General features: G+C 48.0%; 2 protein-coding genes across 10 annotated transcripts; one reads left to right on the plus strand and one right to left on the minus strand.

Annotated features, from left to right (window-relative positions):
• Positions 1 to 8883: 8883 nt before the first annotated feature.
• On the minus strand, positions 8884 to 115235 carry magi1b (membrane associated guanylate kinase, WW and PDZ domain containing 1b). 9 transcript variants are annotated; one of them, XM_047024868.1, is made up of 25 exons: positions 114388 to 115235; positions 70489 to 70605; positions 49181 to 49300; positions 48127 to 48333; positions 45380 to 45587; positions 45158 to 45240; positions 43842 to 43877; positions 42054 to 42111; positions 41111 to 41211; positions 39970 to 40089; positions 38137 to 38322; positions 37416 to 38048; positions 29945 to 29976; positions 29299 to 29442; positions 26867 to 27113; positions 24284 to 24375; positions 23201 to 23393; positions 21715 to 22008; positions 18919 to 19086; positions 15942 to 16035; positions 15740 to 15827; positions 15051 to 15194; positions 13911 to 14049; positions 12221 to 12309; positions 10707 to 10849 (listed from the first exon to the last, which is right to left on the minus strand). In XM_047024868.1, exons 1-25 carry the CDS (start codon positions 114683 to 114685, stop codon positions 10790 to 10792), a joined length of 3951 nt encoding a protein of 1316 aa, XP_046880824.1. In that variant the 5' UTR covers positions 114686 to 115235; the 3' UTR covers positions 10707 to 10789. The 9 variants fall into 9 exon arrangements, with proteins under 9 accessions (XP_046880819.1, XP_046880817.1, XP_046880818.1 ...); XM_047024863.1 differs by lacking the exon at positions 12221 to 12309 and having other exon boundaries at positions 8884 to 10849; positions 41129 to 41211; positions 114388 to 115234; XM_047024861.1 differs by lacking the exon at positions 12221 to 12309 and having other exon boundaries at positions 8884 to 10849; positions 26867 to 27110; positions 114388 to 115234.
• On the plus strand, positions 64317 to 69870 carry LOC124470774. Its single transcript, XM_047024870.1, has 2 exons — positions 64317 to 66154; positions 66252 to 69870. The coding sequence occupies exons 1-2, from the start codon at positions 65171 to 65173 to the stop codon at positions 67995 to 67997; spliced, it is 2730 nt and encodes a 909-aa protein (XP_046880826.1). The 5' UTR covers positions 64317 to 65170; the 3' UTR covers positions 67998 to 69870.
• Positions 115236 to 126319: the final 11084 nt, after the last annotated feature.

The following is a 126319-nucleotide window of genomic DNA, read 5'->3' on the forward strand; positions in this document are numbered from 1 at the left end:
TCCACTCACTCCAGCCCCTGGTACCTCCTGCACGGACACAAACACTCCCCCCCACCCCCACCCCCACCCCCCGTGGCTTGCACCCTCAGCACTGCTGGAAACAACTGATAGTGTAAGCATTCTGAGAATGTGCCTTCATCACAACACTCTCCTCTCTAATAAATGGCTTGACAGCCAGATAAAAACGATGGACGGGGATGATTCTGTCTCCCCACCTCCTGCTCTCCTCCTGGTTCAGGGGGAGGATGGAACCTGGATGGAGGATGGGCGCCGTTGGGCGTAAACAACGAGAAATGGAGAGGTACAAAATGAGCGCAAGGTACGTAGAAGAGCTGGAAGAAGCCTCCTGGTGTCTGGTTGTCACACTTCAAAGACTCTTCCTGGAAATTACAATGCTGGACCAGGACGCGCCTTGACTGAGGCAGACATCCCTGAGCCCTGTTCAGTTAAGCCCCTGCCTCCTCCCTCAGTGCTGTTGGTTTATCAGTTGACTCACTTAACACACGCCAACAGCTCGACATCTAAGGGTTCCCGGGCACATATCTTTGGCCTGTGTCTGGAAGTCATGAGGGACCACGGCAGGTCAGAGGTCGACGGGACTAGCTGTGAAGAGCACTGCTGTGTCAGTCTGCTGCTGTGCGCTGGTAGCGTGATGGAATCTACAGACTGGGAGTCTCTCAGCATGTATGCACTGATAACAAGGGTCAGATAACCCCTGTTGGCCTCCGTCAGTCAGGCAGGCCTCACCAGTCAGAGTCAATGATGAGGTTGAGGGGGGGGACTCAGCTGGAAGTTCCAGCCCTTCACGTCCAGGGCAGGGTCAGGGACTTGGAGAGATCTGTGGAGGGGATGGTTCAGAAGGCAGGTCAATGGTTATAGTAAGGTCATGACTTTTACAACTGTCCTATCAGCCACTCACAGCTCTGGTGTAGGCTGTATAAGAGGAAGTCAGAATCTTACACCTTTAGAACATAGCACAAATCTACTATTTCAACATTTGGGAAGAGGCTGTTGTTATTAATGTAGAATATGAATTTACACAGTTTACTGGTAATATCTTGTGTTTGGTATTCGAGCTGAACAGGACATAACATTTACATTTTACATTTATTCATTTAGCAGATGCTCTTATCCAGAGCGACTTACTGTGTGTACAGGGACATTCCCCCCGAGGCAAGTAGGGTGAAGTGCCTTGCCCAAGGACACAACGTCATTGGGCACGACCGGGAATCAAACCAACAACCTTCTGATTAATGGCCCGACTCCCTAACCGCTCAGCCATCACCCATCACACATAACATATCAGTAGCTCCAACAATAACAGCACAAGCAATACAGCAACAAAAACGGTGACATCATTGCGATGGTGTTATTGCGAGTAGAAGGGCAGAGAGGCTGTGTTTGTCTCTGGGAGTGTTCCCAGAGACAGTATAGACTACGTCAGGACACTTGTGCTCAGAGAGCTTTCCCAGCTCTGCTACGTCAGAGAGATCGGACATGAGCGGGAAAAGCAGGGCATGCACACACATCGTCCAGAGACCAGGACGACTAAGTCCCCATGAATCTGTCGAGTTCCAGCACAGCTTTAATGCTCTGTGTGCACATAAGCACGCGTGCACCCGAACACAAACACAAATAAAGGTCAGCTGAAATGTTCAGCCAGCCACTGTAAATATTATATTTTGTGATAAAGGGTAATGTCTTTGGCATGAGAAAACTAATGATGCCTGTAAGAGAGAAAGGGAGCGAAAGAGAGAGGGAACCAGAGAGAGAAAGAGAGAGAGAGAGAGAGAGAGGGAAATTGAAAGAATGAAAGATAGAGAGACAGATTGAGAAAAGGAAAGAGGGAGAAAGTAAGAGAGAGAGCGAGCGAGAGAGAGAGAGGTCGAGAAAGAGAGAGGGCTGAAAGAAAAAGTAAGAGAAAGAGAGAGAGAGCAAAAGAGAGAGAGAGAGAACAGAGAAAGAACAATTCTGTGTGTTTCTATTTTCTCTCCCTAGCAGGCAAGGACTAGTTCCCTGGAGGTCTCCTCACTGGCCTCTACACAGACTTCATGCTTACGGAGCTTTTCCCACAGAGCTGGTCTCTCTGTGTCCACGGCCCTGCTGTGTGACCTGGTCTCACTACACGCTGCGACAGACAGCCTAGAGACCATCACTTCCTGTGTTACTCCATCCTGGCCAACCCAGCGCTCCATGCCCCAACCACTGGTCTACACAGATTCCCCCTGTCCCAGTTTGGAACGATTCCATTTCAAAGCAGTGAGTGAGTGGAACGGCGTACTTCAATTCCCCTTTCAGTGAAAACACCTTACGTCCTCCCAGGAAGCTCGTCTTTTCCCGTCCTGACGAGGAGTCCGGAGGAAGTCCACGTATCGTTTTTTTGCACAACACTTCCTGTTGTAAGGTGTGAGGTGTGACGCCATGGCCCAGGCCTGTGGACCCAGCCTTAGCTCCATTGTGTGGCCTCCCAGACTGAGCCCAGAGGATGGGACCCTCCCCAATCAGCCTTCACTCCCCCTTCATTGTCTTCATCTGTGAGGTGTTCCAGGACCCGTGCGTGGGTTTACGTACGAGACTGGAGCAAGAAGATCGGAAGCTCGAAGAATTCCAGGAAGGGACACGCATCATCTGGGTGGTGGGAATACTAAGGTGTGACAAAGCACAACCCATTTCTCCTGGCCAGGACGCCCAGTGAGAGGAGGAAGAGCTCCACCACTGTGAGCCAAAGAGGAGAAGGTGAGCCGTGCTTTGAGGCATCATCAGATATAAACACAATGGAACAGGAAGTTCCATGTTCTTCCCTCCATTTTTCAATCCGGGAAAGATGAAGACCATCGTTCCTTGAAGCTCCTCTGCAGTTCCCCTCCTCTTCTCTTCACATCCTGACCCTCTGACCAACTCTCCTGTCACAGTGTTTCTTTATCGTGGTGGACGAGAGCATTTCTAATTCAGTCATGGTGTTCACGACTAACCCTTAACCTGTGCATTGTCCATATCTGAACCCTCCCATCATCAGGCCCTTCTCTCCCATGCCTCTGGAAATATGTTGGTTCACCCCACTTGCCCTTGTCTCTCACTTCCCCCACTCAGCGTTTCCTTGCGGTACGGTACGCTGTATAGCCATGCCAGCATCTGTTTGGATTCACAGGAGGAGATAAGAGCACCATCTGAGGCCATAAACAAGGTTCGTAATAGCGTCCAACCATGATGACACCACTGGCAGGCTCTCTGAGGGGGGCTTCATCTGTTACTCACCAGGCCAGTTAGGGGCTGACAGGGTTTGATTCACAACACTTTTCTTTTACTTCCATTTCCAAGGAACAATACAACAAAGGAGTTTTGATGTATGAATGTCGTTGTAACCCCTAATAAAATACATAATCGCTTGTCAGGTCAGACATCAAGCATTCTGGGTTGCTAAATAGTTCTATTGGACTTGTTCCCGATAGTGGAGATGTGGTTTGTGGACAGGAGGGACACGCAGACAGGATAGGGGACGTTGTGTACAATGTGACTCATTGTTTTCAACATACATCCTCCTGTTCTAGCCTCTGTTAGCAAACATCAGCCAGTTTTCCTGAGAAAGGCTCTGAGTCATAGCAGACTAGCCATGGGAGCAGTGGCAAAAATCTGCGATACATTTTTTTGGGGGGGGGCAATTATCAATTTTTCTCATGAGCAATTCCTGAGGGGGACAAATTACTGCTGTAACACATAACCTACATTGTAATATGTTAAATGTATATTATTAATATTATTGACATTTACTTATGTTAACGGTTTTACAGTGATTTATTGGGGGGGGGGGCAACTCATATTTTTCCCAAGATGGGGGGGTCGTGTGTCCCCCCCCACCCGGGATTTCCGGCTATGCACGGGAGTCGACATGGAGTTTCCACCACCAGAGCCGGTCCCACGGCCAGCCCAGTCCAAAGTGAAGCACCTCCTCTGGGGCAGTGTCTCCTCCACAGTCGCTTGGCAGATGGAGGTTTACGCCTGCTATGGTCAGCCCCTAAGCGTGCCTGTCTTTGTCCCCAAGGCCAAAGGGCCTTTGTTCAGCAACAACAAAAAGAAGCCCTAAGATATAAAGCAGGGGGAAAGTCTCAGGATTGTTTGGTGCTGGTGCAGGACCGAGCCTTCAGGGAACACAAAGCAGCAGAGTCCATCACCCCACATCGGAGCTGCTGACAATACCACACTGTACAAAAAGCCATTGTGCCGGAATGTTTATTACAAATGTATCCTTCGTTATTTCTATTTGGCTTTCTGCTACGGGCGGCCGGTCAGGTCAAACAGCAGATGGATATCGAAGTTGTGTGTTTTCCTTGGCAAGCAACTGGCTTATTAGCATGCAATGGATCTAATGTGTACCTCCCTTCTCAGCGCCATGTCTGTGTTTGGTCAGGTGGCTGAGAGGTTAGGGAATCGGGCTAGTAATCTGAAGATTGCCAGTTCGATCCCTGGCCATGCCAAATTACGTTGTGTCCTTGGGCAAGGCACTTCACCCTACTTGCCTCGGGGGAATGTCCCTGTTCTTACTGTAAGTCGCTCTGTATAAGCACGTCTGCTAGATGACTAAATGTAAATGTTGTGTGTGTGTAAATGTATAAGACTCCCTTTTATGTGCATGGCCTTTAGACTATTTAGAGAAGAACAACACAGTCAAAAGCTGCTTGCAGTAATATCGACTTGGCATCTCAGTCATTAACTTAGTCATTAACTGGGAAAGTATATTCACACAATGGAGTTTTAACTGCATTTTGACAATGCTACATATTAAATCAAAGGCCAGCAGCCCCTACATACTTGAGTTTGGTTAACTAGACAAAGACAGAGCTAATCCTGTGAGACATAAGGAGGCAAGAAGTGCACTGCTTACAGTATACACAGCCTGCTGGCTCAGCACATTACCAGAGCAGACTTTTCTTTGATTCATTGGGTCTACACCAGTTTATCTATATCCCTGGCTCTGTTGATGGATAGGTCCTCTCTGGAGCTGATATATGTTGGTAGTGTGAGTGCTGCTAAGTGCAGAGGTGCACGTCCTCCCCAGATGTAGGGTCCTGGATGGTGTGGGAGAATCTTCGTTGAACTGGACAGACACAGCGAAAACTATATTGTTTCTGTGGTGAACACTAACCTCTCCCACACTCTTTCCCCTTGTCTCTACTCATCTCCTCTTCTCACAACACATATGCATCAGTCAGCAAATCATTTATCAGTCCACTATGCCTCCCCAAACACTAACACAGTAAGAGATATTTCATCATGAGAAAATGGGTGTTTGAAGTTCACTTCTGAGAGTGTGGGTTGAGACCATTGTCACTAATATCACTCTGAGGTAAAGGGAGAAAAACACTACAGATCTTTTGTTATTTTAACAATGTCGAATGATAGACAGTAGTGCCAGTGAACCCACAGTCTGAGCAGTGAGCTGGAGGATGGGTGGCTGTAAAGGAGAGACACTTCAGTAGCATGTGACTCTGCTCATTCCAGCACAAGGACTGAACCCTGGGTAAGCCTTGGACCCAGAAAGACTGAACCCTGGGCATTTCTATTATGGGAAGGATGTTGCGCTCTTAATCCTTAGTCACTTGTAATTCATCTATGCCACACTGTTTGCTAGCAGTATGTGAGTCACACTGACAGACACATTTGACAGCTGAATGGTTGTAACCCGACCTGACATCAACAGTAGAGGGCGCTATCCCCCCATATTTGATCCACGTCCCAGCGCTTTCTCCAGTCTTGAAGGACTGGATTAATAACCAGACCGAGGAGCAGCTAAGCACTAGACCTTGGCTTCACAGGAACACAGCTCCTGTAGCTGATATTGATCCGTGTCTTCTACACAGACACTCAGTGACATAGACTGATGGGTCACTCCCTGGTACTGGCCTTGGGTCAAAACAGGCAACACCAAGGCAACCATCCACATTCTAACAGACAGGGGGAGAAGGAAGATGTGATGCTGTTCAAGCATCATTCAAACCCCTTCGCTTCTGCTGTGAGATATAGCTTAGATGGAAGCCATATATCTGCCATAAACTGAGCACAGTTTTGCAATCTTCAAGGCAAACAATTGATGCCGTCTCTACAGTGAATCTGTTGTGTCTTTCGCTGGCCACAAGGTGGCACTGTGGTATCCACGGTGCCCACATGAGGACTTTGTGCAGACAGTTTGGATAAAATGCAACACGTCAATCTTCCAGTAATTTTATATCATGTATTAATCCAATCAATTGAAGCACTTTAATTCATACTCTACTCAATTCTAACTCTTTAGCAGCAGACCACTGAGAATGGAATTTTCTCTGCCACGGTATAATATGATGAGTTCCTTCTCACTGTTGTGCTAAAGAAAATGAACTTGGCTCTCTGGTGTACCAGGACCGACAGTGTACCCAGCACTGTCATTAAACAAAATGCAGAGAGCTCCCTCTGTGATTCTTAATTGATGTTGGGAACCCAAGATGACTATGGCTGAGAAAACAGCAGCTATTTCTGAAGCAAAAAAGGTTACTGCATAAGAAGGCTTTTCCTTTCCTGTAAAATGTTCATCATCAAACCAAAAGAAAGCCATATCTGCTTTGTGCAGTGCCAAACTAACACTTAACATTCTGTCTTTGGAAGCAAGGCCGTGAATAAATATTTTACTTGACGTCAAACCCAAAAATATTTCTGGTTAAATGAAGGCAGAAGGGTGAGGACAGCTATCAAGGGCATATTCTTACTGAACAGTTGGTTTCAGCTCTTCAAGTATGGATTGAATTATAACATATCATCTAGATCCAGATTAGATGTTTCGACTAACAGATCGAGACAGGTGACACCAATGTACCCTGATGAGTATTTGGTCGTGCTGACTGGATTATTGATTACACCCTTATTTTCCGCTGACCAAGAATGTCTGCTAATTACCAAGTTCCCTTTTCAAAACTCCAGGGATCTGCACTCATAAGCAGAGCACACAGCATATCTTAACAGAGAGGTACTTCCAGAGGTTTTAAACTCACACACTGTTGCCTTCCCTACAGGGCATGCTGGCTGGCCTGTGCCCGCATGGCTGAGGGTTCTGCCCTGGCATCCCAATCTCCAGACAGCTCTTCAACGTCCATCATCACCTGAAATAACACTTTACATGGATATCAATTTCAATGGTTATATATTTTTGGTTTGTGTCTGAAAATAATCAGATTGTGTATGTTCCACTTGAAATGCAAGCTGACACACGTTGCCAAAAATAACTTAGAATTTTTTATTTACTTCCCTACCCTCCTGGCAAGCACGCAGTTTGCCTAGAAGAACACGGCTGTCATCTCAGTTCCCGTCAGGTTACAGTCGACAGGATGGAACCCGTTCCAGTGTTACCATGACAACAAGAGAAAGGGGGCTTCAAGGTCAGAAAGCCCCCAAGCCGAAGCAGGTCTGATTGGGGGGGTTGTCGCCAAGCAGCTGTGACGTCCTTATTAATGATTTTATTACCTTAACCAGTCTGGGCGATGAGGTGATATATTTTCACCAGTGATTGGTTGTTCATCATGACTGGGTCATGCAAGCAATAAAACTGTCTCGAATTCTACATTTGATAGAGAGATACTGTTCACAGGGAGATAGAGAGACCGGGAGAAAAAGAGAGGGAGATGGAGAGGAAGAGATAGTCAGTTATCTCCACACTGTTGCATCGCTGTTGTGCTTCTTATTAGAGCAGACCACTGCCTGCTGTGGACTATATGACCTACAATTTATTTTAAAAAATATGACTGCAAATTATTTGACCCATTGGTTCATCCCACAGGATTAGAAATAATAAAGGGTCAATCTAGGGCACAGATTATAGTTTTATTCCAATGGAGTTCATAAGCATTTGAGTGGTCTCCTGGTCTATAGTGTGATCACCCAATTGGACCTCAAGATTGTGTGTGACTGAATCCCTGTCTGTCACCTAGGAACTCCAGGTAGCCCTTTCCTCTGTCACCTAACCAGAGATGGGAAGTAATGAAGTACAAATACTTTGTTACTGTACTTAAATTAGTAGTACATTTTTCAGATTTAACTTTTAATTTAATTCCTTAAATTTTTTACACAAATATCTGTAGTTTCGACTTCTTAAATGTTCAAGTGAGGCTAGTTTCGAAAGGTTTAAAATATATTTTCGAAAAAAGGTTTTGATAAACAAGTTTTGAAAGGTTTAAAAACGAATTTAAATAAAGTAAACAAATAAGATTAACAACATAAAAATAAACGTTTTTGCGAGGTGTTGTTTGAATAAAACATCGAAACATTCCTGATTAAAGTGCAAATATCTGTACTTTCTACTTCTTAAATGTTCAAGCCAGGCTCGATACTTAAGTTTTGTTTGGTGGCATGATCTCTCTCTCTCCTTTCACAGTGGGTGAAAAAAATGTTTTGAAAAAAATGTTTTGAAAAAAATGTTTTGAAAAAAATGTTTTGAAAAAAAGGTTTTACATTGTATTTTCTTCGAAAGGTTGAACAAATATCTTCCAAAAGAAATAAACATTAAAAGTTAAAGATTTTTTTAAATGTTTTTGTGTCATGTTTTGTGTGAAAAACACTTTTGGCAATTTTTCGTTTAGATTTATTTTTGATTTTTTTATGTGGTTATGGGTGAGATAGGGAGTTGGCGATGTCAACATGACTGAGACTAGAGACATTCCTGATCACCCATAATGAATATTCAAAATTGTCTGTGTCAAAAAGAATTCCTGGCGAATGCGCTACATATCTATAGTGTATTTTTGTATAGTATAGGATAATTAGGAGTGCATTACTGTATGAGGGGGTCCAAAGAGCATTTTTATTTGACTAAAGCCAGAAGATAGTTATATGAATGGCTTAACATAAACAAGAAACTCACATTCATCTGTTTAATATATTATTTTTTATTGTAACATTGTCATCATCATAGTTCAACTTTTTAATTTCCCTTCATTTATTTAAAATGATCACCTCTGAATGTACACATACTGCAAACTGTCAAAAAATATACAAACAAATGCAGGCTTGTGCTATAGTCTGGTCAAATGTCTAAAAAACTGTGGCACTGGGGGAGAGAGGAAAAAAGAGAGAGAACCCAAAATAATAGAAGACATTGAAACTGTAAAGACATGCACAGCATCTGTGTTGGCACCAGTCACAGGACAAGGTGACTGAGGTGCTTCCATGGGCTCTGTGTGGAAAAGTACATACATGTCATCAGGTGTCAGAGAAACACCTCAATCAAACAAAAATGTAACTTAAAAACGCTCTTCAATAGAACTGTTAGGCACATCAGTTTTTTTATGGTTTTACATTTTCTGTAAAAGTCAGATACGTGTAGAATGCTTTACCCAGGAACAGAGGAAAAGAACCCGAAAATAATAAAAACCAACAGGAAAAAAATAGATCCTACTTCAGCTGTTAAAAGTAGTTTTATATTCGCTGTCTGATAAGGAACACAGGAATGTCATAATCAATAAGTTAGGTTAATCCAAGGTCCGTGTGTTTTTCCCGCTGAGGTGGTTCTGAGCTGAATGGAATGAGCCAAGATGCATTACGTATGGTCCAATCAGATGCTCAGATCTTTGGGGGAGGTCCAATCAGATGCTCAGATCTTTGGGGCTCTCCTTGTAGGTCTTCCTCTGGGGCTCAGGGAGGGTGGGCCTGGACGAACGCCCACCGCTGGATCTCAGCGTGTTGTAGTACTCCCTCAGCCTCGGCGCTCCCTCCTCCTCCCCGCCACGTCTCAAGCTTGCGACCGGTGAGATGTCCCTGCCCAGGCTCCGCCCTCGGTAGCGTGACTCGGGGGGAGACTCCCTGGAGGGCGAGCTTCCCCTCAGCAGCGAGCTGTACCGCTTGTAGGCAGAGTCCGAGTCGGGAGTGTGTACCCGGGGCAGGTATCTCTCTCCATAGGGCTCTCTCGGGGAGCGGGCCAGGTCTCTCAGCAGGGTGTCTTCTCTGTAGGAGCGCTCCAGGGACGAGGTCCTGAGAAGCCGGCTGTCCCCAGGCTCAGGCAGCCGTGGGACCTCCCTGTTGAGGCGGGCGAGGGCTGGGGACTCCCGCAGAATACTCTCCTCCTCTAACAGGAAGCTGGGCTTGGGGCCTGGCGGCCGGGCTCCTGCCACATCACTGCTGGGCTTCCACTGGCCCTGCTCCGGGGAGGGCTGGCGGTACGGGTCTGAGGAGCGGGCGCGACGCCTGGCAGGGGATTGGTGTCGGGTCTGGTGAGGAGACCTGTAGGGGGAGTGGTGACGCTGGGGAGAGCGGTGACGCTGGGGAGAGCGGTGACGCTGGGGAGAGCGGTGATGCTGGGGAGAGCGGTGACGCTGGGGAGAGCGATGGCGTTGAGGGGAGAGGTGGCGTTGAGGAGAGCGATGGCGTCTGCCGGGGGAACGATGGCGTCTGGCGGGGGAGCGCTCGTACCCGTGCCCCTGCCCGTGGCGGCTGTCCAGGGTGTTCTCGGCGCTGCGGGCCCGGCTGCGGCCCCGGCTGCGGCCCTTCTCCGGGGAACGGTGTTGGTGGTGCTGGCCTCCGCTCGACGTCTTCCCCTTCTCTGTCTTCCCCTTCTCTGTCTTCTTCTTCGGCTGCTTGCTCCCGCCCGTCTCCCCTTTGGACTTGTCCCCCTTGCGCTTGCCCTTGCTCTTTTCAGGGGAGCGCTGGCGGCTTTTGGGATGGAAGTGGCTCTTGTCCTCCTTCTTGGTGTCTTTGCTGCGGGATGGTTGTTTGGGGTCTGGTTTGTAGCTGGACTCTGTTGGTGCGTTGGCTCGGCTTTCAACAGAGGGCTGGGCACTTACTTCCGAAGCGTTTTGTACCCTGGCGGCTGGGTCGACGGTGCCGTCGACGCCGATGTCTGGGGGGACAACATGACATAGAGGGAAGGGGGTGGGGGTGAGACACACACAGGCAGAGACGCTACACCACACTAGACCATGCTCTGTTAGTATCACACACATGGAACCACTACAGATGTTAACGTCAGAAAGTCGTTACAACTACAGCTGATGGTGATGCATTAGTAGAGCTCTTTAACTTACGAGGCCGAGGCGGAAATGGATGAGCAGCCAAAGCTTAAGGATGTTACTTACAACAAGCCTCTCTCCAGTTCTCCAGCTTGGCCCGGTACGGTTCGGTACAGGGGGAGCTGGATGGCAAGTTTGAACCCGTGTTGCCTAACGGGCCAGCTGGTGTTGGTGAAGCTGATTCAGTTCTGCCATGACTAATTCATGCTCTCTCATGCTCGGTAAATGTTTAATGCAAATAAATAAAAAAAAAGCAAATGGGTTCTGAGAGCAGAGTAATGAGCTTTATAATGTATGAGCGTGATGGGATAATGTTTAGAGCTGTGGAGTTTAGGCAGTGCAAGGTTTAGTTTTAACATTCTGATCTCAGCTGATCTGCTCAGAATAAACAAATGAAGGACAACACATTTAACAACAAGCTCTAAAACGTAGCCTTCAGAACTTGTTGTTAAAAAATATATATTTCTACATAAGCAACTTTATAAAAGGCAACTCAAAATACAATAATCTAACTGAACCGCCATGACAAAGGGAATCTTACATTGGTTTTCACAAAAAAAAATGCTTTAACAAGAAGCTCTCAAACATGGCCATGATCTACCAGGAGGGCTGGCATGTCAAGGTGGGATGCATAAATCCATTCCGATTGGTCAGCATGATACTAAAGCAGCGATAGCGACGGCGGTACTGGCAATGCATTCTGGGTGAATGAATTTGTATGCATGGAGTAGAACACGGCACGGTGAGTTGAGGCCACAGCATATATATATATATATATCCAGAGATAGAGAGAGATAGAGATAGAGATAGAGATAGAGATAGAGAGAGAGAGAGAGAGAGAGAGAGAGAGAGAGAGAGAGAGAGAGAGAGAGAGAGAGAGAGAGAGAGAGAGAGAGAGAGAGAGAGAGAGAGAGAGAGAGAGAGAGAGAGATAGAGATAGAGATAGAGATAGAGATAGAGATAGAGATAGAGATAGAGATAGAGATAGAGAGAGAGAGAGATAGAGAGAGAGAGAGAGAGAGAGAGACACAGACAGACAGACAGACAGACAGACAGACAGACAGACAGACAGACAGACAGACAGACAGAGAGAGAGAGAGAGAGAGAGAGAGAGAGAGAGAGAGAGAGAGAGAGAGAGAGAGGAATATAGAAAGGAGTGAGAGAGACAGCAAGAAGAGAGAGAGAGAAGCCAGGACAGTTACCGTGGTCTGATTTTGGCCCGATTGGTAAAGAGAAGGTTCTCCCATCTTTTCATTTTTCACACATGCAGCCAGATGGGGAGCAACAACCCCTGAGGTAAGGAAGAGCCCAGTGCAAACAAGGGAGAGACAGATAAAGAAAACAAGAGAAAAGCATAGGGTTTAGATCCTCACACCAGTAGAAGGAAAGAAATGACAGTTTGTGTTTTGTTCTCACTGGAAAAAAGTGTTTATTTGATCATTTCATCATTCAGAGAAAGAAACAGTCCAGGAAATTGCCCAAACCCTTAAGCAAAACTGAAATCAACAGTTACAGAGGAAGTCCTGGAGCCCAGTTCACAACGGTCCACACACACACACGCACGCACCTACAGTACACACACATCCACACTCAAAACAGCAGAAAACCCTACACCCAAAAGAGAAACAGCATGAGGCACACACGCGCGCACGCACTCGCGCATACGCACACACACACATCAAACACCATATGAAGCAGTTTACATTGTCAACAGAAAAAAGAAACACTAGCGAACATGTCAAAGGGTGTAAACTAAAAAGTACAAAAATGGTAAAAAAATATACAACCTCACAGAGATGTCATATTGGTGCAGGAAAACATAGCACATTCTTGGCGCAACATGAATGAAACCTTTCAGATGGGCACATCCCCCAGACAAATAAACATTAAGATGACTTGTGACTATCAATCAAAAGATCAATACAATACAAAAAATGAAATATTCCATAAATATTATGGATGAAAAAAAAAAAAAACATATTTTTTTGATTTACACTGACAAGCTCATGCAGCAATATATTTTGTATTTAATATGTGGATTGGTTCATGGCTCTGTACAAAAACAAAAATACTTGTAAAAATGCTTCTTTCTTTTACTTACTGTACATAACTTATGTATTAGTGGCAGAATAGCGTTCTGACTAGGGTTGGGTGGAGTCCCTATCACAGTTTTCTAATGACATTAACAGTAGGCGCTAATAACTCCATTGGTTTGTGTCCTACACAGCGGAGTTAGATGGTATAAAAGCCTTAAAATGCTTCATTTGAATGAAGTTTTAACCTAAGACCTCACAACTCAGTAGCTTACATTCACCTTCAATAAATATCATAAATATCCTCATTACGCCACATCCCAAAGCTTGGAGATGCAATCAAAGCCAAGTGTAACCCAATTATCACAGGACGCAATAGATCGCGTTTCCTTTCCTTACCCTCAACCCTAAAAATAGCATTCAGTTAGGACTCAATAATACATAGATCCACAATATGAAACATTAATCTTTTATGTATTGATTTCCCTCCTTTGTCAACGTTTCTTTTTTTTTATGTGGCATTGTACAAACCCCCTTCACACTCCAAAGTCCCAGAATGCCTTAAAACCCCGCTCCCAAGCTAAATATGCCGCAGCCAGAAGGTGAAAGGTGACAGTAGGGGGACATCGGCTGAGAGCAGGTGACAGCAGAGAGGACAGGACCCGCGGGAGCACCGAAACACTCAGGTGACAGTGGCAGCCAGAGGTGACCCACCAGGAGGGGAGGGGAGGGGGGGGGGGGGAGGGAGTCCTCGTACCCCGGACCCACGACTCCCCCCACCCCCCCAAGCCAGTTTCCCCCCAGAGCCTTCAGGGGGTGAAGACGGGGGAGAAGGGAATGTTTTCGTAGATTGACCCACCATATTCCGGAACCGAACCGTCTCCCCTCTTGAGGACCAGGTGGGCACGCCGCCCCCCGTTCTTGATCAGTTCTATGGCACGGGCGTGCCTCATGCCCTTGGTGCTCTCGCCATTAATCTCCAGGATTTCATCTCCGACCTGGTGAGGCAGAGGCAGGGAGCAAGGAGAGGGTAACAGAGGCAGGGAGTGAGGGGGGGGGGGGCACAGACACAGAAAGACAGGGAAGGTGAGGCATTTGAGGAGGCAGGAAGACAGGTTGAAAGTGGGTCCGTAGTGATGAGGGGGTGACGGGACAGTCAAGGGAGGCAAGAGGAAGGACAAATCTTTAAAAAGGACAGCTCTAATAACAAGGGTAATATTTCTTTCAAACCCGCATTTCATGAGAAGGAAAATGGTGTCAAAGAACATTTTGTGTGCAGCCTGTGGAGAGAGAGAGAGAGAGAGAGAGAGAGAGAGAGAGAGAGGGGGGGGGGGGAGGGCACAAGGCTGCTTTATTCTCTACGCCTCAAGTTATCTGTCAGAGCTCTCTCCATCGGGGGAATTTCACTCCTACAGAACTGGGTCTCCTACTGCCACTCTGCACCTCACACAACCTGGGCCTCATATCTATTCTAACATGGCCTGGTGCAGCACGCACACGCACGAGACATACATCACAGCTTACTTGTCAGATATGTTGACGTGACATTTTCAGCAATAAAGGAAACCTTAACATCCAGTTGCAGCTCACACACTCACAGAACAATTAGCCTACATCCTGCAGCTCTCCTGTGGGGAGAGGGACGGTGTGTGGTGAAGCAGTGGGCCAGGCGAGCTCTCGTCGAGCACGCTGCCTCTACTCTGTGGACACGCCCACATGCAGATGATGTGGAACGTACGTGTTGAGATCATCACTTAAACCGATGAGAGGATGCCTCAACAGGGGTTGTCTAAGTGTGGGAATGACTGGTCACTGACAGAATCCACACCTGGCGTCTGGGGAGACGCTACCCTCACTTGCACTAATCAGACGACTGCCAGAAAGAGATGGCAGGCTTGGCATGTTGGGCTGGGTGGGGGTTTGGATGCTAGGCTGGTGAGGAAGCTGGTGTGGGTGGAGGGAGGGGGTGAGAGGAGGGAGGGGGTTAGAGGGGACGTACCCTCATGTTGCCGTTGCGGACGGCGGCTCCGTCCTCGGCCAGTCTCAGGACGTACAGGTCCATGTTGTACTCACGGCCCCCTCGCAGGCTGAAGCCAAACCCTTTGTTGTCTCGCTCCAGGTCGACGGAGTACAGCTCAGTGTCCTGAGGCAGAAACACACACACACACACACACACATACATACAGACACGCACATACACACAGGCACAGACATGCGCGCGCACACACACACACCAAGGTCACATTGGTGGTTCAGCGGTGGCTAAATGTGTCTGTGAGAGGGCTTGAATTTCAGTGAGGGACAAACACCACCTTTAGGTAAGTCACACCTATTTTGAACTTCTTTGTGCATGTGTGCGTTTTGAATAATTGATGTAGTGAACTCTGGGTGTGTCTACAGACAGACGGAGTGAGACACAGGCACCACAAGGACACAGTCCCAGCATCCTCCAGCAGATCTGGATCAATGCTGTCATGATGCCATCATACTGCCCTCCAACCGACATCTCGTACAGTACATCTTGTGCAGTCCAGTACATTACCTCCTAAGTAAATGTCATGTCCCGCAAACAGAACTCAGACATACAGAAGTTCTTAAGGTGACACCATCACTGCACTGATAGATAATGAATGGATGTACTGACTTTGTAGATGGGAGGGTGGATGGAGAGCAGGAAGTGTCCCGTACCTGGGCTGGAGGTTGTGTCGGGGCCGGGGGAGGAGGGGCTTGTGGGGCCTTGAACTCAAATGACTCCTGTTTTGGTTTGGTGTTGCTTCTGGAAGGAGACAGACAGATGGACCTCCTAGTTAGATACTGATCACATCTTCTTGGCTCGTCCGGTGGGACTACAACATCCAAGTATGACTCCATGTTCCAGCATGCCTCTCACCTAGCCTCAGGTGCTGCCTGTTGCTGGGGCGTGTGAGTGGTGGTGATGGTGGCGATTTTCTCAGCGTTGGTGAGCAGGGATGCGTTGGAGGACTCTGCGAGGAGGAGAGAGGAGAGGTCAGCCAGGCTACAGGAGGACAGCAGTACAGAGCCATGAGCACCAGGACAACAACAGGTTAGAACCAGGACAACAACAGGTCAGAACCAGGACAATAACAGATCAGAACCAGGACAATAACAGGTCAGAACCAGGACAACGACAGGTTAGAACCAGGACAACGACAGGTTAGAACCAGGACAAAAACAGGTCAGAACCAGGACAATAACAGGTCAGAATCAGGACAACAACAGGTTAGAACCAGGACAACAACAGGTTAGAACCAGGACAACAAGTCAGAACCAGGACAATAACAGGTCAGAACCAGGACAATAACAGGTCAGAACCAGGACAATAACAGATCAGAACCAGGACAACAACAGATGAGAACCAGGACAGTGACCCAGCAGTACCAGGCCAGTCCACCCACACCACAGTCCTGGTATGAAACTCCCGGCCCTGTGGGGGCAAGGTCCTATAACTGGAAGTCCTCTATGTAATCACAACACTCTGACTCAAGCTCCACTAAGCCACTAGTCCCTTAATCAGCAGCTATTATGCTTAGCAGCAGGCATGAAACAGCAGTTACACCAGCATTTCCTCACAGACTCCTGTAAGCCTACACCCACGACTGCTACATAACAACCATTCCTATCTTTCATCTCCACCTCCACCCCTGCCCTGCCCCCTCTAATCCCAGCCCCTGCTCAGTATTCTCCTCACAGTCACACGGTCCACGGTCAATCCCACCTTCATCTATCCATCACTCCCCCGCTGGTCCCCTTGGATCCCATTGGCTTAATTCTCCATTCAGTCCACGGCTCCGACACAACAGGCTGGCCAATCAGGGCTGGCCGTTGTGGGCCAGGTGAGTTTGATCCAGGCCCGCTGGGATGTGCTGGTGCAGACTTAGGGTTTGATGTTTGCCTGGCCGATGCATCCCAAAGCCTTAAAATAGACCCTGGTTCATTTCCTCCTTTGGTATCAGCTGTGAAGCAGGCTCTGCGTACAGCAGCCCTCCCCCCCATGTCCCCTCCCCCCATGTCCCCTCCCTTCATGCCCCCCCAGGGCTCCCTCCCTCTCTCTGCTTCCATACCTCCCTCTACCCCTTCTTCCATTCCCACCCCCTCCTACCATGGCCCTGTGTTCAAGTCTTTACCACCCATCCTCCCTTTCTCCCCAACCTCATCCCCCTCTCCTCAACCTCATCCCCCTCTCCTCAACCTCATCCCCCTCTCCTCAACCTCATCCCTCCCTCCCTCCGGGCTGTTCTCCCCCCCCGACCCTCCGCTGCCATCCTCTGCCTGTTGTTTTTTTTGTCCGTCTTGAAACATTCAGGGCACACAGAAAAGCACTGAGCTGTCTGCCTAATCGCTCTCTCGCCCCGGCCGTGCACCAGCGCATGATGTGGAGGGGCGGAGGCAGGGGGCGTGGCAATCTACATGAAGAATGAGGAGGGATGCACACAGGGGAGACTGTGTAAGGGAGTAACAGGAGTTCACCCTGCGCCGTTATATACCAACAACATTGACAACCTGGCCACCAAATGAGGTGTGGTTGGTTCCTGATGAAACTGTAAGCCGAGCGCGGGGCTTTAAGTGAAGCATTAGGTGTAATGTGCTGTATCCGGAAACAGAGCTGACTCCATTTCCAGTGGTGGAGGAGCCAGCCTTACTCTCACCCCCCTACTACACGCATCCCCCAGAGAGCTGCACTCAACAGCAGGAGGCAACCTGGCCCTGGATCTCCACACAGACTGGCATATTCGCTCGCACGCACGCACACACACACACACACACACACACACACACACACACACACGGATGAGACACCCACACAAGCCACAAAAACAGACACCAACCCTCCCAGTCCTCTAACACTCTGTACTTTTAAAACACACCTCCCTTCGTTCTTGTCTTCTTGACAAAACAATTTCAGCTCTGTGTTCTCATCAGCTGCTTCACAGAAAGGCTTTCATCCGTGGAAAACAAGCCGAGAAAAAGCAACTGTGGACAAATAGCTCCAATTTCCCTAACATGCAGGTTGACAAAAGAGGATTGCATCCACTGGCTCCATCACTGTGTCCTCCCCCCTCCCACCACCACTTAATTAAACATAATTTATGTACCATGATAGGGTGATCTGTCAAAGCAGCACAACACGCATACACACAAACACGGACACAAATAACTACTGTACCCAAACAGACATACACACACAAACCCTCTCCCCCTTTCTCATCTCTCTCTCCCTTCCACATCCCTCTCTCTCTCTCTATCCCTTCCACATCCCTCTCTCTCTCTCTCCCTTCCACATCTCCCCCTCTCCCTCTGCAGTCCTTTGACAGCTGAATTACTCTTGCATGTTTGGGAGGTATATGAGACACACGGATGCAGAGAAGTTTCCTCTCATCTTGAGGAGCAGCTCTGTTGACATGGCGGGGGTGTTCTATTCAAGTCACATCCCCAAGCACAGCATCCACCACAGCGTTTACATAACCCCAACCCGGGAAGGCGTAGAGCGCGCTCAATCCACCAACACCCTCTGTGCTATACCTACGCTTCATTTGTTACAATCGAGGTAAGACTGCTAGGAGAACCACCGACAGGAGCTGGACCAACAAATCCATCGTTTCTGTACATGCACTCGTTAGAAATGTCAAACAAACCCCAAATTTGACTATAGTGAGTGCATGCTGTGTGGATGAATGTCACGCTGGATGAGGTGAGGCCTGTGGATGAGGCCTGTGGATGAGGTGAGGCCTGTGGATGAGGCCTGTGGATGAGGTGAGGCCTGTGGATGAGGCCTGTGGATGAGGATGAGGCTGTGGATGAGGCCTGTGGATGAGGATGAGGCTGTGGAGCCGTGCTCCTCCACTCACCGTCTCCCGGGATGATCCTCAGAGTGACGGTGTTCCCGGCCTCCTTGATGAGGTTGACGATGTCTGAGTGGGACTTGTTGGTGATGGAGCAACTGTTAACAGCCAGGATGCGGTCTCCCACCTTCAGCTTCCCACAGCGGTCCGCTGGGCTCCCCTCGATGATGCGCCCTATTTTGTGGGGCATGGCCACACATGCATTTCCAGCTTTTTTTTTTTTTCAGCAACAAGTCGCATTTTGTGCGATTCAGTGTGTGTTGTGGTGTCACAGGGGTTGAGGAAAGGTGTGATTTTAGGAAAGGGCGAAAAGAGGGGAAGAGAAGGAGGAAAGAGAGGGTCAGAAGTTGAAGCGTTAATTAAACCAAGCCACCAACTGCCAGTAAAGGTTTCCCAAGAAAATGTTTGCTGCCCAAAACATTTAAAGCGTTGAATAGGAACAAAAGGGAAATTCGGATGGTACATTCTGCAGAAATAAGCCTCTCTAGTCTCTCCAGTCACTTAAAATCCAGTTTTCTAAAATGTCAGTCATTTTTTTTATGACTGACATTCTCCCTCTCATTCCACACCTCCCCCAGCCCTCTCCCTTCAGCAACATCCTTCGCTAATCCAGCTCCAAGTCCTGACCAAACTTCTATTTGCTTTAGTACATTCCATGCAACCAACTCCTAATAGTGGAAAACTAACAAACACCTCAGAGCACACGTCTTCCTCTGCCCTGAGGTCCTTTTCTCCATCTACACACACTTCTACACAGCCCGTCATGAAGGAATAAATGGAGCGCGCATCGCTCTCAATATCTCCATTCTTCTCCTTTTCTTTCTATCTGTTTCCCTCCCTCCTCCTTTCATTCCAGCAAAAAGCCCTTTCTGTCACTTCCTGTGCTGTCACTTCCTGTGCTGTCACTGGAGTCCCTATGAGCTGTGTGGGGGCTGAAGCCCACTGAGCTGTGGAAGAAAGGCCTCCTCAGAAGAGGCCACAGGCTGCAGTTGGTTTTCACTGCAGCAGGAAGTGTTTGACAAGCTGGCAGAGACGGAGAGGACTGAGAGAGGACTGGCAGCTAGCAGCTATCAGCTAGCCAGCTACAGTGGCAGACAGTGGGTGTAGCTTGGCTACGGAGCCACTGGATAATTAGAACTCAATTCATGACGATGCTACTTTTATGACCATCTTTGATCAAAGGGGTAGTGCAGCGAGCGCTGTGAGGATTTGTCAACAGTTTGCGGTTGAAAAAGGGGGCTTTGCTAGCTTGTTGGCTGCAATGTCAAGTTAAGCAGTGTAAACCCATTATCAGCAGCCCCACACCCACAGGCAGAGGAACATAGTGAAGGAAATGCTAGGCCTGCAAGAAGCCTGGGACTGGCCTGAGAGACCTGGCCCCGAGGCCGTCAGCGCTCAGCCGGCAGGAAGAGAGCAGAGAGCACATGGCACAGAACAGACACCAGAACAAAGGACATGCATGGTGACATCATTCTCAAACTGTGTGTGGATGTACGAGGGTAGCAGTTAAAGACAAATGAATACAGTTCCAGGTATTCTTTCAACATTCTACTTCAGGTTAGAAATGTGTCTGGGACTGTCTGATCTTAGTTACGTGGTTATTGCTACCTATACTTGGATACACTATACCAATCTCACACTACTAATGTCCCTTCCCTGGTAGACTTCATCATTGAGACATCGTCAGCACAGTGACAAGATGTTCATCAGAGCCATTTAAGTGCAGCTGAATTATACAGGCCTGTTATGCAACACACTTTCACTGGAGATCAATTATGAAAGGCTGCTATGAATTTTACAGCTGCTGGAGAAAGGCTTTTAGTGTCTCTCTCTGTCTGCCAGAGAGAGAGGGAAGAGAGAGAGAGAGGATGAGAAAGAGAGAGGATATGAGAGAGAGAGGATATGAGAGAGAGGGAGAGAGAGAGAGAGAGAGAGAGAGAGAGAGAGAGAGAGAGAGGATGAGAAAGAGAGAGGATGAGAGAGAGAGAGAGAGAGAGAGAGAGAGAGAGAGAGAGAGAGAGAGGATGAGAAAGAGAGAGGATGAGAGAGAGAGAGAGATAGAGAGAGAGCACTACTCCCACTGAGGATGGATACAAATCTTATTGATCTAAAGTGGCAGAAATAACTATCCGGCTCAGAAGTGGATTTTCACACACTGTGTACAATACAGAATACATTTTTGGGGGGTGGTTGTATAAATAAGGATAGTTAAAGAAGTCTGACAGATGGTGTCTCTGAATTCCATCCAGTCCAGTCCTGTATGTGAGCACGACCCTGACCTAGCCTTGCTGAGTGACCTGGCGCAGGGAGGCAGGGTCTCACCTGACCTAGCCTTGCTGAGTGACCTAGCCTTGCTGAGTGACCTAGCCTTGCTGAGTGACCTAGCCTTGCTGAGTGACCTAGCCTTGCTGAGTGACCTGGCCTTGCTGAGTGACCTGGCCTTGCTGAGTGACCTAGCCGTGCCGAATGACCTAGCCTTGCTGAGTGACCTAGCCTTGCTGAGTGACCTGGCCTTGCTGAGTGACCTAGCCGTGCCGAATGACCTAGCCTTGCTGAGTGACCTAGCCTTGCTGAGTGACCTAGCCTTGCTGAGTGACCTAGCCTTACTGAGTGACCTAGCCTTGCTGAGTGACCTAGCCTTGCTGAGTGACCTAGCCTTGCTGAGTGACCTAGCCTTACTGAGTGACCTAGCCTTGGTGAGTGACCTAGCCTTACTGAGTGACCTAGGCTTACTGAGTGACCTAGCCTTGCTGAGTGACCTAGCCTCGCTGAGTGAGCTGGCGCAGGGAGGCAGGGTCTCACCGAACGTGGTCCCCGCCTCGGGCCTGGACACGGAGGACACGATGACGAAGCCGAAGCCCTCGTTCTCGCCGCGCCGGATCTCCACGTCGTACGGCTGCAGGGCAGTGTTGACCGCGGGCACCCCGCCCCCCCCGCTGCCGATGCCGCTGGTGGAGCCGCTGCCGGAGCTGACGGTGTTGAGGGAGTTCTGGCTGCCCTGGGGGGTCCGCTTCTCCTCCGTCAGGGAGGGGGCCTGGGTGCTGCTGTGGTGGGAGGAGGCCGGGGACGGGGGCACCTCGCCGTCACCTTTAGACGCTGTGGAGGTAAGGGGGAGGGGGCAGAGGTATGGGGGCGGAGGAGAAGATGAAAGAGGTGGGATAGGGTCCATAAAGGGAGCAGGGGGATGATTGGATATGTTAGAGGAATGGAAAGATAAGAGGGCAGGAAAGAGGATGAAAGGGGATGATGAGAACAACACCGTCAGTCTCTCCCATGCGTTTAACGACGACATGTACATTTCCTCACTCTAAAATAAAACATATCCTTAATCAGGGTGAACACCAGCTCCGTGGCTTGCCTTTCTGCAGCCGTAATGATCCCACAGATGAGAGGAAGCCTGCACGGGGGGAATCCAGTCCTCTACCCACCCACCTTTGATCTATTTCCCTCCACAACATCTAAAGGAAGGGCTGGCGTGTTGCATCACGGACCAAATGCTTCAGTTTCATTTTCTGTGTGGGTGCGGAGGGAAAGCGCCTCATATTCCTTGGTGCCTGGCGGCCCCTATGTTCTCATTCTGGGCTTTTTCATCAGGCAGAAGGTTGGACACCCTCTCCGTCATATTTAATGGCCTTTATTTATCCTGCTGAAGGGCAGAGCAGGGGCTGAGGCTGTGTTCGCCGGCTCTGACAAACGTTTCCACCGCAAGCCCAGCCTTGTCAAAGAGCAGGAGGGTGACCCCTCCAAATATCACCTGGGCCCTGAAGCCGCTGATGGGCTCCGATGAAGACAGATTGAGCAGGGAAGGCAGACAGCAGCTCTCAACACGCCAAGAGTACAGCAGGTCCTCAACGCGTAGCTACTGTAAGGCTGGGTGTCAAACCTGCCCCCACCTCTCATATGCTATATTGTGGAGTTTCTAGACGCTCTCAACTTGACGGCTCTCACACCCCATTCAAGATGAGGTCTGATTGGTTGTTCTTGTGTATAAAGGGAATTGGTTGTTTGGCCAATATTTAACCCCCTACACTACTGAACATGACAGAGCTGAATGCAGCAGTGCTGAACTTCTGAATCCAAAACTACTGAACTACTGAACAGTACATAATAGAACTGAATCCGCACAGCTGAGTACACGAACGGCTGAACAGAGCAAACACCGACACACTAAAGTTGACCAAAGAAATGTGGCATGAACCAACGCAGCATATGTGACTAGGGCACATCAGAAGGCAGCGTGCTAACATAACAGGCAGCATGTGTGGTGTGTGGTGACCCCCGGCCTCACCTGCGTAGCCCGTCTTGCGGCGCACTGTGAGGTTGACGTGGCCCTGCTTGGCGGCCTGCTGCATCAGCTGCACCACCAGCTGGTGTGACTTGCCCACCACGGCCGTGCCGTCCACAGAAGTGAGCTCGTCCCCCGAGCGCAGGCGGCCGTCCTCGTCCGCGGCGCCGTACTTCACTATGTGCCCGATGTAGATCTAACAAACACAACACGGAACGGTCAGGATGCAGTTGGATGACGCACGCGCACATGTGACCCCCCCCCCCCCGCCTCCAGTGGGCCTCTGGGGAGATTGGGCTAGAGAACGGAGGTTGACAGTGGAGGGTTAGTCAGGGCGAATAGGGTGCTAATGGAATTGTGTCGGTCCCTGTCTCTCCTGACCAGACCCAGACTTCACACAATGGTTGCTCCTACACTGGTGGGTCTGGACATGAGTGTGTGTGTGTGTGTGTGTGCGTCCAAGTCAACTGCTGTCTGATGTCTACTTCTCCAGAATTTACAGCTGCACTAAACCTTGGGAGAATACCGCTAGTCGGGCCATAAACCAAGACCATGGCTCCTTCCTCTCAGTCTCTTTCCCTCCCCAGCTGGCTCCACTGGCAGGTCCAAAATCTCTGATGAGTCATCATTCTCCTCCTCCTGACCAGTGCTTGAGAACCAACACTTGGCAGCTTTCGAGAGGAGAAGTGGAGAGAGGTGCTGTATATCTTGTGTCTGATTGAGGTAACATGAAGGGGATGCTGGAAGGTGTGGTGCAGCTAAAGAACTGAAGCTTCCAGATTAATCTGGCTCCAAACAACGAGCTCTGAACCAGCTATTCCATAGACATAAAAACACAACCAATGGAAAAGAATGTAAGCCCCGAGCCTAACTGTAAGATTAGAAGTTATAGGATTTCCGGGGGGAAGTCTATACAATTTCATCACATTTATCTGTACTGCATGACCCATAGGGTTAACACGTACTGGTTGGTTGAGTTTAATGCTGTTAAAAGAAATTATCCAGGTACAGAGGATTTTATCAGTCTTAGAGTACATGAACATGAGCGTGCATGCAGCTTTACTGGGATGTGTGGAGCTGACTCACCGGTTCTCCTGGCTCGTTGCCTCCCAGGATCCTGAAGCCGAAGCCTGTATCCTTCCTCCACAGGAAGATGTCCTGCTCCTGGAAGTCTGGCACTGAAACCACACAGCCAATCACAAACATAACTACACCACCTGCACAATCACACCAACCAATCAGTGGGACAGTCTCATTGTGAGGGGTCAAAAGGTGAAAGTATATGTCTGCGTGTGGGTGTATGCGTGTGGGGGAAGGGGGCTCTACCAATGTGTTATGTAAAATCCCCCTCTGCACTATTCCCTACGGGGGACAGATACGGAGGCATGAGTAAACATCAGCTCCCATCAAAGGAAGGGGGCGGTCTCTCTGGGAGTCGACCTATCCCCAGGTACAGGCATTATATAAGCCGTCATAAGACTGGTCCAAAAAGCTCCTCTGAAGCCTGCAGGCTGCATAGTTATTCCACAAAAATATTCACAAAATCCTGTTGGATGTTTCAGTAGTGTGTGTCGCGTCACTGTTGAAGTGAGGCTCCCAGACACAGAACAGACTAATGAAGGATTTCTCATCCCATTAGCCTGTGGACGAGGCAACAACTGTATAACCGCTGGTTTTATCAACAGGGGGGCTCATTGGGGGGTCTGCTTCTACAGCCCTGTCAGGGGAATCTGAGGTGGGGGGCCGGGGGGCTGCGGAGGGGGCGGGTGGAGGGCCAGCTGTCAGAACGACCCTATGTTGCTAAGAACTGGTGCACTGCAGACTGACAGCTCATGGTTCATGTAGCACCAGAGGTGGTCAGGGAGAGGGCTTCAAGCCACAGCCTTCAATTTTGTGTGTGTGTGTGTGTGTGTGTGAGAGTGAGAGAGTGAGTGAGAGAGTGAGAGAGTGAGAGAGTGAGAGAGTGAGAGAGTGAGAGAGAGAGAGAGAGAGAGAGAGAGAGAGAGAGAGAGAGAGAGAGAGAGAGATAGAAAGAGAGAATAAGAAAAGAAAAGCTTGACTCAAGTGTGTTGGGAGGGCATGTCTGGAGTGTGTATTCAGGCTGTCTGTCAGAGTTAAGACGTGTGTGATCCTGGGCTCAGACTCCTTGAACAGCCTGTAGAGCTGGTCAGCCCTGCTGAAGCCATCAGGCTTAGCAGGTGGAGCAGGAATATGACTCCATCCACAGTAGTCCAGGAAGAGGACAGGGGGCTGGTGCTCCAGTCTCCAGCATTACCCCTGGCTAGTGGACAGGCTAGCAGGTCACAGGCTAAGTGCAGCAGTCTGACCTTCTCAGGACTAACCCTGGGAGGACAGTGCTGGGGCACAGGATCAAATCTAGAAATGACATCAGCTCCAAACACTATTGATCTGAACGTATCCATGACGTTTATGGTCTGGCTAACTCAGACCAACCAGCTCAGGTATGACTTGTTTTACACTTTCAAAAGAAAAGGATGGATTTGTTTATACGAGAAACACAGCCCAAGCTGCAAACAAGTTACACCACTTGTCACACGCTTCCTTTTTATCTGCCCACATCCTGTCTCGCTCTCTGAGCAGTGACTAACAAACAGAGGCAGACAGGGCTCAAGACCCAGTCATGCCTTCATCTCCTCAGGCCAGGGATGTACGAGTTCTTTGTAAAACCCTAACCTTTTCTCTCTCTCCTCTCTCCCCCCCCTTTCTCTCTCCCTCTCCTCTCTCCCCCCCCTTTCTCTCTCCCTCTCTCTCTCCTCTTTCTCCCCCCCTTTCTCTCTCCCTCTCTCTCTCTCCTCACCTCCTTTTTCTCCTTCCTGATCTTCAAACGTCTACTTTCCTCACTAACAGGAGGTTTCAGCTCCAACGGGGGTGGTGACAGCCATTGCTCCCCCATCCCTCCTTGAAGGCTCCTAAATCATGGAGGATCTCCAGAGGACCAGGGCACCACAGACATGATTAGAGGCTGAAGTCTCTCAACCCTGGAAGAGCCTCTCATCCTCTTTCTTGTCCTCAGACGGCCGCACTTGACAGTGGAGCTGAGGGATATTCCTGTTAATTAGGAGGCTAGTCCCCCCCCCCCCCTCCCTCACACACATACCTCACCCCCCCCCTCCCTCACACACATACCTCACCCCACACCCGCCTCCCCCATTTGAGACTCAGCACACAATGAGGAATTTATGGGACACTATATCCTCCATCGTCCTGGTCAATTACACAGCCATTTGTGATTCTGAGGAGCAGGGGATCTCGTAAGCGTGTTAATGACTGCACGAGCGGTAATTGGGCCTTAGTGTTAGTAGCAGTGGCAGTACTGCTGGCAGCTTTGGGGAACGTGGGGATAGTTACCAGGCTAAGCTATCAAATCTGTTGTACTACTCCCAGTCGTAGCTCCTCAAATAAAGTGCTACGGCATATCGTCCCACATGCAAGCCAAAAACACCACCCCAAAACAACAACAGGCACTTAGGAGCAGCTGGCAGCAGTAAGGGGTAAGAGGGGAGTGAGTGGTGTTGAAAAGACAGCTGCTTCTCTGGAGGTAGACCACTTACATACATGCAGGTTAGCCTTCATCCAGATCGCAGTCCTCAGGGGGAGCCCCAGGGCCACGCTTCATTCACCCTAGCCACCAAAATATATAATACTTACGCCTACTTTCATACATGCTCCTGGACTGGGCCCAGATCTTGAAGGGGTCTGGTTTCCTTTGGATGGTGCCGTCGGCAGGGATGTCTTGGGTTGGCAGCCCGGGAAGGGCCTGGGAGGGGGCAGGCGGCACGCTCTCGCTGTGGGGCGCGGCCAGGGAGGGGTGGACAGGAGAGTCGGTGTGGCTCGTGCTCCGGTGGCTGGACACACTGTGCTGGGAACTGTTCTGACTGTCCTTCCTCGCCAACTGCTGTTGAGGGAGGGAGGGAGGGAGGTGGGGAGGGAGGGATGGTGGGAGGGAGGGAGGTGGGGAGGGAGGTGGGGAGGGATGGTGGGGAGGGAGGTGGGGAGGGAGGGATGGTGGGAGGTGGGGAGGGAGGTGGGGAGGGAGGGATGGTGGGAGGGAGGTGGGGAGGGATGTGGGGAGGGATGGTGGGGAGGGAAGGAGGGATGGTGGGAGGTGGGGAGGGAGGTGGGGAGGGAGGGATGGTGGGAGGGAGGTGAGGAGGGAGGTGGGGAGGGAGGTGGGGAGGGATGGTGGGGAGGGAGGTGGGGAGGGAAGGAGGGATGGTGGGAGGTGGGGAGGGAGGGTGGGGAGGGAGGCGGGGAGGGAGGGAAGGAGGGATGGTGGGAGGGAGGGAAGGGCGAGAGGGAGAACGAGGGAGAGAAGCAAGGGCAGAAAGCGAAGAGACGTCACTGAGAGCATTAAGAAGCCTTAAATCGTCTCATTGTCAAAATAAACGACAAGAGGTTTATTTGCGATCTCGGCCAATGATTTTAACAGGTAGCACACTCAACATTGACACTCGGGATAAATCAGGCGGCTTTGTACGTCTCCTGGTAGAAAAGAATCAGAAAATAAAACACTCACAGCTTTAAAGCACGAAGTGAAATGATTAAGTCACTCTGCTGAGAGAGAGAGCGAGAGACAGAGAGAGAATGAGAAAGAGAGAGAGAAAGAGAGAGAAACAGAAAACCCCAGCTTCACTGACAAGAGTACATAGCCCATTCCTTTTGTTCAACAGAGAGCTGCATATATTAGTGAGGAGCCCTATTCCCCACTGCCTACCAGAAAGTCTTCTGAGCACGCAACAGTCAGTCAGAGTGTTTAACTAGTCATGGAGGAAGGCAGCGATGCACGGAGACCTGCAGTAGGGCTGCACCACGGACACAACCCAGGCCGCCTCCCACGAGGAGGGAGGGGGAGGGGGAGGGGGAGGGCAGGGCGACTGGTCCAGATCTGCACATCACCTGACTTCCCCATCTTGGAGGATGTGGTGAACAAAAATACACAGAGGGAGTGGAGCAGGAGAGCTCAGCCACTCTCAGATGTCAAGTCCCAGGTGGTTTTAGAGCAGGATCTACTGCAGACAATAAGTGAACCCTTATGGCTCAAACAGCCACAAGCTCCCCTTGGAATCCCATTTGAAAGCTCCTGAGTTTATGGCAGGGGTGTCGAGCTCCGGTCCTCGAGGGCCGCTGTCCTGCATGTTTTAGATGTTTCCCTGATCCAGCTCACCTGATTCGAATGAACGGTCGTTATAACAACCCTTTTAATTGAATCAGGTGTGTTGGAGCAGGGAAACATCTAAAACATGCAGGACAGCGGCCCTCGAGGACCGGAGTACGACACCCCTGGTTTATGGTGTAATAAAGACAGTCTAGCTAGCCCAACAAACACACCCATGTACCTCACAAGTTCTCCAGGGCAGACATAACAGACAAGTCACTCTCCTAATTAGGACCCACACCCTCTACACACGTAACTTACTGTTCATTTCAAGAGGAATGGTGGGTATCAAATCAATGCACAAGGATGCTGTGTCTTAATGGATACTGTACACTGTCAGAGGCCTCTTTCCTACCTGTCAGACTAGAAGACTCCATGACTTGACCCCTGACTGGAAACTACACAGTCAGGTCTTGTCTAACTCCAACAGCCCTGATATTTGAGTGGTTCTTCAACAGAACACCTGACCTCCCCTCATCTCCTCAGTGCCTAAGGGACTTTTCAGGTGGCTTGTTGGGAACAGAGGAGCTTCTGAGAGGAGGAGGAAGCCAGGTGCTGCTCTGCTACGTCATAAACATCCCATCACCAGAGAGAGGAAATCCTATCAACCCACCACCATCATATTCCAGCATAGCCTTTTAAACCTGTTATTATGAGTCAAGACACCACTATCTACTAGTAAACCTGCACAGCATTATCACAAGCTACCAAGTTACAGCATTATCAGCCGGTACAGTGTCCTATTTAGTATTGCAACCCACCACCTGTGTTAGCAGCAGACATTATTTACCTTCACAGCCTTATCTCCCTCAGCATTATTCAGCCACCACAATGAGCCTGCCACCAGCCTGTAGCCCCGTTATCAACCTGCAGGCCACCAAGCTCCCGGCTGAAAGCCTTCATACCAGACCCAACAGTCACCTACCATGCCATTATACTGGCTAGGACGGAGCTCAAAATCCACAGAGTTATCATCGGAATTGCTTTCATCATCAAACTGAAAGCGCTCCTCGTCCTCATAGAGAGAGCGCTCGTCATCGAAACGATAACGCTCGTCATTGTCATCGTCCTGGAAAACAAGCGTCAGAACAGTTGAACATCGTAGCCCCCCTCGGGGAGAGCAGGGGGGGGGGGGGGGACAGGGGCTCCCTGCTAAAGCATTCACTTCCCACATTGTCACAATCAACCAGATCAGGGAGCAGAGTCCTATTAGCAGGCAGCTTACGGTGCATCAAAGCACCGGATCCAGACCCTGCACAGCGGGGAGCTCTGGTGGAGGAAACCCCCTCCCTCCATCTCTCCATCTCTCCCTCCCTCCATCTCTCCATCTCTCCCCCCCTCCATCCCCCTCCCCCCCCCTCCCTCCATCTCTCCATCTCTCCCCCCCTCCATCCCCCTCCCCCCCCTCCATCCATCCCTCCATCCCTTCCCATACAACAGCCTCGAGCCACCTTCCCGGCCCCAGCATCAGCCTCCCTTCTCTGCAGCTCAGCACACAGGCTCGAGCGCTAACAGACAGGGAGCGGGGAATAGTGGAGGAGGCGTGGAAACAAAGAGCATTAATGACTTACCAGTTTTGGGCTCTTCTTTGCAGGAGCCACCCCTGGTCAGAGAGAAAGGAAGAAAAAAGAAAGAGAGAAAAAAAAAAGAGCGTTACTGAAACAGGTCAAGATTCCACGTCACTTTGCGGGGGGAGAGAGAGAGAGACGGGGACTCGGAGAGAGGAGCGGGTGTCAGCGTAGCGCGTCGGCGCTCGTCTGCGCTTGACTTGACTGCCTCCCTTCTCTTACTCTGCCACGCTCCTCCGCTCACAGAGCCACGCTCTCGCGCGCGGCGCTGAAAAGGGGGGCAGCGCGATCCATCTGCATTAGCCCCACGGCTCGGACGACTGGTGCAGCGGAGGAGAGGGGCCAGACCCAATGGCTAGCTCTGTGCTCCCTACACCCTGACTATCCTAATGCTAGAGTGTGTGTGTGTGTGTGTGTGTGAGAGAGAGAGAGAGAGAGAGAGAGAGAGAGAGGCATGTGAAGCAAAATAACATCAAGGACAACGAGAGAAAGAGAGAGAGAGAGAGAGAGAGAGAGAGAGAGAGGCATGTCTCATCTAACTCCTGCTATATTACCCATGGAGAAGGAGTCCAAGATACTGAACATTAAATTATAGGCAACCGTCAGTTCCCCTCTTACTGAGACCATCTTCCTGCGTCCGCTCCGCACGCCGCTCCAATGTGGAAGGCTCCGGCATCTAGAGGCAGTCCGCGCATCTCCTCTCGCTCTCTCTCGCGCTCTCGCTTTTCTCTCTCTCTCTCCCTCCCTCCCCGTCTCTCTCCGTTCACCCTCCCCCTCCGCTCTGAGCCGAGCGCCGCTCCCCCATCCCACCCCTCCCACCCCTCCCCCCACGTCCCCCCTCCCCACCCCACACACTGGTACACACACGCACAAGCACATCACCACATCACCACGCACGCACGTGACGAGTGCACACGTGCATGCGCTCCCCCTGCTCGTCACCAGGCAGCCTGACGGGAGCTGCCTGACGGGCCCCCCCACAAAGGATCTGATCACACGTGAAGAGCGGCCCACCAGGAACGATCCAACCGACAAGATCAACATCGCCTCCAACCGTCACTCAAACACAGAGGACCGGAAGATAAATATAGTCACGAAATCCTCACAAGACAAGCTACCCGAGCTATACACTGTGTGTTGTGGTGTGCGTGCGTGCACATGTGTAATGAGGGCACAGGATATGGAATTGGAAGTAGGGGCGGTAAAGATTAATCTGGGTAACAGATGCAGCCAACATACTGCTAGATTTAACATGTGAGACTAGGGGAGTTTTGGACAAAGAGGCAAATGTGACAATCTCCACAGGGAAGATGGATAAGAGATGTGGGGAGGGGAGTCACATCTGGAGTTACCCAAAGACTCATCCTCTCCTCTCCTCCTTTCCCCAACCCCTCCCTCCTCTCCATCAATCATTACTCGCAAACATCGCCCCCCCCCCTCCCGATCCCCCTAACTGAACCCCATCTGACCCCCTTATCCTTCAGTCAGTGGGACAGAGCATTTGTCCATGTTAGATTATCCTGCTGTGTGTTGCATGTCTAATCTGCCTCGTCCCCTCTCCTCACTCCTCTATGCTGGCCTCAGACCTCATCAGATAGTGTTCACTAAAGCGGTCTGTTCCTTTACCTCAGACCCACACCCACATCTCTCCTGTTCTGATACAGAGTACAGTAGAAACACCCACATCTCTCCTGTTCTGAAACAGGGTACAGTAGAAACACCCACATCTCTCCTGTTCTGAAACAGGGTACAGTAGAAACACCCACATCTCTCCTGTTCTGATACAGGGGACAGTAGAAACACCCACGTCTCTCCTGTTCTGGTACAGAGTACAGTAGAAACACCCACATCTCTCCTGTTCTGAAACAGGGTACAGTAGAAACACCCACATCTCTCCTGTTCTGATACAGGGGACAGTAGAAACACCCACATCTCTCCTGTTCTGATACAGGGGACAGTAGAAACACCCACATCTCTCCTGTTCTGGTACAGGGGACAGTAGAAACACCCACATCTCTCCTGTTCTGATACAGGGGACAGTAGAAACACCCACATCTCTCCTGTTCTGATACAGGGTACAGTAGAAACACCCACATCTCTCCTGTTCTGGTACAGGGGACAGTAGAAACACCCACATCTCTCCTGTTCTGGTACAGGGGACAGTAGAAACACCCACATCTCTCCTGTTCTGGTACAGGGTACAGTAGAAACACCCACATCTCTCCTGTTCTGATACAGGGTACAGTAGAAACACCCACATCTCTCCTGTTCTGATACAGGGTACAGTAGACAGAGGCTGCCGACACAGTCGACAGTTGAGCCAGCCTGCCTCTACAGGTGATAGAGGAGGGAGAGAACAAGCTTGTTCCAGCTAAACCTCCACTGACCGTGTCATACTTTTTCTACTTAGCTGAGGTGGCTTAAAAAAAGAAAATCCTTCACATAACTCTATACATTTGGATTACTGCTTCTCACTCCCCTGTTTGAATCAGTGTTTGGTTGAACACGGTCCAAGGAGCTGAACAGACTGGTATCCTTCAGTGTGAGGCTCTAACCTCTGCAACACTGCCCCTAGTGGAGCTTACCAGTCAGACGCCCTGTGGACGCAGCAGCAGTGGCTAAACGCAAGCCATTACCGGGCAAACGATGATGATGATGATGTCCCCCCCGCCCCCCCTTCCCCTGACACACATGGATCTTGTCTTTGAGCAATGGCTCCTGACAGGCAGGCCCATCTGTCACCAACGCGACAGCAACAGGGTACAGACAGACGGTGTCCTGGCAACCGTTGCCGACCCAGGCTGTTCCATTATGTACAGTGTGGATTGAGTCACATGTCATCCATGCACAAAAGGGCTGGACGTGACTGGCGTGTTCAAGATGCACCGCTTCACTTCCCTTCTTGTGTGTGTATGTGTGTGTGTATGTGTTTGTGTGTGTGTGCCTTCAGTGCAAAGGACTTTAATCAGAATTGACAGAGGTGCTTGCTGATCTTATGAGATAGCAAAGGTGACCAGGCAAAGACGCAAACAACCTTGGCCTTGATGGACACGTGAGCACAAGACCAGGCCAGGAGCTACCTGAGCTCCAGCCGTCTCCTCTCATCCCCCGGCGCGGCAGAAGAGGGTTTAGCATCTAGCAGAGATAAGACACGAGAATGGAAGCATCTCTCTTCCAAGCTTTGTCCCTCGTGGCGTTCTGAGAGAAAACATCATGATGGCTGATGGGAGATTACATACGAGGGTACAGACGTCATGTGACACACATGCACGCGCCACAGACCCTCAGAGGAAAACCCCACTGGAGAGTGCTGCAGAGCATTGTCATGGAAACAAAGGAAGATAAGATGACTGAGATTTACAACTTGCCCCCCCTAGCCATGAAGGTGTGGGATGGGGTGGGCTTATATTGCCCTTGTTAAGGTATTGACTCATACACAAATAGTCCAGTACCAGGAATACGGCCGTGGCTTTTAGCCTAACCCAGCACCAGCTGGGCACAATCCTCAGTGATCATTGCTTTTCTCTACAGTTCTCTGCAATGCCGTTCCTTATCCCTGGCGACTGTCAAGTCAGCACAATGAAATGCAAAGTGTGCAAAAATAACCAGCATCCTCCTCTCCTAACATTAAATCAATGGCTCTTTTGACGGCCTGGGCCATCTTTTTCGTTTATCTTTCTACGGGTGTGTGTGGTGTGTGCGTGTCTCTCCTTTAAGGGTAGTAATATAGGGTCATATAATATGGGTTTTTGACAGGGAGCATTTGCTAAGTGGCGTTTTTAGTGTCTAGAGCCAGGTGATAAGGGGCCGTGTCTTGGGACAGTGTCCCCTCAATGACCTGCCGTCCAGGACCACCATGGACATGGACAACTTACCCAGGTCCAGCTCACCCAATCATGTCCAGAACAGACCCAGCCGTTTACCCAATACTCTGCTCTTATTCCAATGGATCCATTTCACCGGGACAAACGCCTCCAGAGCTCAGTGTAGGTGTGCTCCGAAGGTGAAGAGGATGACGTCACTGGAGTTGACTTAAGTCCTCGTCTACAAGACATCCCAGAAGCTGACACGGGACTCTGGCAGTGCCAGGGACGTCTCATGGCGTGTGTCATCACATTATGTAACTTTGTTCTGAAGAGGACTGGGTGTGCAGCCACACACACACGATAAGTTTCTCCTCCATCTTGAAACTGAAACCTAGAAACTTTAACCATGACCAACGGTTGCCACGTTTCAAGAAACAAGAAACCAATCCGATTGGCCAACGCTAGCGTTTAACGCTCGTCATTTACATAAAGTTGAGAAATTTCAACTCGCAACACTCCGCTACCCTTGCTTTTCCCACAATGCCCTGCTGTAGTGGACACGCACTGTGAAGGTCCATCCGTTCTTTGGAAGCCATAGGGGAGCAGTGTAACTGTCCAGCCCTCTCTCCGGGGGGAAATGAGGAGCATGAAGGCTCATCTCTACTGGGAGCGGTGGAGTAACCAGTGATTGATGACTCCGAATGAGAAGTGTTTTCTGCACCACTCTTTCATCATCCACGTCTGATCCTCTGACATCCCCTCTTTCCCTCCCTCCCCCCCTAGCTCCCTCCCTCCCCCCCTAGCTCCCTCCCTCCAACGCTCCCCTCCCTCTTCTCCTAGAAAACACTGCGGCTATTCTGGGCCGACTGGTTTAGGAAGTAGCTATCAGCACGTGTCCAGCAGTGGTCCATTCCCTCTCCCACCTGCCTGGCTCAGCACGCAGGTGAACAGACTGACACTGATTTGCTGAACGCAGCTCGGATTCCTGCTGAGGTGAATGGGCTGGAATTTCAATGGGCGACTGATGAGGGAAGCTGCAGGGCTTCCTGAGAGCTGGTGCGCAGGTATTCACCCCATTCTTCCTGCTCTTTAATGACGAGAGAAGTGCAACAGCTGTGTGCAGGGCGCCTCAGGTCTCTGTGCACCGCTGACATTTTCACCCGTTCAAACGAGCGGAGAGGGGAAGTTGGAGGGACCCCCCCAGGGAGATTTTTCGGGACCAAAACGAATGACGTCAGAGGTGGGCGGAGTCATGTGAAGGACAGCGGGGGAAACGACACCATAGGGTTGCATAATTAGACAAATGCATCGGGTAATTCCTGAAAGGCTGCCGTGATTGAAGCCATTAAACACCATCCCTCCTCCCTATGGGGACACATATGATCATAATAAAATCATAATAGAACAACAACAGTGATTGGCTTAAACACTGAAACAGGAGACATGGTCTCCTACAATGCCCAGGGAGGGGGTGAGACTGCATTGTGGTCGCTGGGATCAGGTGACATTTAGAGATCTACGTTTGAGTGGGGAGCCAGTGAGCTCACCAGCGGTGTTTGCCAGAAAGGGGGGGGGGGGGGGACTGGTGAATCCACAGGCCGTAATGAACTGTAGATGTGCTCCCCTGGGATTGTGATCTCTCCATATGGGATTGGGATCTCCCCATATGTGTAGGCGGAGGGGTGGGGAGATGGGGGAGGGGAGGGGGATGGTGCAGGTTTGACCAATTACAGCCCTGGCCAGGGAGCCCCAGTAAGACTCTAATTGGTGATGTGCACAGGCTGTTAACTGAAGAGATACAGAGAGAGACCAGGAAAGAGACAGACTAAGAGAAGTAGCAGGAGAAAAGAAGAGCGAGAGAGAGAGTGAGCGAGCGAGAGAGCGAGCGAGAGAGCGAGCGAGAGAGCGAGCGAGAGAGCGAGCGAGAGAGCGAGCGAGAGAGCGAGAGAGCAACCCAATTAGGCTCAGATAACACACAAGGCAGAGAGAACAGTGAACAGAGAAGAGAAGCAGAGAAGAGAGACAGCATAATTAAGACAAAGGTATCCTGCTCCCAACAGGACGGTTCCTGTGTGCTATCCATGCGTGCGCGTGTGTGTTCATGTGCCGGTGTATGTCTGTGTGTTTAAACACACCCCAGAAGAAAGCTTTGACAGCATGGTTCTTGTCTGAATGTGAATCCATTCAGCAAGACTTGGGCTCAACATGATGGGCACATGCATGGTTCCAAAGTCTTTTATGGCAGCCATGTCCTCACGGAGGCAAGCAAAACACAAACCACACTCACATTTCTTAACTGATGTGTGAAATATGACACCCCTGAAACAATGTAGCTCAGCCAAGCCCTGGCACCTTGAAACACCTTGAAGCAGCACTTAAGGCTCAGAGTGAAGTCAAGCACACCACCAACAACACAGATTAACACGCATTTGTTCTATTGACAATCCATAAAGTGGACAGTTATGGGTAATTGTGTTTTACGGTGATGTGTAAACTAGCCCACCAGAGGGATAGTGTTAATAAAGGAGAGGAGAGGGGGAATTAAAGGAGAAGAAAGAGGAGGAGAGAGGAGGGTTTTTGGCTCAACCAATTTGCTTTGTGTGTTCTTAGCGCTGCAGCAAAGAAAACAGGCTTTCAGGCCCTCAAATTAATAAGACCAACGTCAGCTCCAGAAAACAGCCCAATTACTCCTATCACCAAGGTCTAGGGGGCTTTGTGGATTTTGAGTCAATTCTTGGAGGGATTTAACAGAGAAAAGTCCAAATTCAATCATTTTTGTCCCTTTGTGCTCTTTCCCATCAAACTCTTTTGTGAGATGGAATGTTCCAATCATCAAGCTTGTCAAAAGCTTTGCCCCAGACTAAGCACAGCCCACTCAGTCTTGAAGAGACTCGCAACACACGTACACATGCATGACAGGTTCGGAGGTATTCCTGTCCTGCCCTAAGTGCTCTCTGTCCATGCAGACTCAGAACCACTAAGCGACAGACTGGAAGAGGACAGAAGGAGCTCAACAAGAGAAGTCCATGTTCATCAGACTCTGACCTGGAACAATCTACACCCAAGTCTTTCTCTCACCAGACTGTGTCTCTCTGTCTCTTTTGTATCGCTCTCTCTCTCTGTGCTCTTTCATTCCCCCGCCTCTCTCTCTCTCATTCCCCCGACTTCCCTCCCTCCCTCTCTTCCTCTCCCTCTCTAACTCTCTCTCTGTCTTCTGCTCCCTGTCGTCTCTGCTACTGTCTTGGGCTGAAACCTCTCAGCACATTGCACTCTTCTCTCACATTTCTGGAGTCTGTAGTACTGTCGCCCACTCCCTGTTTCAGTCACTTGCTCTTTCAGTCTTTTAAATATCCCTTTAAACACTTACTCACATATTCAGCCACTCACCTCAACCCCCTTTCACTCCATCACTCACTTGCGTCCTCGCTCACTTATCCCCTCCCTCCTTTCCTCCCTCTCACACCCTCTCCATTTGCACATTCTCTCAGCTCTCTGCATGAGTGAATGCGTCATCCATATTAATCTCTCTGTAAATGGACTTAATGTGACACCCCACCCACTTCTCTTCACCAGCATAGTGACCTGCTTCCACCCACCCCACCCCACCCACCCCACCAGCAGTCACCTGACACCTCTTTCCACCATCATAGTGACCTGGCTCCACCCACCTCTTTGCACCAGCATAGTGACCTCACTGCCTCGGGGACACTTGCTGAGTAGATCCACCACCTGGTTGTGGCTCATGCTCTGGACGTTCCTCTTGTTGACCTCCACGATAATGTCCCCCTCCTTCAGGCCCCGGCAGCGGGGGTAGTCCACTATCTGCTTCACCCTCTGGCCCCCGCCCCCGGGACTGTCTGCTATGGTGAAGCCGAAGCCCTTGTCTCCCTTCTCCATGTGCACGGTGATGAGCTCCGGCTGGGTGGCGATGGAGGACGCCATGCTCACCACGTCGCTGGGGTAACCATGGGAGCCGTTGGACGACACGTCAGCCGAGGGGCTGTGGGGGCGGGGCTCCCTCATGCCGTTAACCGGCCCGCCGCCGAGGGCGCTCTGGCTGCCGTGGCTGGAGGGCGAGTCGTAGTTCTCCTGGCCGTTGACGATGATGGGCTCCTTGTCCAGGATGGCCACGGAGGTGACCAGGCTGGTGTTGGGGTCGTCGGGGTCGAAGGGCAGCGGGTAGCCCCGACAGAGCTCCAGGTTGACCATGGAGCCGATCTGGATGGTCTGGAAGATCTTCACCACCTGAGCGTGGGTGTAGCCCAGCACACACGTGTCGTTGACGCTCACGATGACGTCGCCTGCACGAGACGACAAATGGCGTTCAGGCCAGACGGCGGTGAGGTCAGAGGTCAGGGCAAGTCCTTCAGAGCAGCCGGCGGTGCCTACCTGTCTCCATCTTGCCGTCCAGGGCGGCCGGGCCATCCAGAACCAGACTCTTGATCTGCAGGAACTCGTCGGGCTCGTCGCCCCCGACGACGGTGAAGCCGAACCCCCGGCGGCTCTTCTTCAGCTTGGTGTTGATGAAGGTTCCACTCAGCTCCGCCGGGTTCCGCGTGAAGAACGGCTTCCCTCCTGGAGAACACACACACACACACGGAGACAACAACCCTGAAAGTGATATTCCAAAAAATCGAAACTTCATTCCTCCACAGGTAGGGTGTGTGCAAATGCAGTGGACAGTGTCAGCTTAAACGAACGGGACAACTTTGATGTGTGTTAGCTGTCTTGTCAGTGATAACTCACTCACTGAGGGTTTCGGTGTGCTATGCAGATTACAACTGATTTATTATGAGTGACATATTCATTAGGTTGAGGGGAGTCCAAGAAGGAGAGGGCCAGCCTGTGTAATCCCAAGGGTAAACCCCTATCCACCCTCCCCTCCCAGTGAGAGGGGGCTGCCTGAGCATCCTAGCCCATCCGAGAGCTGCACTGCTGGGTCCAAAAGTCAGCATATAGGAGGACATGCAGACTTGTTGTTATTCCTCTCTCCAAAGAGATTATTCTGCAGGAGAGTGTTGAGGTTTCGTGTTATGCGTGTTTTTCCTAGATTTGGAAAACAGATGTTCCTAAGCTTATACAACCCCCTTGTGTGATCCTGTCCCAGTGAGAGGAGCAGAGCAGCTTTGAACGCAGCTCTGAAGGCAGTGCAGAATACCCTCCTGTCACTCACACAACTCCATCTCTCTAGACAGGTTGAGCGATGCAGCAAGCTTAGGGCACACACACGACACTTTGGCGTCTGCCGTTTAAATCCAAACCCAACAACCTCCCTCTTTCCCTCCCGTCTCCCTCCCTCTCCCTCGGTTACTTCTAGAACAGAGAGGTTGACAGAACAGAGAGGTTGACAGAAGACAGAGTTGAGCATACAGAGTACATGGCGAGATGTTTGAGTGGCATAGGTATACAATAAAAGCCTATGAGCAGAAGTGGAAGATAATGACAGAGACAGAGAGACGGCATATGAAGGTGGAGAGAGACACACTTAGCTGAGGAGGACAGGAGACGGACAGGAGTAAATGCACACGAGCAAGATGGAATGAAACAGTGGATATTCAGACAGGCTAGGTGACAAGGGAGGACAGTGCAGTTACTTGGCAACTCTTCAGCTACAGTAATACAGTGTGTGCATAGAATGCAATATGCAGTCCCCTATTGTCCGTGTGTTTGTGTCTGAGCAAAGGTTCCATCTGTTGTGTATGTGTGTTTGCGTCATTGAATTGGAGTTCAGCAAGCACTAAAGGCAGGGCATTGTGATAGTTCTGCACCTGAATGTGAGGGACGAGGGCCAAGCCATAGAGGAGAGAGAGAGGGGATGGAGCTCCCAAGGACAGGGTGAAAGAAAGAAAGAGAGGGAGAGAGAGACCAAGAGAGAGAGAGAGAGAGAGAGACCAAGAGAGAGGGAGGGAGAGAGAGGGAGAGTCAGAGAAAGAGAGGGAGAGAGATGGAGAGAGATGGAGAGAGAGAAAGAGAGGGCTGAGAAAGGAGAAAGAAAGTGTGCGTGGGGGGGGGGACAGAAGGAGTAGACATGAAGAGGTACATTTGCTGGATTTGATCAGAATAAATCTATGGAGAGATAATTAGACAAGCTGCTCGTAGGATTCTGTTATGTGCAGACCTGTCAGCAGGGGAAAACAGAGAATATCAATTTCTCTCTATATGTTTCATGTTTTTGTTTGGTGTGTGGGCTTCTCTGTTCAGAGAGATGTTGTGATGTCTTACGTTTGGGTCCTGCAGAGGGGGGCAGCGGGGGGCCAGTCTGTGGCTCTCTGTATGTCTCCTGGTGGTTGGTGGCGTAGTTGGCCAGAGGGGCTACTGCCAAGCTGGAATCCTCTATCCATTCTGGAACAGCAAGGAGCATACTTCCTGTTTATGGTGTCTATACAGCACACAGTTGCACCTTGACCCACTGCTTTACCATGGGTCGCCGTGAAACTGCAGCAACAGCCTGATCCACAGTGGAAGCCGGATCGGTTTAATCAAAAGTCACCATCATGGTGTGTATCAGAGCTGCAATCTTCATTAATATTCTCAACACCAAGATTAAAAATCAATGGTGGAGTAAAAAGTCGGAAAAGATATCGAGTTTCAGGAGATATTGAGCTTTACTGAGGAAAAGTCAGTGAGTAATCAACTCTGCAACACGTCTAGCTGAGCTGGCAAAACAGGGGCCGGTGGAGAGGGGCCATGGAGGGGCGACCTGCATCCACAACACCTGCACACCTGTGCATTTAAAGAGACCCCTTGTAACCTGGAGCTAACTGGGAGTAGTCATGTGGTCTAAAACTGGAGAATGTATCACCTACAACCTTGACAATCTCACCACATCTAAATGGACACATCTACTCTGGACAGGGAGGTTAAATAACAAATACGGTACCAACTTACCTGCTCACCTCTAAGTAATCATTGAAGTTAGCTTTACAAATTATTTGAAGCAACACTGACAACTTAAAATAAACTCAAAAAGGCACCTAAAAACATTAAATTTAAATCATAGTTATGCCTTTATGGTATATTGGTAGCAAATTATAAACAGCAGCAGTAGCAGTAGAGGATACAGACACACAGACAGGCAGGCTGACATTCAGACACATAGATAGATAGATAGATAGATAGATAGATAGATAGATAGATAGATAGATAGATAGATAGATAGATAGATAGATAGATAGACAGACATACATACATACATACAGACAGACAAAGAGACAGATAGACCGGCAGGCAGACAGATACATAGACACTAGGCAGGCAGACAGACCACACAGACAGGCAGACAAAGAGACAGACAGGCAGGCAGGCAGGCAGACATGGAGATAAAGAAAGGAAGTGACGCCCGTGGGGAGGGCTGAAGACGAACCTCGGATGTAGCGCTCACCTTCTGGTGGCTGCTGCTCCAGCTGCTTCCTGCGCTTGGCCTCCAGGACCGGGTTCTCATACTGGGTCTTCCTGTTGATGTGACTGGGGGGGGGACGAGGAGGCCGGGGGAGGGGGGCAGCCGGAGGGAAGAGCACGTGCATTGGAATGAGCAAAAGGAGTGGGGAGGGGGGAAGGGAAGGGGGGAAAAGTGAAACAGAGAATGGAGGTGAAAAGTAGAGAAGCGGGAAGCGGAGAAGGTCAACAGAGGTCATGGACAAGGGGGGTGATGGGGGGGTTTGATAAGAGAGGAAAGGAGGAGTGAATAATAAGGGAGAGATAGGACACGAGATAGAAGAGGAGTCAGAGGAAGGGAACGGAGCAGGAGATGGAGATAAGCGGTGATGAATTAGCTGTGCGCAGGCTGATCAACTGTTCAGCTGCTACAGGGAGTCCAGAGAGAGGCTGACCAGCAGCCTCCAGCTGACCTGCAGACTAACTGTCAAAGGGCAGCCCAGGAGGGTGGACTAATCACCCCACCACACACAAACAACACTTCAAACGCTGTGGAGACTTGCTGCGAGATGATGCAGTAAACACTAATAAAAGTGAATAATATATACTGTGTATTGAAAGTGACTCAAAGACAAAAAAAAAGCATGGCTTCTGCCTCCAAGGTATTGCTTTGAACCCCATCAAAACATATGAATGTATTCATGGTTTTGTGGGGATCCAATGGGCTCCCACAGAGCAGACAAACTGAATGTTTCCAGATAATAACAACACAAATAAAATGGCCTACATTTCCCAAAATGGTCAGGGCCATAAACAACATGAGGCACGTTCATTATTTAACGCTGTTTTCATTGTCACAACTCTACAGTAAGATAAAGATGGATATGAGGCATGCATTAAAACGTGTGTGTGTGTGTACACATGTGACTTACTCAACATAGTAGACCCCGTAGACTGGATCTTCTATCTTCTCCCAGCCTGTCGGCAGTTCTGCAGGAGAGGAGAGAGGGCAGAGCTGTTGGAGACGGTGCTTCTAGTGAGTACCCGTCCGGACCGTGAGCTGGCTCAGACGGACAGCCTGTCGCCCCTCAGATGTGTATAAGCGGCGAGCGCCCCAACACAGGCTGTCTGCCTCTGCTGCCCTCCACACAGCAGACACTTCACACATCAGTTCACCAGACTGCAGACAGCACCCGCCTGGGACACCCCCAGTCCCGACGGAGAGGGGAAACACAGGTCAAGGGGGATGAGACGGGGCACAAGGGTGGGATTCGATTGTACGAGCTCCACCTGAGCCACACCTGGCACTGCGGTTTGAAAAAGGCACACACACACACACATTGATAGCGCACAGACTCCGCTGATGCAGGATCGTCAGAGCTCTGTCATGGGCTTGAAACATGGCGCCTTCAGCCCACTGCAGTACGCAACTGTACTGTACACATCTCCACCTCCATCAACTGTACTGTACACATCTCCACCTCCATCAACTGTACTGTACACATCTCCACCTCCATCCTGGGGAGCAGACCGTCCTTACACTCCTAGAAGGACCAACCCGTTTCGAATGAGGTGCAGAGTCCCAACATGTGACTTCTGACAGCAGACTATGCAGAGGCAGCTCAGAGTCAGAGGCACTGAGAGGGAACATTGAGCAGAGAGCCTTCACCTCAGCGCCGTGTCGATTCTAATCACCCACTTGATCTCACACGATAGTGGCTCTGTTCCTGAGGGGGCCCCGGTGCCAACGCGACTGCTTGTGGGCCCTGGGGACGTCACGGCGTGTCTGACCTGTGAGTGGCTGCTGAGGGATGCATCTGATGGTGATCAGAAAGGATTGCCCCCCCACCCACCCCTTCTTCCACACACACACTCCAAGCTCAAGAGGGACTAGGGGTGACAAATTGCCTATTAAACTCTTTGCATCTCATTCCGTGTCTGTCACTCTCATGGTGGGCCGGGTTTGATTTCTCCTGAGCAAGGCTGGGCTGCAGTGTGTGTGTGTGTGTGTGCATGCGTTCCCCTTCTCAGGGAGAAGTGAAGTAACTGCGTTTTTCTCTGTATATTGGATTTCTGCGATCGATGGTTATTGACTGTGTTCATCCAATCAGAGCTGTCGTACGGACGGGGGCTGTGCTTGTCTGCGGTGTACGACACAAAGCTTGGGCTCCGAGGCTGAAGGCTGGTCTGAGAACAGCTCATTCGGATGTGACCCTGTCACTGTTTGAATACACTTCAAATGTCCAAGCGTATGGATGATGAAACGGGACGAGGCAGAAATCCAATCAGGGACAGGAACCCAGGCAGGAAATGAGACGTCTTTCTCTGCTCTGTGTGAAGGTGGGCTCGGGCAGACTGGAGTGACTGGCCGTCTGTGATGAGGCTGGAAGCAGAAAGGTCCAACTGACAGAGAGGCCCATTAGTAACCCATCATTAGCTCCATCATTAGCCACACGTCAGATCATGGGGGAGTATATTGACTCTGTCAGTAGCATCTACAAACACCTCTGTCCTTCTGTCTTAGCCACCTCTGAAGACAGAAAACACATCGAAGAAACACCTCACCAAAGAAGAAACACCTCACCAAAGAAGAAACACCTCACCAAATATCCCGCCAGAGGGGTGTCCTAACTATTATGTGCCCACAAGCCACAAGTAGGAAGCCTGCTGGATGGATGCATGGATAGACAGATCAGTTGAGGGGTGAAAGAGAGGCCTACCTAGTTCATTGTCCAGCTCCTCTGTGTGTACCCCTTCTGCTCGCGGTCCAAGTCAGCAGAGCAGGGAGGGAGGGAGGGAGAGAAACAGACAGGGTTACCATGAAGCCTAAAGAACGTTCTCACAACATCGATGACTAGATATGAACTATGATGTTAACATCCATTGGAAATCAACAATTGTCTTGCTTCGTATACGGAATAGACTACTGAATTACATCCTGAAGGGCTAACAGATGACGTTTCTTAAAGAGCCACTTGGTGGCACTGTTCACAGTTTCCTTATACATTTAAGCCCTAGAGCAAAACCTTTAAAATACAAATCGATAAGTACTAATTACGACCAAATGAGCTACACCAACCAGAGACAGAGGTAGAGACATAAATTACAGTATCAAATATAGACGGTGGAAGAGACAGGCTTCAAACCAACACGTAGTTAATATCACAAAAATGTAATTTAGCAATAAGCGAACAATAATCTCTAACATCTCGTTCGTACACAAAAGTCCTTAAACACAACTTTATATGGAAAAATGAACAGAACATTATCTGTCTGAGGAGCGGTACATACACACACCCACCCACACACACGGCATGTGTGAGAGGGCGTGAGCGTGTCAGGGAAGGGGTGAGGCAGGGAGGAGTCAGATGATCAGTGTTGTGTTGTTGCGTGGGCAGACGTGTGCCCCTCTGTAGGACAAGGGAGCTTTATTTATGTTAGATGATGCGAATAATCCAGTCAGCCCCTGTGGCGGCTTGCTCAGACGGGAGGCAGCATGAGCGCACAAGACAAGAGTTATGGCCCCGGTCCTCGCACAGTGCTGCCACGGTTCAATTGGCCTATAGATGGCACTGCCATCTATAGGCCAGCAGGGGAACAGCAGGCTTGCATTTGGATGACATACCGTATTATCAGAAGGATAATAGAACATGTTGTTGTTAATAGTTGTACACCTATGTAATTACGGAAAGATGCCGACAGAACAGACACACACACGCAAGCACACGCGCACTGTTGGAGAAATTGAAGATGTAACACATTTATCCTGTATAAGAATGATTCTGTGTTCAGCATTCCTTGTGTTTAGAGAGAAGCCTACCCCCAAATCTGGACTTTGGGTAACATGAGGCATATGTAAACAAGGTGACCTGGGCTGACCACTCTCTCTTACTGGAGAGGCCATAAAAGATGTCTGGCCTTATCTGTGTTGGGTGAATCATGTGGTCAAGCTTACAGGGGTTCACCGACTGACTGTGCAATGCTTGATAGATTAATATTTCTGACACGCACACACACACACACAGTGAGGCCGTACCATCGTCTTCACATTCTTCCAGGGGCTTCTGCGGCTTGTCCAGGCAACGAGGGTCAATCCAGGATGTGGTCTTCGTGTTGTGGCTGGAGGGGGGGAAAAAACACAGTCAACAGGAAGTTGTGTTTTTTTAAAGACGGCCTATAAAAACACAAACGCAGACATCCCTTTGCCACCACCTCTCCAGCCTGTGTGGTGCCTGTGTGTGTGACGGGCCAGACGTACTCTATGAAGTAGACCTCTCCGTTCTCAGTATAGGCCATCTCCCAGTTGTCGGGCAGAGGGCCCAGGGGGTCCTCTGGGGGAGGATGGCTGAGGTGTGTGTGTGTCTGCTGAGTGCTGTCCGTGGTTGACGGTGAGGTGTTGTTCACACCGTAGGAAGGGGCGTTCTCGCGCCGGGGGTAGGGGTGCTCGTCAAGTTCACTAGAGTCTCCTGCAAGGTGCCAAGTGGGTGGGGGTTAGCGGAAGTGAACATGTAAACACACACACAGACACACTCACTGAAGACGACGGTGGAGTGATGTTTCACACCATTGGGAGTCCCATTTCTGAGGACAGCTTTGGAGTGTGGTGGCATGAAGCACTCCACCCAATGCAGTGTAATTTAAAACTAAACTTCAGTGGTTCACTAAATATGACTTGGTAAATGATAGGTTTGCTGCTCTCACACTTCAGAAATAGATAGAGGTGTCCCTTCTCAGCCACACACACACACACACACACACAATGCCCCTAGACACCCTGTTGTTCACCTTATGTCTGCTGAAAGACCATAAGGGCAAGTTTACACTCACACTCCCTCACTAACAACATGTGGCTGAATCTCACACACAAAACAAACACACTGAACCACATGCACAAAACAAAGAACATTTGACCCCAGCTGCACCACCAATGCACAGAAAAAGCATTTTCAAGACCGCTCGTGCATATAGTTCACATTCAACAAAACCACAAGATGTCCATAAGCACTGTGCGTTAAACCCCCACATTCACACATCTTGAGACTATCAGGGCAGCCTACAGCTGGAAAATATTCTGGCATCTCTCTCTGAGTCGGTCTCCTCCACAGAGCAGCAGTGTCTCAGTCTGCTGAGGAGGAGAGAGGAGACGGGGGAGATGCTGGGAGAGTCTGCCTCCTACTCTGGCAGCCAGGTGGCACTATGTATTACTCTCAGACAGACTGGCACTATGTATTACTCTCAGACAGACTGGCACTATGTATTACTCTCAGACAGACTGGCACTATGTATTACTCTCAGACAGACTGGCACTATGTATTACTCTCAGACAGACTGGTACTATGTATTACTCTCAGACAGACTGGCACTATGTATTACTCTCAGACAGACTGGCACTATGTATTACTCTCAGAGAGACTGGCACTATGTATTACTCTTAGACAGACTGGCACTATGTATTACTCTCAGACAGACTGGCACTATGTATTACTCTCAGACAGACTGGCACTATGTATTACTCTCAGACAGACTGGCACTATGTATTACTCTCAGACAGACTGGCACTATGTATTACTCTCAGACAGACTGGCACTATGTATTACTCTCAGACAGACTGGCACTATGTATTACTCTCAGACAGACTGGTACTATGTATTACTCTCAGACAGACTGGTACTATGTATTACTCTCAGACAGACTGGCACTATGTATTACTCTCAGACAGACTGGCACTATGTATTACTCTCAGACAGACTGGCACTATGTATTACTCTCAGACAGACTGGCACTATGTATTACTCTCAGACAGACTGGCACTATGTATTACTCTCAGACAGACTGGCACTATGTATTACTCTCAGACAGACTGGTACTATGTATTACTCTCAGACAGACTGGTACTATGTATTACTCTCAGACAGACTGGCACTATGTATTACTCTCAGACAGACTGGCACTATGTATTACTCTCAGACAGACTTGTACTATGTATTACTCTCAGACAGACTGGCACTATGTATTACTCTCAGACAGACTGGCACTATGTATTACTCTAAGACAGACTGGCACTATGTATTACTCTCAGACAGACTGGTACTATGTATTACTCTCAGACAGACTGGTACTATGTATTACTCTCAGACAGACTGGCACTATGTATTACTCTCAGACAGACTGGCACTATGTATTACTCTCAGACAGACTTGTACTATGTATTACTCTCAGACAGACTGGCACTATGTATTACTCTCAGACAGACTGGCACTATGTATTACTCTCAGACAGACTGGCACTATGTATTACTCTCAGACAGACTGGTACTATGTATTACTCTCAGACAGACTGGTACTATGTATTACTCTCAGACAGACTGGTACTATGTATTACTCTCAGACAGACTGGCACTATGTATTACTCTCAGACAGACCGGCACTATGTATTACTTTCAGACAGACTGGCACTATGTATTACTCTAAGACAGACTGGCACTATGTATTACTCTCAGACAGACTGGTACTATGTATTACTCTCAGACAGACTGGTACTATGTATTACTCTCAGACAGACTGGTACTATGTATTACTCTCAGACAGACTGGCACTATGTATTACTCTCAGACAGACTGGCGGATGTGGATGCAGCAAGCCTCTGGCCGGCACACACAAAGGACCACTTGTATCCTGTATCGCCCTTCCTCACAGCCACCATCCCGCTCTTTCACCCAAGCCTTTTCACTACTCCTTCCTTTCTAATCTTTTTTCCCTGGCCCCCACTCCCTTCTCTTTTTCTCTCTCTTGCTATTTTACTCTTTGAATGTTTCTGCTTTACTCTCTTTGCTTCTTCCTGTGCTACTGCTCTCTTTCACACACACCTTACACTGCCACTCTTATGACCCTTTACAATCCTCTCTCCCTCCCGTCTCTCTCCACTCTCCCTCACCCTTCTGGAAGACGCCTCCCCCTCCCACTCTATTCCCCTTCTCCCCTCTTCCCCTCTCCCCCTCCCTCTTACCTGTAAAGCTACTGTTCATCTCAGGGACGTCCTCGTCCTCCTCCAGGTCTGCAGGCACTATTCCAGCATTTTGCATCTCATTGTAGGATACGGTGCGTCGGGGCGTGGAGTGCTGGGAGCTCGGCAGGCTGTCTTGCAGAGCATCACCACTAATCACTGTCCCACTAGGGGGCTGGCTGGGCGGCTTGGGCGTCCCATAATAGTTACCTAGGCAACGGGGGATATTAGCATGTTTGGAAGGGAAAACAGAGCTAAGGGGCAGGAGGGGAGGTGGGGGGGGGGGGGGGGGCGTAATCTTTTTAGTCTTTGTATGCAGATGAGTTGGTGGGGGAGGGGGCAGGGGGGGGGAGGGTGAAAAGGCATGACCACACAGTTTCTTGTTAGAGGTTTTTCTGAAACATTGTATTGGTGGAAGTGGGGGAGGCTGGGCCTGCCCCCCTGGGCTGTTTGCTTTCCCTGGGAAGGGGGGGAAAGCTTCATTGTTTGCAGGCAGTGACCAGGCTAAATGGACGGAACAGCCACTTCATTAAAAGTACATGTGAATGAATGTGACTGAATGGTATTTATGCCAGGCATGTTTAAATGGTCCACTTATGCGAGGTGTTTTATAAGGAAAATATACACACTGACAACAGTGGGAAAACAATGACGGGGAAAACAGAAATAACCCCCCCCCCCCCATTCAAGCCCCCTTCTTCTCACTGAGGAGACCCCTTTCACACAGACCATGATGTCAGCAGAATGCAGCAAGTTTGTTTTTGTTTTGTCAATTGGCTCTGTAGCCTCTCAGTTAGCAGTAATGGTCTACTGCATATCTTCACTATCTGCTGCTAACAACAAGACTGTTGCTGGTGCCTAGTTAGATCACTGGGAATAAGACTCTACCTCAGGTCTCAGTGGGTCACACTAACGCCTTCTGGAGTGTTCCATTTTTCTAAATAACCCTCTTTTGGCAGTATTTGAAGCGCATGGGACTAGTCATGGATGCTAGTGGGGCTTGCATGGGAGCGGGGCTACCCATGCTATGAGGACTCCTAGGAGGGTGCATCTGTACCTTCATACGTTCCTATCTCCAGAAGGGTTCCACTCTTCTCCAGGTCCAGGAAGTCCTCCACAGACAGGAAGTTGTAGTCTATTCCAGAGACCTCTCCGTCACGCGGGGGGCGGGTTGTACCTGGAGAAGCCAATCAAAGACAGAGAAAGAGTTAGCCAAGAACTGGACGATTGTGCCATGCTTGCTGGGTAATGGGAACAACGTTAATTCAGAACATCACCGCAGGGCTGCAGTTGAAACAAGATTGGTAATAAAATGATTCTTCCGATAAACCGATATAGCCCTATAGATCCCACATTGGAGGTGATTACCACAAGCCTGTGAAGAGAGGAGAGAAGCGTTACGTGGAACACAAGCACCATCTGAGGAGTGAGTCATTCCTGACCAGGGAAGTGTACAGCTCCCAGCCAGTCCCTCCACTGGAGCACTGCCATCTGAGAAGGGGAGTGTCTCCTGTTCAGCAGGAGGCTGCTCATTCACATTCACTGGTGTGAGGTACCGTAGTAGCACCTAGGTAGGAATCTGGCATGTGTGGAGAACACTGTGCGAAGGTGTGTGTTTGTGTGTGTTTGTTTGCAGTCTAGGTTGTGAAGGGATAGTATGTGCCTAGTGTAAATAGCTCCTGACAGTTGGCAAATCAGTGTAAAACGGCTTTATGATTATTGCCTTTTGGACACAGCCAGACATACAGAAAGCTGTCATTTTCATCCTATTTTCCTAACTTATCCTATACCATGTCTATATTCTTCTTTTCTGAACCGTGTTTGCCTATGTGCCAGACAAAGACCACAGGAGGAAACGGCACATGTCCGGTTTGCTGTCTGCGTCCGAGCAAGACGTGGGTATAAACAAAGATGGCTGCCAGCAAGCCTGAGCACAAGCACAGAGAAAACCTCTCATCTTCCTTCTCTTTTCCCTAGTCTCCCTCATCTTCTCCTCGTGTGACCAGCCTCTTCTATCTCCCCAACGCCCCGGCCTGCTGATGAGAAATGGCTGGTAAAAATAGCCTGGTGGGCTGGGCGGAGCTCCGCAGAGGCCCTGTCCAATGACAGAGGTGATAAATCAGAGATGTGAGGAGAACTCCGACTCACACTGCAGCCATACTCTCAATCACAGCCCTGTCATATCACCAATCACTTCTTCAATGTAATCTTCCCTGTGCCTGCTTCTGACACGGGTCAAGTTATCTTGAGAGAAGCTGCTCGTCTTTGAGATGGCGCTACTGTGTGTCAGTGTATTAGTGTGTGTGTGTGTGTATGTGTGTGTGTGTTACAGGTGTGTGTTTACAGCCCCTAGAACCTGTAATTTACTGTCTCCGAATCCTGATAGTTGAAAACGTTGACTATACGCCGCTCATTGTGAAATACCTCATCTTTCTTCGAGTGAGGGAAAATCAATGCAGACACAAACACTCAAACAAACCCCTGAACTCTATCAAACAAACTTGGACAGCTTTTCCCGCTACAGACAGTAAATCTTTACCGAGTGTTGACCTTGGAAAGTTCTCAGCCAGTCTGAGGTAGACAGCATTATGGTAGTCTTGGTCAGTTCTCCAGCGGAGTAGCCCTCCTCTAACCTCAGCAACACTGGCAACCTGAGTCAGCCAATCACCCTCCAAGTTTCAGTCAGCCAATCATCCTCCAAGCCTCCGTCAGCCAATAGGCTTGGCCAGAACAGCCAGTCTCATTGAAAGTCCTGACTAAACACTATCATTCCCATTAGGTTAAATCATTCACTATTCCTTACAAAGGCGCCATTGACAACTGCTGTGGAAAAAGAGAGCCTTTACCGAGAGCAGCTCGAGTATGGCATGAATTAGCCTCACGTTAGCGCAACCCTCTTCTATCTCTGACCTCTCCAGCCCAAACAGAGCCCATTGCTGACTGCTCATAATTAACCGTTAACCAACAATACGAATGTTGACCAGTTACTATCAGTTGACAGTTTTTCAATTTAGCGACAATGTTTCTAAATTTAGCAATGTTTTTTTTAAACGTTGCAACAAATACGTTTTATCGAGCAACTATCGACAATTAGGGACTTTCTGCTACTTCGACAATCTCTATCTCTGTTCAGAAGCAAAATAACTAATTGTACTTCCGTGTTATAGCCGCCAATCATTAGCCTGGTCCTAACCAGACTCTCGTACATTTCATTTGTACAGAGTCTGGCCTCGCTCCATTGACAAGCGTTGATTTCCTTGTAGGCGGGTCCTCTGTTGAAGTTTAAAACTATTGGATCTGCCTAGAGCCACTCTGATCTGCCATAACCAATCGCTAGCGTTCGCCTTAGCCAATTCCTTCACCACTACTGTAACAGAGCTAGCTGCCGTAGCTGGAAAATCAAACTGTTCCCGAACCCCATGGGGAGGAGGGCCACACCATCATGGCCACCGACAAATCTCAGCAAAACTTGTTCTTGCTCCAGCTTTAGCTTATGGATATATTCTGCAGCGTTGCTACAACGGACCGAATGGCTTAGCTCGCATCTTTCCCCGCCGCCATTACGGAACTACAACACAAACTAGCATACGACATCAACTTATCGTTCTCAGCCACTCCCACTGTTCGCTGATTGGCCGGTACAAAATTAACCGGAGACATCTGACTTATGTACCTCATGGCCAGACCTAGTACAGAAGCAAAATCTAAATTGAGCGGAAGTACGTAGGAGGGCAGAGCCAATCATAGTTGCAGCCAGCGCTCTCGGATTCAATGTGTTTACTGATTCTGATTCAATGTGTTTTTGTTTTGTTTATCTGTTTTTATTCTGTTGTTGTTAAAGCTGCCATTTAAAAATCTACCCATAAGGGAGTTGATTTTCAAATGGGTCACAGACATTCATCCATTCTACATCTTCTTCTTGGTTAATGGTCGTTAACGAGCGTCGGTTATTGGTCACCATTTCCCCCCCCAAAATATTTTTGCATCCCTATCCACTAACTCACAAAAAGGCCTTTGATATCCGGTTTGACAACATGCGCACACACACACCGCCCGCACGCACAAACGCCATTGGCTGACAACGGAGGAAGCGTGTGCATTGTTGAGGGTCGGGATAGTGTGAGGGCTAGCTCGTGTTGCAGAGCCCGTACCGTGTATCTCTACATGAAAACAACGGAGTGTTGCGTTGCAGCGAGACATTCTGTTCTGTTGCTAAGGACAACCCAGGGAGGGTAGATCCAGTGGAGCCCAGCCTCTCCTCTGACAATGGAGGCCCTTCCCTTTTCACTCACTTTGGAGCGCTCTCACTCCCGCACAGAGGCAGAACGCCAGGGAGGACACACACGGGGCAGGGACCACGTGAGTCGACATGATTCCCGCCAGAACACAGAAAGGGTTACATCTAAACATGGCAGGTCCACAGGTGATTCGGCGCAACCATGGAGATGTTCTCCATCAGAGAGTGACCTGGTGAATGTGTGTACATAAATGTTTGTGTGTGTGTGTGTGTGTGTGTACATGCTTGCAGGCCCCTAAGCATGTCGCTAACAGTGGTGAAGTTGGCAGGAACAGACCTGAGGTGTGTCTGTGACCCAGACAGACAGACTTCCAGACTATAGGTCTGCTTCACTGGCCTTCAGCAGCACAGGCAGTCTGGTGATGCCTCTGCTCTGACACTGGTGATCCAACAACCAGATCACGTCCCAACCACGCCTTTAAGATGTCAGAGAATCACTGTTGTCTGCTTTGAAATGCTGTGGTTGATAGATGAAATGACAGATGATGGATGCTTCACAGGAACATTATTTCCCGTAAACCAGATGTGACTAGGGCTGAACTGGTTTGAACTTGAGTTCCACGTGAAAGACCATGAACTGTCCATGATAAGCCCACGTGGACCATGTCATTACTCTCTCTCGTCCCCTCTGGTCATACAAATACAGAGCACCACACACGCATACACACGTGTGCCTTGCACACACATCACAACAGTGAGCATGGGACTGGGGCACAGGACATCACATGGTCAAAGGCCAAACAGGAAAACTAATCATCTAATGGGGCTTTACACAGTAAACACACCTCCCCCCAGAGCCAACACAACACACTGGGCAATCTACTATACGTGAAACACTATATAGAAACACACAAGCACAAAACACGCACACACTGACCCACTTTGCCCCGACCGGGTCCTACCATACCTTACAGACTGGCTGTGAACGCTGGTCACGTGACCTATAACAGAAGCGTCTAGTACATGGGTAAACATACGCTAAGAAGCTAGTGTTCAGCAAGCCAGAATGGCCCAGAAGAGCAGCTTAGCAGCTCTGTGATGAGGTGATGGGGCCAGCCTGGTGTCCCCCTGACCCGCCACTCCGGTCCCCTCCAGCACCCCCTGTGGAGGTGTCACATCATCACCCTGAGGTTTTTACTATATGGGTGCCAAATCAATACTTTTAAAACGGTGCCTGAACAGATATTAAAAAATGTATTAAAAATAGCCACAAAACAATGGTGGATTGATGTTAAAAACTAGCAAATATGTCAACCGACAGTTCAGGCATTTAAGTGGCACCGAAATGAGGCACCGAAATCTGCGTTCTGATTTGGTCCCAATCCTACCCCCACCCCCCACTTACATCACACTGTCATCTGAACCATGATCAATAGCAACCACAGCCAATCCCAACCACCCTCATTGTGACCTTCAGCATCACGACTTGGCCACAATGCCAGGCATCAATACCCAACATCTTATTTCCGTCTCAACTGACGTGAGCTAGCTCTGCTGGGACGACCCCGACGGCTACAGACTCAGAGGTCACGCTAAGGCTCACAGACACACACACACACTCGTTAGAATACTGCGATCTCTGTGCGTCTCAACCAACATGGAGACAATACCACCTAACCACCACAATACAACATACTTAGCAACCGTTTCTCTGGATATGTATGCATGTGTGTGTGTGCATTCTGTTTGTCCCTGACTGCAGTGGGGAAACAGCAGTGTGAGTCTATGTACACAGTACAAACAGCGGCATCCTGTAAACACCATTCTTCCACCGGCTCATGCTAAACAATAGACCGCATCTCCCTGCACATCCAGGGAAGAAATGAAAGCTGGAAGTCTTGGTACATCCAGTACGGAACAAACTGCTCATGCACAACCAAGATATTTACAGTTTATCTTGTGACCCTGTCAAACTAAATGGATCTTTTTATGAGTTTACATTCTGACCGCATGCCAATACCTAGCTACAACAGCAGAGAAAGACTGGGTCATCATGCAAGTACATCAAGGATTGCATTCTATTCAATAGACTTTTTGTGTGCCCTTCCAGTGGCACAATTGATTTTGACATAAACTGTTAACACTAGACTGTGAGATTTGATTTGTGGGCATGATTACACGATAAGAGGACAAGAGACGAAATGACTTTATGACTCAATTATCATTGACAATTCTTTAGAAGAACTGAAGACTGGAGTGGTGAGTGATTATCAGATCAGCCCCAGTGTGTTCACAGCAGAGAAGAGGACGGGACACAAGTACAAGGAGGAGAGAAAATAGCCCAGCTCTGCACTAACAAGAGCCTGAGCCACTTGGCAATAAAATCAGACATAGTTTGAACACTGTGGTTAAAAAATACATCAAAACAAGGCAACAGGAAGCTTAGCACACACCCAGTTTACAACCCAGGATCTAAAAATACCAGTGTGTGGATTTATCTTCTTCTCCTGCATTCTCCCTAGAACTATGAAGTACCTAGGGCCTACTTCATCCCCAGGGTCTGGGGTTGGATTTTAGTTGTGTCCTATATTCAGCACCCAGCTCAAGGCCACGGCCATTTTGGTCGAGCTGGGCATCTTGGTTGAATAAAGTATCTTGGTTGAGAAAGGTACTTTGATTGAGTAAGGTAGTTGGTAAGGTAAGTAAGGTAGTTGGGCACATTGATTATTTTTGGTCGCATGTTGTGCATATTGATCGAAGTGGGCATATTGAACTATTTAGACATCTTGGTCGAGTTCTTTGTCGCATGTTTGACATCTCCATTGCTTTCTTGGTTAATTTTGTCTGCTTGGTAAACTTGGACATGTTCTCTGCTCACCAGGTCAGGTGCATTCATGTGGCTTATTTCTCTGCCTTCCAAAGCAACCCAAACTGAAAACAGTGAACAAGGCTCCTGTTGGGGTTGATCTCCAACAAGACTGTGTGTTCAGAGCAAGTCAATAGATCTGTAGCTGCTGTAACACCCCAACCATGTTCAAATGCTAAACTGTCCACTCTCCCCCCCGCCCTGTCCACTCCTCCCCCCCCCGTCCATTCCCCCCCCGTCTTGTCCACTCCTCCCCCCCCTGCCCTGTCCAGTCCCCCCCCCCCGCCCTGTCCTGTCCACTCCTTCCGTCCCGTCCTGTCCACTCCTCCCCCCCGCCCTGTCCAGTCCCCCCCCCACATTGTCCACTCCTCTCCCTCCGCCCTGTCCACTCCTCCCCCTTGTTCACTCCTCCCTTCCTCCCCCCTCTACCATGTCCACTCCTCCCCCCTCTACCCTGTCCACCCTCCCCCCCTCCCCTGCCCTGTCCACTCCCCCCCCCCACCCTGTCCACTCCTCCCCCCTTTACCCTCCGCCCCTTCCCCCCCACCCTGTCCACTCCTCCCCCCACCTCCCCTGCCCACTCCTCCCCCCCTCCCCCTCCGTAGAGGAGAGGAGCAGACAGGCCCATCAGCCTGTTTAGGCTAAGAGGAGCCCAGAGGGAATGAGATCCACACTGAGACACAGGGCTAAAAGAAGACTGGTAGGTGGAGTTCATCCACATGGTCACTAGGCTAGATGTAATCACTGCATGAGTGATGACAGGGAATGGACCTTTTATATTATTACGAGGACTGCGTGTCTCATCAGCAAACACATTATGGACACGTGCTCACACACTCAGATGCACAAGTGTCTTTGCAAAGCAGTAAAGCTTGTAGAGTATTATCTGTCTGTTCCATGACCTGCTTGGCAGACCTTCTCACCTGTCATCGACCTAAACATTCTAATTAATATTAGAAAACCCCCTCCACACACACACACCCACTAACACACAAACACACACAGACAGACAGACACACAACATGGCATTTGGGAGTACCCTGCAGCTGCTGTATGGTGGGTCACCCAATTGAAGGCCCACACATGACAGTACAAGTACAGCTAGACTGAAAATGTACTTTTGATGTTCGGCCCTTTGGATTAGAGGTTGTTTACGTCTTGTTCAGTTTGGAACAGCCATAACAATGTCTATCTACAGACAGCTAAGGAGATGCCTTAGTTCCAGGTGACTGACCGAAGACTTGTCTCTAAGGCTGCAGTGTAAATGTAAACGCACTGTAACAGCCGGGTACAAAGCTGTGGTTTAGACAACATGCACAGGAAGAAGACACTGTCCTTATTTGTCATTTACCTTATTGTTGATTTAACACCTCCAGTACATCTCAAAGGCAATATCCATTCAGTATTGTAAATTATGTTCTCCAAGTCTGTTTAAACTACATTATCATACCCACCTCACCAGACCACACAGGTTCCAAACCTAAACGGATCAATTTGTCGACCCCTTAACACAAAACAGTTCATTCTATCCCAGCTAGTGTCTGTTAAAACCAACTAGATGTGTGCAATTAACTCAAACCTGGTCTAGGTGTGGTCAACAGTTTCTACTTTCGGCGGCATTTTTAAACAGTCGTGTACCTCGATACCTCCCTGTTGTTCAAGTACAGTATGATGCTTTCAGACTTTTGGCACCTAACATCTTCACCCATGAAACCGAGAACTGATACCTTCAGTCTCCAAACCACGGCAGACATGACCTAGATGTGGTGTAAATCTGTCTGAAGTAAATGAAAGATCTGAAAATGTTCGGTCAGCACAACATTGATTGTTGTGTTGACTTAGGGTTATTCGTGTGCAAACATATATATCTATAAAACAACAAAACAGACCAGATCCTGTTAAAATGGAGGACTTGCTTGAGCACATCTTCACGATCGTGATCCGAGTGGTGCCATGGGTGAAAAGTAGGCCATCGTAAATGTGTTTGGCAACGATTCATTATCATAATTGTTCTATTAATAAGTACATCTATTCTTATTCGGCTGTGTGCTGGCATCCGAGTATTTCAGGACAAAGTTATTTGAAAGCCCATATTGAACTAGTTCTCTGTTAAAAAGGAAACCATGAAAGCCTTCACAAATATTGCTACTTGTCTCAAATTCAATACACTTGTCATCACATTTGGAAAAATATAAATAGTTTGGTTGTCACAATGTACGGGCCACATATAGAGCATTTGAGCAAACTGGTGCGTGCAGATATAGATGTGTTTGTGCTAAGTTGGAGAGGAAGCTGTTATCTGCAAAGCTTGATTAAATTTTTCATGAGCATGACCCAGTGGATAACACTAGAGGCTTGTGCTGCTCACGCTGCCTCCCTCTGTAGCTCTCTTCACCCGCTCACATTTCTCTCTCCTCATCTCTCCATTCCTTCAAATCTTTTTCTCGTCTTCGCTTTTCCTTACATCTCTCCATCAGTTTACCCTATCCATTGACATGTGAAAAAATAGGTTATTTTTCCAACTTCTCTACCTTGCCTCTACAGTAAACGTGTGAGGAGGATAATGCCTCACCCTGGACTGACCCCTTTCTAGTGCTAAGATGTGGGAAACGGCTATGTACCTTCCCAAAGAGAATAACAGTTTCTGTTTTAGTATGTGTTTAAAAGATAACTGTGGCTTTACCCGTGGAACCAACCGCTGTCTGCCAAACCCCAAACAGTCTTTGCCTCAACGGCAATTTTGAACTAAACCAAAACACTGATTGCATGAGCCAATTAAAAAACGACTCAGATTTGCCGTTTTCAATTTTTCCATTTTCAGTACGTAGCTTCTGTACTGCCAGAGACATGAGGCAGGAAGGTTGTTTAGAACGCAAATCACAGCCATCGAAGGACTTCTTAAACAGCCGAGTAAGAGCACACTACATGCTTGCCTTCACAGTTCCAGTGTCTACATAAAGCATACAGTCTAACATGGCTGCACAGCCCTAGCATGGCTGTCTGCAGCGGGGGGGGGTTGTCAGCATATCCAGTCATAAGGTATTGATGCTGGCCGGGTTACTCTGGCTTAGACAGCAGGGGGGGGGGGGTGAATGTGCTTCTCTGTTCTCCCCTGGTCCATAGTCTGCTCACGTCTCACGTGAGGGGAGAGAGGGGTGAGAGACTGTGTCTATGTGCCGTGCACACTAACAGCTCGCCAACACGGAAGACTGGTCCAAATGTGAGAGTAGTCTATCGGTCTGCCCACCCATCTGTCTGGCTGGGCCACAAGCCTCCAGGATTTGACGAACAGACTGGCTCGGCCAAACATAGGCTTCCCTCCCCACACACACGTATCATTATGTAACTGACAACATCTAGGCCTCATCGTACACCCACATTGATCTATACACAGCATGGCTCTCTGTTCCAACACAGCAGCATCACACTTGTCAGGGGCTTATGTATACAAGCAAACACAAAGACCAGACTAGAAGCATGTATTCTGCTGTAAATAAATGTCAAAAGATTTGGCACCCATCTAAACTAGCTGGTGTGCGTGTGTTGGTGGTGGTGTTGGATTGGGGGAACAGGGGAGGACGAGTGGAGAGCCGAGAGACGAGTCAGAGCTTGGGTTCCTCATCTCCATGGGGGAGACTGCCATCTGTCCAAGCAAAGGGTTAATCCACAACCCAGGCCGTGGACTCCACCATTTTACCCCTCCACGTACAACCCCCTCATCATAGGGAGGGGGTGCATTCCGTTGCCCCCACCCCCTTCCACCACCCCCTTCCACCACCCCACCCCCCTGAAGCCCTGCCACCTTAAAGCCCTCTAACCCTATTTTCGATTGGGAGGGGTCCCAGCCTTTGTTTTGGCCATTCACTCATTGACAGATTGATCAGTGATGTTTAACTGAGAGGATGGAGGGGGGGGGGATTTGTTCAGAACACTGGCTGTAAGAGGCTTGCGGCAAGAAGATGACACACACACGGACCAAAATGAGATCAAAACAGGCCTCTATCTCAACCTGTGACGAGACCATTTTTATCATCCTAGCCACCGTTTACAGTATTCTGGGGGAGAACTAGGGGAGGGGGAGATTAAAACACAAAAAACCCTGAAGGCCACTCAAGCTAAATCACCCAGAAACCTGCATAGAATGATCCAACACACTGGCCTTTGTCTTCTATCTCCTAGAAAGGCTTCAACACTGAGGGCTAGCGAGACAGTGTTGGCTTTAAGACACAATCCATTGACTTAGAGAAAAGGAGCGAGTGGGGGAAGAGAGTACTATGGGGAGGGGAACAGACCAGCAGACAGACAGAGGGATACAGAGAGGGAGAGAGGGGGGATGGAGGAGATGGGGGGGCAGCTGTCCTAGCATCCTGAAAACCCCTGCTCATGAACGCCCGCTGCTAGCCACTTCTGGTGAGGATAATGGCCTCCAAGGAAAGCAGGCATGTCAACAGATCTCAGCTTAATACAGCTATCACAGTGCAATACCGTGTACACCAGACGGACAAAAACAACACACACAGAGGCTAGACACACACACACGCACACGGCAGACACACACAGAGCTTCCATTTAACCAAAACACATCAGCTGCCATTTCTGCCACAGAACTGCCTCCATCTCTTATTCTGATGTGTTCCGCTGGATGCACAGCAACCCTAGCCCCCTCCTCTCTCTCTCTCTTTCTCTCAATCCCTTTATCCCCCACCCCTCGCCATTAAATCCCGGAAGCTGCAAAATAGCAGTAAAATACCTCAGATCGCTCCTCTGTTTGCTGTCCACAGCAAGCAAGAGAAAATCCAGTCAGGTGAGGACGAGGAGGAGAAAAGAAGAGAAGAAGAAAAAAAGTGCTCTTTCCCTGCTTCCTCCTGGGCAGCGCATCCGACACCGTCTTCCCAGCTCTTCCTCCCCTGCACGTCTGCCCTCTGTCTAGGCAACCCTGCTGCTGCTGCTGCTGCTGCTGCTGTCTCTGCCTGCGCTCCACTGTCCACGGCTGCTCCACTGGGCTCAGCAGGAACGTGCATTCAGCCGCTCACTCTGCCAGGCTTCTGTCTGACTGAGCCGACCGACTCCTGTCTCACAGTCACCCACATGCACCCGCCCACCTCCTCTCAGTCTCCCTCTCTCTCTCGCTCACTCTCTATCTCTCTCTCTCGTTTGCGCGTCCTCTCTTTCCCTTTCGCACTGCCCCCCCTCTTCTCGTCTCCCCCTCCCCTCTATAGTCAATATATTTCTTTTTTTACACATGCAAGTGCACACGCCCCCTCTGTCCCACAGAGCACATCCCCATCATTCACCCAACTGTGGCAATCACTACCTCAGGGGGCTTCAAAATAGGGGCTTGAGACTAGGGGCTAGGAACAGGGCTGGGAGTAAGGAACAGGGCTGGGGGCTAGGGGCTATAGGTCTGGGGTAATAGGGGGAGGGGGGCTGTTGAGAGGGGCTTAGGAGCAGAGATGATGCTCTATTAATCCAACAAGGTTCGTCTCAAGCGGCCTTTCCACTGCAAGAACTTTCTCTCACCGTGAGCACCAGGGTCTGGATTGAGTTCTGGTGGCCAAAGAAATTAAGGAACCTGCCCCAAGGATTGTATATTCCAAAATATTCTTTGTGGATGGGGCTTGCAATGTGGGCGGGGCTTGCAATGCCGAACCTTTCTGGCTAGCTGAGTTTTCAGTATTTGAATCGGTATTTCAACCGTCATTTTTAAAATCCTGCAGCCTCACATCAACATGGAGAACAGAAGCCATTTGTAAGCATATGGCAGAATCTGGAGCTGAAAATGTTTCACACTGTGAAACAGTGCCGGAAGACGCTTAAGCATTTTAAGCAAGATTACAGGAAAATCAAGAACTACAATAATAGAAGCTCTCTGGCAGGTGGACCAGCAGGTGTTTTTGCTTCCTGGATGTGGTGCGGTGCATAATTTGTCTAATCTTCTGGGGAAGGAAACAATGGGATGACGGAACCTTCTCTTCAAAAGTAGTTATGGGGCGGACAAGTTCTGGGTACTTGCAATGGAAACACGGCTTTCATAGCACACAGAGAGCCTGGAAACATCACAACTACATACTCTTTCATTCAATGAAGATAAAACCACATTTTACATTTTCCAAACATCCGTCTAAAACTCAGCCTGTAACACTTTACTGGTGTGCCTTCAGCTTGACCAGATTAACGTTCCACAGATGTTTACGGTCCAAACAAACCCACCATCTCACAAAGCAAAGTCTGGAAAAATGAGGGCAGAAGAATCTCCAGGAGTGCTCTACCTCCCACAGCTGGAACAGAAAAGTTACTATTTCTGGGGACCAGAATGGACACACTCACTGACCACACACACTGACCACTCACCCAGTGCCTCCACCCACACCCCCTTTATCCCACTCCCATAAGCTATGTGTAGCCCTGGGGATCAGGTCGGGGGATACCCAGGGATACATATAGGCCCTGGGCATCACTCAATTGCAGTTGAATATTAACCACTTGCAACATTTTATAACATACAATATATATTTTAAAGTGTGATAGACTACATATTTTAGAGTGTGATAGACCACAATGTCAGCTTAAGGTACTGTCACCAATATATGATCCGTTATAACTAATGATAGTGTATCCATGTTGTGACAGGATGTTCAGTATTGGTTTGTTGTATCTACCTTAAACTAAAGGGATAGGAACTGATATGCGCACACACACACACACACAGAGTTATCCAAAACAACTTAATGGAACGTGCTCTAGTCCAAGTATATCCTATGTCACACAGAGACAAAGCACAAAATACCTTTGGGTTTTATTTCATCAGTGGATACACAGTCATGATGGTGCACATTTGAGTGTGTGGCCATTCTAGATCAAATACAGGCCTATTAGGTTATTTAATAAATAAAATAAATAAAATTGAGGGCCGAATGACCACACTCAAGTAAAATAACACTGCCTGGCTGACTGGCGACTAGATGAAATGGTGCATAGCTGCTGTGAAAAAGCCTATTCAATTCACAGTGACACGGTCATGAATAAACTCAATAGGAGCTGAACTTAGTTTAGGTGAGTGGAGAAGCATAGTCAAAAGAAGAAAACTGTAGATGGGGCTCCATTTCAGATCGAAGAAAAAAAGCAATTAGCAGTGAATTACCTGGTCAAGGTAGCTGTGGTTTGAACGCGTGCGCTGGGTGACAGTAGGGGCATTCTGTGGTGCGCTCGTGTTTTCACTGTCACATTAAAGTTGGTTAACTCAAAGCTACCATGGGAAGTGTGAATGAATAAAGGTTCAACAACTTCTACTGATCTTTAATGGATCTTCAAACACAGGACTTTGTGGATTGTTATATTGTTACCCGCTTGTATTGGTGTTCTTTCAGCCTGACATATTTGGCAGTAATTTCCTGCTCCACGAACGAACCGATATTCATTACAGTACAATAACAACAATAATCCTATGGAAAATTAAGGGAGTGCACTAGCTAGGAAATACTTATGAACGGTTTTAGGCCACCCTCTTGATTAATATCTTCCCTTCCCTCCTCCTTTCGTCTGTGTCAGGCATGCTGTAGTCATAATTCCCAGGGAACTCCCATCTCCAAAATCAGGAGGATTAGTGGACAAGTGGAAATGTATAGGTAGTTATTTCACCAGTCAACCCACCAAAATATGTCCCTAGATTTTAAGGAAAATAGCCTACCTCCTGTATGCTGGAGATCAACTTGATTAATATACTGGTACCTATCAAGCCATATTATTTACAGGTGGAATACAGGTGAGTTCATGAACAAATACTTAAGTTGAGCCCTACTAAACAGAATTATGTGGTAGAGAGGCTCAGGCAAGGATGGACGAAAGGACAATGGACGGGTTTCCCAGATTCGTTAAGATGCTCTTAACGCTAAGAGCTTCTTGGCAGCGTTCTAAAAGCGTTCTGGAACGCTCCTATGAAGCTCTAGCTTTAAGAGCTTCTTAACGAATCTGGGAAACCTGGCCAATTACAGCAGTGGCGATTTCTTTAAGACTGCAAGGGAAGCTCAGCTTCCCCTAAATGTCAAAAAAAAAAAAAAAAAAGATTATGGTCAAATATTTACTTTTGTGTTTTTTAAATGCGTCAGAACACGTTCATATCGAAGACGAGGTCGTTCAGAATCAGCTACATGTATAAGCAGGTCGACTGAATGATTTCCTTCTCATACATTCCCTTAGCGTCATAGTGCATTTCCCTGTAGAAGCCCAGCTTCTATGGACTTCGATGGGGCTGCATTGAACTTTTTTTTTTTAATGCTTCGAAACGGTCATAGGATAAATGCTGCGATTATGTCCCGCCCACGGGCGCTAAGCTTCTCTGGGGCTGAATGGAGGAGTGGACTGGCCTGGACTGGCCTGGACGCTGGGCTTCTGCGTGATGTTTGGAGGGTCTGTCGAAAGACTGCATCTCCTTTTGATAGTCAGCAATTTTGTACTATAAAACTAGCCGAAGCTATTCGAGCTCAGTCCCCCATCGAGGATTTTGCAAGTGTAGGCTACTCGAAAGACAAACTGCAGCAACCCATTTCTTGGGATTTGCTTGGCGAAATTGCTAGCCAATTTATCATACATTTCATACAATTGTACACCACATGCATTGTTTCAGTTTAACCTAATTCCCACATTTCCTTCGAGTTTAATATTGTTTCGTTAGATCGTTCGTTCTTTCATTCATTCATAGTAGGCTAGGCTAGTTCCGTGGGGGTGAACTAGCCAGTGATCTAGCCAAATAAATGTAAAATGTATATGATTTAGGCCGAAAATGAGCTTCCCCTATTTGAAAGACCAGCAGCCGCCACTGTCAGTGGCACTGAAATACGGGTTTTCTTAGGAGGAAGGGTTTCAGAAAACGGTATTCAAACTACATTCAAGCACAGACCGACAGGCTGTACAAGGAACAAGCTAACTATGTGTCACTGTAGCTGTGTGCTAGGCTAGTAGACCTGTAGCTGTGTGCTAGCAGGCTAGTTCAGCTTGCGGTGATGGGAGTGTGTTCATGTACCTCCTCCTTCCTTTCTCCCATCCCCCTCTCCAACCCCAAATCCCTCCCCCATCCCTACTGTAACACCCACCTCCACAAATCTAGCCACTCCTCTAGCCTATCTATCAGCTAGCCACCATGCTGGAGCACCACAGTGTAAAGAAAAACATGTAATAAATGAAAACAGAGCGGGGAAGCAACAGTGAAAGCTGAGCTGTGCAGACAAAGCCCACGTGCTTTCCTACAGCGGAGGTTTTGCCGAGACGACAGCTACAATTCTGAGGCTTCGAAACAAAACAAGGGACAAAAACACAGACGGGAGTTCTCCTGCAGCGTTCTTCTTCCGGTACGATCTCTGGGAAACAACAGAGGGGGACAGGGAGCAGGGGCTGCAGAGACAGTAGCAGCCGATGTACAGCAGCAGCGGGAGTGAGGTACGCTGGAAACAGGGCAGGAGAAGGGGATTTTATGCTAAACGACGACCACAGAGAAGCTGAAAGGCGCCAGGAAGATTGGAGGAGAAAAATAGCCAGATTGAGAGCACTGCAAATCTTTTCCCCACAAGAATCTGATGTTTCCCAATAGGAATCAGGGTATGATAGAAAACACGGTCGTTCCTCTCTCTAATAATAGCTTTTTTACAAGGAACTTTTAAAGTTTCAACTGTCATCCAAAACAAAAACACTTAACAGAGCAGCTCCAGGAGAGGTGGAGAAAGTAGAAGCCAAATGTAGTAGTATTACATTTAGGAAAATATGAGTAGTTAATCAGTGGCCTATAGCCTACAAAATAATGAAGTGCCACTGTCCAGATGCTTAACCTCATGCCTCAACTCTTTGATAATGTTTAATTAAAATGTATCTGTATAAATACTGCTGACTGAACCTAGCAGCCGCATTGTATTCACATTCCCTTGTGTGTTAAAAGTAACATTTTAATATAAAAAATGCCTCACGATGAATCTGTAGCTGCGCCATCATCTTCTAGAAGATCTTATATAAATTCCATGAAGCTGGAAGTAATTGAAATTGCGAAACAGAAAGGAAACCGTGCCGCAGCAAGAGAACATGGAGTAGATGAAAGCCTGGTTCGTCGTTGGAGACTCCGCGAAAATGTCCTTAAAAAGCAGAAAACCACTGCCAAAGCTGCTGGTCGAGGACAACGCTGCCGCTGGCCACGTTTAGAGAAGAATATGGCGTCCTGGATCACAGCCCAGCGAGATGCAGGGACAGCCTTGAGTACTGTAGCCATTCGACTAAAAGCCAGTGTAATGGCAAAGGAAATGGGACATGATGATTTTATGTCAAGCCCATCTTGGTGCTTCCGCTTTATGAAGAGGAACAATTTATTTATCAGAGTCCGAACAACTTTTGGAAAGAAATTACCTGATGACTGGGAGGAAAAAGTACAGGATTTTAAATCATTTATCCATGGGATTATAATAGAACACAATTTCCCACCAAGTAAAGTTGGGAACATGGATGAAGTACCCATGTTTTTTGATGCTCCCCAAACAGTTGCCAGTGTTGGTGAAAAGTCTGTGAAAGTGACAACAACTGGACTCGAGAGGACACATTTTACGGCTGTACTAAGTTGTATGGCAGACGGCACTAAACTTCCTCCGTGTATCATTTTCAAACGGGTCACCATGCCCAGAGAAAAGTTTCCTCCTGGTTGCTTTGTCATGTGTAACAAGGAAGGCAGGGTCAACAAAGAAGTGATGAGCGAATGGCTTAAGGTGTGCTGGAGAAAACGACCAGGGTCTATATTTAATCCGGAAGGTCTCCTCATTATGGACTCTAGGGCAGAACACAAGACAGAGAAGATCAAAAAGACAATAAAAGAACAGCGTTCACAGCTAGCCATAATCCCTGGAGGCCTGACATGTAAACTTCAGCCATTAGATGTCGGAGTAAACCACGCATTTAAGGTAAGATAATATAGTATATAGATCAACAGTGTTGAAATGATATTCAATTTGTCGAGCCCTTTTATAACTCTGAGAAACCACTTTTGCTTTATTTCAGGTGTACGTTAGAGAGGAGTGGGAAAAGTGGATGAGTGAAGGCCAGCACAAATTCACTCCAGCAGGAAAACTTAAAAAGGCAAAGTTTTCAGATGCCTGTTCGTGGGTGGTGACCGCATGGAATAGAGTAAAGCAAAGTACCATCGTCAACAGTTTTATCAAGGTGGGAGTAATGCCAGGTGAAGGTGAAGCTACTGCAGAAAACTCAGACACTGAAAACGAGGACAATGCAGAGGCAACTAGGCCACGATTATCAGAGGAGTTACTAGCTCTTTTCCATTCAGACTCAGAAGAAAGTGAGTTTGACAGCTTTACTAAAAGCAATGTAGAATCAGAATCTTTCCCTGAAAAGAAGTTGTCTTCACTAGCCATGGGGAAAACCAAAAGAAAACACAACATTCAATTCAAGCTTCAGGTCATCAACTACGCCGAGCAACATTCAGGAGAGGCAACTGCCAGACATTTTAATATTGATTCAAAACGAGTGAGAGATTGGAAAAGTCAAAAAGATGACCTTGTATGCATGTCACAGTTGGACCAGACGAGAGCCAGGCTAGGGGGTGGGGGGCGGAAGAAGAAAAGCAATGAGCTGGAGGTGAAGATGTGTGAATGGATCCAGGGCCTCCGGGCCAAACAAGTGAGGGTGTCTCAAAGGATGATCAGAAGTAAAGCAAAGGAGCTCTACACCACCTTGAATGACGGTGGATCTCCTGAATTTACTGCCAGCGCGGGCTGGTTGGAAAAATTCCTTTTGCGCAACGGGTTTTCGGCCCGGCGCAGTACTGCAGCCGCCCAAGAAGATGCCGGGCAAGTCATGAAAAAGGTGGTGTCTTATTTAACGGTCACGACACAGACGATTGCTCAGAAAGAAATAAAGGACAACAACATAATCGCCATGGCTGAGACTGAAGTGTGGTTTGACACGGCCAGATCCACTGACGACCAGCGCAGTGGTCCACTGAGAGCCACAGACCAAGAAAAAAGCCACGTAACTGTGGTGTTGGCCGCTAAAGCGGACGGTACAAAGCTGAAGCCCTACGTCATCTTCAAACGGATCCGAGACGCAAAGGCCCTGCAAGGCATTAACGGCATTGTCGTGGCATCCAACCAACAGGGGAAGATGAATGACAGACTGGCCGCAGACTGGCTCCAGAGAATCCTGGGGAAGATCAGCCTGGCTCCTCGTCTCCTGGTCTGGGACTCGTGCTCTTGTCACACCAGCACTGCCACGACAGAGGAGCTCCACAATGGCTACAACCTGACAACCGCCGTCATCCCAGACGGCTGCACAAAATGGATCCACGCCCCCGACATAGTGTGGAACCAGCCCTTCATAGCCGGTCTTCAGGACTGCTACGACGGCTGGATGACAGGAGATTCGGACCGACAATACACATCTGAGGGACACTTGAAAGCTCCAACTCCCCGCCTGCTTGTGGACTGGGTCCTCAAGGTGTGGAGCGAGATGGACCCGGAACTCTTAAAGAAGTCCTTTAAGGCATGCGGACTGACAGTGGCCCCTGATGGCAGTGAGGACCACCTGATCGACTGCTTCAATGACGGAGAACCGTGGGCATCAGGTAGAGGGCTTCTGGCTCAGGTAAGACTGCAGGGCCGTAGGAACAGCAGTGTCAAAGAGGAAGACATGGAGCTGGTGATCATTAAGGAGGAGGAGCTTGTTGAGAGCATCAAGGAGGAGGAGGAGGAGGAAGAGAAGTTTGTGTGTGTCAAGGTTGAGAGCCTCTGAGCCGCAGACTATTTGTTTTGGACAATTTTTTCATTACCAGTTTGCATGTGCCTTACCAAATTGCCAGTTTAAGTTATCTATATGAGCATGTTTGTTTTATGAATACATTAATAAATCAGTTATATTAAATGCATGGTCTCTTTGTCTTCCTTTCTTACAAGTTTTTATTTCTCCAAATCTATTAATCACAGTTAATGACCAAGATTAAAGCTTAGTAACACATTCAGTTTTAATACAGTATAGAGACAAAAGTATGGTCTTATTGTATTACTACACCAGAATCAAGATCATCTAAATATCTTCTGAATTTTCGAGGTTGCAAACAAAATCACTTTTGTGACCTGAACTCAATCAATCAGTAACCCTATTTTTAAGGTGTATATTCTTGTATCTGTGCAGCAGGGGAGGAATGACAAACATCACGGAAGAAATTCCCCTCATCAAACTCCTATACTGGCTGAGACAGGACAGTTGTACTTCTGTACTGGCAGAGACAGGACAGTTGTGGGTCATAACAGGCAACTGCTCCTGAGCATGTGACTTCACAAGCCACTGGAGACATAGTAAGGTGGCTGAGAAACATGGGGACTTATTTGATTATAACCATGTGGGTCCCCTCCAAATCCCATCAGCTTAATCAATGTTGCTCACACACGGTGTAAGCCAATCATTTTTCGTCTTGTAAGCCCAATGTTACATTCCTGTCAGAAGTCAGACTGTTTCCCATCCTATACTGGGGAGAAGGGGGGGGGGGGTTATTGGCAGGTGACACTGGAAGTAACAGGCAGAGATTGAGAGAAAGTAATTCTTGGTCAGGGTCACTTGTCCCCATCATCACTCTTCCAATGTCATTGAACCCCCCCCTTGCTCCCCACCCTCTGGTCACCAGCCAGCTGGTGGGACCACCCTCTGGGCTGGTCAAGCGGTTCAAGGGTTCAGCTTGTTAAACAAAAAGGCGTGCACCACTTTAGATGGTGGAATTCAGGGGGAAGTCTGAGGACAATCTCCCCAGTCAGGGGTGAGTCTGAACTGGGCAGTGTCCTCAACGCTCATCCCACCTCCAGGCCCCAGCCTTCCATCTGTTCCCTCCAGATGCTTCTGTACATTAATCAAAATCCTACTCATGGCTCACACATGCCCCAAGTGACCCCAGCCAAGATCTAGACCATCATACACTCACACACCAGCAATGAGCGGAACAGTGCTAAAACATAAATAAACTATTCAATTACTTGTTATCTTCATACACACAGTTTAATTATTCAATCAGTTTAAGATTAGACCACAAATGTGATCAAAAATGCATGGGGATGACCAGACTCCCACAAACCCAATGCCCTTCTGGCTGACATATGGAGACCAGGGTAAATGTTGTAGAGCCCATGTGACTAAGCCACTGACACACACACGTACACACACACACTCACAGAGCTATTAGCTTAAGAGGGTAATGAAACAAAGCAATGGAAAGCCACTGTGATGAAAATAATGAGTGGGATTGGTGTTACTGTTGGGAGAAGGAACCAGCAGACATCTTTCATAGTGTGAGAAATACACCAATGAAAGCCATTAGCGGCAAATAACCTGGCCATGTTTAAATCATGTACAGTAGATGTGTTGTGAACATGTAGGCTGGGTGAGAGAAGTGACATGTGGTACTACGCTAGCTATATCAGTCCATTTACTTTCTGCCAAAGCTGCCCTGGGCAAACAAATAATGAGCATGAATGAATACATGTTCAACAAACGCAGGGTGTTCAAACACAGGACTTTGTGAATGGGTTCAACATCAACAGCAATATTGTGTGGAGCTGAAGGACAGCACTCTAGTTAGGAAGAGTGACACAACCTCCTCGTCCCTCCTCGTCCCTCCTCGTCCCTCCTCGTCCCTCCTCTCCCCTCCTCTCCCCTCCTCGTCCCTCCCCTCCCACCTGTCTCTGTCAGGCATGCTGTGGTCATATCCCCCCAGGGAACTCTGTTTCCACACAACAGAGTTTGTGATCACGTGGAGTGAGTAAAGACATGAGAGGACATTGTCTCTCTTGAGATAATTCTGTGGCTACAAAGCACATTTGATCTGTGGGTTAGTCCCAGTCCATATCCCCTAGTCCCCACACCACTGGGACTGACCAAGGGAATCCACAATGCTGTTAAGGAAAGGGTTAGGAAGGGCATGTTCTTTAGATCAAGACTTCGTGTGGTTCATCACTGGACATTGATCCTGCCTCGGCAGAGACTTCTGCTCTATTGACCGCTAGCGCTCTAGGCCCAGTTCACTCTAATCAAATAGCGTTTGTCTGAAATAAAATTCTAGGCTGATGAGAGTCCATTCATCAGCTGGTGTGGCAGGGTACATGTACAGGAAAATGGAGAAGGGGGGCAAGGGGGTCCCAACATATAGATCCACATGGATGTTGTTTAACGGCACCCAGAGGAAATGAGATAAGAGATGAACGGAGGGGGGATGGACTGAGGAGGGGGCAGTACTCACAAGGCACGGCGTGGCGGTACAGGTTGTCTCGGATGGTCTGCTGCAGCTCATGGTCAGGAGAGGACTTCTGGAAGCGCTGGCTCAGATAGTGCTTCAGGTCCTTGTTCAGCTTGTTTCCTGCAGGACAAACAGGAAGCCATGTGGTTAACCACATCACAACAAGCTGATGGCTGTCGAGGCAACGCATCTGTAGTCCCAGTTATCCTAGCTACATGGCCAGCTTTCAAAACACCTACACTGTGAATGTACATCAAGGATAACTTCCTGTCTGTGTGGAAATGAATGGCACATCTTCTGTCACATGGAAGGGGTACCTGGCTCCAAACTCGGATCTCTTCAAATGCAGACTCTCCTTCTCTCCCAGACCTCCCAACTTTCTGCCTGTCTGTTGCTCTCCAACGACCTTTCTGTCAAATCTTTCGGCCTACATTTCGTATTTTTCTGGACTATAAGTCACACTTTTTTTCCCCCACAGTTTGGCCGTTTTGTCAGTTGTGACTTACACATCAAAATATATATGATTTAACATGTTCTTAAATGTCAATTCATACTGACTGACATGAACCAATGAGTTCAACGGATTCAGTGATGTGGAATGAGATTGGGAGCTTAGTGAACTGGTTTACCGTTAACTTGCTTGTTGGACTCGCTAACTTGTTATGTTAATTTAGCCTCCCAGGTATGTTCTTTATGCTATTGTGTAGCCAAGTGGTTCTCCACCCTGGTCCTTAGGGACCCCCTGTCCTGCACATTTGAGATGTTTCCCTGCCCCAACACACCTGATTCAAATGAATGGGTCGTTATCTAGTTATACAGCGTGTTAACGACCATTCATTTAAATCAGGTGTGTTGGAGCAGGGAAAAATCTAAAGCATGCAGGACAGGGGTGCCCTGAGGACCAGGGTTGGGAACCACTGCGTTAACATAACGGACACCTATTCAGCCTGTTGTTCTGGGTGCTAGTGTGTAGTTGAATAACTTGCCTTTCCAGATTAAATATCTGTTCTTGGTCTCGGATTTTGTGAAATAAATGTCTAAATAAATGCAACGTATAGTCCAGTGCGATTTATGGTCCGAAAAATACGGTACATGTCTGTCTGCCTTCCTGCCGGATGTCTATCTGAATGTCTGTCTGCCTGGCTTACTGTCTGCCTACCTATAAAATTTGCCTGCCTGCCGATCTGAACATCTGTCTGTTATAATAGTGCAGCCACCTCCTACAGCTAGACCATCTGCTGTCAATACTCGTACGATGGGTGTGTATGGGTCCAATCCCAAGCCAACAGGCCTTCCCAATAAACATATTTCACATTCCAACACATTCATCTCTGAATGACTGCTGAGCCCAACAAAGTTTAGCTGATAAAAAGCCCTGGATTTGGTTTCCATGGAAACTGTATGCGCGCGTGTGTGTGTTGTGAAAGAAAATCCCTGATTTCCTCCACAGTGTGTAGAGACCGTGTGGCAAATTTAGCGGTATATCTTTAATTAGATTACTAGCCTAGTCTAGCACTCGAGTGTCCTGAACTGAGGGCCACAGTGAGACATTACAGAGCACAGCCTAACAGGTCCACAGTTACAGAGACACAGAGACATAACAGTCTGGATGGGAATCCGGACTCAGCCTCCCTCTGGCTTCATTTTGTTTGACAAATTACAGGAAATTTGTAAAATGCCATGTTTTCTCTGCCAGAGAGGGAATGCTTGGGGGAAGGGCAGGGAGTGGTAAGTGCCAGTATACCATCTCTCTTCCTGTGAGTGAACTCGGCCTCTGGCCCCCTGCCACCCAGCCTGGGCTGTAATCCGTGCAACAGGTTGCCAGACATTACTCAGGCCAATAAAGCTTCCGACCTCATGCATGCAAGACCACTGTATGGACATACACACACCCAATCCATTTAGCTGCTTCCTGGGGAGAGGGGGAGAAGAGCAGCCCCCTGTGGTAGACCCCGACCTACAATCGCATGCCTGGCAGTCTGAGCAGAGCAAGGGCAGAGGGGGCCTGTTCCACCCACACCAGCATATCGATACTGAGAACAACAGAATGGACGTAGCCATGTCTCCATTAGAATCCATGGAACAGACTCCCCAGGTACTGTAGGCCTGAGGCTAGCTAGCCTGGCTTAGCCTAGCAGTATGCAGTATTGCCGCCACAAGAGCCCCTAATCCAGTTCTGCGTATCCTGCCAGCAGCTCGGACTCCACCCTGATTAAACCAGGAACCTTTTAAAGAAAATGAGACAGCTTTCTTCAAAGCAGAGCCACATGCCTGTGGTGACGTGGGCATTGAAAGCTGGGCTGTCTGATTGATATAGGGGGGGGGAGGGGGGGGGAGACGCAATCACTTAAGGACACGTTGATTACCAAGAGAAGCTCATCCATCCTGCTGCCTCTTATCTCTGGGGTCGGCAATCTGTAAATGCTGACCAATACCAGGCCGGCCATGCCAGCAGAACTGAGGGGGACATTCAGTTTGAGGTACTCTGTTACGGTGAGAAGCAGATGTAGCCTACAAAAGCCAGTTAATGCACACCTGAGAAAACATGTCGATACATGTCGTGGTGTACATGCACACATACAAATACACACATATGTTGGTGATCACGCACACACACACACACACACACACACAGGCCCCAGACTGCTTACATCCCAGTATGAAGGGAAAGCAAGCCCCCTGTCCTGGAGGTAATCACCAAGGGTCTGGATAAAGCCCCAACACGCACAGCATCTCTTAATACCTAGGGATACGTCATCCGTAGAGCACAGCCTATGTACACAAACTTATAGGAGAGGTCATCAAGCTCGCAGTTAAACTCCCCCAAGCCCCCTGACAGTCACAACACTGCGCTATGGAGACCAGTAACACCCTAAGCCCATTAAGGGACACTGAAAGGAACTGTGACTGGACTAGAACACACAGGGATGCCACCCACAGGAAACTGAAAGCTGCTGGCTTGTCCAGACCTGCAGGACAGTGTTCCTCTGAAGCTCCTGCTAGGCTTGGTTCGGGTGGTTGGAGTTCGGGTGAAGGGACAGGAGCCCTACAGTCCATCAGGGGGGGTGGGAGGAGGGGTGGAGGGCAAAGGCAACAGTTGGCCCCCAAACATGTACCCAAATCTCTTCTACACAGATAATTAGTGCCTATATATCCTCTACTAAGCCCTGTAAAAACGTCTGGGGTTTTAGCAAGGAGACATGCGACTAAGAGAGAAAGAAAGAGGTGGAAGGACAGATAGAGAAAGAGATACACAGAGAGAAAGACAGATAAAGAGACAGACAGAGAGACAGAGAGAGAGACAGAGAGAGAGACAGAGAGAGAGACAGAGAGAGAGACAGAAAGACAGACAGAGAAAGGCTATGAGGCAGCCAGAAGAATCCCCCAGACAGCTATTGAGACAGGCAGACCCAGCCATGGCACCACTCAAACCCTCCACTCAGCCCACTGCAGTCTCTCTATTCACATCATGGAAAAAGCCACAGCCACAAAATCTCTACACACTTACTAGCTGGGCCACATGAGTGGAAACGGAGAGAATTGACCGGTTTACTCAATGAACTCAAAGCGTTTTAAGAGGACCCATACCTTTGCACCAGAAACAAAACAAGCCTTTAAGATAAGGATGTGTCCAAGAGACCCACCAATGACGGGAGTAACACAGTGATGCTGGGTGCCAGACTGGAGGAGCCAAGTCCTTAGGCACTGCCATGTTTGGCTGGGCAGAGCGCTGCTGAACTAAACAGTCTGCCACCCGTGTAACAAAATAACCAAAGATGGTGGGGCAGACAAAGGATTTATTCTGCTGGAGAAGACAGGAGACCAGGTGTGTGTGTGTGTGCGTGCGTGCGTGCGTGTGTGTCTGTGTTTCTGGGCCTCTCTCTCCCTGGTTGACTCTCCATTTGTGTATGTGTGTGTGTGTGTGTGTATATATGTCTCAGTTCAACACTGCTCAACACTGCCCTCTATTCCTCGTCATTAAGCCTTGCTTGCGTCACAGCCGGGCCCTGTCACCATGGCAACTCAATGAGATTAGCCGGGCTTCGATTGTGGCCACAGCAAGCTTAGATTGCTGCCCCCTACTGGGAGTTTTTGAAATGTGCAAACTGCAAAAAATTTAAATCTACAGATTCTTCTACTTACCGGTACTTCATATTTTAATGGTAATTTGTATTTAATAAAAATGGCGGAACATAAGGATTTCGTATTGGCAAGATGAAACATTAAGGAAACAATGTAGAGTGGAATTAAACTCCAACTGCCACACACGCACACACACACATACAGAACATCAACTCAGATCTTGTTGTGTGTGTGTTTATTCTCTGCTAGGAAAGTTTCCCCTCACACTCCCACCTTAGGTGGAAGAACCTAAATTGAGTTTTGATTACGTGCTTTAAACAGAGGGCCAGGGGCGTGCAACATTACAAAGTAATCTACAGTGAGGGTTAGGGATGGACACAGATGAGACGAGAGCAGGAATGTACAGAAACATCAAATGGTATCGTGACTCGGCTGAGGTTCCTGGAATTGTTTACCAGGCTCCAGATTGCTTTCATTGATCGCAGTCCTCCACGCAGAGAAAATATGCTTCCCAGGATTCAGTTCAGGTGCTGGATCTCTGCTCTCAGGCATGTCAATTTCCTCCTATGATCCATGAGAGAGAGCAACAAGGGCTCATACAGGCTTTTGAGATTCATAGCGTCTGTACCGGTGTGTGTGTGAGTGTGTTCATGAGATTAACGTCAGAATCTGTACAGTGTTCAGACAGTGTACAGTGTTCTTTACAGCAAAGAACACGTATGGATCACTCTCAGACAGCCAACCTGGAGCTAATGTCGAAAGTCTGTGCACCAGATAATACAAACACACACTTGCGCACACACACGCACACACACGTCACCCTCAGCTTCATCCTCCACAGTGTTCAACCACCGTCACCAGGGGGGAGTCCAGGGGGGAGTCCAGACATGTCCAACCTCCATCCACAAAGTCCAGATAATGACCTGGAGCGATGGCTGGGGCTAGGAGAGGATCTCAGGGTATCAGCTCTGGGATAAAGACTTGGTGGAGTGGATTTGCTTTACTAATGTTGAGCGTCCTGACCGTCTGGTGGGAGGGCTCGGAAGCTAATCACATGTCTACCACCGACTTTCTGTATTGACCCCATTGGCACCACTAAGGACAATCAATCTCCTAGTTCTCAGGGTGGCAGCAAGTGGCCCCAGACTTCCAGAGGACGCAATATGGAAACAGGACAGAGCATAGTTCAAAAGACGGACAATAACTGGACCAACATGGCTAATGTAACTGCCAAAAAGAGAAGAAAAAAAAAATCAGATGAAGAGATATCCGTCAGCAGAAAAGGAAAAGTTAGACAGTGCTTTGTAGTAGAGGGGTTAGGTATTGGATTTCACAAAAGTCATGGTTGTTACGTCGCTGGGAAATAAGCAATATTTAACCAAAACAAACCACACCAACTCGAGTGGATTGGTTCCAGTATATTACCTGAATCCTCCCAGCCAACTTAGGGTACTCAGATCTCAATCACAGGACAGAAGGCAAGCTATACCAGCATGATTCCCAATGGTTGTGTGGTAGTGATTAGTGAACACCCTACCAGCTCCCTGCATGACATTACCATACAGACTACAGACTCCCTCCTGGCTGGCCTCCCTCCCTCCCTCTGTGGGGTAAAAGGGTGACTGCTGGGGTTGTATCAGGAGTAGCTTGATGCGTCCCCAGTCCCTCAGTGTAATAGCTATGAAGTGCTGCACCCTGCAGCTCCCACACCTCTTCTCACCCCTCTGGTCGATACAGACTGAGGGGGGGGTCGGGCAGGGAAAGACAATCATCATTCATCTCTCTGGTCTATCTCATGTCTTTTCTTTAAAAAGGAGGTCTGTTTGCTTTGCCAAGAGATTGTCGCGGAAGATTCACCGCTTCCTAATTGGCCTACGGGGAGCATGTCTTTGACTGTGAGAGACAGTGTTGATAAGGTCTGCAGGAAGTCACACACAGCCGAGAGGCAGTTATGAAGATGGCCACCAGGGGGCAGCTGTCACTCAACGTCATTGGAGATGCCTGCTGAGGGAGCATGCCTGGCAGCCTTCGCTCCCAGCACACCATCTCCATGTTCCTCTCCTTCTCTCTGTCCTTACAGTCAATAGGCTTCAGACAGGACACAGCAATCCATCAATCTATACCCCCGTCGATCTCCCTCTCTCCTCAGTTCATCTGCTATGGCTGCTGCCCCTCCTCACCCATCTTCACACGTCCCTGTAGTCACACCTCCTCTGCTGACCTCTCTCCTCTTCTCCCCCTCCTCACTCCCTGACCCTTGGAGCGGGCATGGCTGACCCAGTTTCCTGTTCCTGTCATGATGCTGAGTCAGAGTCGGGCAGGATGCTGCACGCACGCAAACAGAGGAACCTATTCTTTATATCAGAGACCTGGTTCAAACTCCATCTGCTTTGCTGTCTAATTGTCGGCCATTAACACGGAATATTGGCTGTTTTACAGGCACACTAACTCACACACACACAATACAGGTTCCATGTACACACACAAGTGTGTCAGTGAAACATATGCCCCCCTCTGTAAACAGACAAAGCGGTCATGTGACATGTCATCCTCTGTGTTGTCTGACAGAGCAGCCATCCCCTCTACATACCACTCTGCCTCCCTCATATTCACACAAACAGCATTAACATATTGCATGTAGAGGGGTCGGGAAGGGGGAGGGGGGGGAGGTAGGGACTACAAGCTGTGCAAGCCAGAAGCCATGTAGCCGTCAATGTTGGTTAGATACAGGCCCGATTCTGGGTCAGAAACAGCCAACAGCCCAACGACTGGTGTAACACTGACCTCTGACCAGCAGGGGGAGTGTCATTAGGATGCGCTCCACACACACAGCCTTGACCATGAACCATAAACACAGAGGATGAGCAATCAAACAGAGGGGCATGATCAGGGGCTTCAAATCACCCCCTGTACACAACAACATTCTAACACAATTCACCAAACGCTCTGTAAAATACCTCGTCTGCTCCTCGTTCTTGTTAAATACAAAGTTTGCTTTTTCTATGTCATAGAATCTATGAGGACAGTTTCTTGTGTGTTTGTGTGTGTGTGTGTGTGTGTTAGTATGCACGCATATGTACATCACTGTGTGGTTGGGAGCACAGAGCACTAAATATAACCGGCGCCGCTTCAAGAAAGCTCCTGCTAGCATGATGAGCAGGCGGTAACCAGTGAGCCAGAGGAAGTGAATTAAGTCTAATGCAGCAAAAGAAAGAGGGAAGTTTAGTAACTGCCTTATTTACCCTCGTCTGACAGGATCAGGACACACACACGCGGACACACGGACACGCTCAAGCACACAGGCCGACACAAACACAGGTCAAGAACACACATGCATGCACACACAAACGCTAGAAACGATGACTGCACTTGCATGGCTTGAGCTCATCCTGTCTGAATGCTAAGCAGGTGGGCAGCTAGACAGCCAGCCAGCGTGGGTCAGAGTGTTGTGTCCTGACATGAGCTGGCTCTTCAGGCATCCCTTCACAGCGTTTAACATCAGGACAGAGGACGCAGGGCGGTGTTTGGCAAGGAGGTGACACTGGCCAGACTCCGTCAGCACAGAGCCCTCTGGCATCCTCCACCAAAACCAGGCAGCTACATAGCACAGCCCAGAGGCCTCTCTCCTCTGGCCCGCTGAGCAATGTGAACTTTACACAACGGGGCCCGAACACATTCCAGAGCAGTGGGAGAAGTAGGCTGGTAATGGAAGCCCTGTAAACACTCCCCTGAACAGGTTCTGCTGGAACGGCGGGGAGAGGGGGTGCAAACTCTAAGTTATCAGCTGCATTCTTCACTGTGACCATGCGTGGCTGAGACATCCACATGCGACACACACACACGCGTGCACACGCACAAACACACACGCATGCACACGTGCACACGCACGCATGCATCAACAGTTTAATATCAGTGTGCGGCATCAGAGACAGCTAACAGGCTGAGCACACCCTAGTTCAAGTCCAATCCAGCCTCTGTAACTGCTGCCTTGTTAGAGGACAGGACCCCCCCCCACAGAGCCTCCTAATGACCCATCTGATGCCCACCTTAACGCCCCCACAACACACCCGGCCCACCTCATCATCGGCCTTATCACAGACATTAATAGCAGACCACACAGGTTATCATTTCATGTGCCTGTTGGCAATTCTTTTGTGCCTAGAGCAATTAGGCTGTACAACAATCCGCTAGCATTCATCTAGCTTATTTTTTATTTTCTTATATATTACATATGGTACAATTACAACTGGTTTAGTATTGAATGCTTTTGTATTCATGTATTTAGGTTGTTGTTAGCTAGCTAACAATGGAGCGTGTAATAGTGCCCATATGAATTTCCTACTTGTGGATAATAAAGTTGACGTTGATGTGGGCAGTTTGTTCTGAGCACGAAGCCTGCTGCTGTAACCGACTGATCTTTCATAGTACCTTAATCAAGTGAGTTGTGACTCATCCCAGATCATCCCAGTTACGTTTAGTGTGTCACAGTTTTTACTGCCCTACAGGAGTATCCTGTTTGCTTCAGGACTGGTGCTCCTTCCTGCCTAGGGAGACACTGACAGCAGCTGGTCCTGAAAACCAAGGCTGAGGAAAATAAGGGTGCTATTAGGCTTGTTATACGGTTGCTGAATAAGTAATGAAGTAACTACTTTAACCATGTCGGAAGCAGCTCTCTGATTGAATGCCCCCCTTTCATTTGGGGCCCACCATCAGATTGGTGCGTTTTGAGTAATAGTGTGCTCAGTAAGTGTACTACACCTGCTGGACTAGAACTGCATGCTAGTGCGTCTAGTGCCTGTTTTGCATATCCCGACTCAGCAGTTCAAGTTTCGGTTGAGAATCACGGGGGCATGACTTGTGTTTGGGAACAACTTCTGTCTGGGAATGAGACATCTGTTATGTAAGGCAAATTAGTCTTGTGGGGGATAAGGAGAGAGGGAGGGGTGTCCAAAAGGGGGTGGAGGCATAGAGGAGAGGGTTTACTGAAGGGCGAGAGGGGGGGAAAAGTATACTGAGGGTGGTGGTGGGTTGACCATAGGAAGAAAGCAAGGGTATCAGAGGAGAGGGTAAAAGGAAGTGTGTGTGTGTGTATGTGTGTGTGTGTGTGCTGGCAGGGCTCCAGTGAGGTTGGGCAGGGCTGGGCTGGGCTGGCTGAGCCTGTGCCACAGATGTGTCCCTACTGGGGAATGTGCTGAGTGAGCAGGAACTCCCCCCGCCCCCCCCCCCCCCCCCCCCCACACACACACACACACACTTCCTCACCCACCCAGCCCCCTATACCAACGACCAGCCACAGCGCCACTGGCTGGGCCTGACCTCAGCCTGGAGAGTCAGGCTTTCCTATAGGCCAGAGCCCTGTAGTCCTGGAGAGTCAGGCTTTCCTATAGGCCAAAGCCCTTCAGCCCTGGAGAGTCAAGGTTTCCTATTGGCCAGAGCCCTTGAGCCCTGGAGAGTCAAGGTTTCCTACAGGCCAGAGCCCTTTTTGGGGGGGTGGTGGTGCTGGTACCACTGGTCCAACAAACACCATGCCCTCCTGCACGCTGGACTGCGCCACAACACCTCAGCTTCATTCTTACTCCCTGACTGTCACTCACTGTCACACTGTGCTTTGTGTGTGAGCGGTCGGTGAACGGGCGATAAGAGTCATTTTGCTAAATGATTGAATGAATAAATGAATGAATGAGATTAAGATTGACAGCAGCATGGCCCCTGCATGTTCATGTCTGTCTGTGTGTCTGTCTGTCTGGGAGAGGATGTTCTGGGAATAGAAAAGTGGCATTAAAATTGCATCTCCAACCTATCCTTCTAGAGCCCTCCGTGTGTGTGTGTGTGTGTCTAGCGGTGTGTGTGTGCACAGAGGTGAACATGGTGGGCATGATGCTTGGTGGATTAGAGATCAGCAGGGAGAGGAACTTCCACGGCAGAGACGCCAGCGATGCCAGAGAGAACGACGGCATGTAGGCCCAGGGGATTGTGGGCCATGAAACGGATGAAAGCCTTTTCACTGGAAAAGATGTCATCATCTTTACTACGTTGCCTCAGCTGGGCTTAAGCTCAGAGAGCTGGCCTCGCTCTCTCTTTCTCTATCTCTCTGCGTCTCTCATTCGCCCCTCTCTTATCCTGTTCTTTTACTAGCTCTCTCCCTCTTTCTTTCAGAGCTTTCTCTGACCAACTCACTGTCTCTCCTCATCCCTCCATTCTCGTGATGGTTTCATTCCACACAGTTAGAACCCTGGAATGCAGAGAGAGACGCACTCATCTACCTTCTGAACGACTCTGCAGGAATGCACCAACAGCACACCAGGGTACAACCGAGAGCAACTGTATATACTTTTAATCTCACGCAAGAGCAAGAATGCAGATGTCTGGGAGGCATGTGTTTAGAAAGGTGGGGCTTTTCAAGCATTAAGCTCAAAGAGACCAGACCTGACAGAGCTGCTGTGTTTCAAGCCCTCAGATGTCACCTGGGAGAGGACAGGTGCACACGTGACAGCAGCGTCAGAGAGGACCGTGACCAGGACCAGGGGAGGGGAAGGCAGAAGGGAGCTGGAGCTGGGACACCAGGGACACCTAGGGACACCTGGGGACACCAGGACACCAGGACACACCTGGGACACCAGGCTTTGGGACACCAGGGACACCAGGGATCAATGAAACGGCATGAAAACGAGAACAGGCCGCTCAGCGACCTGCTGACGCGGTCCTTCTCCAGGATTTATCTGCCTTCCGAGGGAAATCACCAAGACTAGGAGCACTTCCTTTATTGAAGTCTTGTAAAAAAAGGAGGGGGAATAAAAAAAAAGCTCCGCTTCAGCAGAGCTTTGATTGTAAACAAAAGCAAGTGTGGAGGTGATAAAGTAGAATGGTTCACACGGGGTTACCGGCGGTTAGATGGCTTCCTGTGAAGCCAAGAATCAGCAGCATTTCGGTTTGCTTTTGCTTCTGAGGAGATAATGGGCAATAACATTCCATTATGAAATCTGATCACACTCAACAATATGGGTGAGACCCCAAGACAAACATAAAAACGTTGCACCGGACTCTTAATGATGACATATTTATACGTCACCTGATTAGTGAGAGAAAACCTCTGCAATCTGGTGGAAACACTAGTTTTAATGGACCTCTTATGTGCTGTCTCATGAGAGGCTTTGGTGTTGACAGGAGCTTTGCAGTGGTGGCTTCAAGGAGCAGTTCTGGAGGAAACTCAGGACGTGTGTGAGAGGCATGTCCAAAGCTAACATTACACACTGCATACCATAGCGGGACATTTTCCCTCTTGAATAATGGTTTGCCAGCATCTCCTTCTATCCAACGTGCCAATCCAAGAATGACATTTCATTACACATGCGCAAAATCGTTCTCACACAATCACACACTTAAATCTATCTCTAAAGTATAACAGCAGCTCACCTCACACCTCTCTGGTGCAGCCTGCTGCTGAACACAGGAACAGTTCCAAGGTGATGCCCATACCTTGCCAGCCTGTGTAGAGACGGTCTGTCTTAAAACTGAGAGAGCAGTCCATTTGTGTGAATGTGTGTGAGCGTGTGTGTGAGAGAGAGAGAGAGAGAGAGAGACAGAGAGAAAAGAGAGACAGAGGGGGGGGGGGAGAGAGAAAGAGGTGATGGATCACAGAAGCAGGAGATGGTGGTGGTGACAGCGTGTCTCAATGGAGATGGGAGAATTAATCTGTCACATAAATCGTCCGAGGGACTCGACAGCTGACACCACTCTCAAATCAGCGGAAGCATGAATGATCCCCCAGCAGAGAGAGGACAGAGGAGAGGAGGAGGATAGAGGGGTGACATACAGAAAGGATAATAACATGAGAAATCAACACACAGTAGAATAGAATCCCTTTTGACAGTTTTTTTATTGAATCAATCAAATGTTTCCTTTGTGTTTTTTTTTATGAATGAGATTGAACCTGTGCTACACAAACATGACCAACTGAAGCATACTTTGAAGATGGAGAAACAAAAAGAAAGAAAAAAACAGACACCAGAGAGAGAGTGTAACCTTTTCTGTAAGTACAGATGTAAGGTAAAGTGTTCACCTTCTCTCTCAGAGAGAGACAGAAAGACAGTGAGCCAACAGAGAGAGAGAGAGAGAGAGAGAGAGAGAGAGAGAGAGAGAGAGAGAGAGAGAGAGAGAGAGAGAGAGAGAGAGAGAGAGAGAGAGACAGAGAGACAGAGAGACAGAGAGACAGAGAGACAGAGAGACAGAGAGAGAGAGAGAGAGAGAGAGAGAGAGCTCTGGGGTGCCTGAGTTCATGCCACAGTGAACGAGAGCTCAGGGCTCCATCCAGCTCTACGGTGGGCCACACTGCTCCAGGCTTGCTTTCTCCAGCCAGCTGTATCAACAGGACTCCTGCCTTCCAGAAGGAAGGGGGACCGGTATGAAGGTGACACAGCAGCCAACGCTGGGGGCTCATCAGCAGGGCTGCTGTTATCAGCTCCAACTGGGAAGCAGACAGAGAGTTATACATTTCCATAACCCTGCCTGGTATTCTCTCATATCTCTTCCCATACATCCTATCCACTTCTCCTCTTCACTCCTCTCTCTCTCTCTTCCCTGCACTTGTCATATCTCAAACGTGATCGTTCCTTACCCAGGAACCTCCAAAGAAACTAGACAAGAGCAAAAAGAACAGACTTGACGGGAGAACAAATAGGTGAGAACAGACAAGAGGAATATGAAAATTGCAGGAAGAGGGAAGGGAAGAGGAGGATATGACAGGGGAGGGGAGGGGATGGGAGGGGAGATGCCAGTTTATCCATTTGGCAAGACTCCAGCCTCCTCGTCTACCCGTAACCTCCACCCTTCTGCAACGCCCCCACTACCCCTCAACATAATAGCCGAGGGAGATAAGAGCAGAGAGAGAGATCATCCTGAGGAGGATCTCTGCCTGTCTCTCTCAGATGAGATCTCCTGTGCCCTCCGGGGCAGAGCGCGGACACGGATGCTGGCAGGGCCAAACCAGACTCCATTACACAATCACAGCCCCATCAATCAGATAGGGACGCAGACAGACAACGAACTGAGCTGGCTTCCGCTTGTTTGGATGGTTACAAGTCCATTCCCAAACAGCTGAGGCGAAGGCCATACCGTGTCAAGACACAGGCAGAATGCAGATGACTGCAGAATGAAACTAGGAAACCATGAGGTCTCCAGAGAAACAGGAAGATGATTAGTTATCTGCAATTAGGCTCTAATCACAGAAGCCTGTTGAGTGCACTGAGGTGTGGCCACACAGACATTACAGGGTCTGTCTGTTTAATAGAACATACAGGTTTAGTCCAGGAGGTAGCTCAACACACAGTTCTAGTCCACGTAGCACAACAAATACACACACACACACACACGACTAGTCCACATGTAGCAGAACGCTAACACAATTTTCCAGACTCCATATAGCACACACACACACACACACACAACCTCTGCATCCTTCACATATAGGACTGCTAATATCAGCCGGACCTATGCAGTCAGCACACAGCGATGAAGACCAACACAGACAGAAGAAATCAAACACACACAAAGTTTGATCTGCCAGTTTCCCTCAGGGTAACTAAATCAAACAGGACCTCTTTATGACACTCCCAACTGTAAGAGTCATGGAGGACAACATTCCTGGCCCCACATTCCTGCTTCGACGCCGACGCCCAGAGACAGTCATAATGGTACACACACACACACACATAAAGTCAGATGACAATCATGCTCGTTTTGACGTGTGATTGGTTATGTCTGTGTTGCTCTCTTTAACTTAGCAACTGAATACACCAGATTCACAAGGAGTGTTGAGGCAGTTCATGAAATGCCTTTGTGCCTCTCATCTCCATCCCCTTGTGGACTCAGCATCGAGGGGCTGCCTCTACAGGGGCCATTACGTTGGAGCTCTGTTCTAAACTGAAACTCCCTCAGACTGTTTTATGACAGCCCTACTACTTCCACTAAGTGCTGAGAGAGCAACCGCCGCTTTTGAATTGAAATTACGTCCACATCAGAAGTTAGCTGCAGTTGTGTTCCCCGAGAGAGCAAAAGAAAACCTTCTTGGCCGCATTCAAATGCAGGTCGTATCAGCCTCCCTACATCCTTCAGTAGAGGGACAATGAGCACTAGGCCTGGATCAATCAAGGGGCTCATCCACTCCACAGCATCTCTAGAGGCATTCAGATTCTTTGTCATGGAAAATAAGAGTGGAGAATCTGCTCAACACTGAGGGCACCGGTGGAAACGTCTTCTAACCAGAGATTAGACAAAAAAACTGTGATAAATGAATAAATGACGACTTGACACAACTGTGATGCTTGGCGGGTAATGTCATGACCCTTGACCTCTGCATTCAGCCAGTCAGAAGCAAGGAAGACCCGGGTATCTAAGCAAACAGGGGGGCTGAGCTGGGGGGACTACTGAATTAGACACAGCTCTCCAAACAATGCTGGCGGTTCAACAATGGCCTTAACCCCTCACCAGCCAACACACTGCCCACACAGGATCCAATCCTGCCATGACCTCTCCATTTTAGGGCACAGGACAGAAACACGCTCATGAGCCCAGCATTTAGTTCACTACATCTGAAATGTTCTGTGGGGCTAGCTATATGACGGGGTTACAAAAGAAAAAGGGTGAAAATTCTTCCACTGGCTCATACATGGGAAATTTCCACAAGCTTTCCCTAAAGAACTGTAGAGCAGAGAGTTTTTTAAGAAATATCCGGGTGTGTCTCGTTTGGCTCCGAAATAGATCTATGCAGTCAAAACAATAACACAAGTTAAGGTTTGGAGTAACATAGAAATCGCAGCAGACAGATAATTGAGACACAAGGCATCTCATACTAGCACCGCTGCCGTTGTACTGACCATGTGCGTGTGTGTGTTTATGCCTTGTTAATTTCCCCCCAGTCTCGCCCACTAAGGAATGGTCCGTAATCAAATCAAAATGATGGCAAATAAAGCCCCTCCGACGCACAAAAAGCCTGTCTGATTGCTTCTGGTGTTATGGCATTCTTCATCACTCACGTAGTAACTAATTGAGCCATTAAAAGCCCATTCTGAGGTGGTCCGCATGCTGATGCTTCTTTGGCCACAGAGGTAGAACCTTGTTAAGTGCCTGTAATGATCTGAATAACTTATGAAACTACACGTCCCTAAGCTGTTGACTGGTCTACAGCAGCTCACCACAGCGTCTGATAAATGAAAGTCACAAGGGGCAGGGAGAGCAGTTTGCAGAGGGATCTTCTGTCTGATTCATAATGCTGCACTGGGCAGTCAGTTCAACTTACAGAGTCTTATCTTCTGGGTCATGTCAACACCTCCTCTAATGAGCTACTGTACAGTACTATTAGGCAACGTGTTGTTCAGGAATACAGAGCAACCCCCGTTGGAGTGCGTGTTTGTGTTTGTATGTATTTCACATTGTCAAAATGACTATTGAAGTAGAGAACATGTTTCCATCCAATAGGCTTACAAATTAACAAAACTTCAGGCTGTACCACTGAGACATTGAATGAAGTGATAATCTGCAACACCTACAGCTAGTCATTAAACCCTTGGTCAACATCACAGCCAATAGTGCTGTCTACCAGAGACACATTTCTCTAACTGCCATGGTCACATGACCAGGGCGTTCTGACATTGGACCCAGAATGACTCATAGGCCCTGACCTGCCCTGCTCAGTGATGTCATTTACACGTCTACGGCTTTAGGCTTTTAATAGTAAAGACCCACACACTCCTGACGTTTTTATCCTTAACAGATGCTGTAAATATCATGGAAACCTTGGCTGGAGGGCTGATGTTAATGGTGTACGCTCTGATCCCTAACGTCTGCTCGCTGGGTCACTTAAGATCCTGAAACGATACATATTGTCTAGTGGTTCAGCATAAAAGAGTATTAAAAATGTTCAAGATGATAAACATTTAAAAGTAAAACAAAATGAGTTTTAGTTAACTAGAATTTTCCACCTTGTTTTTTGTTGTTTCTTTTAGATCAGCCAACTAAAAACCACACAGGAGTTCAGTAAGCACACTAATAACCCTGTTCAGTCTTTCTCCTTCTCCAACCCAGCATGCAACCTGTCTGTGTGTCGGACAGACATCCTCCTTCAGACAGCCCCCTATCCCCAAACAAAGACCGGAAAGTTCCATCAAGTAAAGTTGTGCTCCGGAGCAGGGATCATCAAATTGAATCTTTGTATGCAATTGTCCTCCATTGGGAAACGAGAGCAGGAAAGTAGAGCTCTATAACAAACAAGAGAAGGTCACGACATGCAGTAATGGTCTGGGTTTTAGTAGGAATGGGATGTTTGGCAATGCATACCAACAGTGGCGTGTTGTAGCAGCCTTTCCAAAAATAAGTATGAGCAACGTACGACAGACACACTACCCTCCACGGTACTCTGCAGCTTTAAGAATGAATGGATAGATCCTGTGGGGGATATTATCAGAGCCAGAGGAGAACCCCAGCCCAGTGGAACAATACCATGCAGGCCTTAATGTCAGTCAGCACTGCCCTTATACACCCATCAACGCTACTTACTAACAGATCTATGCAAACAATGTAGCCTACAGCTCTCTCTGAGGTAAAAAGGTCAGTTGGAAAAATGATGATGTGGCCGACAGATGTGTAGTGGAAAATCAATGACATGTGCATTATAAAGGCCCGTCGTGATGTAGCAAGTCGGATAGCATGCTGCAGCACTAGATTGTAGGGGCGATGGGGTGAGTGAGGGAGTGTTTTGGGGCACCCATTGCGTGTGCCACACATGTACGCGCACACACACACACACACTGGCATAGCCAACAGCTTCTCCATATCCTTCCTCTGTATTATGAGGTGAGTGGCCTACAAACTGAGAGGGATGCAGTGATGAGGGGCATGGCAGAGACACAGTGTTGTAGTGTTTGTTTCTGTGTGGGCCGGCAGCCTTTCCCCCTGTCTGCTTCCATCCCTATCACAGGGAGGCTAATGCTGCCCAACACTGGGCAGAGGACACTGTCACACTGCCCGGAAGCACCACAGACTCTGACAGCACAGTGAGGCTGTGCACTCTGCAGTGACTAGTGTTTGGTTTCTCATGATTTTATCTTTGCTGTGATAATGTCAAATGATCTCATTCAAACTGCAATGAACCCATTAAATGTACCGATATAAAAAGAAAGTTATTTAATTAGTTTGCTTGACTCGCTAGCAACACTAACCAAGTCTATTATCTGTATGAAGTTTGGCCCAGCGACGGCAGCGTCTGCATCGTTTGTAATTAAGGAACAGTGCCTGGTTGGCTGATAACGTTCTCTATTAGAGCTGGGCCACGGGAACCTGTCGCTCCACAACCTTTCTGTGATTAGACGCTTTAATCAGGGGACCAAATGTCTGTGTTCCAATCTGATTATGAGCATGAACAGAAGAGAACAGGCTATTGAATTAGCTTCAGAAATCCATGGTCCTCCCCCCTCCCCTCCTTGCCCCGCCCCTCCACTCCACCATCCTCTCCACGATAGTACACTTAAGAACGATGGAAGACCAGGAAAGGGTTGGTATTCTAATCAAAGTTGAAGAACAGAATATACATCATGGACCAGTCAATGTGAATTAGTGGAAGAACTGAATGGTTTGTCTCAGAGGGAAAAGTATAGGGGTATTTACAATGTGGAAAAATCAATTGAGGTGAGATGGAAGTGTGAGCGAGTAGAGCCGGGACAGCGGAAGGAGTAGAGGGAGGTCCAAAGTTCAGCTTCACGCTAATGTTTCTTTAAAGCATTGATTTTTCACTTTGTCTCTGTCCTCCATTCCTTGCTCTCCATTTCTGTCTAAAGTTCATAAACGAATTCCCTCATGCCCTTAAACATGAAAGTTTTTACTGCAGACCTGCAGAGGTAATGTAGTATTACTGCAGACCTACAGAGGTAATGTAGTCTCACTGCAGACCTACAGAGGTAATGTAGTCTCACTGCAGACCTACAGTGGTAATGTAGTCTTTACTGCGGAACTGTTAAGTAAAACATTCTTTATTCCAAACAGGTAAGAAGTCTTTACTGCAGACCTTGAGGTAATCTAGCCCATCTTCTGCACTGCTGATTCATCAGTTTGTCAATCATTTTCTTAAGGGTGAGCAGAGTATTTGTGTATGTGGCTCGAGATCTATGAACAAAAAGCAGCAATGCAGAAGCAGTAGATGTCATACAAACACATCATTTGTCATAAAAGAAAGCCGGCTGCTTCTCAGCCAATCACAGTCCACACACAGAGGGAACCGCACAGCCCCTGGCAACAAGGTTAGCCAAGAATTTGACTGGTGCTCTCCAGACCACTGCTAGACATCAAATCTAATACTGGCGTATTACTGCTTCTGCCTCCGTACATGTTTTTATTACTTGGTCTGAAACATGGTCCTTTCTTATCCTGGCAGTGTTGGTAATGTCATTAAATTGATATTGTTAAACTGCTCAGGCAAAAAGATAAATATTCTGAACAAAAGTAATTCGGTGACACTCTCTCACACACACAGACACAAACACAGACTGTGGATTGATAATAGAAAGCCTGGTGAAGCTACGCAGACAAATAAGGCCTTGCAAATGAATCATTCCACCAATGGTCCCAAAAGATGAGTTAGGAAGCTGCTTCCTGGCTGTTGTGAGCAGAGATAAACAAGGAAGTCTAAATATACTGGCGGGACTGAGGGGCCACTGAAGGACCGGACAGGCTGATGCTGAGCCATAAAAAGCAGATATAGCATTTTGTTTGTTCAGCGAGAAGGACATTTTACAGAGTCGCTTTCTGTAGCTATCACCATGGTTGTCTATCTTGGAACTTAACGTGTCTATAATAATAAAAAATATAGCAGAGAGAAGCCTATGGAACCAAATCAGGGACAATGTTTTGAATTTTAAAAAGGCATTGAATACTTAATATTCAAATTTAAACACCACCAAATGTGTTGGTTTTGAATTCACCTCTTTAAAACTAAAACACTATTTTTTTTTTTTACATTGAAATCAATTCATATGTAAGTTTAAGAAGTGAATTCAAAACCAACGAATTTGGTGGTGTTTCAATTTCAATATCAAGTATTCAATGCCTTTTAAAATTCAAAACATGTCACTGACTTGCTTCCATAGAAGTGGGCAAAAAAATCCTCTCAAGTCAATCACACTTTATTAATAGGCTATCCCTTTTCAAGGACGCACATAGATTGTAAGAGATGAGTTGCACACATAAACACATGTATACCTAACCTTCAGCTTCCCCAACCATCCAAACTGTCATCCAGCTTACCTCCTCGTAACAGTGTTGAAGAGAGGACGGCATCCAGAGGAGTGAACTGGCTGGCTTCTGGCCTGACGACAGGTCAGCTAATGAAGCCTGTTCATTAGAGGCTAAATGCTGGGGTCGCCCATGCTATATGCGTGGGCTCTCTGATCAATAGCTATGACATTTGCGCACTCAACTGGTCTAATTACATTTCGGCAGAGGGGGGGTAGCAGGTAGGGGTTCAGGAGAGATCTGCTGCTGTTTTGCCCCAGCAGAAACACAGGGCCTGAAGAAAGAAACAGAGATAGAGATGGAGAGAAGGAAGGAGTAACAGCACTATTGATTTGTGTATTTGTTTGTGCTGTAACATCCTTTTCTATGGAGTGCCGGGTGCTTGTGTTGACAGTACGCAATGGCCCTCGTCCGCCAGGCTTTCCTCGGTGATCAATTAAAGCTGGTGACACCTTCAAGATCGTTAACATCCATTCTGCCCCCCTTCTCTCCGATGTATCATAGCAACCACAGCTCTCGGGGGCGTGGCGGGAGGCTGGTCTGCAGGACCTTGGGGAATTGAGATGAACGTCTCATCCATCGTATTCCTGCTCTCGTACACTCATCCCCTCCCCCCCCCCCCCCCCCCTACCCACACACACATACACACCACACACACACACACACAACACACAAACGCATACGCAAACCCAAAGAGGGGAAAATGAACTTAACCATTACTTTACACCCAATCTTTTTTTCTTTCCGATTGCTTTAGACAGACATCTGGCTGCACTCGCTCTCCACAAGAGGCCTGCAGTAGCACCATCCACATCACCCTGCCCAGTCATCGTTTGTCTCTATAAGGAGGGGAGGGAGAGTGTGCAGTCGGATGAATTACACGTGCAATTACAGCATGACACACACTGGCTTGGATGAGCGCAGTCAGCATGGGACCAGTGACCTCCTGCTGACCTCTGTGGGTAAACCATGGGCTGCTGCAGAGAGGCAGGCAGGCAGGCCGGCAGGCAGGCAGGCAGAGATCCCTCTATACCATCTTTGCAGCACTATTCAACAACACTCATGCAGCAGAGAAAATAACTCAGGTAGAGGAGACAACACTGACCAACACACACACACACAACAGGCTGTCACAAAGAAGCTGCAGTTCATCTTCTTCCCTCTTGACAGGCCACCTCACTATCTCTCGGCTCCCTCCTCTTCCTCCTCCCCCCAGCTAACCGGTGGCCCTGTGTTGTGTTCTTCTGGCTCCACAGAGGAGCCTCCTGCCCCCAGGGGCCCCACAGGCCTGCGGGCAGCTCCACTTGTTTCATTTGGGATAATACAGCTGGCCAGCCACAGCACACCAGCAGGCAGATCCACTCCCAGCATGCCGAGAGTAGGGTTTCCCGTCCTAATGAGGGAGAGCTGCTGATCATGTTCTCCACTCTCCCTCTCTCCCTCTGACATGCTGCCAAAGGGGGTCAAGGGTTCTGAGGGACAGCAGGTGGGGAATCTGGAGTTCATTCAGACCACCAGGAAGGGTCACCCGAAAGAGGAAGGGAAAAAAGAGGGAAAAAAAAGATGGAGGAAAGAGTAGGAGGATAGAAAAAAGATAAACAGAGGAGAGGGAGAACATGGAGGAGGAGAGGTAGGAAATAGGAGAGGAGAAGATGCATCAAATCAAATCAAATGTATTTGTATAGCCCTTTTTACACGCAAGCATGTCACAGAGGGCTTCACATACGCCCATAGAACTGCCCCTCAACCAACCTAAACCCTCAAGAAAGACAAGGAAACACTCCCAGCAAAACTCCCAACAGGAGAAAAAATGGAAGAAACCTTGGGAGAAGCAATTCAGACAGGGATCCCTTCCTCCAGAGACAGGGATGTAGTAGGGCCCTAGGGTCTGTGTAGAGGAAAGGAAAAGAGAGGAGTAATAATAATACTCCAAAAATGGAAGGAACCCACTGGACTCAACAGAGCATGCTCCACAGACAGAGACATTGGAGTGATTGCATCTATCATCATCATCATAACCATCACCATCGTCAAATACACAAACAGGTTAAGCCCGACATACTGAACCTTCCTACTCTGAAACCTACGGTTGGTTCAGTAGGTTTCAGTTGTGAAATCTCAACCTCAGCCCTAACTTTAAGAACCTAAGGATATAGGTAACAATAAAGTTTGATTTTCTCATGAAGAAGACACCACAGCAGCAATAATCACCAACAAAAAATATGGATCCTAGAAGCAAGTCAGTCTCTAAAGATCATGCTTCCCAGTACATATGGGGTTGGAACACCTGAAACATTTAACAGTGAAACAACAGGCATCGTTCAGGCCCAAAGATCAACAAGCCCAAAGACATACACGTCTTCATTGACATGTTTCAGCAAAATAAAGACTGTTTGTCACAGGGTCGACGCCACTTACCTTCAACACCGATAGCCTGTTTGTTTGTTTGGACTGATCTGGGAAATTCTCCTGAGATGTGGTTTTGCAGTCTCTCGCCCTCTCTGATCTCTAACTAGGATGACTGTGTGAGAGTAACAACTCACCTGAGAGCGAGTCATAGAGCCCCTCCCACACCTGCCCCACGCTGTCACACCAAGGAGGGCCAGGAGCACCATACTATCAACGTCTTCTTCAAAGACTCCCAACACAAAGATGAGCGCAGTCATCCCACACTTCGCATTCACATGGATTGAATTCGATAGAATGCTTCTGTCAACACTAACCCACTTCATGGTGGTTCATTGGAGAGTTTACAAAGAGCGGCGGTTCTTTTAAGTCCTCTCTGGTTCACATCCAGAGGTGGTTAACTGACACCAACTTGAAAGTGTTGTTTGTGGCAGGGAATAAGACTGAGCTCATGCTGTGTGTGTCTATCTTTCACAGGAGCCTTGACGAGTAGAAGACTAAACGTTTGGAAAATACTGTGAGGCTAGGCACATGTGCACACACGCACACACACACCCACTACACACACAGAAACTGATTCCCGCGCAAGGACGAAACTGTCTGCATTAGAAGGACGATGACATCAGACCACCCAAATTCTTCTGGAACAAGTTCAACCACATGTGTGGCATAACTGTATCTCTAAACCATCTCTCTTTTTCTCTCTCACTTCACGTTTTCTTCCCTCTTTCACCATCTTGATCGCTTCTCAACATTAAAGTGGTTAGAAGCAGTCCAACCCCTTCCCTCGTCCCAGGGCTCATCAGATCAAAGCAGAAGGGTCATGCTTCTCCTCCCAGCATCCCTCAGGAGCCTGCATCTCGTCCAGGCCTTCAACTTCTCCTACACACATCACACTGTGTTCACTGTTGTTGCTGGTACTGACCAATCAGCCCAAGATAAACAAGGTGTAGGTTTCTCTGTACAGTATGCGGCATGCGAGACGATCAATCATAACATCCTGCGTTCCTCCGGCAGGGAGGTAAATCAATGGTCCATAATGAAGCCAAGTCTTTTGATTCTGCTGGCGGCGAACGATCACGCTCCCACTGAATAAAACAAAGACTGTCACTCTCAACCCGTCAGCAGATACAGGGAAAGAGGGAGTGAGGGAAAGAGGAGGAGAAAGAGAAGGGGGAGGGTTATTAAATGAGGAAGAATAAGAAGAAAAGAAAAACTCTAGGAGGGAGAAGGATGAGTTGCTAAGGTCACATGGGTCCACAGGTAGTCTCTCAGGTGTCTCTGGGTCTACTACCAACATGAACACTGCTCACGACCATGACCCCTACATAAAACTTGCTCAGAAAGGCCGGTGTTAAGTACAAAAAAAGCTACAACAACTTTCCAAAAACGCGGAACTGACAAAAACTTGGACCTGCAATAAAACGAAGTAGCAGCAATAAGTAAGTACAATTCGAACAGGGAATTCAATACTATAAAGTGTTGGAGTGCTGATGGATATGTCTGTTGAATAGTTTAAGGTTGCTGGAGGACAAGCCTGATGGTCTGGCGGGTGGGGTGGGGGGACACGGACAGCTGAGTCTGTCCAGCTCCAGGTCTACACAGGGGCAGAGGCAGGGTGACAGGAATGCAGAACCATATGGTAGTGATTAGGACGGGGGCTGCAGAGTTGACATTAGCCTGCTGGGGAGGTCTGAGCCGGGCCGCTGGGCTGGGGGGGGGGGGGGGGGGGGCAGCGAGTGGCTCCAGTGCTGGGCTGGGGGGGGGGGGGGGGGGGGGGCAGCAAGTGGCTCCAGTGCTGGGCTGGGGGGGGGGGGGGGGCAGCGAGTGGCTCCAGTGCTGGGCTGGGGGGGGGGGGGGGGGCAGCGAGTGGCTCCAGTGCTGGGCTGGGGGGGGGGGGGGGGCAGCAAGTGGCTCCAGTGCTGGGCTGGGGGGGGGGGGACAGTGAATGGCTCCAGTGCTGGGCTGGGCCGGGCAGGGGGGGGGGCAGTGAATGGCTCCAGTGCTGGGCTGGGGGGGGCCGGGGCCGGGCAGCAAGTGGCTCCAGTGCCAGGTCCACTCAGGAACCTGTCAGCCTCCGGGACTCAGCTGGGGGGAAGGAGGCAGTCTGGGCAGGGCTTGGGACTCTCAGAGAGCCTGGCAGGTTTGTTCATGCAGTCTAGAAAGCAGTTCGGTAATTGATTTGGATGTGCTGGATTTTTTTTTTTTTATTATTACATAGTGACTTTAAGAATTGTCCTAGAGATCTTGGGTTTTAGAGAACGGTGGATTGACTGGTGATGGTGTGAAGAGGTTGACAAGTCATGACCAAAAGCTTTAGCACACTCCAACACCCTAATAAGTAAAGTGGGGAGGTGGTGTATGTGTGTGCGTGTGAGGGGGATTCCCCGGTGGTCTGTACCCCCAACAGCTCCACAGGGGTCCATGTGCCCATCTGCTACCACAGTGTCTGGGTACCAGCCTGATACTGCTAATTAGCTATTTACCACTCCCTTACCCACAACAGACACTGGCACCTTCTGGACAACACACACACAGAGACACACAGACAATGCCTTACATACTGTAACATCTAGACTATTTTATGATGAGAATATCTTTGTTGTCAATCGTTAAGGTCAACTCCAAATTTCATACACAACAAATGTCCTTGAGACAGTACAACCTGTTGAAGCCATAAATAATTCTGCACTTTCAAATGGTGAAATTATTGATCCATATTCCATGGTCCTTTACTGGTCTGTGATGCACAAACTACATTAGGAAGATATCAGATCAGATGTACAGCACTGAGGAGGAAGGAGGAGGAAATAGAGGAAGGACTGGACTATCAGTGTTCTCTGTCTCTCTAAACAGAAGGAGAACAGGGAGGGAGAGAGAGAGAGAGAGAGAGACAGAGAGAGAGAGAGACAGAGAGACAGAGAGAGAGACAGAGAGAGAGATTATGCAGACGAAGAGCTGCAGCAGACAGATCAAAGGAGGCAGTGCATCAATCACACCACAAGAACCACAACAGGGGGACCGCACACACACACACACACACTCGTACAGTACACCGACACACACACACAGGCTTGCATACACACACACACTCAAGTTCCAAACAAACAGACAACTAAAACGTGTGCTTACTCACAAGCCCACATTCATGGCAACACAAAAACTGAAACAAGAAACAACTACAAAAACCAAATGTAAACATCTATGAAGACATTACCAATACACCCCCAGCCCTGTAATGATCCCCCTCAAACAGTCACCCAGAATCCAATCTGCCAGTAGCTGTGCTATGCTGACATCCTGCCTCACCCTCATTAGCATCCACCCTGCAACCATCCAATCACAGGAACAGAACAAAAGCAGGGTGTGGATAAGGGATGCGAAGCGGTTGGGGGGTAGGGTGGGGTGGGTGGTTGACGGGGGCTGAGAAGGCAATAACAACCCTCTGCCAGAATACAGGAAATGAGAGGCTGATTTGTGGCTGTTGCTTATTGGCACCGTCCAATGGGGGAGTCGCAGACCAGTCCATCTCAGAGACGTGAAATATGGGGGTAATATCTGCTGCCTTCTGCTCAATGCCCCAACAACTTCATGCTGCCCACTTTCTCCCCTTCTCCCACAAACAAACGCACACACTCCCTCACTCACTCAACCCACCCATCACCCACGCAGTTCTCCACAATCCCTCTCCCAAACACATTCAGACAAACACACACACACAAACCAACACATCCGCCTCAAACATCACTGTTTGTCATCAGCTTCTCCAGAAACCGCAAGCTGCCTGCGAGCAGCTCTACAGCCAGCAGCAATGTCAGCGCTGCAGCCCTGGGGACGCGTCAACATAGGGGAACTCACGGAGACCAGTCAGCTGAGGGACATGACAGGGGACGGGCATGAGGACCAGGGACTTACCGCTAACTTCCCAACCGACAGTTATGCAATGTGATAAAAGCAATGTGGGTCTGTCTTGAAGGTAAACCACCAGCATTGTCTCACAAGACATCTGCTTCCCAGAAAATATGGGGCCGAGGGGACATCGGAGCGAGGGAAAGAGGAAGGAAGGGAGGGAGCGAGAGAGAGAGTAGGAGGGCAGGGAGGCAGCAGGGCAGGAAGGCAGGGGAACAGGGGGGGGGGGAGAATGGAGGGTTTGGAGAGGGAAGAGGATAGGAGAGATTTAATCCTGGTTTGAATGTTGGAATGATAATCCGGGGAACCGGCCTTCAGAACAGCCCTCATTTCCCTCACTGCTTCTGCGCTGTCACAGCCCCCGGCAACCCCGAGCCCGCGACCATTAAGACACAGAGATGATGGAGATGATCAAGATAACAGAGGCTCGCTTTGGGGAACGCATATGGATCAGCTCTCAGAGTCCCAACTACATTGTACAACCAGTATGCCAGAGAGAAGGAGGAAGCAAGGGATCGAGGGGTGGACAGACATACAGACAGCTGCAGAGCACGCCTATGTTTGTTTGTGTAAATCAGGAGATATCACACGCAAACAGAGAGACGGCCAGTCAGAAAGACTGACACAGCGCCGAGAGAGAGAAGGGGAGAGACCGACAGAGAGATCATGGGAGGAGCTGTGCAGCGTGAGGCTGACAGCACTGGCTCTGCCCAGTTTTTATGCTCCATATTCCCTTCACGGTTCAGCAGAGAGCTGACAGAGGAAGAGGAGGAGAGCACACTCTTACACGCACGCACACGTTCATCAAACCCACACACACAGACAAGTGGACAGAATTGTGTCCATCTGTCCACCCTCAGTTGTTTCATCTGGGCCCAAAGGACTGAAAGTCAGACGGACAGACAGACATGTCAGGCAAGCAGAAAGACACACTACCACTCGTCAGGCAAGCAGGCAGGCAGACAAGCAGGCAGACAAGCAGGCAGACAAGCAGGCTGCTACACACAGTCAAACTCAGCCAAACCGAGACGTTCACATCCCCTAACAACTGATCTGACTACAGCCTGAAACTCAACCAATACACACATCACAGACACACAAAGCCTGAGTGAACTTACTGTATAATACACATCATATACAATCTACACCAGTGGTCTTTAACCCGGGTTGGGCCCCACTGTCCTGTACGTTTTAGATGGTTCCCTGCTCCAACACACCTCATTCAAAAGAATGGGTCGTTATCAAGCTAGCAGAAGCCTGATAACTACCTTCATTAGAATCGGGTGTGTTGGAGCAGGGAAACATACAGGACAGTGGGCCCTGAGGACCAAGGTTGAAGACCACTGGTCTACATCCTCCAGAACGATCCATGAGAATGAGACAAAGGCCCACAATACCCAGTGTCTCAGGCAGCTATTAACATAGACCTGACTCATGACCGTGGATGTTCCTCTCTGGGCCTGATTGGGGCTCTGTGTGCTATAGGACGGTAGCTTGTACAGAAACATCACACAGTCCACCGAGTACAGCTGGCGCTTAGCCGGGCAGAATGAAGCCTGAGAAATAGACCAGAAGAATACGCACACTTACCTCACACACACACACACACACACACACACACTTCTCCGGGCTTACGCCTTCACTATTTGCTTCCAGCAGACAGGAGAGAGTTTAGGGCATGTCGATCGCTGATCGGGTCAGGGTGCCCCACTTGCTCTCAGTTGACCAGATCCAGAGGAGGTGGTGGAGGGTGCTGCCAGTCTGAGGAATGAGCACGGATCTCTGTGTTCTCACTCACTCACACTGCACTACCCTGGAGGACTGCAAAGGGGAAACATTCAAACGTATTCAAGGACTGAAGAAAAAAAGAAAGAAGAAAAAAAAAAGCAACACAAAAGCAGTCATATTTGATGACAATTTGTGCCTTTTTGCTATGTGAATTTGGGAGGTGATAACACTTTTGGCACTTTAGGTACAGCCGCGCACACACACACACACACACACAAGAAGTACAAAAGAACAAAGTAGCATATTTGAGCTTTTTTAAATCGTCTGCCAACCAATTCCATCATTTTTTGGGAAGTCTAACCCTTGTCTACATGAAATGATTTGTCTGTGGAAAAGTTAGTGTGATGGCTACTTTTCAACTGAACTTCCCTTCCATCTGTGTGTGTGTGTGTGTGTGCGTGCGCGCATGTGACGGATGTAAACACAGAGGGTGGATGTGCCCCTTCTTCCTCCCCTTAAAGAGGTGAACTCCCTCTAGCAGCACAAACATTCGGATTGGACATTCCAGCCTGGCCCTTCCTAGCAGATAGCACTGGGTTGTAGTTAAATAGATTAGATTAAACTTTATTGTCACTGTGCATAGTTTGAGTCCAGGGCCAATGAATTAGAAGTGATCCTTATGTTGTTCCCAAGCTCTCCACAGCCTCATAGGAACTTCAACACTCAAGGTTTTTAAAACTGTAGCGCAGAGCTGGAGTAATTAAACACTGGATGGAGAACATCAGCAGATCTAGGAGTAAGTCCATTACCCGCATCCTTCTCCTTCCACATGCAAATCTCCTCCAGAGTGTGGGGGATTAGAGTGAGCTGCGGGCGGATGTCTCCCAGGCTTCAGAAGGAACCTGCTGAGCTTATCTACCAGGGGGGGACTGAGGCGGAGAGGTGCTTCACAGGCAGGGATTAGGAAGCGTCTTCATTTCTACAACGCCTTCTAAAAGACATTGAAAATACGTCGTCGTCGTCGTCGTCATCTGCCGCTTGTCCGGGGATCGGGTCGCGGGGGCAGCGACCTAAGCAGGGAGGCCCAGACTTCCCTCCCCCCGGCCACTTCCGCCAGCTCTTCCTGGGGGACCCCAAGGCGTTCCCAGGCCAGCTGAGAGACATAGTCCCTCCAGCGTGTCCTGGGTCTTCCCCGGGGCCTCTTCCCAGTGGGACGTGCCCGGAACACCTCACCAGGGAGGCGTCCAGGAGGCATCCTAATCAGATGCCCGAGCCACCTCAGCTGGCTCCTCTCGACGCGGAGGAGCAGCGGTTCTACTCTGAGCCCCTCCCGGATGACCGAGCTTCTCACCCTATCTCTAAGGGAGAGCCCGGACACCCTACGGAGAAAGCTCATTTCGGCCGCTTGTATTCGCGATCTCGTTCTTTCGGTCCCTACCCATAGTTCGTGACCATAGGTGAGGGTAGGAACGTAGATCGACTGGTAAATAGAGAGCTTCGCCTTTCGACTCAGCTCCTTCTTCACCACGACGGACCGATGCAGAGCCCGCATCACTGCGGACGCCGCACCGATCCGCCTGTCGACCTCGCGCTCCATTCTTCCCTCACTCGTGAACAAGACCCCGAGATACTTGAACTCCTCCGCTTGGTTCAGGATCTCCTCCCCGACCCGGAGATGGCACTCCACCCTTTTCCGGTCGATTACCATGGCCTCAGATTTGGAGGTGCTGATTCGCATCCCAGCCGCTTCACATTCGGTTGCGAACCGCTCCAGTGAGAGCTGAAGGTCACGGCCCGATGAAGCCAACAGGACCACATCATCCGCAAAAAGCAGCGACCCGATCCTGAGGTCACCAAACCGGACCCCCTCAACACCCTGGCTGCGCCTAGAAATTCTGTCCATATAGGTAATGAACAGAATCGGTGACATAGGGCAGCCCTGGCGGAGTCCAACCCTCACCGGAAACAAGTTCGACTTACTACCGGCAATGCGGACCAAACTCTGGCACCGGTCGTACAGGGACCGGACAGCCCCGATCAGGAAATCCGGTACCCCGTACTCTCGGAGCACCCCCCACATGAGCCCCCGAGGGACACGGTCGAACGCCTTTTCCAAATCCACAAAACATGTGTAGACTGGTTGGGCGAACTCCCATGTACCCTCCAGGACTCCGCGGAGGGTATAAAGCTGGTCCACTGTTCCACGGCCAGGACGAAAACCACATTGCTCCTCCTGAATCCGAGGTTCGACAATCCGACGGACCCTCCTCTCCAGGACCCCTGAATAGACTTTCCCAGGGAGGCTGAGGAGTGTGATCCCCCTAAAGTTGGAGCACACCCTCCGGTCCCCCTTTTTAAAGAGGGGAACCACCACCCCGGTCTGCCAGTCCAGAGGCACTGTCCCCGATGTCCACGCGATGTTGCAGAGTCGTGTCAACCAAGACAGCCCTACAACATCCAGAGCCTTAAGGAACTCCGGGCGGACCTCATCCACCCCAGGGGCCCTGCCACCGCGGAGCTTTTCAACCACCTCGGCGACCTCAGCCCCAGAGATAGAAGGGCCCCCCCCGATGTCCCCAGACTCTGCCTCCACGTCGGAAAGCGTGTTGGTGGAATTAAGGAGGTCTTCGAAGTATTCCTTCCACCGATCCAGGACGTCCCCCGTCGAGGTCAGCAGCGCACCATCCCCACCGTATACAGTGTTGACAGAGCACTGCTTCCCCCTCCTGAGCCGCCGGATGGTGGTCCAGAACCTTTTTGAAGCCGTTCGGAAGTCATTCTCCATGGCCTCGCCGAACTCCTCCCATGCCCGGGTTTTTGCCTCCGCGACCGCCAAAGCCGCGTTCCGCTTGGCCTGCCGGTACACATCAGCTGCCTCTGGAGTCCTACCAGCCAATAAAGTCCGATAGGCCTCCTTCTTCAGCTTGACGGCATCCCTCACCTCCGGAGTCCACCACCGGGTCCGAGGGTTACCGCCGCGACATGCACCGACCGCCCTGCGGCCGCAGCTCCGGTCAGCCGCTTCAACAATGGAGGCCCGGAACATGGCCCATTCGGACTCAATGTCCCCGGCCCCCCCCGAGACATGATCGAAGCTCTCCCGGAGGTGGGAGTTGAAGCTCCTTCTGACAGAGGGTTCCGCCAGACGTTCCCAGCAGACCCTCACATTACGTTTGGGCCTGCCAGGCCTGACCGGCGTCCTCCCCCACCATCGAAGCCAACTCACCACCAGGTGGTGATCAGTTGACAGCTCCGCCCCTCTCCTCACCCGAGTGTCCAAGACATGCGGCCCCAAGTCCGATGACACGACTACAAAGTCGATCATCGAACTGAGACCTCGGGTGTCCTGGTGCCAGGTGCACATATGGACACCCTTATGCTTGAACATGGTGTTCGTTATGGACAAACCGTGTCTAGCACAGAAGTCCAACAACAAAACACCACTCGGGTTCAGATCGGGGGGGCCGTTCCTCCCAATCACGCCCCTCCAGGTCTCACTGTCATTGCCCACATGAGCATTGAAGTCCCCCAGGAGGACGAGGGAATCCCCAGGAGGAGCGCTTTCCAGCACCCCCCCCAGAGACTCCAAAAAGGGTGGGTACTCTGAGCTGCCGTTTGGTGCATAAGCACAAACGACAGTGAGGACCCGTCCCCCCACCCGAAGGCGGAGGGAGGCTACCCTCTCGTCCACCGGGGTGAAACCCAATGTACAGGCGCCGAACCGAGGGGAAACCAGTATTCCCACCCCAGCTCGACGCCTCTCACCAAGGGCAACTCCAGAGTGGAAGAGAGTCCAGCCCCTCTCAAGGAGACTGGTTCCGGAGCCCACGCTGTGCGTCGAGGCGAGGCCGACTATATCTAGCCGGAAACTCTCTACCTCGCGCACCAGCTCAGGCTCCTTTCCCGCCAGCGAGGTGACGTTCCACGTCCCTAAAGCTAACTTTTGCAGCCGAGGATCGGACCGCCAAGGCCCCCGCCTTCGGCCGCCGCCCGTCTCACACTGCACCCGACCCCCATGACCCCTCCTGCGGATGGTGAGCCCACTGGAAGAGGGGGAAAATTGAAAATACTCCCTTATATAAGATTGTATTATATAAAGAATATATATACCAATTAGAGTTATTACCACAAGACAGAACAGGACAGGGGCAAAAACAGGACTCGTGTTTACCTCTAAAGCCGGATTCCAGACAGATCATACCGTTCTGGAGGTTTTATTTAGCAGTCAGTCACAACTTCGGGTTTAGGGCCTGTCGCTGTGGTTACCCTGGCCGCCTGACTTCAATCACCTCGAACGGCATGTTTACACACACAACACCAGGAGGAATGGGGGTGGGGGAGGAGGAACCAGTGCCTGTCATTGTCTTTCCACGCTCCCAAAAAAAAGTCAAGGCTAAAGAGGATACTCAAAGTCTTGAATGACTGCACTGAATAAGCTTGTGTTTGGTATGTAAAGCTCAGTTGGCAGGTCAGAAAGGGCTGGAAAGACGCAGGCTGCAGGGGCCCTTGGGGAACGGATGTTACAGGGACAGAAGGACAGAGAGAGGAGGAGGTCTCCAGTGTAATGCTTCATCAAACACTGGGCCTCGGGGTTAGCTCCTCCTTCCTGAAAACTGGCACTGCAGGCTCAGGTGGACAATCCCCTTTCACCTGCAACCCAGGTAAGGTCCAGGTATGCTGCAGTTTCACCCTAACCTGTCAGACTGGCTCTGCCCTGGGAACAGGTGCGACGACGTCAGCATTAAACACACACAGTAAAGTGACAGTTGGGTGATCTTTATCTGAGATATTATGACAGAAGTGTCCCTAGCCGTTCTAAATATGGGTCTCTCCATTCTGGTTTATGACATGTTGAGACTTCAGTGGAAACAATATACATAATATATCATATGCATATATGTAAGAACATTACAATAAGATAACAATAGAATACCCTTCGACTGCAGGCTACAGTGTAGAGTGACTTGATAACGTTAGGTTCTTCCAGCCCTCCCTGTGTGATTGATTAACCACCAAGGCTCGATTATGAGAGACGTTAGGATGAAGACACCCATAACCAGCTAGGCAGGATTCCAGCCATGCTACGTAGTTCCCTTCAGCTTGTTGACGTTGTAAACATCTCCAGCACACCACCTCCAGTCTGCTCTTCCCTCCAGAGTCAGCGTTGTAAATAACTGACAGTTTGTCTCATTGACTGACTGACGGCCTGTTTTTTTCGTCAGTCTTCTCATTGGTGTGTTTGTATTCAAACAGTCAGTCCTCCAGACAGCTTGTCACTGACAAGGAGGATGTGGTTCTTTCTTCTGAGACAAGTGCACCTCCTGCTTAGCTCTACAGGGCCTGAAGTGACAGACAACGTTTCAGCTAGTCATGACAGGAACCAGAAACACAGAACAGTGGTGGAGCACTGAAAGAAGACACGCTCTGGTTTTCGTCTTCACAGACCCAATGAGAGAAGCTCCTACTAAGGAGTCAGAACAGAGCACACTACACAGACTGACAAACAAGGATGTTTCTGATGCTGCACTTCTGGAGAGTTCAACTGAACTTCAGAACAGCCCGGGAGTTATTCTAGTTCCCAGGGCCTCTCACTTCAGAGGAACCCGGTTCAGAAGCAGCTAGATGGGTCCTGGAGAGAGGTACCGTTTACCTGCTGTGGTGCTTCTCACAGAGCACTCGTCTGAGGTTCTGTGTGTGCCTGAGATCCTCAGATGCCCCCATCCTGACACCAAAACCCCTGAGACATTTGTCATGTCAAACAGGCCTGGCATATGTCCTGTGCCATTACTGCTTAGTCAGTGTGACAGACACAGTCTGGATGAGTCAGCGCCCAACTAGGCCAAAGCCAAAATGGAGTCTCAAGTCTTCAGTGGAACTGCCCATATCAGGCCATTTACATCAGGAAGAATTCAAATCAAACGAACCCCCCACCCCCACACATACACGCACACACACTCCCGCCTTAAAGCAGACTGCAGCTCTCAGAGAGGCCAGGAGGGAAATTAGATTCCCTCTCTAATTTATGAGCGTTAGGGCCCAGTAGAGCCAGAGGACTAGGAGGACTGTATGTGTGTACTAGCAATCTCCTCTCCCGTTTTCACCAATGAATGCTTAGCGTATCAGGGAGGTGATTCTTTATGCATTCAGCAGATTGGGGCAATATGTCATAGGTATGGTCCCTGTCATCTCTAACAAAAGCATTAGTGTGGGTGAATCTTTCCTTAGGAGAGAGAATGAAAATGGTGAAAGAGGGAGAGAATATGTAGTATTGTAGGTGTGCTTCTACAATGATAGCTTTGGCTTGGGGAGCGATCCCATTCCAGAGAGAGATTTTGTTTGACAATCGGTGAACGCTTCCCCACTCAGTCTAAACAAACGTCTATGCCAGGAAGATATGCATACCGGACTTTGTTGGAAAATTCCCCCACAGAAGTAAAAGTAAACCGATGCTTTTGGGCTGTACTGTACCTTCTCTATGATAAATTCTAGGGGACAACTGTGGCAATAGAGGCTAAACATAACAGGGCAAAGCCAGTTTTACAGCAGTGGATGTAAAAACCTGTTGCTGATGCACACCAACCTCCTGAGAGAGAAACACAGTGGTGGGCTGGCCAACACAAGATCTTACCACCTGCTGTTTTTGCTGTCGCAAAGCAAAACAAAACAGATTTCTTGTCATACTTATTCTCAGGGAAAGGATGAGTGTGCTCGTGTGAGGTGTGTCTGTGTGTGACAGTACAAGAAGAGGAAACCTCAAAGTTTAGCGCGACACCCTCTCTGTCTCTCTGTCGCTGTCTCTCTCTCTCCCTCTCTCTCTGTGTCTCTCTCTCTCTGGACCAGAACACCAAAAGGTCTGCTTACCTCGCAAGTCTTTCAGAGGCACAGATGAAAGACGAGGGAGACAGGGATAAGCACCTGTCTGTCTCCGCCCCGTCTCCGCCACCCACCAGTCGCTACGGAAACAGACGGTCACACCACTGCCAATCAGATCAGCTGGATGACATAGACATTGCAGTCAAGCATGGGAGGGGGGGGGAGTCTGGAGCACACACACATACAGACCGGCACTTCCATTTCAACTTCATCTATCTGACAGGCGTAGACTGGGCCAATTCCTCTTGACTCATTTCAATTTATATCAAATCTATACCGTTGGATGTAGTGCTGAAACACTGATGAAGACAAGTGTTTCTAAACAGGTAATGACATCTGAAAAGTAGGCGATGTGACCCTGCCATCATTTGTGCTAATGACGATGGTGAAAAGAGAACATTGCTCTGATGGCCTGTGCTCAACCATGGTATCCGTAGCGACGGGTTTTTCCCACTTGGTTTCCAGGTCAACAGTATGAGTATGTGAAGGTGTCAGGCACTGGCAGAGACAGTCAAGGGCTCAGACATTTAGAGGGTGTTGATAAAGGCGTTACGGGCCCACAGGAATACATGACTGGAGAAGGGCAAGCCTAGACAACCTCACAGACCTGTTACAGGGATATGGAACTGGAGGTCCACAAGGCCAGCTCTACACTGAGTCCCATGAGGCGCTGTGGACTGCGGTTCTTCTAGCTGGAAGGACAAATTGTCTGGCTCACCTATGTAGCTTCTGTAAGAGTAGTAATCAGACGTACAATTCAGCTCTTAGTCGTCGGGCGCATCAACAGTTTCAAGCCAATTACCACATGCTTTCTCAATCAACAAAACCATAGCACTGGTCTGAATCACAGTGCCTAAGATGACCAGATGGGAGATCTAGAGTTGAGCTATCAAACAACACAAACACACACACACACCCACACTGTGTGTGTCTCTAGGTAATTGGAAGTGACTGCCAATGAGCCCTGAATGAATAACTGTGATGAATAAAGACTGACATTTTGTTGTAGACTAAATTACAAATTGGCTTGGAAAGTGTGCTAATGCCTGATCACGTAAGCGGGTTGATTAATAGAATACTGTCTGGATAGACACCGATGACAAAAGAGATGCTGTTTGTCATTTGGATCTCCACTGTTCCTGTGTAAACACTAACATATGTTCTGATTACATCTGTTTCTTCTTTTGTTTTAGGGGCTGGGGGAAGAAGTCATTTTCTCCCTGTCAAAAGAAATTACAACGTCTTTATAGTATATAAAACTGTCATTATGATCCCAACCAACATACTGTCCTGTCATGACCAGACCAGACCGTTATGGAGGAGTCCTTTCATAGGGACACAACAAGAAGCAGAGCCAAGTGGCAACACTGAAGCCAGTTCACAAAGACATTTAAAAACCGGCTCTCATCATGGCACTAAGCAAACCAAAGAGACTGCATGAAGAGATTATGGGGAACGGGGAATAGATGAACAAATGGAGAGACGCTAAGAGGCAAGGAACAGAGAAGAAGAGAGAACAGGACAGCATGAGACTGTTTGACTCTTCTGACTGGTCTGAGCCATGCCTCCCCACTGGTGGCTTTACGAACCAAAACACAGGAGTGCGTGTGCTGTCTGATCCTCTTAGTCAAGACTGGCCCTTCCTCAAATCCCACAGATACCCCTAAGTCTGTGTGTGTGTGTGCATGCGCGCGTCAGCATCTTTGAGGCGGGAAATTCTGTGTGTGAGCACGTGTATGAATATAGTATGTGTGCGCGTGCGTGTGTGTGTGTGTGTGTGGAAGGGGCTTTGCGTTAATGAGATTTGTGTAATCAGACCCCAGAGCTCTGGCCCGAACGTAATTAAAGGTAAAGAAAAAAAAAATTGTTGAAAACAAACAGACTCTCAAGAGGACTGAATAATAACACAAACACATGGATTTCCTGGACACAAGTAAAAACAAGCACATTTTCAACGCACTGATTACTTGATCACAGCCAATGGACATTACAGATTCTATGAAAACTACTGCAGACTCTAGAGAATGCTCTGGATGAAGGTAGAGAGGAAAAAAAAAAAAAAAACACTTAACAATCCCTGACCCTGGAACATTCCAGAATGCATTCCGTCCTACAAAGGCACATCCTGACACTGCTGTCTGCTTGCACCAGTCCTTCCTGGTGGTGCTGTGGCCACGAGGGGAAGAGTGTCATCGGGGTAAACACCGGCCAAGCTGAAGGACGACATTGCCACGTCAGTCTGCGTCATGCTCCTTCTCTCCAGGCATGCACATGAACACCCTCCTGCTTCACAGGAGCACAGCTGTCCACAGTCAGCCAACTCAGTCAACAACTGTGCTGTTGTCCTAATGGATGGCTGGGCCAACTCTCTCTTCACAGACCCAAAAACACCGGGATATTTTGACGCAAGATGTTCCGTGTCAAGAGACTGGTTTGATCGAGCTGCCAAACAGAGTGTTCATGGACAGCAAGTATGAGAAGAGACCTAGGAAGCCAACTCCTCATGTCCCTCTCTGCTCAGTGTGGCATCCACTCTGATGCTGCTAACTTGTGACACTAACTCACTGTACCTCACAGCTGTGGGATTATGCTAACGAGACAGCAGCAGTGATAGGGTGGGAATAAGCAGAGGCCTAGTGAGAAAGATTTGTCATATCAGCCATCACTTTGTATGGGCCGTAGATGCTTCTGGGAACGAAAGTAAGAAGACGAGTTTAAGCTCAGGGAAATATCTCAAGGTTTCGTGACATTCAAAAGAGACTGGGGACTGGAGAGAGGGATGAGCCTGGAGGAGCTGGATGTTGTGGTGTGTTGGTAGGGAGCGGTCTGAGGGACTGGACATGACCGACAGGACTTCTCATGGTTGCTAGGCTCTAACTAGACGGAGTACGGATAGTTTAGGGCACCTGGTGTTCAGTCCAGGCCTGCATTGAGGGCCAAGACCAAGAACCCGTCCTCCCCTACCTAAATCAAATCAAATCAAATCAAATTTATTTGTATAGCCCTTTTTACACGCAAGCATGTCACAGAGGGCTTCACATGCGCCCATAGAACTGCCCCTCAACCAACCTAAACCCTCAAGGAAGACAAGGAAAAACTCCCAGAAAAACTCCCACCGGGAGAAAAAATGGAAGAAACCTTGGGAGGAGCAATTCAGAGAGGGATCCCCTCCTCCAGAGACGGTTGGCAAGAGAGAGGAGCAGAACACAAGCTAAACATAGTCATACAGTGTCAATGGGTTTTGAAACACCAAAATCCATTGTTCGGCTTTATAGACGTTGGATGGGACCGGGAAACTCGCTGTTGGCCGTCATGGAGACTGGATTCCGGGTGACGACCTGGTTCAGCGTTGGCAGACCGACGACCAAGCAGGTCCTGACAGCTCAAACCCCCCACACCACAGGGAATGTGTGGGGGGGGGACAGAGAGGAGAGCAGGGATTAGAGAATGCCAGGAGCAGCTAACAGTTACAGTCAAAATAGAATGAGATCCCCACCGGTCAAGTGTGGACTAGTGCAGCAATTTAACAGAGCAAAAAGGGTATTTGATGCAGCCCCACACACCAAAACAACGACAGCCCCCCTCAGTTGGAACATGAAATCTGTTCCAGGGGAAAGAACTCTAAAGTAGGTTATACTTATACGAATAAGGATGAAAACAGCCAGTCCCCCGTTGTCTCCAACTAGTAATAAAAACTATAACAGTAACAATATACAGCAACGGAACTATAATAATAATAATACTAACAATATACAGTAACAGGTTTACTTTATTTGTAACATCTAGCTGGGCAATGTGAACATAAGCTATAATTAAAATTTAAAAGTTACATGTGATACACACATAGGCAAGCACACATCCCAGGTTTACATAGAAAGTACACACATACTTCCCTTTAACAATCATAGAATTGACTAAACAAGAACGTTTTTAATCTAGTTTTAAATGTCGAGACAGTATCAGCTTCCTTAATTGAGATGGGTAATTTGTTCCAAAGAAGAGGTGCTCTATATGAGAACGCCCTACCTCCAGCAGTTTTTTTCTTAACTTTGGGTATTACCAGATAGCCGGCATTTTGAGATCTTAGAGACCTTGCGGGGCAATAGGGTGCAAGGAGACCGGAGAGGTACAGTGGTGCCAATCCATGCAGAGATTTGTAAGTTAGTAGTAGAACTTTGAAATCAGCTCTGGCTTGGATAGGGAGCCAGTGTAAAGAGATAAGAGTCGATGTTATATGATCAAACTTTCTAGTTTTAGTCAATAGTCTAGCAGCAGCATTTTGCACCCGCTGTAAGTTTTTTAGGTAGGTAATTGGGAGGCCAGAGAACAACACATTGCAGTAGTCCAATCGGGACGTAACAAAAGCATGTATTAGTTTTTCAGCATCATCCTTTGAGAGGAATTTTCGTATTTTGGCAATATTACGTAGATGGAAAAATGCTGTTCTGGTGATTTGCTTAATATGGTACTCAAATGAAAGGTCTGGGTCCATTGTGACTCCCAGATTTTTTACCAGCTGGCTTTGAGATACTTTGACGCCGTCTAAGTCTAAGGTTAGATGGGATAAATTATTTCGGTGTTTTTTCGGACCAAAAATTTGAACCTCGGTTTTATCCGAATTAAGAAGAAGGAAATTTGCAGTCATCCAAGTTTTCAACCCGGAAACACAGGTTTCCATAGCATGTGGAAATTCTCCCGGCTTTATAGACATGTATAGCTGAGTATCATCTGCATAGCAGTGAAAATCTACCCCAAAACTTCTAATTATGTTTCCTAAAGGCAACATATAGAGTGAAAATAACAGAGGGCCTAAAACTGAACCCTGTGGTACTCCGTATTTTACAATGGAGCTCCTGGATGAGCAACCATCATAGTGGACATATTGTGATCTATCAGATAGATACGATCTGAACCACTGAAGTGAAGTACCAGAAATCCCAACATAGTTCTCCATACGTTCCAGGAGAATCTCATGATCTACAGTGTCAAAAGCTGCACTTAGGTCTAGAAGAACAAGGACAGAGCTAAAGCCCGCGTCAGAGGCTAATAATAGATCATTGACTACCTTGGCTAATGCAGTTTCAGTGCTGTGGTGAAGACGAAATCCAGACTGGAGAGGTTCATAGAGCTGATTTGAGGAGAGGTGCTCAGTGAGCTGTTTTGCCACAGCTTTTTCCAAAATTTTGGAGAGAGATGGCAAATTTGAAATGGGCCTGTAATTGCTAAGACAACCTGGATCCAGGTTTGGTTTTTTAAGAAGGGGCTTGATAATAGCTTGTTTGAAATCGTCAGGGACTTGTCCAGTTACAAGAGATTCATTAATAATACTAAGCATGGGCGGTCCAATAATATGGAGAAGTTCCCTACAAAGTTTGGCAGGGAGGGGATCGAGAAGGCAGCTAGTGGGTTTCGAGGAATCTATCAGCTTGATGAATGCTTCCATAGAAATAGGGTTAAAGTGAGTGAGAGTCTCAACATGCAGAATGCTGGGTACAGAGGGAAAATCAGTGTTGATGGCCACTCCTCCAGGACAAGTCTGTAGTTTGTCCCTTATTGCATAGATTTTTTGGTCAAAGAAATCTAAGAAATCATTGGGAGAGAGATCTGAACTAACACAGAGTGTACTTTTCTTAGTGAGTTTTGCAACAGTATCAAATAGGAACTTAGTGTTGTGTTTGTTCTTACTAATCAACTTAGAGAAATATTCTGATCTGGACCTGATGAGGACTTGCTTGTACTCTATTTGGCTGTCCTTCCAGGCCAGGCGGAAAACCTCCAATTTAGTGGTACGCCACTTACGCTCTAATTTTCTAGTGGACCTCTTGAGAGTGCGGGTTTCCTCTGAATACCATGGAGCCAGTTTCTTGTCTATTCTTTTCCTTGGTTTGAGTGGAGCAACAGAATCTAGGGATTGCTGAAGAACCAAATTCAGATCCCTTGTTTTAGCATTTAATGATTTATTCGGGACATCAAGTGCTTCTAGTGCAGCGGGTAGAATACTAGCCAGTTCCAGAGCTGTATTTGGGGTTAAGCAGCGGCTAATAGAAATATTCTGGGTGCCTCCAAGGCTCTGGCAGAGATCCATTTTAAAGGTTACCAGGCAGTGGTCTGATAATATAGGATTGTGGGTATGAACAATGACATCACTAATCTTGATTCCCCGCGTGAGAACTAAATCCAATGTATGCGAGTGAAGATGGGTAGGTTTAGAAACCACCTGAGTGAGACCTGTGGAATCCATAAGAGCAGTAAAGGCCTTACTTAGAGGATCTTTTGGGTCATCGACATGAATGTTAAAATCACCCATAATTAAGATATTGTCAGTGTATGTCACAAGATCAGCACTAAAATCAGCAAATTCCTCAAGGAAGAGGGAGTATGGGCCAGGGGGCCGGTATAGAGTAACTATACAAAACGAAGGAGGGGGGGCAACAGTAGTAGAATTAGTCCTTTTTAAAGTAGTTGGTGGTTTCATACAAATTATCTCAAATGATTTAAAGGTATTGACAGATTTTAGGCTGAGGTTGAAGCTAGCTTTATATAACATAGCAACACCACCACCTTTCTTTGAAACACGAGGGATGTGTGAATACGCAAAATCAGGAGGCGAAGCTTCATTCAGGGGGATGTAAATGACCACAGTCACCACAGAAACGTTAACAGAAGCCTGCATAGACATTATTGCATCTTTTACTTGATCAGTTGGCTTTTGAACATTTTCATTGGTGCTCCAGTCCCATGGCATGTCACAATTTCAAGCATGTCAGTACATGGCTTGAAATTGTTGAAATCTGTGCAACTTCAAAATATATTTGGGAGTATTTGTGCCAATGCACATAATCGTTATGGTGCGACCCGTTTAAATTTCCTTACAAAACGCTTGTTAATTAGCCTACTACACAGTACGTGCCTGCTGTGAGCTGATACAGTGACCGGTCCACCGTTCTATCCAAAGTTCCATTAACCAGTTCAACTTAATCTTTACGGTCTTAATTTAAATGCAGATTTTTGCCGTCCATCACTCCGTTGTCACCTGACAGGGGGCTAACTCACGCTCAAAATCTGATGAGCTGAAAAGACAGTATGAAAATGTTCATATGGGTGGGTGCTCCTAAATCTTTGCTGGTGCTCTTAACTTTTTAAAGTTGGGAGCAACGATGCTACCAAGTGAACCAAAAAATATATGTTTATTTCAAACCTTGCAGTATTTGTCAGAGACCAGTAGAACCTGGGGCACCTCAGCACTTTACACTTCCATTACTCTGGTACCTTCCATTACTGTAGTCAGGCAGTAGGAGCTCCTCTTATTCTGTCGGAGAGAGTGTGTGGTAACAAGAGCCAAGAGGAACACATTTGCATTCATTCTCAACACAAGTGAATACATTAGAGGCTCCTCAAGTGGAAAACTAACGATCCCAGGACAGGAGTAACAACAGTCTGAGGAGGATTTAGAGAGCAGGTCACTTCTTAAAGCACTACATATCATGGGTCATTCGTTACTTTGTTCTCATTGGTGGATAGACAGACACACACACACACACACTTACAAGCACACACAAAAGCAACTTCAAGTAAATATTGCATGGAGACATGCTGCTTTACTTCTTTCTTTTGCACACTTTCTATCTCTCTGGTACAAAGGTGGGGGAGGGTGGGGTGGGGTAGGGGAGGGGGGTCACGCAGAGGAAGAGGAAATAAACGCTTCCACATGCAAAGCAAACCGGAGACATTCCCTCTGTACCACCTACAGTTAATCCACTTCAATAAATCTGAACCAGAGCACCAGCTCCTTACTCACACCACACCAGAAAAAGAGTCAATTTTCTACCCATAGAATTTACAACACAGTTCAAATCTGCTGAGCTTGCACAGTTCATCACGCAAGCCCCACGTCACCATGTAGCTGAAAAAGCTGAGCCCTTTAAATGAGTGATTTTGCCTCTCCTCTCCTTCACACGAATGAAGGATTCTCAGTCTGAGTAGGCCAGTGGAAGCCTGTGTTACTGGGACTAGGCCAGGGATTAAGAACCTTCAGACAGCGTTCTGACGTGACCCAGACACCAAATACCTCAAGCGTGACCTGCCCTGACCTGACCTTTCACCCCAGTGCTCCATGCCTGATTTCACGATTCTGTTGCCTGTCCCCATGTCCAGTAGGCCATGGATCCCAGTACAAACAGAGACTTAACTTCCACCAATCCTCTCTCATTGGTAAAGTCTCTGTAAATAACAAATACCTCAGTAGCATGCCGGTGTCAGTTATGTGTCAAATGTGAACCCGTTCAGTTGGGTAGACCCGTCTAGCATAGTTGTGATTCAGTTGTGATTCTGTAGCTCAAGCCTTTCAATAAAAAATGTACAACTAAATACCAATCAATGAAAGACAGAGAAAAGGAGAGAGAGATGTAGGGATACAATAATGGTTCCTTCAAATAAGCAGGGACTGTGGGAATGTGTGAGGAAATGACAGTGTAGTTAATGATTTTCCCAGAGGTTCTGACAGTAAATAGAAACGTGCAAGGCAGCACAGTGGCAGTCACACAGACTGAGTGTACGGTGTGTGTGTTTGTGTGTGTGTATACAGTAGGTGTGTGTGTTTCCCCAGTGTTCAACCCTGAACAAACTTTACTATCAGTAGTTTCAGTCTCCTTTCTGATTCAAGGACTAAATAAAAGTGTAGAGTAACTGTATAGGACTGCTGTTATTTTGGCTACATTTGGGTTAATTAAACTGTGTGAAAATGACAGGCCCTTTGGGTACAATTAAGCCATATAAACTTTATAGATGGCATTTGTTGCCAAACATATTTTACCAATTAAGACTGATTAGGGAGCAAATAATCCCAGACTGTATGAATGATCAGAAATTGAATTTTGTCATGTGATCTAATCGCCATGGTATCCCCCCAGACAGGACCTGGAAATGGTGTGTTCGAAAGTAAGCAGGAGTTGATTGGCTGAATTTCCTGATATTGTCTTGAGTTACACCTACAGTAAGGGGGAGCAGACAATAAAGGCCACAGTGTGAATAATACAGGAACCGAAACCATGTGTAGATACTTTGTTGTAGGCTGGAAGCCTGCTAGATAAGGATAGGAGCTGAGCAGCAAAAAAAGATGTTAACTAAAAGAGCCGTGGGTCAAGTTGGTTCCAAACATACCGATACATAGGCTACATGCCGGTGTGTGCTTCGTTTAATTCGCTCCTATTCCTGAGTAAAAAGTTATGAAATCTGTCATGAAGGAATAAAGCTGGTCCTGGGAGGTTCTGAGCATCTCTGTTGGCACGCTCCCAGAGGGTGGCCTGTCACTGTACTTCAGCGTCAAACCGTACCCACGCTGACTCAAGTTGAGTAGGAATAGTCAAATTGTGAGCTACTATTGTAGTCCAAGAGCTGTAGAAGACGTCAGTCAATAAGTGCCTTGTGGGTAAAAGATCGAAGCCTGCTCGGTCAAACTATTAATTAATTAATTCATAAATGATCATGAAAAAAAAAATGGTGTTGAGAGTGCTTATGAAATGAATAATACAAACCAGGATGTAAATGTAAACATATAAGTTCAAACTTATCATAGTCTCACTCAAATAGCTGACAAACGTACACAGAAGTGGCGCCGTTGCGACTTACCTTGTCTGACTGTTTTCAATCTGACGGGACCTTTGCAGTTCTTTATTACTGTCTGCACGTCGTATAGAGGCAATCCAGATATCGAAAGGTTTTCTACTTCGAGTAATAACTCCCCTTCCGACAGTTTTCCATTTTGGTAAACCACTATATCCTCATTAACTTGCCCGATATAAGCAAACTCTCCATTCTCCGCGCCACCAAGCAATGGCACATTCAAGTCACCGCGAGCATCTTTACAGACCGCGCACTCGTTAACTTTGGTGGTCCAGTGATTCTTCTTTTGTATCACTTTGGACATTGTGAATAAAATCCAACAAAAATACAGGTGGTCTCTCCGACAAGTATGAAGGCAAAGTATCTCACAAAATGATATAGGCCCTATTCTATTTAAAAGCAGCAAACTTTCCTTTTCTTTGCCTGAAGCATGAGTGCTGCTGTCATTTTTTCCCCATCATACAAAAACAATCAAGCCATTCTTGTCCGACGAACGACTTCAAAGGAACTGCTCACCAGCTGGCGTTAATTGGAAGCTACTATTTTTCTGATAATCAGAACATCTTAGCCGTTTAATCCTCTTATATCGATCTTAAATACGGTTGACAGAATCCTACAAACGCCTGCAGTCCCCACTTATTATGTTTTCGGAGTTTCTTTTTTGAAGCCACTTTGGGAAAAAAAATATTCTCTCAAAATTCATACGTTTGCGATTTCTTAATACTATTCCAGCGACTTGGTTGCTGGTTTCAGTTCGATAACGTCTCCTTTAAGCAGGTACAATGTTGTCGTGTGTTGAGTTAAAATTCATCCCACTCCGACTGCTGTAGAGATCGGGATATGCTGATAGTAAAGTGAGCGCATGCGTCCTCTCCCCACCGAGTCCACGGGGATATCCTGACTACACTTATTACTGGGTCCTAAAGCTCCACTAGGTAGACGGCACATGATACCGACGTTGTGGGAGATTGGCTTTTCATATTTTCTTTTGTCAAAAACGACATTTATAAACTATTGTTGAAAATTATATTCAAAATAGAAAGCACCAAAGTTCTTTCCTTTAACAAACCTCAAAGCTTCTTAGTAGGCTACGTTGAAAGGACAAGGACCTAAACGAAACATTTGATTTGAAACATTACCTATTTTAACTGACGATTTGCATTACAGGAAATAACAATCTTTCATGTCCTTTATAAACTACGTGTTTACTAGTGTTGGTGATTCAAAATGCTTCAAAAAACGAATGATAAAATACAAACACAAAAACATTATCGAATGGAAAGGAAAGTAGGCCTAGATATGCATGAGGATGTCAATACCATCATGATCATAATTCCCTTTTTCCACCGCAGAGAGAGAGAGAGATGGAGAGAGAGCATGCATTAAACAGCTGGGTTGAGACACAGGGAGATGAGCAGGCTGTTTGATGGGATCAGATGGGCTGGGCCTCTCACCTAGGGAAAAGCCAATGAGCGTTTTCCAACCTAAAAATACAATTCAAAGCACTCCTCGTCCCACGGGAGGGAAAGCGTTGGCCTGGATGGGACGGAGAAACAGAGTGGGTGCTTTAAAGCCCCGAACCTTGTAACGTCTCCTGCCATCCTTCAGTCACACATACTCAGCGGGAGCAGCTCATCACACAGTGGGTCTTTCCTTTGGCACTTGTTTAGTTTTTTCACAATGTATGCTTCATGTTTTGGCTGCTTGCAATGTTTGGGACTACCTCGTTGTTATGATCAGTGACCTATGCTCTTTTGTAAAGCTCTCTCTTGGAAGTCGCTTTGGATAAAAGATTCTGCTAAATGCATAAATGTAATGTAAATGTGTGACAGCATGACACAGTAACTCTACTACTGGAAATAAAATTGCTTAAACATGCATACTGTTTCAAAACCAAAATAATGTCCTCATTTTTCGAAGAGAGAAGACAACAGGAAGTATAAAACTGAAGCAACTTCTTCAGGTGTGGAGTGAGGAGGAAGGAAGTTGTGTATGACCAGGAGAACTCTGCTTTTTTAATGGCCACCCTACTGCGTATTTGTCATTTGCAATAAAGTTATTGCTTTTTAATATACAGAACATGAGTGCATTCTCTTGGTAGATGGAATCGATGCCCTAGTGTCACACAGCGTGGAAGACATGAAGGATCTCATTTGAAAAGCAACATTTTATGAGTATCATTTCCCAGGCTGTGCGCTGCTTTGGAAAGTATTATGTAGATTGTTCTTGATTGGAGTAAGTTGGACAGGATGCAACAAACATAGCAAGGCTGTTGACAGTGCAGTGTGAAACTTGTCAACGACTCCATGGTCTGTCAGAGATGGTATACATCTCATGGTTTATCTGTCTCTATTTCTTTCATTCTCTCCTTCTATATCTATGCATCTCTCTCCTCCCTCTCTCTATTTATCCCTCTTTCGATCTGTCTTGCACATATGGAAACATACCATAATTTTGTTGAGGACATACTGTAACCCACAGAACAATGTTGTTTTTCCTAATAATAAATAATGCATCGGTTTAAATGCTATCTGTATTCACACATTTGGTCAACTTCACCATGGATAATACATGAGTTAGAGAACACAAGTCAACACACATCCCTGGAACACTTACATGTCAGCCCTGTTCTTGAAAGGTTCTATTCATAGAAATGTCAAGACCCCATCTTAGTACATGCTCATTAAATCATTGTTCTTTACATCGGCTGCTGTATCATCTCAGCATGACAGAACATCTAGAGGGAGGGGTTGGTCTCTCTGTCCCTGTTCCTTTACATTTTTATTATTATTTATTTTGCTCCAGCGGTTGCAAATAAAGTAATTAATTTATAAACCGGTTCATTATTAGAATCAGGTTTGTTGGACAGTGTTTCTCCAGGAATAGGTTTGGACAGGCTTGGGTGAAACCACACTGGTTTCACATGTGTCTTTTGTTGAACTGGCTCCAGGTCAGTTAGTCTTCATTGAAAATATTGTCATCACCCTTTTCGATTGTGTGCATTGGCACGCATCCGAACACAGTGATGAAGGGTTTTCAGACATCTACACACAAGTAACTAAACACATTGAGAGCTCTATTCATCACCGCGACATCACCGACTGTGATGAATGAACCTCTACAGGTCCTGCAGAGAAGACAACACTGTTGGAACACAGAATCAGAATCAGAAGGGGTTTTACAGCCCTTCAATGTTCCACTGCTGTTGTTTATTCCTCCTTCATGTGCAGTTCTAGATGCTAACTTGATCTGCTAGGATGGAAGGTATAAAAAGAATGAGAAATAGTGAGAGACAGAGGGAGAGAGAGAGGCAGTGAGAGAGTTGAGAGATGAGAGAGAGAGTAAGAGAGAGACAGAGGGAGAGAGACAGGGGCTGAGAGAGTTGAGAGAGAGATGAGAAAGAGAGGAAGAGAGAGAGAGTAATCGCATTAGGGTAGTGAGGTACTAAATTAGCCATGGCTGTCATAGCCCCTACCTCTATGCCGTGTGAGGGGAGATGGAGGGAGATGGAGGGAGGTGGAGGGAAATTGAGATATGTTGGAGGGAAGTGGAGGGAAGTGGAGGGAGATGGAGGGAGACTTTATGATGTGATGTGGCCTACGGCTGCCAACAGGAGCTCAGATGACCTTTTACTGGATCTTGCAAACCTCGTTCGGTGAGCACACACACACACAGACACACACCAATACATGCATACACACACATCCCAACTTTCTAGAAGCACTGTCACAGCCCAGATCTACTCATGTATTTGTTCCAAATAGTTTGTATAGTTATTGTGATGCAGATTAGATTGACGTTTCCAGTCTGCTCAGAATGTCCAATAGTTCCAATGGAGTCTTTAAGATCACGTTCAGCAAAGATTGTGAAAGCTTTGCTAGTGCCTTTTGGCTTATCCTGTCAGATACAGATGTTGCATTCACATACAGATAAATAAATGTTGTTGTGCATGAGCATTTTCTTCTGCTGAGTTTAGTATATTCAATCCATCATTAGATTCTCTAATCCTGACGATCATACAATACCCATGAGGTCATCATACGAACAATAAGGACTATGTATTTAGTTGTTGTTCTCTATGACCATAAAACATTCTAGAACCCAGTGGCCATACCTTCCAAAACACAGACACTAACCTTACCATGATATCCCTGTTATTACTACAACATAACAAAAACCTGTAAACGAGAAGGTCATTTTCTACTTAGATGTCTTTTTAATCAGCTTTTCCTCTGTGACAGGATAATGCCTTACTTGTCCGTATATCCACAGAGGGGAACGAGAGAAAGAGAGAGAGAAATCCGTTTTTTTTTATAACTAAAGCAGCACTGCAAAGCTCAGTGTTGCCCTGCCAGATTAGAGATGAATGGCTCTCACCAAAAGGCCATCAGATTATCCAGCACTATTTATGAAAACTGTCGGCCCATAGGCAATGACAGGAACTTCGATAAGGGCTTTCATTGTGGTCTGACTGTTGTCACCATTCTCTTGGCAACATGTGACCTGTACTTTTCTAGGCTATTTTGTGACCTGGACAGCAATGTGAAAGGTCTTTTTAATTCCATAATCTAAATGAGGAGCCACATAATTTCTGGTCTCTGAGGTAATCCTTTGCCAAAAAGTATGATTTTCAGTGGGAAAAAAATCGTTACTCAGCATATTGAGTAATGCTGGCCCATGTGCCAAGCAATAAAGTATATTTTTCGACGTTCTACCAGTCAAAGTGTTTGAGGTATTTCAGCTCTAATGTCACAAATATACATTAGTTCAGTGTAAATGTGTCCCATACTTCTAAACAAATATTCATTTTCCAAAAACATCTTAGGTAACAGACATTTGCAATCACATGGCTCTCTGAAATGTGTCCACACCATGAATAACAGACACGCCTTTATTTGTAGATGCGGGGCCTTGTTACAGGGGGCCTGTGGGAGTCACCTGTACTGTCACCTGTACTGTCATTCAGAATGTGCATTCCGGGCCACTGTCATGATCAACAGGTCTGTCCACATTACGAGAGGCTCCTGTGATGCCCCAGGTCACTGACGTGGGTCATCAAATAAGGAATGTTCTTGAATGGTTTTCAAAAGCTGTTGCTGCCTCTGGGGAACCCAGTGAGGATTCTTTGGGACTGGTGATAGAACATAATATCCCATTATTTGAATTGACGTGTACACTGTCAAAACAGTGGAAGACTACAGCATATCCAGATTATGCAATGAGTGGTAGATATTTGATTAAACAAATATATTATTTGATGTGACAGTTAACACTGCATGTCCAGTTATATAACACATACGTTACATAGATTCATCTCCCATCTTGTATCTGGCCTTTTACACCATACCATATTTATTTCTATACTGTACTATATACCACAACACAATCAAGAATAAATCATCTTTGCTCAACTATATAGTACAAAGGTCTAAGGGTGACTCCAGGAAATGAAAATCTATTCATTTGGATGCCAGACAACCATTTTGTCTTTTTCAACAGGCGTTGTTGACATCTAAAACAAGTTGATCAAGATGTGTTTACGACCTCTCAAACCGGCATTCAAATGTTCTGTTACATGCTTGTGTACATGTTTGAATGAGAGAAAGGCTGACAGAGAGAGAGAGAGAGAGGAACAGGGACAGGGACAGGGACAGGGACAGGGACAGGGACAGGGACTGGGACAGGGACAGGGACAGGGACAGGGAGAGAGAGAGAGAGAGAGAGAGAGAGAGAGAGAGACAGAGAGAGAGAGAGAGAGAGAGAGAGAGAGAGAGAGAGAGAGAGAGAGAGAGAGAGAGAGAGAGAGAGACAGAGAGAGAGAGAGAGAGAGAGAGAGAGAGAGAGAGAGAGAGAGAGAGAGAGAGAGAGAGAGAGAGAGAGAGAGAGAGAGAGAGAGAGAGAAAAGAGGAGACAGAGAGAAAAGAGAGACTGAGAGCACATGATGACTTGTTGGCTATGACTAGGCGTGGTCATGTGGCCCATGTTAAAGCATATCTGAATAATTCAATCCAACACAACAAGGCTTTAGAGCAAGACAGGAACCCTAAGTGCTCAGCTCTTCCACCCACTCGAAATACATCAGGCTGGCATTGAACATGATGACACATTCTAGAGGTTGTGCCAGTGTTAAAATTTAACCTTAAGAGAGCCCAGACGGTTTCAACCTGGCCCCCGGCCCGCTCAGGTCAGGGGTTATTCAGGGTATTTGTAAATTGATCTGTTATTCTGTGCTTGTTAATGAAAATGGTTGCGAAGTCGACAACTAATCTGTAGTTCAGATCTGCAGATTACGATGATGTTCTGGATGGTAATGATCTCCATGACATATGTTAACAAATTATTATGGCATACATTTATTACAGTGTAAACAGGGCTCGAACTTAATGTCATCCCGTCATCCCGGGGACGATGAAAAAGATCTCTGGGCCAGTTCAACACAGACTTCTGCGGGATGATAGACCATAACAATATAAAATGCATGCACCACATCATCACATTTAGCTCCAATGAAAATTCCTTAAACTATGCACAATTTATTCACATTACAAGCACTGCTTTGTTTTATGCGCTGCTCTACGGTGCGCGGTTGCGCTTTGTGAAACCGTTGCTCTCCATTATGAGTAAACTAGCTAGCTACCAGCTAACATTAATTCCAACCCGCGAGCAAACATAGTTTTTAGGCCTCTGTATTTTTGGGGGGCAATTATTTATTTTTTTGGAAAACATTCTTCAGAAAAAACATTCAATCTTTAAAAATATTTTCAAATATATATTTTTTCAACCTTTAGAAACTTTTTATCAAAACTTTTTTTCACACACAGTGAAAGCAGAGGAGAGAGGAGGAGAGGGGAGAACAGAGAAGCCTAAAACTAAGTAGAGTAAAGCAGAGTACAATAGATTATAGTAGAGTCTAGTAGAGTCCTCATCAAGTACTCATCAATAATGGAAACCTTTTTGTAGAAAATATTTTTATAACCTTTACATTTAGTCATTTAGCAGACGCTCTTATCCAGAGCGACTTACAGTAAGTACAGGGACATTCCCCCCGAGGCAAGTAGGGTGAAGTGCCTTGCCCAAGGGCACAACGTCATTAGGCACGGCGGAGAATCGATCCGGCAACCTTCTGATTACTAGTCCGACTCCCTCACCGCTGAAACATCTGACTCCCTAGTTAGTTAGCTACTTTAGAAACCTTTTTTTTTATTCAAACCTGTAGAACCAATAAAAAAAATTAAAAAAAACCTGTAGAACCAATTTTTTTAAAACAAAATTCAAACCTTTAGAAAAGTTTTTTGAAAGTTTTTTTTCAACCTACACGCACAGCTGTGCCACTTAAGACACTTAAAAAAAACTTTTTAAAAACCTTTAGAAACTTTTTTACTACAGCCACACCAAGTATTGTGTTAGTCCCAACATGAAACAAGACAACAAAATTGTGTATTCTATTGTCTATGTATTCACATTGAAATTCAGACATTGATTTGAGTCCCATGACTCAAACTTTTACTTAAATAGTGTTGCAAATAACCTAGACCCATGTCAGAATGTCCAAATGCAAAAACACAAGAATTCTGGGACAGGTCAAGTTCAGTTTGGGACGGTTCATTTTGCTCTTTGGGACGGTACAGTGGGACAGTGAGGAAAAAAGTTAGTTGCGAGCCCTGAGTGTAAACATATGTAGCATGCTAGTAGTTAATTATTGAACAGACCCTGAACAAGCATGGAACAACTCTATTCATATGTTAATTGAATCACAGCAAAAAATACAATACCGTACAGTACGTTATTTAACTACAGAAATGGCCATGACGATACAGTATGGAATCTATCCCACACTGTATAGTATGGAAGAAAACAATGGAAACAGCGGGTGAAATGAGGAGATCAGATACGTAGCTCCAGAGAAGAGCAGAGACATTCACCGATAGTTTGTGTCAGGGCTCTTCCCAATCCCAGGGTGCTCTGCATGGGCCTCAGCAAGGCCACCGTTTTAGATTCTCCTCAGATTTCAGATGTGATTACTGAAGGATGCTTTCCCAGACCACATGCAAGACATGCGGCCGTCCCTCCCAGCCCACCCAGGCACTTTTCCAACTCTGACAGCAGGACAGCTGGAGAAAACTGAATACAGAGGAAGGGCACGGCACACAGGGAGGAATGACAGGCAACATGCACACGTCTGATCATTGAAGATACTTTGAGTTTATTGCATTGAATCGCCAGTAAGACGTACCGGTAATGGTTTCAATGTGTAGAGAGAAGTTTGCACGGTATGGAATTGTATGCACAGTATAGAAAATGCACTGCAGATTGTATCATGGCATGGTTTGACTTGTTGTGCTGTACTCAAACCAACCAGCTTTTTGTGAAAGACATACAATAAAGTTTCGACATGTTGTAAAAAGTGATACATTGCAATTGTTCATGACCCCCCCCAAGACCACCCTTCCCCCCACCAACTCTCTGTGTATTTCTCTCAACCTTGAAATACCTGTCATGCACTGGCTTCAGAGGGAGCTATTATCTCACTCTGTCCAAGTGCTCCTTTGTTTGCTTGGCCTTGTTGAGTGTCATGACACATAACACTCAACAGGGTAAACAGACAGGTTTTACCCACACCAGCCTTGGTGCATTCTCACCACAAACCATGAGCTCAACATTTACTACAAGTTGGGTAACATTTGTGTAAACTTGACAATGGTGGGTCACAGGTTCTCACTGTTTGACATCTGGTTATTGACTTCTGATGGGAGGGTATTCTTGCACATAAAAATGAGCTGAAGCCATTTGAACTACAGTTTCAACTGAGACATTTATCAACTGTCGCACTCCACAACATTCTTTCCTTCTCTCCTTGTCTATTCTATTAATGTAAACTCAAGCATGGAACACTCACACACACTCACAGACACACACACACACACACCCACACACACACTCACAGACACACACACACAGACACACACACATGCCTAATCCCCCTCTCTCCCTCTGGACCACACAGGGAAACCAGCACAGTGTGGACACAGTCCAAAACACACCAGGCTGAGTGGGCCCTATATATCTTTTTAAGGCTCTAATGATCATTTCCTACGAGTCAAACCTTGAGGCCTCTGACAGGGTGTTTTTAAGTGATACGCCTGTTGGAAATCCTCAGCTCTGATACGATCAATCTCAAAGACAACATGACTAAAATCACGTTGTTTTCATAATCCACTGGGCTGGCCTCCCTCTGCACTAGGCAGCCAAGGGACCCCTCTGAGTCTTGGTACTGGCCATGAGGGGCTCAGCCCTTGGCTGCTCCAGCTGAAATAGGCTGTGTGGCTGGTACAGGGAATTGCTAATGGAACACATTTGTTCTATTATGCCGTGGGTAACCCGATCCTGTATGATTTCAGTCAGACACATGGTGAATTTCTCTGTTAAAATCAGTTGAGGGAAAGCACGTGAGGCCTTCTCTCAGAGACACAGGTGGTTCCCCTCTTTCATACGAAGGGATAGCGGGCTCCCTCACTCAGCTAGTAACAACAAAGAGCTTTGTCCTGTGTGGCAGAACCTGTCACATCTGGTCTGCACTTCGTTAAGTCCACAAGGTTGAGGAATTACCAAGGGTGCTGAATGTTAGTGTGTTATGGACTTTGATGATGATCTCAGCATGACACGGATATCCAAAAATCATGAAAATATGGCTTTAATGATAGACTGGAAAGCAGTAAGGCAAACAGGCAGGCAGGCAAGAAGGTAGACAACCAGGCAGGCAGACAGACAGAAAGAAATACAGATTTGACCCCAGATTCCATTCAAGCCGCTCATCTGACTGAACTGTGGTATTCCAACCATGCAAAGACTGTGCTGCAGCACAGAGCCGGCCATTGTGTCCTCAACTGAGAAGTCATTTGATGATCATGGTTACCATGGTGAGAAGATGTGCATCATGTGCTCACTGTCTGGGCAGCTGTTTTGCTGTTGTTGTTATCTCTGTAAACCATGTACTTGTACAATCTTCCTAGAACTTCCTAATCAAATAAGCATGTGACTTCATCCTAGCTGTTCTGCTGTTGACAAATCCATTAGGAGACAATGAATTGACGGGCTGCATCACGTAAAGCTGTAAAAAAACTGTAGTGTTTAATGAACTTCTGGTATTCACTGTAAATCCCATTCCTCTGAAACTAAGTAAAACTCCCACCCTGTTCTTAACTTCATACAGCCTCAATGATCTCTTCCTCCCACTCAGACTTAAGCCCTGTCTCAGATTAGCTACAGAGCCTCCATCCTGGTAGAAGGCAGCGCACGCTGGCACTCAAATCTATGCTAATGTCTCTTGTTCTTGTTAATGCTTCTAAAGCAGTGGATAGTCGGTTACTTTTCTAAAGAAGTGTTCAAATGGGCCTTTGGCTGAGCTCCACTATGGGTTGAGGGGGGAAGGGAGGAGGTTCTCCCCCAGAGAGAGTGACAACAGGCTAGGCATGGAGAGGGCCTGTGCCTGGGGAGGACTTGGTTGTTACCATGCTCCGGTTGTGTGTGTTGGAGCTGGGTTGGGTTTCACTCAGGAGGCCAGGGGCTGGTGGCGGAGGCCTTTGACAGCAGGGCGAGCCAGGAAGTGAAACATAATTCAAAACAGCCCTCAACAAAAGCCCTTCAACTGGGTAGACTTTCTGTATATTTCTGTATATCCATGGTCTCTTTGTGTAAAATGAACGGCAGCTGGACTGTATGGTTGCTGTTACAGTGCCATAAGCCAACCTGCAGTCTGCATTGTAATGTATACATCATGTGCACAATGTAAACCACTGTATGCTAGACTCATACTATACAATCAAATAATAACAAATTGATGACAGCATATCATATATGTTTGAGAGCTTTTACACATCCAGTACTGTAAAGAAACCGGTTTGTGTTTGAAAAACAGCATGTTGTAAATGGATATGTATCAGCAACAACTGTGAAGTGAAACATCAATCTACTGTCGTGGTGATCGATTGAGTGCTGAAGATACTTTGGAAAGTTGAGACTTGCATTGAAATGTTTTGCACTTTATTTGTCTTCTTGACATGCAAGATTATTTTAAGATTATTTTAAAATCATAAGCCCAGGACACAGCCGAATGTTAAATGTTTCTTACTTTCGTTATTGTCTTGTATATGTCATGGGGTTATAGAATGTGGGAACATCTTAACATTCCAGAACAGGATTAATTGAGTTCTTCCTCAGCAAAACAAGAGCTTGAGTTGGTGAGACATCGTTAAACCACAGTGGCACAGCTGTGCGTGAATATTTTATGATGGAATATGTTCAAAAGCTCACGATTATGGGGCTCTGAAAATCATCCCTACAAGAATCACGAAACACACACACACACTCACACACACACACACACACACATACACACCTGCACACATTGTTTTTCCATCATGCCTTTATATAACTCCGGAAACAAAATGATCCAACTCGGTGAGCAGTCAGTAAAGCGTGAGGCTTGAATGAGCCATGGCTGTGTGGTTTGGGGCAGCGCTGTGTCTCTCTGTCAAGTGGCATACACTGTTCCAGGCAGGCCTCTGTCTTGCTCTGGAGCGCACTGAGCTCTGCTCTGCTGCTTGGGGTCTTGGCCTTCACTGGAAATGACCAAAGCACATCTGCTGTAACTCAGGCCTGTGGAAGGTGTGTGTGAACTGTTGAAAGATTTCAAGAGGGATGACATTGGGATGTATAGAAGGGTTGATTAGGTCAAGACTTGTCTCCATGGAGATTGTAACTAGACGATAAAGCTGTCAGCTGATGTTTGTCTCTGATGTCATCCACATGGAGTCCTCAGGAGGATGGTGTCACTCCAGTGCCATCTGAACTAAATGGTCTGTATAAAGTCTAAATCCAACAGTAGTACTGTGTTTTATGTCACCCAATCGTAAACAACACAACTTTAGTTCAGCTAGCG

This window comes from Hypomesus transpacificus, chromosome 9, assembly GCF_021917145.1.
Source record: "Hypomesus transpacificus isolate Combined female chromosome 9, fHypTra1, whole genome shotgun sequence".
Classification (NCBI taxonomy): Eukaryota; Metazoa; Chordata; class Actinopteri; order Osmeriformes; family Osmeridae; genus Hypomesus; species Hypomesus transpacificus.

Coding starts and splice junctions, on each gene's coding strand:
- LOC124470774 (XM_047024870.1), top strand. CDS start 65,171: ATGCCTCACGATGAATCTGTAGCTGCGCCATCATCTTCTAGAAGATCT. Junction 66,155..66,251: donor GAGTAAACCACGCATTTAAG/GTAAGATAATAT, acceptor GCTTTATTTCAG/GTGTACGTTAGAGAGGAGTG.
- magi1b (XM_047024860.1), bottom strand. CDS start 114,685: ATGTCCAAAGTGATACAAAAGAAGAATCACTGGACCACCAAAGTTAAC. Junction 45,588..48,126: donor GATGAACAGTAGCTTTACAG/GTAAGAGGGAGG, acceptor GGCACCTTGCAG/GAGACTCTAGTGAACTTGAC. Junction 41,212..42,053: donor TACGGGGTCTACTATGTTGA/GTAAGTCACATG, acceptor TCCCCCCCCCAG/TCACATCAACAGGAAGACCC.